Source organism: Mustelus asterias, chromosome 15 (assembly GCF_964213995.1).
Source record: "Mustelus asterias chromosome 15, sMusAst1.hap1.1, whole genome shotgun sequence".
In the NCBI taxonomy this organism is placed as follows: Eukaryota; Metazoa; Chordata; class Chondrichthyes; order Carcharhiniformes; family Triakidae; genus Mustelus; species Mustelus asterias.
Genome location: NC_135815.1, coordinates 78,889,988 through 79,034,166, shown reverse-complemented (window position 1 = coordinate 79,034,166; position 144,179 = coordinate 78,889,988). Strand labels below are relative to the sequence as shown.

General features: G+C 43.5%; 2 protein-coding genes and 2 pseudogenes across 2 annotated transcripts; 3 read left to right on the top strand and 1 right to left on the bottom strand.

Annotated features, from left to right (window-relative positions):
• Positions 1 to 11,118: 11,118 nt before the first annotated feature.
• Positions 11,119 to 54,634, bottom strand: LOC144504601 (heterogeneous nuclear ribonucleoprotein L-like). Its single transcript, XM_078230199.1, has 13 exons — positions 54,159 to 54,634; positions 40,213 to 40,397; positions 35,814 to 36,051; positions 35,433 to 35,518; positions 33,270 to 33,366; positions 33,105 to 33,177; positions 28,326 to 28,385; positions 22,542 to 22,741; positions 22,047 to 22,168; positions 21,751 to 21,952; positions 15,438 to 15,495; positions 14,549 to 14,644; positions 11,119 to 12,252 (listed from the first exon to the last, which is right to left on the bottom strand). The coding sequence occupies exons 1-13, from the start codon at positions 54,312 to 54,314 to the stop codon at positions 12,197 to 12,199; spliced, it is 1,629 nt and encodes a 542-aa protein (XP_078086325.1). The 5' UTR covers positions 54,315 to 54,634; the 3' UTR covers positions 11,119 to 12,196.
• A 25,256-nt stretch (positions 54,635 to 79,890) lies between these two features.
• Positions 79,891 to 142,497, top strand: galm (galactose mutarotase). Its single transcript, XM_078230200.1, has 7 exons — positions 79,891 to 80,320; positions 81,205 to 81,359; positions 111,847 to 112,053; positions 123,559 to 123,640; positions 134,417 to 134,558; positions 140,140 to 140,314; positions 140,758 to 142,497. Exons 1-7 carry the CDS (start codon positions 80,134 to 80,136, stop codon positions 140,833 to 140,835), a joined length of 1,026 nt encoding a protein of 341 aa, XP_078086326.1. The 5' UTR covers positions 79,891 to 80,133; the 3' UTR covers positions 140,836 to 142,497.
• Positions 107,838 to 108,038, top strand: LOC144504979 (U2 spliceosomal RNA; annotated as a pseudogene).
• On the top strand, positions 108,170 to 108,396 carry LOC144504971 (U2 spliceosomal RNA; annotated as a pseudogene).
• Positions 142,498 to 144,179: the final 1,682 nt, after the last annotated feature.

Below are 144,179 nucleotides of genomic sequence, written 5' to 3'. Positions count from 1 at the left end.
TATACAGCTAGTCTGACATCCAGTATCAGACAAGCTGAAATTTCCACCAATTAAGTTCTAGGAAAATCAAAGCCAGGGGCCGGAATTCTCTGACCTCGGCCGCAGCTGGGATTATCGGATCCCAGTGCAGTCCCCATGGAGATTTGGCTGAACATCAAATTTTCCGTTCTTGTTGGCAGCAGTAGCAGGGCATGCGAGGCTGGAGAATTCCAGCTTTGAGCCCTGCCAGAAACTCAGTTTCCTATCCATTGGTTGCATCCCTCTCCCTGGCCATTGTCTGAGACTAAAGCAGACTGTTCTCAATGTTGGCATCCAATTCAGCCCGGAGCTAAGCTTCCAAGCCCATAACCTCTCCATAACCAAGGCTACCTATTTCCATATTGCCATATCACCAGTTCTCACACCCATTGCTGAAACTCTTACCCATACCTTTGTACCAAGACTCTAATTATTCCGATGCCCTCTTGACCAATCTCTAGCTTCCACACTCTGTAAATCTCATCTCCTCCACAACTCTGCTGTTCCTATCCTATTCCTACCCATATCTCAACACTGCGGTGCTCAGTGACTTCCATTGGCTTTCGATCCAGCAACACCACAGATTTAAAATTCCCACCCTTCCATTTAAACCTCTGCCTGACCTCTTCCCTCCCCATCTCTGTAACCTCCTCCACTCCTGCAACTCTCCAAAAACTTTGTGTCCCTCTTGTGCGTTCCCAATTTTCTTTGACACACCATCAGTGGCTGAGCTTTCAGCTTTAAACACCAGAATATCCTCCTAAATCTCTCTTCCTCACTCCTTTAATACATTCTTTAAAATGTGTCTCATTGGCCAAAGTTTGCTCACCTATCCAAATATCATTTCCGTGGCTTGATGTAAAATTTTGACTGATAACTCTCCTGTGGAGCATATTGGGATGTTTCACTATGTTAAAGGTACGGTATAAATGCATATTTTCATTGACTTAAAGGGGCACAAGAAACTAAAGCATAAATGGGATTTGCCTTCCATTCAGCTAATCTTATGAATTACTTGGTAACAAGAAAGCAATTTTCTTCATACTCATGTTGGGGGAAATTAAGTTATTAAGAGAATAAATGTAAATCGCAGGTAAATATTTAAATAATTTACATAGTACTTTATCAGGTTCTAAATCGGGCACTTTATACCATGCATTATTTGTACAGGTACATGAATAGGAAAGGTTTAGAGGGATATGGGCCAAACGCAGGCAAATGGGACTAGTTCTATTTAGGAAACCTGGTTGGCATGGACAGGTTGGGCCGAAGGGCCTGTTTCCATGCTGTATATCTCTGTGACTCTATGAGTCTTTTTCTGTATTGCAGAATCTTCTTACACAGAAATCCAATGGCAAGGCAGCTCTCAATTAAATCCAGGTTACAAATTGACAGACCCTCCTTGTGCACTGTAAAAATCCTGAGATTGTGTTGAACCCTTCAGAAGGTGAGAGTGCAGGGCACCGGGCTCTCCGAGAAGAGGCTTCTCAATTAGACAAAAGAATCCAGGTGCCATTGACTTTCTGAAAGAAGGTTTGAGTACCTGGACACAAAAGTAAAATACAGGCAGAAAATCGACAGATAAACCACAACAATATGCTGCAAGGTAAACATAAAAAGATTAACATCATTACCAATTATCAATACTGTAAAGGCCTTCACAGTATTGATAACTGGTAATGAAGTTGATTGCTGGTTGGAATGTATCAATTATATGGATATTTAAGGCTGCCCCTGTAAATGTTCTGCACTGTTAGGAAAGTTATTTTATTGTTTGGTATGTTTCACAACCTCAGGACACTCCAAAGTGCTTTACATGTGAAACTGAAATGTAATCACTTCTCCACGCCAGAGGTTTGCTCCATCGTTGAATACATATAAGGCTGTGATAGACTCTCAGGAAATTAAAGGTTTTGGAAGGAGCGGGTGTAGATGGGGAAATGGAGTTGAAGATCAAGATCAGCATTGGGCATACTGAATGGCAGAGGCAGGTTGTTAGACGGTGTGATCTACTCCTGCTCGTATTTCTTGTATTCATGTGGAAAATTGGTTTATGCACAGTAAGCTCCCAGAAACAGCAGTGTGAGAGACTGTTATGTGTTTTTAGTAATGCTGTTTGAGGGATAAATGTTGGCCAGGTCACGGGGGCAGAATGTTCTCTACAAACAATTAAACAGTGGTATAAAGCCTATTACACTCCAACACGATCTGATTGAACCTGAACTTTTCTGGCATGCATTCTCTATATTTTTCTTTGCAAAAATGACAAAAATGATAAATTATAATGCCACAAGCAATTGGCAAGTCAAACAATGACTTCATGCTACAGTCAATCATCTCATTGCACTCTTTTCTGTACACAAAGTCGTACCCTGGCAACCACGTCCTTTAACCAAACTTATCAAAACAAAGAGGCCCCACATGAGGTAATGTATCGTACACAATCTCCTGTCCACTTTCCCTGCTGTAATATAGGATCTGCCCTTGTGTATCTGTGACACCAGTTCCTCGCCAAAGTGGCTATTTCATTTATTTTGTCATCAGTGGTGAGACCACAGGCCTACATTACAACAGTGATTTCACTGCTTCAGTGACTGTAAAACATTTTGGATGTTCTGATTTCATGGGCATCATATACATCCTTTTTTTTCATACATGAGTACTTGTGGGTTGAAAATTTAATCTGAAACTCTAAGGCCCGACCACCAATTTCTAAATTAAACTCCCAACCCTGCTCATTGCTGCTATTCAGGAGCACCAAACAGCCTTTGAGCTGTGCTTCTTCAGTGGCTTAACTAGTGGGTAACTGAGCCACAACAGATAACAGGAAGCTTCCCAGTTTCAATCCCCACTCCATGCAGTTAACTGCTCACAGCCAGATCAGTGTTACCCCAGGCTAGGTGGAGTGGAGGAAAATAAGCTCTCGTTCCCACTCTTTCAGGTATCAGGTGAGAACAGGACAGGACTTGGCTGTGATGCTTCCCATAGTCGAACACCCCATCGGTCTACACTGAACAGTATTGGCAATGTACTGCTGGAAACACAGCTCCATAAAATAGGGCTTCTTTTTAATTCTGTCTACTGCCCCTTCCCAAGACAAATTCTATTAAACAATCCAACAATATTTTGCACATGTCTAGTGCCATTAACTTAGTAGAACATCCCTAAGGTACTTCACGGGAGTTTATCACTGAATTTGACACTGAAGCACCCAAAGAGATATTAGGACAGGTGACCTGGGAGGAAAGAGATAGAGAGAGAGAGAGATGGAGGGAATTCTAGAGCTCAAGGCCTAGGCAGCTAAGGGAACAGTTCCCAGTGCTGGAGACATCGAAATCAAGAATGTGCAAGAGGATCGATGTTTTTTATTAGTGTCACCAGTAGGCTTACATTAATAGTGCAATGAAGTTACTGTGAAAATCCCCTAGTCGCCACACTCTGGCGCCTGTTCAGGTACACTGAAGGAGAATTTAGCATGGCCAATGCACCTAACCAGCACGCCTTTTGGACTGTGGGAGGAAACTGGAGCACCTGGAGGAAACCCACACAGACACGGGGAGAACGTGCAGACTCCGCAGTGACCCAAGCTGGGAATCGAACCCGGGTCCCTGGCACTGTGAGGCAGCAGTGCCAACCACTGCGCCACAGAATTGCAGGAGAGTCGACATCTCAATTGTTGCAGGGCTGAAAGCGATTACAGAGATAGAAGGTCCATGAAGGAATTTGTAAATGGATGAGAATTTTAAAGTCAGTGCATCATCAGACTGCGAGTCAATGCTGACATGAGCACAGGTGAGATCCAGCAGCAGATCAGTAGAACTGGAAAAAGAAGTCCCATTTATATAATCTTAATATTAGACACATCAGAGAAACTGGCTCCCTGGATAACCTAAGTGGTTAATGGCACTGCCAGGTCTCAGGCTGGATCACAAGCCAGTGTTGAGTTAATCAATCTCTGTTGGCCTCAGTATCTCTAGGATGACAATCTGGTAAATTGTCTGATGATGATCACTGGGGTGCAAAGGTGTGCAAATTAACAAAATAGAGCAGGCTCAGGTCAACGTGGCATTTTATGCAATCTCCTGGTGTGTCAACATTCAGACATGAAGAACTTGCATTTATATTGCACCCTCACAGCATCTGGACATCCCAAACTACGTTACTGCCAATTAAGTACTTTTTGAAGTATAGTCACCGTTGTAATTCAGAAAATGCAGAGACATTTTGCACACAGCAAGGTCCAAACAGCAATGTGATATTGACCAGATATATTTGCTCTTTTCAGGTGATAGTTTCCTGGATAAATATAGAACACAGAGTATCCCATGTTCATCTTCCAAATTGTGACATAAGACCTTCTACTTCCACTTCAGAGGGCAAATAGGGACTTTGTTTAACCTCTCATTGAAAGATGGCAACTCCAACAGTGCAGCACTCCCTCCCTACAACACTGCACTGTCACTGGAATGAGACTTGAACCCACAACCTTCCAACTCACCTGTGCACAATGTATATGAGAGCTGTGGCAGATTCAGCATCTGCAGGAGAGGACAAGGGAGAAACAACAGGATATCAGATAGGAACTGAGTTTATTTTGGATTTATTAACAAGATCCATTCATTTATTTAAACATTTTTCAGAGTCTTCTATCAGAAAAGGCAATAGTATTTCATGTACCTGTTTCGAATGCCGACACCCATTGTCATGATGCAGTCTTCTGGTCACAAGGGAGATCAAAAGTAATGCCTCCATCAGTTTGCAAGTGTAACCCCACTCCCTCTGTGTTCTCTGCCTCCTATCCTGTTCCATTGAAATTCAATGGTAAGGATCATAAGCTTCAGCAACTGGCTACCAACGTGGAGCCGCTCAGGATTCTTCTTCCTTTCATTTCCCCTGACCACATCCCTTCTTCCAATTATAGCCCTTTCTATGTGTTCACAATCATCTCTTATTTTTCCTCTCTTTTGACACTGAACAATCAGTCCTCAACAAAGGCCTTAGCGTCATCCCCTTACACCTGCACCCCAATCATTTCAAGCTGGCACAAAATGGAGCTCTTCTTCCAATTCCTTCACTTCCTACGCACTTTGTTCAGCAATCTTTCCTTCACACAGCTGACTCTTCCTTCTGTATTCAGAATTCTTATTCCACCTGGACCCGTCCCTCTGGTCTCACTCTATCAGTGTGACAATGGCTGTCTTAATTTCTCTCCTCTCCTCATTTGTTTAAACCTATTTCCCTCTGAATTTGCAACACTCATCTTTCATAGTCGCACAATGTCAGCCTGCTTCTACCTCCTTTCCAAAATCCACACACAGGACTGCCCTGGTCATTGTTTCAGCCTGTTCTTGTCACCCTTCCCCCCCCCCCACCCAAATTATTTCTTCCCACCTTTACTACTTTTTCTCCCCTTGTCTAGTCTTTTCCTATATTTGTAACTTCCAATGCCCTCCATCACTTTGATAATTTCTTGTTCTCCTGGCCCTAATCTGTTTTTGATTTGAATTTGATTTATTGTCACATGTATTAACATAGTGAAAAGTGTTGTTTCTTGCACGCTATACAAAGCATACTGTTCATAGAGAAGAAAATGAGAGTGCAGAATGTAGTGTTAGTCATAGCTAGGGTATAGAGAAAGATCAACTTAATGCAAGGCAAGTCCATTCAAAAATCTGACAGCAGCAGGGAAGAAGTTGTTCTTGAGTTGGTACGTGACTTCAGACTTTTTGTATTTTTTTCCTGACGGAAGACTGTGGAAGAGAGAATGTCTAGGGTGCATGGGGTCCTTAATTATGCTGGCTGCTTTGCCGAGGCAGTGGGAAGTGTAGACAGAGTCAATGGATGGAAGCATGGATGTTCAAATTCTTTACATTACGATTCCCCATCAGGATGGTTTGCAGGCTGTTTCTTACTTAAAATAAGGTTCAATTTCTCCTCCACTTGGCTGCACTTGTTCTCACACTGGACAACTTCTTTTAACTCTTGATTACTTTGTCCAAATAAAAGGCATTGCGACGAGGACATATTTGGGTTCTTGGTTTGCCTGCTATTTTATGGATTTTTAAAAAAATTAATTAGTGGGATCTCAGCATTGTAGGCAAGGCCAGAATTTATCATCCATTACTAATACCTTTGAGAAATATGTGGTGAACCACCTTCTTGAACTGCTGCTGTAGGTCCTGTTAGGGAGGGACTACCAAGATTTTGACTCAGCAGGTGAAGAAATGGCAACAAAAGTTCAAAGTCAGGATGGTGTGCGACTTTGCAGGGAATTTGCAGGTGGCAGTGTTCACGTGTATTTGGAGCCCTTGTTCTTCCAGATTGTAGGGTGATAGGTTTGGAAGGTGCTGTCATAGACTTAGAACATAGAACAGTACAGCACAGAACAGGCCCTTCAGCCCATGTTGTTGTGCCGAGCTTTGTCTGAAACCCAGATCAAGCTATTTCCTCCCTATCATCCCGAAGTCCTCCATGTGCCTATCCAATAGCTTCTTAAATGTTCCTAAAGTTTCTGACTCCACTATCACTGCAGGCAGTCCATTCCACACCCCAACCACTCTCTGAGTAAAAAACCTACCTCGGACATCCTTCCTATATCTCCCACCATGAACCCTATAGTTATGCCCCCTAGTTACCACTCCATTCACCCGAGGAAATAGTCTTTGAACGTTCACTCTATCTATCCCCCTCATCATCTTATAAACCTCTATCAAGTCTCCTCTCAACCTCCTCCGCTCCAAAGAGAAAAGCCCAAGTTCCCTCAACCTTTCCTCACAAGACCTACCCTCCAAACCAGGCAGCATCCTGGTAAATCTCCTTTGCACTCTTTCCAGTGTCTCCACATCCTTCTTATAGTGAGGTGACCAGAACTGCACACAATATTCCAAATGTGGTCTCACCAAGGTCCTGTACAGTTGCAGCATAACCCCACGGCTCTTAAACTCAAATTCCCTGTTAATGAATGCCAACACACTATAGGCCTTCTTCACGGCTCTATCCACTTGAGTGGCAACCTTCAGAGATCTATGGATATGAACCCCAAGATCTCTCTGTTCCTCCACATTCTTCAGAACCCTACCTTTGACCCTGTAATCCACATTTAAATTTGTCCTACCAAAATGAATCACCTCGCATTTGTCAGGGTTAAACTCCATTTGCCATTTTTCAGCCCAGTTCTGCATCCTATCGATATCTCTTTGCAGCCTACAACAGCCGTCCACCTCATCCACTACTCCACCAATCTTGGTGTCATCAGCAAATTTACTGATCCACCCTTCAGCCCCCTCCTCCAAGTCATTTATAAAAATGACAAATAGCAGAGGACCAAGCACTGATCCCTGTGGCACTCCGCTGGTAACCGGTTTCCAGTCCGAAAATTTTCCATCCACCACCACCCTCTGTCTTCTGTTAGATAGCCAGTTACCTATCCAATCGGCCAAACTTCCCTCTATCCCACACATCCTTACTTCCTTCATAAGCCGACCATGGGGGACTTTATCAAACGCCTTACTAAAATCCATGTATATGACATCAACTGCCCTACCTTCATCTACATACTTAGTTACCTCCTCAAAAAATTCTATCAAATTTGTGAGGCAAGACTTGCCCTTCACAAATCCGTGCTGACTATCCCGGATTAAGCTGCATCTTTCTAAATGGTCGTAAATCCTATCCCTAAGGACCTTTTCCATCAACTTACCGACCACCGAAGTAAGACTAACCGGCCTATAATTACCAGGGTCATTTTTATTCCCTTTCTTAAACAGAGGAACCACATTCGCCACTCTCCAGTCCTCTGGCACCACCCCCGTGGACAGTGAGGACGCAAAGATCAATGCCAAAGGCTCTGCTATCTCATCCCTTGCCTCCCAAAGACTCCTAGGATATATTTCATCAGGCCCAGGGGACTTATCAACTTACAGTTTATTCAAAAATTGCTCGTACATCTTCCCTCCGAACATCTACTTCCTCCAGCCTATCAGCCTGTGACACCCTCTCTTCCTCAAAAACATGGCCCTTCTCCTTGGTGAACACCGAAGAAAAGTATTCATTCATCACCTCCCCTATCTCTTCTGACTCCATGCACAAATTCCCACTGCCGTCCTTGACCGGCCCCAACCTCACCCTGGTCATTCTTTTATTCCTCACATAAGAGTAAAAAGCCTTGGGGTTTTCCTTGATCCGACCCGCCAAGGACTTCTCATGCCCCCTCCTAGCTCTCCTAAGCCCCTTTTTCAGCTCATTTCTTGCTAACTCGTAACCCTCCATCAAGCCAACTGAACCTTGTTTTCTCAACCTTACATACGCTTCCTTCTTCCTCTTGACAAGACATTCCACTTCCCCCTCCTTTTTGGGGAGCTGCCCCTTTTACTTTGTCCTGATTTAATCTGAGTTTGTTTACTTGGTTTGGTTTGACCTAAAAAGAGGACAAGACATTCCACCTCTTTTGTGAACCATGGTTCCCTCACTCGGCCATTTCCTCTGCCTGGCAGGGAAATACCTATCAAGGACACCCAGTATTTGTTCCTTGAAAAAGTTCCACTTTTCATTAGTGCCTTTCCCTGACAATTTTTGTTCCCATCCTATGCTTCCTAATTCCCGCCTGATTGCATCATAATTACCTCTTCCCCAATTGTAAACTATGCCCTGCCGCATGGCCCTCTCCCCCTCCATTGCAATAACAAAAGACACCGAATTGTGGTCACTATCTCCAAAGTGCTCTCCCACAACCAAATCCAACACTTGGCCCGGTTCATTTCCCAGTACCAAATCCAATGTGGCCCCACCTCTTGTCGGCTTATCCACATATTGTGTCAGGAACCCCTCCTGCACACACTGCACAAAAACTGCCCCATCCGAACTATTCAGGCTCCAATCAATATTTGGAAAGTTAAAGTCCCCCATGACAACTACCCTGTGACCTCCACACCTATCCATAATCTGCTTAGCAATTTCTTGCTCCACATCTCTATTACTATTTGGGGGCCTATAATAAACTCCTAACAACGTGACCGCTCCTTTCCTATTCCTAACCTCAGCCCATATTACCTCTGTAGGCAGATCCCCTTCGAAATGCCTTTCTGCAGCCGTTACACTCTCCTTGATTAACAGTGCCACTCCTCCACCTCTTTTACCAGCTACCCTACACTTACTGAAACAGCTATACCCCGGAACTTCCAACAACCATTCCTGTCCTTGTTCTACCCATGTCTCCGTAATGGCCACAACATCGTAGTCCCAAGTGCCAATCCACGCCCCAAGTTCACCTACCTTATTTCGGATGCTCCTTGCATTGAAGTAGACACACTTCAACCCACCTTCTTGTCTGCTGGTACCCACCTTTGACCATGATACCCTTCCCAGTACCTCACTACACTCACTGACCTCCGGACTACAACTCCTTTTCCCATCCCCCTGACAAATTAGTTTAAACCCCCCCCGAAGAGCTGTAGCAAATTTCCCTCCCAGGATATTGGTGCCCCTCTGGTTCAGGTGCACCCCGTCCTGTTGGTACAGGTCCCACCTTCCCCAGAAAGTGTTCCAATTATCCACATAGCTGAAAACCTCCCTCCTACACCATCCCTGCATTTAACTGCACTCCCTCCCTGTTCCTCAACTTGCTATCCCGTGGCACCGGCAACATACCAGAGAAGACAACCTGTTTTGTCCTGGCTCTCAGCTTCCACCCTAGCTCCCTGAATTCCTGTTTTAAATCCCCGTCCCCTCTCTTACCTATGTCTTTGGTGCCGACGTGCACCACGACTTGTGACTTGTTCCCCCTCCCCCTTTAGAATCCTGAAGACACGGTCGGAGATGTCACGGACCCTGGCATCCGGGAGGCAACTTACCATCCGTGAGTCTCTCTTGTTGCCACAGAACCTCCTATCTATCCCTCTAACAAACGAGTCCCCAATAACTATAGCTCTACCGCTCTCCCCCTTTCCCTTCTGAGCCACAGGGACAGACTCAGCGCTGGCGATCTGGTCACTGCGGCTTACTACTGGTAGGTCGCCCCCCTCACCTGTATCCAAAGTGGAATACTTGTTTCTAAGGGGAACGACCACAGGGGATCCCCGCACCGACTGCTTCCTCCCAGCCCCTCTCACTGTCACCCATCTATTTTCATGAGTTGATGAGTTCCCACAGTGAAATTTGTAGACTATATATACTGCTACCACAAATTGGGAAGGCAGCAAATGTTTAGGATGGTGGATGGGGTGCTGAAAGATGCCTTGTCCTGGATGGTGTTGCAATCCTTGCACGTTGTTAAAGCTGTACTCATCCAAGCAAATGGACAGTATTCCATCACACTCTGGACTTTGCCTTCTCGATGGTAAAGTCAGAGATTCAGGATGATAATGCTATTGAACCTCATATGTGGTTTAGATTCTCTCTTGTTGGAGATGGTCATTGCTTGACACAAATGTTATCAGCCCAAGCCAGAATATTGTCCAGGTTTTGCTGCAGGAAGCATGCACAGCTTCAGTGTCTGAGATATTGCAAATGGAACAGAACACTGCATTTATCAGTGAACAGTCATTAAGTTGAAGATAGCTAAGGACACTACTCTGAGGAACTTTAGTGATGATTGGCCACCGACAATCCTTTTTGACTTTTATTTGCATTTAGTATGGCTCCAGCCAATGGTGGGTTTTCTCCCCCTGCTTCCTGTTGACTTAAATTTTGCCAAGGCTCCTTTATGCTACACTCAGTCAAATGCTGCCTCTAGAATTCAGCTCTTTGGACCAAAACCATAATGAGGTAGCGCTGGTGGAGCCTAAACTGAGCAATGATGATCCGAGCATGGTTAACTCCAAAGATTCATGATGTGTGTTGTGCAGGCTGCCATAGAATATATTCACGGCCAAGAAAATATGTTTTTACACTTTAGGGAAGGTAAAGGTGAAGAAGCAGGAAAGGAATTTTGATCTTACTGAATAACAAAAAAGCCTTTTCTGTTCTTTTGTCATTTAATCTTTCCTATCTGGCATCCTATCACAGACTTTCCCTTTAGTTTATTCTTTCCCTCATTATACTTTACACCTGCTACACAGCAAACATTTTCCAGTTCTGATGAAAGGTTATTAATCAAATTATTTAGAATTCCAGCAAGATTTTGCTTTTAGTTAGTTTATGAAGTGTACCATTCAACTCAAAGGTCCCTTGCATGGTGCCAGGCAGTTGTCATAATTGCTTGTCAATACGCAAAGGAAAATACACTTTTATTACAGAGCAAGAATTATGTTCACATGAAAGAGACCAGTAACTTGGTTAACAAGCAGTTTACAATTTAATAGGATCGAACATTTTCTCTAAGAATATCAGTATGTCTTTAACCAAGTGGCTCAAAGAGAACATGCTTGGCAGTGAAATCTCAGAACTGAGGAAAAATCCTCAAATGTCTTGTTAATAAACAGCCCAAACTTGAAGATCAAACCCCACAAAAGGTTTTCCCCACATGCGTCATACATAAGATAGTGTGGGGATGCAAGGGGAGAGGGAGAAGAAACAAATAGCAAGAGGCCTAGCTACAATTAGCTCTTCAGTTCTAACAAGTTGACCACCAATTTTAGTTTTACTACCTTTACTTATTATTGCTAATAGAGAAACAATCCCACAGTTACTGGTAATAATTCTTTAATGAGTACTGAACCACAGCAAGAATTAACACGTGGCAACAAGCCGTACATATACCAAGTACAGGTATAGTGTTCAAAATCACTATGCTGGCACAGTTTGTAGTACACAGAACTCTCCAGATGACAACAGTATTTAGTTTTGAGTAAAATTAACTTGCAAACTACATTTCCCAAAATGATAATTCTAGTTTGTCACTGGAGAGAGGTGCCTTTAAATTGGTGAATATGCCTCAAGCAGATGTTTTTTATTAAACCACTTGCATAGTTCTAATTTACAAGGTCACTTGCATAAACATTAAGCTAAGTACTGACACACTGCAAAGAAAATTACTGAGAAAAGGAACACTTAGTTAAATGTCTACTTTTACACTGATACAATTCTGAAAAAAGTTACAATTTAAACTGAACAAAAAAAATATCTTTCACTCAGTAGGTGCAAGACAGACACTAGAAATCTAGGTATCTCGAAATTTGGAAATGGCCCGTTTAAGTTGACTACAAGTGTTAATTCAAAATCCTCTTCAAACTTTAGTTCATCTTCATGCATGGGACATGGTGGAAAAGCAGAGTTTCAAGGTGTAAGGATATGGGCCATCTAAAAATACAATTGAATTTCATTTTTAAAAATTGCATTAAACAGTGTAGACAAATTAAAATATACATTTAAAAACAGTGTTACCATCTGCAGAATCCCTTGCCATTAATTCATAAATTGGAATTAGAAATCACAATTTATTCCAACTTATAAAATTTCTCATTGCATAGACATTATGTAAATTGAAATCATTTGTTAATTCAAATATTTAGTATAATTCTATTATTTTGCCACATATGACTTACTGTAACAATGTAGCCATACCATAAATCAAAAACCCATCCTATACTAAGAAAACGTTCTGAAATTATTGAGGCAGTGGTTAGCACTGCTGCCTTAGAGCGCCAGGGACCCAGGTTCGATTCTGGCCTTGGATGACTGTGTGGAGTTTGCACATTCTCCCTGTGTGTGTGTGGATTTCCTCCCACAGTCCAAAGATGTGCAGGTTAGGTTGATTGGCCATGCTAAATTGCCCCTTAGTGTTGGAGGATTAGCGGGTTTAACAGGGATGGGGCCTGGGTGAGATAGTTGTTGGTGCAGACTTGATGGGCCGAACGGCCTCTTTTCTGCACTGCAGGGATTCTATCATTCACAGGCTATTTTGACAACATCGACCCATTATTTATTTGCTTTAGGACTTTGAACAATGTAGACATACAACTTTTACAAAATGTTTGGTTCAACTTCAATCAATTGCTATCTTTGTTCACTGTTACAATTAAATTCTGCCATTCACAACTAACCTACCAGAAATTTCTGTAATGTACAATTGTCCAATCCAAAAATTGCTTTAGCAAAATTTATAAGACACGCTAGACCGAGATGTGGAATTCAATACTTCATAGATATATCATAGAAACCCTACAGTGCAGGAAGAGGCCATTCGGCCCATCGAGTCTGCACCGACCACAATCCCACCCAGGCCCTATCCCCATATCCTTACATATTTTACCCGCTAATCCCTCTAACCTACACATCTCAGGACACTAAGGGCAATTTTAGCATGGCCAATCAACCTAACCCGCACATCTTTGGACTGTGGGAGGAAGCCAGGAATTGAACCCAGGTCCCTGGAGCTGTGAAGCAGCAGTGCTAACCACTGTGCTACCGTGCCACCTTCTGAACATACAAGCCTGCTCAACAAATTCCACCACTTCCCAAGTCTAAATTGAAAAAATACTCTCTCTGATATTGTTAGTGACAACACAGTAGCAAATGTGATAATTGCCCTCTAATATTCACTATTTTTTTCTCCAATGCTCCAAGGAAATCTCAAACACTGCTCTCAATACTCATTCTTGTTTGCCTTTTTGAACCAACCCTCTCCCATTGAAAATGTGTAAACTAGTGTGGTGATTATCTGTAATCTGTGCAACATGAGGATTCAGCTTTCTGGCTGTTTTCTGTCAATATTTCATGACTTGCATAATTCACTCTCCTTTTTCTTCGAGGGAGTTAACCTTCACAACTAGTGCATACCACCTCCCTACCAACATGCAGTCCTAAGTACTGATGTATTTAAATTTCACACTTGTGAATGATGTGATCATGTAAATTGAATGGAAATAGAGGCTGATTATTTGAATGTGGATTTATACAAAAAAAATTTTAGTTGGCTGCCTCAGAATTCAGAAGAAATCTCTTTAGCTGCATTTACAGCTGGGAGAATGAATGAGCAATCTCACCGTACCACAATCAGTTTCAGATTCCAAATATAAACAGAAAATGCTCAAAAATACTCCAGATCTGGCAGCATCTGTGGAGAGATGTTTCAGGTCTTAACAAAGGGCCACCAACCTGAAACATAAACTTTGGTTCTCTTCCACAGATGTTGCCAGACCTGCTGAGTGTTTCAGATCCCAGTTGTGTCACCAGGACATAAATGAGCATGATCAAGTGCTTCTGCCCCCTCCCCCAATGAATAAGGAACAGTCAAAGTGGGCTACTCTTTTACCCTCCCTGAAGGACTTGTACATACAATGAATCAGAAACCAGTTACTGTCCAAAGCACAGGCAGGATAGATTTCACACTCTGGTCTCATTCACAACTTGAGAAATGCAGTCCCAATGACAGCTGAGTACATTTTCCCCAAACTTCCCACATTAGCCACTATGAGGCAGAAGAGGTCACCAATTAATTTCACAAAGGGGCCTCAGGTAACTGGAAGGCCATTTAAATTCACCATACAAATGTATCCACTTCAAGCTCAGCCTCCAGAGGCAAAGAGAATCCTTACCTGTCATACAATCTGAACATTTTAATCTTTGATCATCCCATTTATCATGGAACACTTACTTGTGTTTTTCATCTGGAAGTGATTCAGAACAGTTAGTGCTTCCACAGCATCGCTTTTCGACTCCCACTCCAACAGGCCGGACAAACTCCTGTCAGCTAGAAAGTAGACGATCATTGGCATCCATTAAAGCAATACTAGAAAGCCACTGTAATCTGGTGTCAACACTATCTGGTCAGTAGTGACTGTTCACATGCCATGGTTTTGCCATGTAGTCTGAAAATGGTTGCAAACCCATCCTCATGCCTTGTGAGCCCACCATCAAAAACCCTTTGTGCAGATGAATAAAGGCGAAGTTGAAAACATCACAAAATCCAGGCTTTAAAGCCAAATCCAGGCTTTAAAGCTCAAAGTACACATACTTTAAGATCCTGATCTATGGGGCTTTGCTCCACCCATGAAACTACCTTTGAGCCAAACAGATCGAATTTAGATACCTCTGCTCCTCTTCCACCTCCTTCACTTCAATCAATACTCCTATTATTCTGGAGCTCCCTTTCCTAAATCAACACCCTGAAAAGCCTGCTTTTCTTCATCTAGGCAGTGACCTTCCTAAAGTTCCACTTCCTAAACTTTTGTTCAATGCCCAACTCTTTGTAAAAAACCTCATGAATATACAGGTTAATGGTTATCAAACTGAAGGGGATGTACAGCTGAAACTAGATTCAAATTACCTCAAATGCAAAGCTAAATAACATTGGAGTCAACAATGACACAATGCTCAAAGCTGATCTAGTTAAAAAAAAGCATGGTTAATTCTCAAAACATTAATGAAGATCTTTATCACAAATTAAGTTTTTACAAACTAGCAGAGGATAGAATTAAAGTATTGCCCAATAATTTATAATTGGGCAGTTTTCAATGTCCCACTTTCACAATTGTATTACTTACATTTCCCAGTAAATGTCTTGAAAGTTCTAAAGCGTTTCAGTTCGCAATCCTCGCAAACCTGGGCAAGACACAGAATTGCAAGTGTGAAATATATTATAAACCACGAGGCCATCATCTCAGTGCACAACTACCAGTGTAGTATTCTTAATGAATGCAGAATTGTGCACTTTACTCTTCTTAGTGCACACTTTTCCTTCCCCCTCTATCCCCAAAAGAAATCAAATCTTCAAGAAATGGAAGTTCCTAAAATTCCTAAAGGAAATGAACCTGGTTTGGGCCTCAAATTGAGCCAAAGCGGTCCTCCAGACTAGATTTCATGTTGTCCCTTTCGCACTCCAACTAGTCAAACCCCAAAATATTCAGAACTCCACTGCCAGCATCTTACCCAGTGAACAGTCTTATTAATATTCAGCAGAATTAGCAGACAGTACTGACTGGTAATTTAGTTGTTGAGTTCAAATCCCAATATCGTCAAATTGTGGAATTTAATTCAACAAAACTGTCAATTTCTGCGATGGGGCAGTCAGTTCCAGCTAACCCTGAAGGAACCTAACATCTGGAGACTGGTGCCCAAGTTAGCAGCAAAATACTAAAGACTAGTAAAGCAACATAAAAGCAAATTACTGCGGATGCTAAACTAGTTACTAGTAAAACAACAGCCCGATGATGATCTCTCAGAATCACATCCAACCTCCAAGACTCCATCAACATCTCTTGGGATCCATCCCATTGGCAGAAAGGATCCAGAGGTAGGGAAACAAGGAGGCCAATTGTGTTCATGTCAACCATCTGAAATAACAACTCACCTAGTCTCATACATCTTCCCTTCCCGCTGCAAATTCCCTCCTCAGGCAATTATTCAATTTTGTTTCGAAGCCCACAATTGAATCGGATCTACCACACTCTTAGGCAGCGTATTCCAGATCCTAACTATTTGCTACACAATAAAGTTTCTCACGTTGCCTGTAGTTTTTGCCAATCACCTACACCAGTGTCCTCTGCTTTACAATCCTTCTGCCAATGGAAACAATTGCATTTGATGTTATTCAGCCAAATTTGTATTCATGTCCTTTTTTCCAAGGACATCAAATTTGCTGACAAGAATGTTATGTGGAACTTTTAAAATATAATTTCGCAAATTGACGGACGTCACATCAATTGCATTTTTCATCCAATTCTGTCTGATCCCTTCTCAAAACTATAACCAAAGCACTTAAAAATGTTGTTTTGGAACACTGGCTTCTTTCAATTATTACACTTCCTTGTCATAAATTTAACAGCATCGTTGTCCTTAGTTCAGAAAAATACAATGTACTCCGTTGGTGCTTCAGCTGTAGTCTCTGACTCATTTCTACATCTTTTTGGTCCCTTATCACACCACTTCTCATCTTGCTACTTAGAACATAGAACAGTACAGCACAGAATAGGCCCTTCGGCCCATGATGTTGTGCCGAGCTTTATCGGAAACCAAGATCAAGCTATCCCACTCCCTATCATCCTGGTGTGCTCCATGTGCCTATCCAATAACCGCTTAAATGTTCCTAAAGTGTCTGACTCCACTATCACTGCAGGCAGTCCATTCCACACCCCAACCACTCTCTGCGTAAAGAACCTACCTCTGACATCCTTCCTGTATCTCCCACCACGAACCCTATAGTTATGCCCCCTTGTAATAGCTCCATCCACCCGAGGAAATAGTCTTTGAACGTTCACTCTATCTATCCCCTTCATCATTTTATAAACCTCTATTAAGTCTCCCCTCAGCCTCCTCCGCTCCAGAGAGAACAGCCCCAGCTCCCTCAACCTTTCCTCATAAGACCTACCCTCCAAACCAGGCAGCATCCTGGTAAATCTCCTCTGCACTCTTTCCAGCGCTTCCACATCCTTCCTATAGTGAGATGACCAGAACTGCACACAATACTCCAAATGTGGTCTCACCAAGGTCCTGTACAGTTGCAGCATAACCCCACGGCTCTTAAACTCCAACCCCCTGTTAATAAAAGCTAACACACTATAGGCCTTCTTCACAGCTCTATCCACTTGAGTGGCAACCTTTAGAGATCTGTGGATATGAACCCCAAGATCTCTCTGTTCCTCCACGGTCTTCAGAACCCTACCTTTGACCCTGTAATCTACATTTAAATTAGTCCTACCAAAATGAATCACCTCACATTTATCAGGGTTAAACTCCATTTGCCATTTTTCAGCCCAGCTTTGCATCCTATCTATGTCTCTTTGCAGCCTACAACAGCCCTCCACCTCATCCACTACTCCACCAATCTTGGTGTCATCAGCAAATTTACTGATCCACCCTTCAGCCCCCTCCTCTAAGTCATTAATAAAAATCACAAAGAGCAGAGGACCAAGCACTGATCCCTGCGGCACTCCGCTAGCAACCTGCCTCCAATCCGAAAATTTTCCATCGACCACCACCCTCTGTCTTCGATCAGACAGCCAGTTACCTATCCAATCGGCCAACTTTCCCTCTATCCCACACCTCCTCACTTTCATCATAAGCCAACCATGGGGGACCTTAACAAACGCCTTACTAAAATCCATGTATATGACATCAACTACCCTACCTTCATCAACACACTTAGTTACCTCCTCAAAAAATTCTATCAAATTTGTGAGGCATGACTTGCCCTTCACGAATCCATGCTGACTATCCCGGATTAATCCGCATCTTTCTAAATGGTCGTAAATCCCATCTCTAAGGACCTTTTCTATCAATTTACCAACCACCGAAGTAAGACTAACCGGTCTATAATTACCAGGTCATTTCTATTCCCTTTCTTAAACAGAGGAACAACATTCGCCAATCTCCAGTCCTCTGGCACCATCCCCGTGGACAGCGAGGACCCAAAGATCAAAGGCTCTGCAATCTCATCCCTTGCCTCCCAAAGAATCCTAGGATACGTTTCATCAGGCCCAGGGGACTTATCGACCTTCAGTTTATTCAAAACTGCCAGGACATCCTCCCTCCGAACATCTATTTCCTCCAGCCTATTAGCTTGTAACACCTTCTCTTCCTCAAAAACATGGCCCCTCTCCTTGGTGAACACTGAAGAAAAGTATTCATTCATCACCGCGCCTATCTCTACTGACTCCATACACAAGTTCCCACTACTGTCCTTGACCGGCCCTAACCTCACCCTGGTCATTCTTTTATTCCTCACATAAGAGTAAAAAGCCTTGGGGTTTTCCTTGATCCGACCGGCCAAGGACTTCTCGTGTCCCCTCCTAGCTCTCCTAAGCCCCTTTTTCAGCTCATTCCTTGCTAACTTGTAACCCTCAATCGAGCCATCTGAACCTTGTTTCCTCATCCCTACATAAGCTTCTCTCTTCCTTTTCACAAGACATTCCACCTCTTTCGTGAACCATGGTTCCCTCACTCGGCCATTTCCTCCCTGCCTGACAGGGACATACCCAACAAGGACATCCAGTATTTGTTCCTTGAAAAAGTTCCACTTTTCATTAGTTCCTTTCCCTGACAGTTTCTGTTCCCAACTTATGCCCCCTAATTCTTGCCTAATCGCATCATAATTACCTCCCCCCCCAATTGTAAACCTTGCCCTGCCGTACGGCCCTATCCCTCTCCATTGCAATAACAAAAGACACCGAATTGTGGTCACTATCTCCAAAGTGCTCTCCCACAACCAAATCTAACACTTGGCCCGGTTCATTTCCCAGTACCAAATCCAATGTGGCCTCACCTCTTGTTGGCCTATCCACATATTGTATCAGGAAACCCTCCTGTACACACTGCACAAAAACTGCCCCATCCGAACTATTTGACCTACAAAGGTTCCAATCAATATTTGGAAAGTTAAAGTCCCCCATTACAACTACCCTGTGACCCCCACACATATCCATAATCTGCTTAGCAATTTCTTCCTCCACATCTCTATTACTATTTGGGGGCCTATAGTAAACTCCTAACAACGTGACCGCTCCTTTCCTATTTCTAACCTCAGCCCATATTACCTCAGTGTGCAGATCCCCCTCGAAGTGCCTTTCCTCAGCCGTTAAACTATCCTTGATTAACAATGCCACTCCTCCACCTCTTTTACCAGCTTCCCTACACTTAGTGAAACATCTATACCCCGGAACGTCCAACAACCATTCCTGTCCTTGTTCTACCCACATCTCCGTAATGGCCACAACATCGTAGTCCCAAGTACCAATCCACGCCCCAAGTTCATCTACCTTGTTCCGGATGCTCCTTGCATTGAAGTAGACACACTTCAACCCACCTTCCTGTCTACCGGTACCCACCCTTGACCCTGATACCTTCCCCAATACCTCACCACCCTCACTGACTTCTGGACTACAATTCCTTTTCCCACTCCCCTGACAAATTAGTTTAAACCCCCCCTGAAGAGCCGTAACAAATTTCCCTCCTAGGATATTGGTGCCCCTCTGGTTCAGGTGCACCCTGTCCTGTTTGTACAGGTCCCACCTTCCCCAGAATGTGTTCCAATTATCCACGTATCTGAAACCCTCCCTCCTACACCATCCCTGCAACCACATGTTTAACTGCACTCTCTCCCTGTTCCTCAACTCGCTATCACGTGGCACCAGCAACGTACCAGAGATGACCACATTTTTTTGTCTTGGCTCTCAGCTTCCAGCCCAGCTCCAGAAATTCCTGCTTTAAATCCCTGTCCCTTCTCTTACCTATGCCATTGGTACCAATGTGTACCACGACTTGTGACTTATTTCGCATTTTGTATACTTTTTACGCACTTATGCATTCTCTTTAATATTAGCATTAAAAATATATGGGCAGCACGGTAGCACAGTGGTTAGCACTGTTGCTTCACAGCTCCAGGGACCTGGTTTTGATTCCCGGCTTGGGTCACTGTCTGTGTGGAGTTTGCACATTCTCCTCGTGTCTGCGTGGGTTTCCTCCGGGTGCTCCAGTTTCCTCCCAGAGTCCAAAGATGTGCGGGTTAGGTGAATTGGGCATACTAAATTGACCCTAGTCTCAGGGGGATTAGCAGGGGTTACAGGAATAGGGCCTGGGTGGGATTGTGGTTGGTGCAGACTCGATGGCCCGAATGGCCTCCTCCTGCCCTGTAGGGATTCTAAGAGTCACTTAGTTTCTTCACTGATGAGCTAGCCGAGTGGTATAGTTGCAGATTGGACTGCAAAGGAACCAACATGAGGAAGTTTGAACTGAGCATTTACCTACCACAGATACAACTGCATTGGTATAAGCGACCACAATATAACCTTTAAAGATGAGACTGTTGAAGACTTCCTCCACTGTGTTGTAGAGTACAATTGCCATGGAAAGTAGGACATAGCAATCCAAAATTGGGCATCTTTTTGGTACTAAGAATCACCAATAAGAGACTTGCACATCACTGAAATCTGCTACTTCTTAGGCAAGCTCATACCACACCTCTTTGATCATCAAACCAAGTCAGACGCACAACCTGGACTTATCAGGAAATGCAGGCGTTCCCTCTTAAACCACCCACATAAATACAAAAAAAATTAAGTGCCCAGCTGCACACCAACAGTAACATATGTGCAGCCTCTACGAGGAATCTAAAGTTGCTGTGCAACTCCATGATGAAGGGGAATGTTGCCAAAGAACTCTTATTGCAGTGGTATACAAGTTTCATTCTGATGGCACTTGGCAAAGTCTTCACCATCAATATTCTGGATGGGACAGGGTCGTGACAAATCAGAAATTTGACTGGACCAGGCACATTAACACAAGAGCAGGGTAAAAGTCAATTACTCCAGTTCACCATCCACCACCTTTCTACAAAGGTTCAAGACAGGACTGTAACAGAGCACTTATCACTAACCAGTATAGTTGCATCTGCAACAATAAAACAGCTTGTTTGGCTATTCCAATATTCACTCTCTCCACCACTAGAACACTTTGGTTGCAATGTGTGAGAACTACAGGATACACTTCAGCCTTAACTTCTAACTGAGGAATCATGGAACTTGGAATTGAATTCATTTATAGAATCCTTGCAGTGCAGAAGGAAGCCATTTGGCTCATCGGGTCTGCACTGAGACTCTCCAACAGAGCATCTTACTCAGGCCCAACCCCTGCCCCATCCCTATAACCCCATTTACCCTGCTAATCCCCATAACCTACAAATCTTTTGTCTGTGGGACGAAACCAGAGCACCCAGCAGAAACCCACACAGACACGGGAACAACATGCAAATTCCACCCAGTCACCCAAGGCTGGAATTGAACCCAGGTCCCTGGCGCTGTGAGGCAGCAGTGTTAACCACTGTGTCACCTCTTTTCTGCTGCTCCTTTGTATCATAAATCTTACCTCTTGAAATATTTCTTCTGTTACACAAGGTGGAGCATTGAAGAAATGGAGCACATTGGAAGGAGGTTGGATCCTGTTTTTGGCTGCCTGGCCAGGATTAGTGAAGCGGTTATTCCTCGAGTTGGTGAACTCCTTGTAACTATCAGTACCATCTACCAACTCATACGATTGACTTGGTACAATTGATGCCTGCTTAGAGACACTGTATTGGCATAGTTTAAAATATGGAAACTATTCACAGCACAAACATCTAAACTCTGATCTATAATTACACAAAATCTTTAAAAAGAGCTTACCACAAGTTAAGTTTCTTTCCAAACATCTCTACACTGTTTAGATGGGTGATAGCTCGCTCCACAGAAAATTCATCACCCATTTCGACCATGGCAGCATCTGGCATGCTCTTCATGAACTTGACCTAAGAAAAACAAGATTTATAGAACAAATAATAGTTTATTTTTTTTAAATGGCAGCAGTATCCTGGAGAATCATACAAATTTAGTTATTTTTAATAGCAAATTAATTTTCTTCGTGCTCATCTCGCCGATTTGAATGGCCAATTAATCTTCAAATACCATGGTTCCAATATTCTCAATTGTTGGAACAATGCATAGTTTAAAAATGAGATCTGTGCAAGTTCTCCTTTGTACCATCGTTAAAAAAAAACCAACCACCGCTGTGATTAATCTAGAGCACAGAACTCACTTCAATTCAGAAAAACTTCAAAATTAGGTAGAAGATACAAACGGGCCTTATCAATCAAGACCAAGTAGAAACAGGTCATGTCTTACCTTTTCAATGTTGCCATAAAGGCAGAGAAGATTGAAGATTTTTTCACAATTCATTTTGTGTGGATTAAGTCCATAAATCATTATAACTTTGCCTTGAGGCACAAACTCAAAGTCAGGAGCAGAGTAGAGATGCATGGGCCTGTTGTTGGAAGAGCGAGCATCCATTCTGTGTGTTAATGCCAGTGGGTTTGGTTGAAAGCCTGTTCAAAGATTGATAAAATTACCCTATGCCCAATATATAGAACACTTATGAATAGATATAATAGTATCAGAAATAGAAACATTTTTAAAGGTGCAGCAATTTTTATTCATGAAGCGTTAGCATCCTTCTCCCTTCCTGTCTTCCATTATTTTATAACTTTGTTTGTTTCTTTTAACCTCCAAATATGCCAACCTACGTATAAACAGCTCCTACACTTTGCACATCTAACTGCTCCAATTTGTTCCTTTCTAGAACCTTAGCTTGAAGGAATGTATTGCTGGACAAAAAAGTTGTGCTGTCAAAATAAAAGCTTTTCCAATTGCAGTACTCAGGACAGAAACAAGAATACAAAATTTCAAAGGGAACAACAACTTCATAAGTGTAAGATGAAAAGCTTCAATAGCATGTCTCTTCAGCAATACTTAGTTCTGTACTACAAAGCAATTACGTAAAAGGGGTCTTATCTATATTTATTTCCTTCCATTTTTGCATATGCAACCATCACAATTAGAGTAAACCATTTCTGTATGCAACCATCATCACAATTAGAGCAAACATTTAAATGTTAACAGCAAGTTAATGACTAATGAGACAAAATTAGCACTGTACATAACCATACAGTAACATGCCCATTCTTACCCCCAACTGTAGATAATACCATACAAAACACCCATACTACTTATTGGTTTTCACTGATCTCCGAATTACCAGAGTTGATCAGTTGGAAGACACCAGTGGGATGCCAAAGCTCCAGGAGAGTCAGAGGGCACAGGTGAGTGTAGTGGCCATCACTAAGGAGAAGGTTCTGGGGAAATTGAAAGGTCTGAAGGTGGATAAGTCACCTGGACCGGATGGACTACACCCCAGGGTTCTAAAAGAGATAGCTGAGGAAATTGTGGAGGCATTGGTGGTGATCTTTCAGGAATCACTGGAGGCAGGGAGGGTCCCAGAGGACTGGAAAGTAGCTAATGTGACACCGCTCTTTAAGAAAGGAGGGAGGCAGCAGACGGGAAATTATAGGCCGGTTAGCCCGAGGTCATTGGCAAGATTTTAGAGTCCATTATTAAAGTTGAGATCATAGTGCTTGGAAGTGCATGATAAAGTAGGACTGAGTAAGCACAGCTTTGTCAAGGGTCATGTCTGTCAAATCTGTTAAGAGTTCTTTGAGGAGGTAACAAGGAAGTTAGATAAAGGAGAACCAGCGTTCGTGATTTATTTAGATTTCCAGAAGGCCTTTGACAAAGTGCTGCATAGGAGACTGTTAAATAAGTTAAGTGCCCATGGTGTTACGGGTAAGATCCTGGCATGGATAGAGGATTGGCTGACTGGCAGAACACAGTAAGAAGTTTAACAACACCAGGTTAAAGTCCAACAGGTTTATTTGGTAGCAAAAGCCACACAAGCTTTCGGAGCTGCAAGCCCCTTCTTCAGGTGAGTGGGAATTCTGTTCACAAACAGAGCATATAAAGACACAGACTTAATTTACATGAATAATGGTTGGAATGCGAATACTTACAACTAATCAAGTCTTTAAGAAACAAAACAATGTGAGTGGAGAGAGCATCAAGACAGGCTAAAAAGATGTGTATTGTCTCCAGACAAGACAGCCAGTGAAACTCTGTGGGGGTTACAAATAGTGTGCCATGAACCCAATATCCCGGTTGAGGCTGTCCTCGTGTGTGCGGAACTTGGCTATCAGTTTCTGCTCAGCGACTCTGCGCCGTCGTGTGTCGCGAAGGCCGCCTTGGAGAACGCTTACCCGAATATCAGAGGCCGAATGCCTGTGACCGCTGAAGTGCTCCCCAACAGGAAGAGAACAGTCTTGCCTGGTGATTTTCGAGCGGTGTTCATTCATCGGTCACGGGCATTCGGCCTCTGATATTCGGGTAAGCGTTCTCCAAGGCGGCCTTCGCGATACACGACGGCGCAGAGTCGCTGAGCAGAAACTGATAGCCAAGTTCCGCACACACGAGGACAGCCTCAACCGGGATATTGGGTTCATGGCACACTATTTGTAACCCCCACAGAGTTTCACTGGCTGTCTTGTCTGGAGACAATACACATCTTTTTAGCCTGTCTTGATGCTCTCTCCACTCACATTGTTTCGTTTCTTAAAGACTTGATTAGTTGTAAGTATTCGCATTCCAACCATTATTCATGTAAATTAAGTCTGTGTCTTTATATGCTCTGTTTGTGAACAGAATTCCCACTCACCTGAAGAAGGGGCTTGCAGCTCCGAAAGCTTGTGTGGCTTTTGCTACCAAATAAACCTGTTGGACTTTAACCTGGTGTTGTTAAACTTCTTACTGTGTTTACCCCAGTCCAACGCCGGCATCTCCACATCATGACTGGCAGAAGGCAGAGAGTGGGGATAAAGGGTCTTTTTCAGGATGGTAGCCGGTGACTAGTAATATGCCTCAGGGATCGGTGCTGGGACCACAACTTTTCACAATACACATTAACGATTTGGAGGAAGGAAGGCACTGTTGCTAAGTTTGCAGATGATATAAAGATATGTAGAGGGACAGATAGTATTGAGGAAGCAGGGGGGCTGCAGAAGGGCTTGGGCAGGTTAGGAGAGTGGGCAAAAAAGTGGCAGATGGAATACAATGTGGAAAAGTGTGAGGTTGTGCACTTTGGAAGGAGGAATGGAGGCATAGACTATTTTCTAAATGGGAAAATGCTTAGGAAATCAGAAACACAAAGGGACTTGGGAGTCATTGTTCAAGATTCTCTTAAGGTTAATGTGCAGGTTGAGTCAGCAGTTAGGAAGGCAAATGTAATGTTAGCATTCATGTCAAGAGGGCTATAATACAAGAACAGGGATGTACTTCTGAGGCTGTATAAGGCTCTGGTCAGACCCCATTTGGAGTATGGAGTATTGTGAGCAGTTTTAGGCCCCATATCTAAGGAAGGATGTGCTGGCCTTGGGAAAGGTCCAGAGGAGATTCACAAGAATGATCCCTAGAATGAAGAGCTTGTCATATGAGGAAGAGTTGGGGACTCTGGGTCTGTACTCGTTGGGAGTTTAAAAAGGATGAGGGGGATCTTATTGAAAGTTACAGGATACTGCGAGGCCTGGATAGAGTAGACGTGGAGAGGATGTTTCCACTAGTAGGAAAAACTAGAACCAGAGGGCACAACCTCAGGCTAAAGGGACAATTTAAAACAGAGATGAGGAGAACTTTCTTCAGCCAGAGTGTGGTGAATCTGTGGAACTCTCTGCCCCAGAAGGCTGTAGAGGCCAGGTCATGGAGTGTCTTTAAGATAGAGATAGATAGGTTCTTGATTAATATGGGGATCAGGGGTTATGGGGATAAGAAAAATATCAGCCATGATTGAATGGCGGAGCAGCCTAATTCTGCTCCTATGTCTTATGGTCTAGTTCAAATTAACTTGTAATTTGGTTATCGCATCTATGCGCTTAGTCGTGGTGATAGGTGGTGTGTAGAAGACAGTAAAACTACTGAGATAATTGAGACAGGTATATTCTGGATGGCAGTTTGAAGCTTTCTGCGGAGATGGGAAGAGCAGTAGGTAAATAAACATGGACTATTCCAGATCAATGCTCCATTTATTATGCAGCATCAAGGCCAATGAAAGCAGGGGAAAGGGCACCAGCATGAAGCATTGGAGAAGATGCAAGGTGACAAAATGCATTAGAATCAACAGTAGTTCAAAAATAGATGGGTAATGTGTGAGGCAGATTTAGAGAACAAGTAAGTAAATGGATGGAGCTTCTGTTGGTGCAGACACAAATAGCCACACAAGATGATATTGTGGGTAATAAGGGAGTTGGCTCAAGGAAATGAAGGGATGTGCACAGAATATTCCTGGTTACAATATATTCAGAAAAGATATCATAGGATTAGATGGTAATATCGATTGAAGTTGTTGGTACAGCACTGGAAAAGGATGCTGTATTGAAGAATTCCAAGGCAGGATCTATTTGGCTAGAATGAATGAAGAAAGGTATTATCATACTGCTGGGTGTATTATAAGCCAAATACTAGGAAGGAGATGGAGGAACAAATTTTGGAAAGTCCAGAAGTAGGTATTAATGATAATAGAACATAGAACATAGAACATTACAGCGCAGAACAGGCCCTTCGGCCCACGATGTTGCACCGACCAGTTAAAAAAAAACTGTGACCCTCCAACCTAAACCAATTTCTTATGAAAGGAGAACCTCCTTATAATGGGGTGGTGGTGGGGCCCTTCCATTAATATAATACGAATACAACAACAACAAGGTGGGGTGGTGATCATCCTGACACAAACTCTTAATTTAGACAATTAACAGAAGTGGCTGCATGGATTTTTTTTTAAATGGCCAAAGGGTGGGAGGGGAGATAAAAATCACCTGGCCTGGATAGAGGATATAATTTTGCAGGTGACAAAACTCAATTTTGGTAAATTTGAGAATAGGGAACTTCAGGGCATTCATTGCAGCGTGAAGTGAATTATTTTGGTAAGAGGAATACAGAATAGCAATATAAACTAAATGACAGTTTTAAAGAGTGGCTGTGAAGGCTGCAAGGTATAGAGAATCTCAGTCTTGTAGAGGCAGAGTGCAAAAATAAAACTTTTACAAAAACGATAGTTATGTCCCAGCTGGAATATTATTTTCAATTCCGGACATACTTCCAAAATTGTATCAAGGCTTTAGGGAGGTGCAAAGATTTACTAGTACAACAGCCAGAGATGAAAGATTTCAGTTATTTGGAGAACTATAGAAAACTGTACTGTACTACTTAGAACCAAGGTTAAAGGGAGATGACGACATGAAGGATTTTGGAGGTAAGAAACCACCACTTCCAGTGGTAAAAAGCTTGGTAACCAGTGGTTTAAAATGATTGTCAAAAGAGCAGAGATGATCAAGAAAAGTCTTACCAGCGAATTATGGTAACTCTGGAATGTGCTGCCTGAGAGCACAGTCAGCACATGTTTAGTAACTTTCAAAAAAAGGAAACTGGATAAATATTGCAAAGCGGTAAACATTGTAGAGCTATGGGCTAATTGGATAGGCTTTTCAAAAAGTTGACATCAGCACAATAGGTCTATTGGTATCATTTGAAATTCTATAGAAAGGAGAACCTCCTTATAATTGCAAAGCCGATAGAATCACGATTATTACAGGACAGATTCAAGCAACTTTAAAAGTCAAAAAGTTAACTTTAGTGTAAGTAGGCTTACATTCACACTGCAATGAAGTTACTGTGAAAAATCCCCTAATCGCCACACTCCGGCACCTGTTCGGGTACACGAAGGGAGAATTTAACATGGCCAATTCACCTAACCTGCTCATCTTTGGACTGTGGGAAGAAACCGGAACACCCGGAGGAAACCCACGCAGACACAGGGAGAATGTGCAAACTCCACACAGACAGCGACACAAGCAGGGAATCAAACCCGGGTCCCTGGTGCTGTGAAGCAGCAGTGCTAACCACTGTGCCACCAAGGATCGAACCCAAGGAACCTACTGCATTTTCTAATAAAGGCTAGAAAGAAAGTTCCCCACAGGTTAAAAGATTACCAAAGAGAGGAAAATGTTCCACAAAATAAAATAGGTCAAAGATTACCCCCATATGTAGAAGGGTGATCTCCCAAAAGGGCTGGCTGTCCTTGTCGCCTTCTTTCATCTACAATCAAGGAAAGGTGAAATTTAGTGGGTGCAGATGTTTGCGCAATTATACAAGTACTTAAATTCAGCATCTAGGTTCCCTCTGCAGTATTCAAAAACAAAAACTACACATTTTGCATCAACATATTGTACAGAAAGTTGAAACATTTGCACATATTGGTCATTTTACAATTGATAAAAATACAATTTTGAAAAAACAGTACCTGTTCTTTTGTACCATAAGCTTCAAACAGCAAGATAGAGCAGTTTCAAAACGGCCTTCTTAATAACTTGCAGGAGGATTCAGCAAAAGCGTGATGCTTCGCCCCTGCATTACAGTTTTATAATCAGTAAATACAGGGTTTTAAAAGTGAACAAATTATTTTTTTTTAAAAAAACTTTACACATGGTAAAAATAGGAGAACACTTGGTTCATCAAATCCAATGGCTTTAAACCAAGACAATTAACCATATTTACCCAGAAATTTGCTTAGGTCATTAGTCAGTGACTTCTCTGCCAAACTGACGCACAAAGTTAAATGTTAAAAATCCAGATTTGCAGCAGAATATTGAACAAACCTTGTGGCTTTGAAACTAAAGCCAAAAGGTATGGACTTGGTCAACCAACACTGAAGCCTTTTCACAAATCCAGAAACAGTTTAATGTAATGCAAAAGATGGAGTAAAATGAACAGCCAAAACACTTACACAACTTTTAAGACCCAAAAAACTCTGCCTTTCACAGCATTTCCTTACAAACACAATTTATGAAAAAAACATTTTTTTAAATTAGTGTCACAAGTAGGCTTACATTCACACTGCAATGAAGTTACTGTGAAAATCCCCTAGTTGCCACATTCCAGCGTCTGTTTGCGTATACTGAGGGAGAATTTAGCATGGCCAAAGCACCTAACCAGCACATCTTTCACACTGTGGGAGGAAACCAGAGCAGCCGAGGAAACCCACGCAGACATGGGGAGAACATGCAAACTCCGCACAGTGACCCAAACTGAGAATAGAACCCTGGTGCTGTGAGACAGCAGTGCTAACCACTGTGCCATATTTAGCAGATTGATGCCTCAGTACGTTTTATAGCAAGAGGTTAGGTTGAAAATAGGTCACTGAAAGATCCATCGAATAAGAGTGACTTCCAAGTCAATTATTGACACAATTCTTTAGCCAATAATGAGTTAGACCAAGACAGGTATGTGCAACATTACCACTCAACTGCAAAAAAAAGTCCACTTGTGATCTGGGCGAAGACACCTTTTTTCCAATATAGAAGGTATTAATGTAGCAAAGTGGTTAAAACTGGGAACAAACATTTTTCTCTTCTGTTTTAGGGAAAGGCCAGCACATCTCTGCCTATACATCCATAGTAAGAGTTTTAACAACACCATGTTAAAGTCCAACAGGCAAATAAACCTGTTGGACTTTTACCTGGTGTTGTTAAAACTCTTACTGTGTTTACCCCAGTCCAACGCCGGCATCTCCACATCATGACTATACATCCATATACAGAAGCCAGAGCACAGCAGAGGCTGGTGCTTAAGCAAAAAGCAGACCACGTTTTCTCTTTTTGCTGCAAATGGACCAAAGGGAACCTTACTGAGAAAGGGTGCAAATGAGTGTGTTTGGCCAAAGTTAATCCATTTCGCCTTAAGCACAGCTTCAAGCAGTCAAGTGCCACATGAGTCAGAACCAGAACTATGTTCCTTTACTCTGTCCCATTTACATCAAGGTTTGTGAGCATGCACCACTCTACAGGTTCAGCACCATGATCTATACAACTGCTATAGGCAGCTGGTACAGTAACTGATCCATCAGTTTCTTCTCTTTCCCCCTTTAGCGCCTGATCCCAAGGCAAGTGAAAATGACTAATGCTCAACTCATTGAAGATCAATTCATATTTTGGGTTAGCTCAGATGCACCTCATGCAGAACACCACTAAATCCCACTATCTGCACAATTCTGATTTTTTTTAAAAAAAGTTTTATTTTCTAAATTTAGCATTTGTCAATATTCAGATTTATTTTAATGGGAATTTTTAGAGCAATATATTCCCATTGTGTAAACTTTATAAGGCTGCATCAACAGAAGGACTTTTATATATTGCCATTAATTACCTTGGAATACCCCAAAGCACATTACAGCCAATTAACTACTTTTTGAAGTATTGCTGCATAGCCATTATGCAGGAATGTGGTAATGAGAAGATAATTGTTTTATTCAGGATTGGATGAGGTCATGAGGAGAACTTCCCTACATGAATATTTGAATAAATCCTTGCACATCCATTGGACAGAACCTAAATTTAACACCTCTCATCTGAATGGCAGTACCTGAAATAGTGCAGCACTCCTCTTGTACTGCAGTGAAAATGCAGCCTGGATTACAGGCTCAAGTTTCTGCAATAGGACTTGCCACACCCATGACCTTTTGATTCAGTCAAGGGTGTTACCTACCGTGTTACAAAGATAAAGGACTTCATAACTGGAACCAAAGTAAAAGAAAATACAAGTTCCTGAAACATCATGCACCACTGATATTTTAGGTCTTAAAAGCATGCTTAGTATTAATGTGGGGAATGTGGCCATTTAAAAATTACAGTACCAATGATCATTACCCCCTTAAACACATTATAATGGTAATATGGAGTTAACCAAAAGAAACAATTTCTGAGTCCTTATAGCCCTCCATCCAGCAGGTATTCAATGGTTCCTGGATTTGTCAAAAAGCTTGTTACTTCAGTCTCAAACATCAGAAGTCTCCACGATTTTTTTAAAAAGTCATTAAGTGGACTTCTTCTCTTCATTTGAAATTTACAACAGTTGTTTTCTCTTTAATGATTTATTTCACAGCATTTAATTCATTCAAATAGTATTTCATTTCAGTCTTACGATGGCACCTTGCAAACATATCCTCTGTGCACCGATGAATGTGAGAGAAAGAAAAGTGTCCTTCCTGATCAAGTTTCCTGAGGATGTGTTTGCATGCAGTCTGGGTGAGCTGAGATTTGTTAAGAGTCTGTTCTGTTTCTGAAGGCTGGATTGCTGTCATTTGTAACTGCGAAATGCTGGCATTCGTTGGCGAGGTGCATGAAGTGGTTAGTTTGCCTGGCTTGCCCCTCTTCTCTCTGTGGTGTCACTTCGCTGGTGTACCTGAGAAAATGTCTTGCTCCAGTAAGGAGGGGGGGAAAAGATCAATATCCTTTCGGCAGTGAAGATATTAATCTGCAGAAGGTGAATGTAGCTTTGAAGATTTAGTATCTCTGTAACTGAAGTCTTGGTTCTCTCTTTCCCCTTTGAGTGAAATGTTCTTGAGTACTGCGTGCGACTTTGAAAGCTGCGATTTTCTATGCCGTAGCCTTGTTTGCATGTACAGTTCATGTAGGTGAGCTGCAGCTACAGTGCTATAACAAGTGTTGCAAGTGAACTTCAAAACATCCAGCAGAGGACAGTGCAGTTCACAGGCAGCTAAACCTTGAATAATATTTTTTCCAAACAGATGTTAGACTACCAGCAATTACTGTACAGAAATACAAACCATCAAGTAGCAAGTGGTTACAATAATTAGGAAATTACTGTGCATCAATAGCAGGAACCATAAAGAACTATAACTTTGGATCATATTTTCAGCTCCTATAGAATGAGTGCATTAAATTTCACTCCTTGATAAAAAAAACTAAAGATAGCTCATTTGTTTGGCCTATTCAGTGAACAGGTTTCATACCTCAAAACTCCCTTAAAAAATTTAAAATCTTTTGATTAGTTTACAATCTGGGTGGGGTAAACTTTGAAAAAAAAACAACAAAGCAAGAAAGTAAACCATGTTAAAACTTTTTTATTTTTAAAAGTTAGCGTAAAACATACTGAAAAGTTAAAGGTATGGATTCCATCCACCCCCTCCCCAAAAAAAGAATTAGCCACCCCCTCATTTTTATACAAGAGTTGGGTACCTCAGTTTGAACAATGGAACTGTACTAACAAGCTGCACCATTCAGATCACAAAGTTACACCTAATGTCTCCCTGCATTTCCTACTCTCTTCTGAAACCAATAACTCTCACAAGGCTTTGGTTCTACAAGTGAGAATAGCTACTTTCTACAAATAAAGACCAACAATTCCAATAGCATCTTTCATGACCTCAAGATGCCTCAAAGGCCTTTACAACCAATGATGTATTTCTTGAAATACAGTCACTGTTGTATGGTAGGAAAAATACCAATGCCTTGTGCAAGTCAATTAATTCAGGAGAGAAATATGTTTCATACTATTAATATAGTGCGATTTCCACTGGGAAGCCACAGAATAGCAATAAGGAGAAGGAACCCACTTTAAATTCCACCCTTCTGCAGCTCGGAACACCAAGACCCAACTGTCACCACCCCCCGTTTAAAAGATCAATTTTCCAGTTTCTATTTGGCATGGGCAAAATACATTTGTGAAGTTTAAAAACAAATCCTCAGTTTCTAATTAAAACAAATAGCAGTTAGTCCATTTTATGTGCGCAAACCAATCAAAATTAGAATATGGTAACGGTGCAGACTAATACAGCTTTTAGTAGATCCTGATTTTAGCACATTTCCTGTTGCTAATTAAAGAGAAATTTCTCACTATTCCAATCCTGGATTCAAGGCAAAATTGGCATTTGTTGCTGGAGGTCTAACATGGAAAACAGGATTCTTCATGCGCACATAAAATCTAAAAACCTACACAAATAATGAGGGAACACCATACCTCGTGCAGTCAAATCAGGATTAGTGTAGTCCCAGGACTCGCTATCATTCTTGAACACATTCAGTCGTGTAGGCTAGTGAATTGAAAGAACATCTCTTTGTTTTAATGAGAGAAAAGAAACGCAATTGGCATTTAGAAAAAAAAACGAATGCTTTAACAGATTACCTTTGCATACTCTATTTTTAGTGTGCAGCAACCAGAATAGATGTCTGCACCATTCAAAGAAGCCTTAGCCTTCTGGGCACTTTGGACTGAATCAAATGTGCATGATGTTAAGGAGTCAACGGTAATTTAATGTCAACAACTGAGCAACAGTCATGGCCAAACCCATTCTATCCTATTAATAAGAATACATGTTTGCTCTCATCTCCTTCCCACCATCTCTCATATTCCCCACATACCCTCCAACTCAATTTTCCTTCCCCAACAAATAAAAGACTTGGATCCAGTATAAAGACTAGACAGTTTAGGACGAAGTAGTAATTTACATGGAGGGTTGCGAATAGTTGGAATTCCTTACACCTGTGAATGTTTAGTCATTGAGTACATTCAAGACAGATCTATAGACTTTTGCACACTATAGGAATCAAGGGATATAGAACCATAGAAAATTACAACTCAGAAACAGGCCTTTTGGCCCTTCTTGTCTGTGCCGAACCATCTTTTGCCTAGTCCCACTGACCTACACTTGGACCATATCCCTCCACACCCCTCTCATCCATGAACCCGTTCAAGTTTTTCTTAAATGTTAAAAGTGACCCCGCATTTACCACTTTATCCGGCAGCTCATTCCACACTCCCACCACTCTCTGTGTGAAGAAAGCAGGAAGATGGAGTCATGTTAGATGATCAGTCATGATCTGGTGCAGGCTCAAGGAACTGAATGGCCTATTCATGCTATATTCTACCAGGCACCTTTCAAAATCTCAGAACATCCCAACATCCTTTACAGCCCATTAAGTACAGTTGAAATATTGTCACCGTTGTAATTAGGAAGCTCAGTAGTCAATCTGCAAACAGCAGGTTCCCATGAACTGTGATGAGGCAACTGACCAGATAAACTGCTTTATTGACACTGAGGGCTAGATTTCTGGACTCCTTTGAGGGGAAGACAGGGCCTAGTTTAATTCCACATCCAACAGTGCAGCCCTCAGTACCAACACAAGGCTGAATGGAATTAGAATTTCTGAACTAGAATCACAAAATGGGTGAAGTCATTCAGCCTGTTGTGTCCAGGCCTGCTCTCTGGAAAACCAATTCACTTAGTCCCAGTCCCACTTCTTTACCCCATTAGTATATAAATTCTCTCTTCTTCAGGTTATTATTCAATTCCCCTTTAGAAACCATGACTGAATCTGCCACCATCATACTCTGGCAGTACATTCTAGATCTTGACCATTCACTGCATAAAAAGGTTTTTCCTCATCTCACTTTTGGTTCTTTTGTTACTCTAAACCTGTGCACTCTTATTCTGAAACCTTTGCAAAAATTATTTCCATTGACAATCTACCCTGTCCAGACCCTTCATTATTTTGAACATATCCATCAAATCTCCTCAAACTCAGGATCTCATGTATATTAACAACTTTCTCAACCTGCACTGCCAGCTTCAGTGAATTATGCATTTATACCCCCAGGTGCCTCAACTTTTGCAACCCTTTAAAAAATTCTCTCCTCGTTCTTTGTACAAAACATATCACTTCACACTTCATTAAATTTCACCTAGAACAGTCACTCATACCACCAGCCCATTTCTCCCTAGAGTCTATCACTATCTTCCTCACAGTTCACAATACTTCCAAATTTTGAAATTATGCCCTGCATACTCAAATCTAGGTCGTCAATGTACACTTTGAAAAGCAGTGGTCCTAATACTCCTGGGGAACCCCACTACATACCCAACCCAGACTGAAAAAATACCCCCCCCCCCCACCTGTTTCCTGACATTCAACCAACTTCTTATCCATGCTGCCACTGTCCCTTTTATTCCATGGGCTTCAACCTGGTTGACATGTGGCACTTTCTCTCTCCACCACCACCACTCCCCACTCCCCCAGCCCATTTACACCACATCAACTGCATTAACCACACTAATCCCACTAACAATGCGTTTGGGGTTATACGGTTGGGTTGATGACAAATACAGGTAATTAATAGCATTCTAAAGCATTTACTAGGATGCATGCTACAGGTCAAAAGAATCCAAAACCAATTCCCCAGCAAAATAAAATACTTCTGGGCTCTTTAACTTAATCACCAACTGGAACGGGAAAAAAAATCAAATCAATTTGCATATTTGGCCAATGCCTTTCTGCTACAAAAAGATATTCAACCAGAGCCTGTATTCCATTCTTCTTGAATATTACAATACGCAGGACTGGACCACAAGCGTTGCAGACAGTGTATAGAACATCCTGAAAGATAAGACACAAGGATTGGTTTGATAGAATTTTGCACACAAAAAAGCAAATAGGATTAAGACGCAACTAGTTTAAAAATCTGCCTTAAGATGCAGTGTTTGAATTTGTTCTAGATTGCAACTGGTTTATTTTTCTCTTGAACATAAAGACTTAACATAAAGACAGACATGTTCCAAATAAAACAAATAGCATTATGTTACCAATAGTCAGTACACCTTACTCTGAGTTGTAAGGAATTAAAAGCAATTTGGCAAAGTTAGCAGACTCTTTCAATAGAAGGCAAACCCACCGTTGTGATTGGATACAGAGGATTCTGAATGGATAAAAATAGAACGTTGTTGACATGCTTTGGATCTTCAGGACCCCCGGGACGAGTGATTCGTTGACTGGTAGAGAAGTTGAAGAAAGCAGGATGTCCGGCAATATTGACAATCCGGCGTTTAGAGTAAGCGACACACTTCTGAGCACTTCGTAAATCTTGAAACTCCACCAAAGCTTGTCGTTTGTTGGGCAACATCATCACATAGCTGGAATAAGAAGTCCATCAGCTTTTAAGAACTGCTCTTAAATTTCCCTTGGGACTAAAAACACTGCTGCAGCCCAAGAAGCTTATGAGACACAAGACACCTCTTTGATCAGCCCAAGAATTCCCCCTGGGCAAGATGGAAATCAGTACAAGTCAACATTCACATCTTGCCCAGGGGTTCAGGTTAATCCAATGATTAGGTCCCCACAAGCAACCCAAGACAAGCTGCATACTGACTATAAGGAATTTCATAAAATATTCCAAATATTGGTGATTGAGATTTAAATGTTTATGAAATGAAAGAGCAAATAACTATGTTTCTTTTTGTAATGTTGAATTCTATAATCATCTTAAAACCAGCTGGAATGGGGCCGTTTACCTTGGACGTTAAGAGCAGATCTGATAATGGTATTCAAATTCATGAGAAGTCTAAAGAATAGATAAGGAAAAACTGTTCCTACTGTCAGAAGGACCATGAACCAAAGAACATCAATTTAGGGTGAATGGCAAAAGAACCAGAACCATGAGGAAAAATCTTTTCAAGAAATCAGAGCAAGTGGTTAGGATCTGGAATGTGCTGCACAAGAGTGTGAATTATAGCTTTCAAAAGGGAATTGTACAAGATGGAACTCATGCAGGACAACAGGGAAACAGCAGTGAAGTAGGACTACTTGCATTTTTTCAGAGCTGGTTCAGACAAAATGGACATGACCATTTGATATTGCAATCTGGTTTTATGTTCATGTAGAGTAAGCTTTAAGACTCAAGTCAACATTTGACACAAATACTATTCTATACATAATTACATCAAAACTAAAGAAAGTCAATAAAACTGAAAAGGAAAGGCAAGAATTACTCAAAGAACAATTTAGAGATGAACTATGAAGGCTAGCAGAAAAACAGCAAATTAGTTTATTGCCAAGAGCACAAGTATCTGATATCACAAATGATGTTATCTGTGAGGATGGTTCATGCTAGTGTAAAATTTTGTTTTTGAAAAGGTGAGGAATCATGTGAAACCCCAGTGAAAGCTAACCCAGTTGTCATATAAAGACTATTAAAGATCAATACACAAAAAGGGTTAAGACAATTAAATATATGAATCACTTAAACTCACCCAGTTTGTGTGGATATTACCTCTTGTTCCAAAATATTTCTACGATCCCCGAACTCCTTAAGACTTCCCCCTTCCCAAACAACATCCAAATTGAATAAATCTACAAGTCAAATTCAGTTTATAGTAACCACACAATACAAGGCTGGGGACCAAATCTGGGAAATGTTTTTTCCTGGTACAGCAAAGATATTTAAACTGCCTTTACAAAGGTTTCAAAACTGCCTTGACTCCAAAGACTTGATGTGGACCAGCTCTCATCAGCCATGAGATGTGGGCCTGGCCTCTCTGTTTTCGAGGGTGCTGACAATAATACCATTTTTCCTCTGATACTTCACTCTGTATTTGGCTGCCTGTATCTCAAATTCCTTGACTCTAGAAATTGGCATACGTATACCTTCACTGATCGCTCACTCATCTAGGTAAGCTGTATCCCAATAGGGCGATTTACATCCGGATGTGTCTAGATGCCTGCTAATCTTGTTTTTTGGGAAAAGTTACATCTTTTGAAAGCCAGGTACTGCTGTCGCTAGACAGATTGCATTCTGTCATGCCTCGTTAAATTCAACTTATTTTCATTAGTTAACTTCAATGTGTTTTAAAAATACATGAGGAAGAATTGCCATAGAACTTTCAAATGCTTGGAATAATTTATTTGAATGGCGAAAGTATTAGGGATGCAGAGGGATGAAAAATGTTACAATGTACAATAGGGAGAACTTGACAATCCAATAAGAATTTTCAGGTCCTCCACTCCCCACCAATTCAGCCAATAGCAGATTTGACAAAAGTGAGTCATCTAATTCAGTTGAAATATTTTTTTAAAAATCACATTTAACAGTAACAGGCATTAAAGCAGGCCAATTATTTTCAGTCGAGCCACCCCCAAGGCCATTGAGATTATTTTCAAACATCTAGGAAGCTGCAGTATACACTGAAGGAATGTACTTTATATCTTCTGTACATGTATTGTGATGCCGTGCTAGTAAGTGCCTGTTTCCTCAACAGGGTTTTTTTAAAAAAAAACAGAACAGACTACAGTATAGGGAAAAAAATTATATAGCTCAAGTGTCACATTCCACCACTCGTTTCACTTCATAGTATTTTAATTCAAACTCCACTTTACCCAATGGTTGAGTATTTCTTGAGCAACTGTCTGAGGGTGTCCTGTCTTTCCTAAATCCAATCTCAGCACTATATAAATTCTCTCCCCCACCCATTTCATCCCAGAATATGGACAATGGGGAACCTGTGGATGTGGTGTATCTGGATTTCCAGAAGGCATTTGACAAGGTGCCACACCAAAGACTGCTACATAAGATAAAGGTGCACGGTGTTCCAGGTAACATATTAGCATGGATAGAGGATTGGTTATCTAACAGAAAGCAAAGAATGGGGGTAAATGGGTGTTTTTCTGGTTGGTGATCAGTGACTAGTGGTGTGCCTCAGGGATCAGTGTTGGGACCGCAATTGTTTATGATTTACATAGATGATTTGGAGTTGGGGACCAAGTGTAGTGCATCAAAATTCACATATGACACTAAGATGGGTGGCAGAGCAAAGCGTGCAGAGGATGCTGAAAGTCTGCAAAGGGATATAGATAGTCTAAGTGAGTGGGCGAGGATCTGGCAGATGGAGTACAGTGTTGGTAAATGTGAAGTCATCCATTTTGGTAGGAAAAACAGCAAAACGGACTATTATTTAAATGGTAAAAAATTGCAGCATGCTGCTGTGCAGAGGGACCTGGGTGTCCTTGTGCAGGAATCTCAAGGTGTGGGTTTGCTGTTGCAGCAGGTAATTAAGAAGGCAAATTGAATTTTGTCCTTCATTGCTAGAAGGATGGAGTTTAAAAACAGCGAGGTTACGTTGCATCTGTATAAGGTGCTGGTGAGGCCACACCTGGAGTACTGTGTACAGTTTTGGTCCCCTTACTTGAGAAGGGATATACTGGCACTGGAGGAGGTGCAGAGGAGATTCACTAGGTTGATTCCAGAGTTGAGAGGGTTGGCTTATGAGGAGATACTGAATAGAGTGGAACTATACTCATTGTAACTCAGAAGAATGAGGGGAGATCTTATAGAAACATAAGATTATGAAGGGAATAGATAAGATAGAAGCAGGGAAATTGTTTCCACTGGCAGGTGAAACTAGAACTAGGAGGCATAGCCTCAAAATAAGAAGCAGATTTAGGGCTGAGTTGAGGAGGAACTTCTTCACACAAAGGTTTGTGAATCTGTGGAATTCTCTGCCCAGTGAAGCAGTTAAGGCTACCTCATTGAATGTTTTTAAGGCAAGGATAGATAAATTTTTGAACAGTAAAGGAATTAAGGGTTATGGCGAGCGGGCGGGCAAGCGGAGCTGAGTCCACAAAAAGATCAGCCATGATCTTACTGAATGGCGGAGCAGACTCGAAGGGCCAGATGGCCTATTCCTGCTCCTAGTTCTTATATGGCAGGTCTAGGCTGGGTTGCATTGGCACTGTACCCCCGAGAATTGATATTGCCAGAAAGGGCAACAAGAGAAAAGCCAAATCATTCCAGAGGTGAAATGTTTTACCTTAACCACTCAAGAACAATACTAAGAATTTACTATTTTAATTGTAGTGCACACGTACAAAAAAATGCCAACTGAAGCAGCAATTCCCAGACTAAGAATTGGTGACTACAGTGCTGGTAGGGTAACACCACACAGGGAAACATTAATTAAATGGCTCAACAATAACCTGGAGTACTATCTAAAACCAGCCGGTACATATTAGAGATCAGCATTCCAGGTCAGGAAAGAGGTTAGGTCCCAAGATTACGTGCTTACAATTCTAGTAGCTGAATTTCCATTTCAAGAAAATGTATTTTTTGGTAGACCACAGCAATGAAAGAGCACATCAACAAATAAAACTCAAGTCAAGTCATGAGAAAAGAGCATTTTACAGTAAAACATCCTGGTTCTTTTCAACAGCATTGTTCAATTTTATTTTCAAAACTGAAAATGAAGTATATAAAAGCCATTGGGAATTCTAATTACTACAAGCCACATAAATGATTAATTTACCTTATGAGTCCAAATCGGTCAACACCCTTCACCAGGTCAGCTTCGATGACAGAGTCACATAGAGCACGGACATGAACCACAGGTGATGGGGCAGTCTTGTATTGACTCCTTGGTCGATCACGATCCCTGTCACGGTCCCTGTCTCTATCTCTATCTCTGTCACGGTCCCGATCTCTGTCACGATCCTAAAATTGAAATGTTGTTGCTGTGAATAAATCTTCAAATATATTCTCCCATTTTAACCAGTGTGTGGGGAATAATACTTCAAATCAAAAATCTATGCAGTCTCACCAGTACTAGTTCGCGGCAGTTTGGAACACTAGGCTGTACATATTTACTTCAAACAAGTCTGCAGCAACCAGAAGTGCTTCAACTGTTGTTAACTGACAAATGTGACATCAGCTGTGGCTCAGTAAGCAGCACTCTCACTTCTTGAATCAGAAGGCCATGCATTCAAGTCTTAATTCAGAGACTTGAACACTTCAATCCAGACTGACACCAAAGCACTGAGGGAGTGTGGTGGGGTCACCTTTCAGATAAGATTAAATCAAGGCCTACTGACCTTCTCAGGTGGAGGTATAAAGTCCCAGCACTATTCCAAAGTGCAAGGGAACATTCCCCAGTCAATATTTATCCCTCAGATATCAGCAATACAGATTCTGATTATGATCACATTTCTATTTGAGACCTGTCTCTGCAATTTGGCTGTGCTTCCTATATTACAATGAATGGCGAATACGCTTTAAAAGTAATTCTTTGGCTGTAAAATATTTGGTTTTGAAAAGTAATATACAAGCACGATAAAAGCAAAATATAGCAGATGGAGGTCTGAAATAAAAACAAAGTGCTGCAGAAACTCAACCAAGCTGACAGTGTGAGAAATATGATGTGGAGTTGCCGACGTTGGACTGGGGTAAGCACAGTAAGTAGTTTCACAACACCAGGTTAAAGTCCAACAGGTTTATTTGGTAGCACGAGCTTTCAGAGCGTTGCCCCTTCATCAGGTGAGTGAAGAGTTTGGTTCACAAATAGGGCATATATAGACACAAACTCAACTAACAAGATAATGGTTGGAATGCGAGTATTAACAGGTCATCAAATCTTTTCAGGTGAAGACAATGTGAGTGGAGAAATGGTTAAGCACAGGATAAAGAAGTGTGAATTGTCAGGACAGGACAGTTAGTGCGATTTTGCAAGCCCAGGCAAGTCGTGGGGGTTACAGATAGTGTGACATGAACCCAAGATTCCGGTTGAGGTCATCCTCATGTGTGCGGAACTTGGCTATCAGTTTCTGCTCAGCAAATCTGTGTTGTCGTGAAGGCCGCCTTGGAGAATGCTTATCCGAAGATCAGAGACTGAATGCCCGTGATTGCTGAAGTGAGAACACTCCTGCCTGGTGATTGTCGAGCAGTGTCCATTCATTCGTTGTCGTAGTGTCTGCATGGTCTAACCCTCTCTCCATTCACATTGTCTGCACCTGAAAAGACTGGATTATCTGCTAACACTCGCATTCCAACCATTATCTTGTAATTGAGTTTGTGTCTATATATGCCCTGAATGCGAACTGAACTCTTCACTCACCTGAAGGAGCGGCGCTCCGAAAGCTCGTGCTAACAAATAAACCTGTTGGACTTTAACCTGGTATTGAGAGACTACTTACTATGAGAAATATGGTTAACGTCGAGTTCAATAGGATTTCTACAGAATGCAAGAGTTACAAGGATTTGAAACATTAAATTTCTCTCCCTACTCTATAAAGGAGTTCATTCTTTACATCAAACTAAAAATCAATTCCCTCTCATGCATTCACTGGTTCAACAAGTATATCAAAACAGAACCATTACATAAACCTTGAATCTCCAGTTCTTAGTCAAACAACTGAACAAACCCAAAGAAAGAACAGTACGTCTCAACTGAAGGGTGCATCAGCAAACTGAAAGAAAAATTGCAAGAATTTCAACATAGATCACTGAAAATTTGTAATTGGTGGATGATGGAGTCAAACTTATTTAAATCTGCAACCTGGTAGCAAATCCTAAAAACGCAGGATATCAGTTCCATTAAGTGCATATTAAATGATAACAGAGAATCTTTCAGGAACAAGACACAAGGGAGGTGGGAGATCATGAAATGAATGGTTGGTGGGTGGCTAAGTGTCTGGATTTGAATCTCCTAATTAGGAAGGATGATTCCATCAAAAGTGATGGAAGGGATGATTTACATAAAATCCTAGCTCACAACACAATGGATGAAGTTGGCTACTTCACTGAAAGACCAGGCAAATTAGGCTGGTTAATTAATTCACAGAAACATTGCAGCGCAGGAGATCATTTGGCCCATCATGTCTGCACTGGCATTTGTGCCATTCTCCCATCTTTTCCCCACATTCCTCTTTTTCAGATAACAGTCCAATTCCTTTTTCAATATTTTGATTGAACTTACCTCCACCACACAAATCAGGCAGTGCATCAGCTTTTTTCTTACATCATGTTGCCAATTACTTTAAATCTGTGCCCCCTCGTTCTAGATCCTTTCACATATGGTGATAGTTTTTCCCTACCCCACATGATTGAATACCTCCATCATGTCTCCTCTCAACCTTCTATTCCCAACTTCTCCGATCTATACTATCTGCGCACTCTCTCCCAATGCTTCACGTCCTTTCTGAAGTGCAGCACTTAGGACGCAATACTGCAACTGAGGGATTAACTTCATATACAAATTCAACATATGCTCTTAGTTTGTGAATTCCATAGATCCCACACACTCAATCTGAAATTGAGAAGCAATACATTGACACATGGAAAAATGTTAAAATATTTTATGAAGAGTGATAAGGGCAATCCAGAATTGTTACTGAACAAGAATGAATTAGGGACATTGCAACAAAATAAAGTAGCTCTATATTTTGCAAAATTATATTTAGTTCTGCATAGTATATAGTTCTTGAAAGCAAATGAGCAGAGTTCACAACCACACAGTGCCCCTTTAAAGAAAGGTGGCAGCCATTAACCTGGGCCCATCAGCATACAACTACACAATTGGCAGTGAACAGTTTTTTCTAAGGTGTTGCCTCTCTGGATTCTTCCTACCAAAATTAACCAGAGACTGAAACTATATGAAGAGTGTGGATACAAGAACAGGTCAGAGGCAACAAATTCCCTGACAACTCACCTCCCAACTCTCCAAAACCTGTCTACAGGGCACAAGTCAGGAATGTGATGGAATCGCCTGGATGATGCCCTTCCAACAAAACTCAAAGCCACTTGATTGACAACTCATCCATCAATTTAAACCCTCCGCCACTAATGTATATTGTACACAATGCTGCCACTTTGCAAGTGCAGTGGAGCAACTCACCAATTCTCCTTCAGCAGCATCTTGCAAATTCACAACATCTGCCACCTAGAAGGACAAAAGGAACAGATGCATGGGAACACCACCACCTGCAAGCTCCCCTCCAAGCCACACATCCAGAATTGGAACAATAGTGCCTTTCCTTCCTCAAAGACCTCAAAGTTCCTTTCTACACTGTAAGTGTAGCTATAATACGTGGACCCCATCAATTCAAAAAGGCGACTCACTACCATCTCAAGGGCATTAGGGCTGGACAATAAACGGTGGCTTAGTAACACCCACAACCAGTGAACACATTAGAAAATCACATTTCTATGCTTTGAAGTTCATTTAGCATCTTTTGGCTCATTCCACCAGATTGTCTATGGCCTTTTAAAACTCTAAACTAGCCTCCTCAGTTTACAATGCTTCCAGGTTTCATATTTGTGCCCTGCACACCAAGGTCCAGGTCATTATCAGGAAAAGCAAGGGTCCCTGGGGAATTCCACTATAAACCTTCCTCCAGTCCAAAAAACACCCAATTACCACTACTTTGTTTCCGTCAGTCAATTTTATATTAACATTGCTATTGTCCCCTTTAATCGCACAAGCTACATCTTAGCCCACAATTTTATGGAAGATGTGGTAAACCAGAGTAGAGACAAGGCAAGAAAGGTATTAATATGGGAAATTACAGACCCTGACAGGAAGAAACAGAGTGCAAATGTAAGAGTAAATCAGTAGTTAGCTAAAAGGGTTTAAACACAAGAAACAAAAGTAAAGGCTGTATCTGAATGCACCAAAACAAATAGAAATAAATATGATCTGATATCCCTTAGAAATACAACTTATAGGATGACGTAAATTAGGATCTGAATATTGAAGAGTACTTTTAAGTTCAGGAAGCTAGGGAAAGGTAGAGGTGTGGCTCTTAACACAAAAGAGGGGGATGACCGAAGTTCAGGAAACCAGGCTGTAGGAGGGTTTTGGATAGATACGAGAATTGATGAATGCAAGTAGTCACGTGTAGTGTATAGGACCTCAAACAGGAACCATACATTATACAGGGTATAATGGAAGAAACAGAGATTGTCACAAAGGTACAGCGATGATCATGCTGACCAGAAAAATCAGATGGGAAAAGGTGGCTAGATAAGAAATTCATAATGTTTTTGGGTTATTGAATAGTGGGGCAGGCTTGAGGGGCCGAGTGGCCTAACTCTGCTAATTCTTATGCTTATATGCCTTAACTTGCTGTTCAGAATGGAGAGGCCCTTCTTCAACTCAATGCCAGGCAAGTGGTTTTTAGTGATTTCCAATTTTAACAATTTGATTTCCTTTTGTCATTACTTTTAATGCCACCACCCTGAACCCTTGCTCCCTTTCCAATATCCTCTTTATGGACTTTCCTCTTCCATCAAATGCTGTTTCTAGTGGTGCTGGGTAGGGATGAGAGCCACAAAACCAGTCCACTGAAAGAATTAGCCAGTCTTAATGCAAAGATGACTAAACTGAAGGAATGAACTATATGAAGGAACTGAACACTTAGACTCAAGATAATCATTCGCAAAAGAATGAGGGAAAAGTTATTTAATATAAAGGCAACAAATTGCGAACAGAAATTCAATACTTGTGGAAACAGCTTCAATAGTTTATTTGAATTATATACAAGTAGGGAACATCGTGCAGCCTCTCCAAGTCACATCCAGAATTGGAACTATAGTGCCTTTCCTTCCTCAAAGACCTCAAAGTTCCTTTCTACACTGTAGGTGTAGCTATAATACGTGGACCCCATCAATTCAAAAAGGCACAGGCACACAAGTCAAATGGCCTGTTTGATTCAATATGTACTGACTGCGAACAGAGTAACTTAGGAATGTATAACAATTACAGAATTGCACCATCAACAACAAAACAAAAATCTTAAAACCTGTAGAATATAATCGCAGAATGAATGATCAAGATGGCACGGTAGCACAGTGGTTAGCACTGCTGCTTCACAGCGCCAGGGTCCCGGGTTCGATTCCCGGCTCGGGTCACTGTCTGTGTGGAGTTTGCACATTCTCCTCGTGTCTGCGTGGGTTTCCTCCGGGTGCTCCGGTTTCCTCCCACAGTCCAAAGATGTGCGGGTTAGGTTGATTGGCCAGGTTAAAAATTGCCCCTTAGAATCCTGGGATGTGTAAGTTAGAGGGATTAGCGGGTAAATATGTGGGGGTAGGGCCTGGGTGGGATTGTGGTCGGTGCAGACTCGATGGGCCGAATGGCCTCCTTCTGCACTGTAGGGCTTCTATGATTTCTATGACCTTCAGCTGCCTACCCTGGCTCTATACAGTAAAGCACCCACTTCTCTGCCACAGCTGTTATTTTGCTGTACCGAAGAAAATCCAGCAGGGTACACTCCATAACGACAAGTGGGAGTTATATACATCTGCAAAATACATCTCCCAAGAGAGTGAAAAGAACTTGCACTTAGAGAGAACTTTTCATTACTTTGAGACATTCCAAAGTGAGACTTGGCTGTAAAGCCAAAAGGACATTGTTGTAAGTGTAGAAAATCCAGTAGCCAATTTACACAGCATATTGCTATTTGGGGGGCCAGATAATTGGTTTTGCTGATGTGAATTGTGAAATTAACTCTCATCAGGTCATCTGCCCTTCTTCAAAACAATGTTACCTGATCTTTTACATCAACTATGGGGACAGGCCATGGTTTAATTAAATTTTTGGGGCATGTATGTCTCTGGCTGGCCAACATTTATTGCCCATCTCTAGTTGCCCTTGTTCAGAGGGCAGTTGAGTCAACCACATTGCTGGCCTCTGGAGTCACATGCAGGCCAGATCAGGTAAGGACAGCAGATTTCTTTCCCTAAAAGACATGTGAACCAGATGGGTTTTTCCCGACAAATCGACAATGGTTTTATGGCCAGCAGTAGATTCTTAATTCCAGATATTGTTTATTGAATTCAAATTCCACCATCTGCCATGGCAGGATTCGAATCCAGGTCCCCAGAATGTTAGTTGAGTTTCTGGATTAGCAGTCTAGCGATAATACCACTAGGCCATCACCTCCCCTGTAAAATTACGAGTGCAGCACTGCACTGAAATGCCCACCAAGATTAAGTGTTCAAACCTCTGGGGTGGGGCTTGAAACCACAACCTTTTCGGTTAGAAGAATGCTGTCAGAAGCAAGAATGCTACGCTATCAGTAAACCACGGATGACAAACTGGAAAATAGCAGAGACTCTAATGGGGGGGGGGGGGGGGGAAATGTATCTCCTTTCCTTCTCTATGAATGGTATACTTTGTCTGTATAGCACACAAGAAACAATACTTTTCACTGTATACTAGTACGTGACAATAATAAATCAAATCATTTTCTGAACTTTCAATGGCAGTCCAACTTGTAAGCTGAAGAATCATCGTTTAGAGCCATTTTATAACAAAGATCTGGAAACAAACCGCCTGCATACCACAGAAACCAAAGTCTCACAACACTGCAATGGTGAAATGATAACAAACTACATAAACTCCGGCTTTAAAAAGGATTATTTTTGCTGAAAAATTAAAAACGACATCAGGTAATTATCAAGATCAAACAAACAAGGGGCTCTTTTCTTTGGAAAACCACCTTAAAATTGGGGTGGGGTTTGATAGAAGAGAAGATAAATATGCTAGTTATTAGTATAAAAAAAAATTTACCCAAAGAGGAACTTGATATCCCATGGAGTTGTTAGGCCTATCGATATATGTGAGCAAAGCCATGAGTCATTCACTGAGGTATATATTCACTTTTAGCTTCCAGTACATCTGCGGCAAGTAAATCAGCATCAAGTTTATATGGAGTATGGGGAAATATGAAGACATAGGCAGCAAATTAGAGGAGTAAATTGGAAGGAGGTATTCTCGGGGAAATCTACTGAAGAGAGGTGGCAGTTTTTCAAGGAATGTCTGTCTAGGGTTCTACAGGACAATGTTCCGAGCAGACAGGGAGGAGTTGGTAGGTTAAAGGAACCGTGGTGCACGAAAGCTGTGCAGGACCTAGTCGAGAAGAAAAGGAAAGCCTACAAAAGGTTCAGAGAGCTTGGCAAAGATAGGGATCTAGATGAGTATACTGCTTGTAGGAAGGGACTAAAGAAGGAAATTAGGAGAGCCAGAAGGAGTCACGAGAAGGCCTTGGCAAGTAGAATTAAGGAAAACCCTAAGGTGTTCTATAAATATGTGAAGAGTAAAAGGATGAGACATGAAGGAATAGGGCCTATAAAAGGTGAAGGCAGGAAAATCTGTACGGAACCAGTAGAAATGGCAGAGGTGCTCAATGAGTATTTTGCTCGGTTTTCACAGAGGAGAAGGACATGGGTGGATGTACTGTGGACTTGCGGTGGACTGAAAAGATTGAGCATGTGGACTTTAACAAAGAGGTTGTGCTGGAATCTTTGAATGGCATCAAGATAGATAAGTCGCCGGGTCCGGATGGGATGTACCCCAGTTACTGTGGGAGGCAAGGGAAGAGATTGCAGAGCCTCTGGCGATGATCTTTGCGTCGTCGATGGAGACGGGAGAGGTGCCGGAGGATTGCGGATGTGGTTCCTATTTTCAAGAAGGGGAATAGGGATAGCCCAGGAAATTACTGACCGGTGAGTCTAACCTTAGTGGTTGGTAAGCTGATGGAGAAGATCCTGTGGGACAAGATTTATGAGCATTTAGAGAGGTTTAGTATGCTCAAGAATACTCAGCATGGCTTTGTCAAAGGCAGATCGTGCCTTATGAGCCTGGTGGAGTTCTTCAAAAATGTGACTAAACACATTGACGAAGGGAAAGCGGTAGATGTGGTTTATATGGATTTTAGCAAGGCATTCGATAAGGTCCTCCATGCAAGGCTTCTCGAAAAAGTGAGAGGGCATGGGATCCAAGGGGCTGCTGCCCTGTGGATCCAGAACTGGCTAGCCCAAAGGAGGCAGAGAGTGTGTATAGATGGGTCTTTTTCTAATTGGAGGTCGGTCACCAGTGGTGTGCCCCAGGGATCTGTTCTGGGACCCTTGCTGTTTGTCATTTTCATAAATGACCTGGATGAGGAAGTGGAGGGATGGGTTGGTAAGTTTGCCGACGACACGAAGGTTAGTGGGGTTGTGGATAGTCTGGAGGGATGTCAGAAGTTACAAAGGGACATAGATAGGATGCAAGACTGGACGGAGAAGTGGCAGATAGACTTCAACCCAGATAAATGCATAGTGGTCCATTTTGGTAGGACAAATGGGATGAAGGAGTACAATATAAAGGGAAAGACTCTTAGTACGGTAGAGGATCAGAATGACCTTGGGGTCCGGGTCCATAGGACTCTAAAATCGGCCCCGCAGGTGGAGGAGGTGGTTAAGAAGGCGTATGGTGTGCTGGCCTTTATCAATCGAGGGATTGAATTTAGGAGTCCGGGGATAATGATGCAGCTATATAAGACCCTCGTCAGACCCCACTTCGAGTACTCGGCTCAGTTCTGGTCGCCTCATTACAGGAAGGATGTGGAAAAGATTGAAAGGGTGCAGAGGAGATTTACAAGAATGTTGCCTGGATGGAGTGGCATGCCTTATGAGGATAGGCGGAGGGAGCTCGGTCTTTTCTCCTTGGAGAGACGTAGGATGAGAGGAGACCTAATAGAGGTATATAAGATGTTGAGAGGCATCGATCGGGTGGACTCTCAGAGGCTTTTTCCCAGGGTGGAAATGGCTGTTACGAGAGGACACAGGTTTAAGGGGCTGGGGGGTAGGTACAGGGGAAATGTTAGGGGGAAGTTTTTCCACACAGAGGGTGGTGGGCGAGTGGAATCGGCTGCCGTCAGTGGTGGTGGAGGCAAACTCAATAGGGTCTTTTAAGAGACTCCTGGATGAGTACATGGGACTTAATAGGACGGAGGGTTATAGGTAGGCCTAAAAGGTAGGGATATGTTCGGCACAACTTGTGGGGCCGAAGGGCCTGTTTTGTGCTGTAGTTTTCTATGTTTCTAAGTATTTGGCCACAGCTTTGGCTGGAGTCACTGCCTAGTTACTGAATTTGGCCTTGGAAATGTGAAGAATTGGCCAATCCTTTCAGAAGGTTCACCTCCAGGGCAGAGATCAAAACTGAGGGAATGTAAAACGTTCAACACCTATTCCTGTCTTTTATTTCCGACACATAAAAAAGTAGCCTTTTTATATATTCCATTTCCTGTGAGAATTCACAACACAAATAACTTATTCTTGGTTTTAAAAAGCCCGTGGTTGAACACTGCATCTTGTCCTTCAATTACTTAATTTATTTTCAATTATTAAATTTAAAAGGCCCAGACTAGACTCTCGCCAACTTTTTTTTTAATACAATAAACCTCCTCGTTAAGCCAAAAGCTTAGTCAGTACAAATACTGACAATTCCCCAAATACCATAACAGGAAATTTGATAGATATATTTAGATTTTTTGTTTCCTTCAAAGTTCTAACAGCAGCAAGACAATCTCTGGTACTTTTAAGAGTGCAAAAATTAATAAAATGTGCTTGTTTTACAAATTCACTAAAAATCACTAAATGCTTATGGTTTAAAAGGTGTTTCAATAAATTCTACTGGAGTTTCAGACACGAGTCTGAAAAAAAAACATCTTGAGGAGCTACTATCTGTAAAGGCATTCCACCCATTACTTGCAATATTGGGGTTTAATTCATGTGAATTTAAATCTCAATCTGTCAAAGCTCTGCAATTTATAGTTCAAAACATTCAAAAAAAGGAAATATGAAAGTCATGTCAGGAAATCCAAAGATGTACAGGTTAGGTGAATTGCCTGTGCTAAATTGTCCCTTACGTATCCCAAGATGTGTAGGTTGGGGTAATTAGTGGGGTAAATACATCAGGTTATGGGGATGATGCTCTGTCCAGGATTCAGTGCAGACTTGATGGGCCGAATGGTATCCTTCTGCAGTGTATATGATTCTAAGTCTCCAAAAGAGCGGGAAATTCAGCATTCCCCAACATTCATTACCTTCACTTCCAATCACTTGTTTTGGAACCTGAGCAAAAATGTCCCAACAATTAGCGAGCCTGCATACCATATTAGAGTTTGCAGATTTCCATCGCTCAGATGTACTACACCTATTCTTCAGGCCACCAGAAAGACGTTGATCAAGTTCCGTCGTATCATGCAAGTTGTATCATACTGCTGATTTACAAAACCAGAATAGGTTCACCCAAAAGATCTTAAAGTAAGGGAACACTTAGGAAGCAGTGATCATAATATGGTAGAATTCAGTCTGCAATTTGAAAGAAGGAAGGCAGAATCAGATGTGAAGGTTCTACAGTTAAATAAAGGTAATTACAGGCGCATGAGGGAGGAACTGACAAAAATCGACTGGAAGCAGAGCCTAATGGGAAAGACAGTAGAACAGCAATGGCAGGAGTTTCTGGGAGTAATTGAGGACACAGTGCAGAGGTTCATCCCAAACAAAAGAAAGGTTATCAGAGGGGGGATTAGGCAGCCATGGCTGACAAAGGAAGTCAGGGAATGCATCAAGGCAAAAGAGAGAGCCTATAATGTGGCAAAGAGTAGTGGGAAGTCAGAAGATTGGGAAGGCTATAAAAACAAACAGAGGATAACAAAGAGAGAAATAAGGAAGGAGAGGATCAAATATGAAGGTAGGCTAGCCAGTAACATTAGGAATGATAGTAAAAGTTTCTTTAAATACATTAAAAACAAACGGGAGGCAAAAGTAGACATTGGGCCGCTCCAAAATGACGCTGGTAATCTAGTGATGGGAGACAAGGAAATAGCTGAGGAACTTAATAAGTACTTTGCGTCAGTCTTCACAGTAGAAGACATGAGTAATATCCCAACAATTCAGGAAAGTCAGGGGGCAGAGTTGAATATGGTTGCCATCACAAAGGAGAAAGTGCTAGAGAAACTAAAAGGTCTGAAAATTGATAAATCTCCGGGCCCAGATGGGCTACATCCTAGAGTTCTAAAGGAGATAGCTGAAGAAATAGTGGAGGCGTTAGTTATGATCTTTCAAAAGTCACTGGAGTCAGGGAAAGTCCCAGAGGATTGGAAAATCGCTGTTGTAACCCCACTGTTCAAGAAGGGAACAAGAAAAAAGATGGAAAATTATAGGCCAATTAGCCTAACCTCAGTTGTTGGCAAAATTCTAGAATCCATCGTTAAGGATGAGATTTCTAAATTCTTGGAAGTGCAGGGTCGGATTAAGACAAGTCAGCATGGATTTAGTAAGGGGAGGTCGTGCCTGACAAACCTGTTAGAGTTCTTTGAAGAGATAACAAATAGGTTAGACCAAGGAGAGCCAATGGATGTTATCTATCTTGACTTCCAAAAGGCCTTTGACAAGGTGCCTCACGGGAGACTGCTGAGTAAAATAAGGGCCCATGGTATTCGAGGCAAGGTACTAACATGGATTGACGATTGGCTGTCAGACAGAAGGCAGAGAGTTGGGATAAAAGGTTCTTTCTCAGAATGGCAACCGGTGACAAGTGGTGTCCCGCAGGGTTCAGTGTTGGGGCCACAGCTGTTCTCTTTATATATTAACGATCTAGATGACGGGACTGGGAGCATTCTGGCCAAGTTTGCCGATGATACAAAGATAGGTGGAGGGGCAGGTAGTATTGAGGAGGTGGGGAGGCTGCAGAAAGATTTAGACAGTTTAGGAGAGTGGTCCAAGAAGTGGCTGATGAAATTCAACGTGGGCAAGTGCGAGGTCGTACACTTTGGAAAAAAGAATAGAGGCATGGACTATTTTCTAAACGGTGACAAAATTCATAATGCTAAAGTGCAAAGGGACTTGGGAGTCCTAGTCCAGGATTCTCTAAAGGTAAACTTGCAGGTTGAGTCCGTAATTAAGAAAGCAAATGTAATGTTGTCATTTATCTCAAGAGGCTTGGAATACAAAAGCAGGGATGTACTTCTGAGGCTTTATAGAGCACTGGTTAGGCCCCATTTGGAGTACTGTGAGCAATTTTGGGCCCCACACCTCAGGAAGGACATACTGGCACTGGAGCGGGTCCAGCGGAGATTCACACGGATGATCCCAGGAATGGTAGGCCTGACATACGATGAACGTCTGAGGATCGTGGGATTATATTCATTGGAGTTTAGGAGGTTGAGGGGAGATCTGATAGAAACTTACAAGATAATGAACGGCTTAGATAGGATGGACGTAGGGAAGTTGTTTCCATTAACAGGGGAGACTAGGACGCGGGGGCACAGCCTTAGAATAAAAGGGAGTCACTTTAGAACAGAGATGAGGAGAAATTTCTTCAGCCAGAGAGTGGTGGGTCTGTGGAATTCATTGCCACAGAGGGCTGTGGAGGCCGAGACGTTGAGCGTCTTCAAGACAGAAATTGATAAATTCTTGATTTCTCGAGGAATTAAGGGCTATGGGGAGAGAGCGGGTAAATGGAGTTGAAATCAACCATGATTGAATGGTGGAGTGGACTCGATGGGCCGAATGGCCTTACTTCCGCTCCTATGTCTTATGGTCTTATGGTCTTAATATGGCTGGCATATTTACTCAGTAAACAGCCACGTTTTACCTACGCTGAGCACCACTTTCCAAGAGCCTTAGTTACGGAACACATTATACTTCGCAGCAAAGATACACCCACACAGGATTTGTAATAGAATCTTTATTTCAGAATGCAATTTATTTTTAATCAAATTAGATTGATATGTAGTCAAATAGGATGGGCGTAAAACATTTAACGTTTTGTTTTCAGACACCATTCCTCGGTTTAAAGGGTCTGCATCATGAATGAAACCAACAAACATAGCACCCAACAGGTTTATCCGCATGATAAGCGAAGTGGACGGGTTATGCCGACTCGCACATGCAGAAAAGCCTCTGCCACTCTATTCGCGCGATCACAATAAGTCGGTAGACCAGCGTGATAGTGTCAGATTAACACCGCTTTATGTAATATGCAAATATATATTACATACAAACTTCGATTTCAAACTGCAGTCCCCCCCCCCCAAAAAAAAGCGAACGCACCCGCGTTAAAATACAGGTCAGCAACTGCACCGGGGAGAAAAAGTGTCACGCTGGCACATTTGGTGCACTGCGAAAAAAAGGGGCAGATTAAAAGGATCGTAATGGAATGGGAGACGACGCAGAGAAGAGGGGAAGAATAAACCGGGGCTAAGTAATTGTAAAGAAAACACAATGAGTTATTAAACTAGGGCGCTAGTGCTTTGATTTTAAATATAGGAGCAATTTGTAACGACCCCCCCGTTACATAAACGCTCGGACGCGGATCACCCGAAACCCCTCCCCCCAGCCCGGGCTCCCGGCCCCTCCCTCGTTCCCGGCCCCCCCCCCACCCTCGTTCCCGGCCCCTCCCCCCACCCTCGTTCCCGGCCCCTCCCCCCACCCTCGTTCCCGGCCCCTCCCCCCACCCTCGTTCCCGGCCCCTCCCCCCACCCTCGTTCCCGGCCCCTCCCCCCACCCTCGTTCCCGGCCCCTCCCCCCACCCTCGTTCCCGGCCCCTCCCCCCACCCTCGTTCCCGGCCCCTCCCCCCACCCTCGTTCCCGGCCCCTCCCCCCACCCTCGTTCCCGGCCCCTCCCCCCCACTCGCCCTGGCTCCCGCTTACCCCGGCATCCGAGCCGCCAACGTCGCGTCCTTCATCGTCGTCGCTATCGAAATCTGTGTCGCTCTCGTCGACCTTGAGCCGTTTGGACGGGTGGCGGGATGACTCGTAATATTCGTCCGTATAGTCTGTCGACTCGTAGTAATCCACCGAAGACATTTTTCCCTCGTCCCCCCACCTCAATGTACTCGACTGAGGCCGCGGCTGTTATGTAACTCGATTAAAAACTATAGACGCTTCACACTAAAAAAAAACAGAGCTCAATTCATCAATTCGATACTGAGACCTTTCACCGAAGCCCTTCGATGCTGCCGTACCGGCTCAAAAAACAACAAAAGACGGTTTGAGTCAAAGGCGGCTCTTTGCCCTCAGCTCCCGCTCCGTCCTTTTGTCCGCGACCCCGAAAATGCAGCGCTCGGGCTCAGCTCGAGGCGCACGGACCCGCCCCCCCCAGCCTTTCCCTGATTGGCCCAATTCTCACCCGGCGTCCGGTCCGCATTGGCCGTTGGGACAAAGGAGGCGAACCCTGCTGGCCATCCCGCGCTCTGATTGGGCCCGCATAAACGTCCATTATCCCACTCCGGCCCCGCCCCTTCACCCCTCTTTCGCCCCCTACTGTTGGTGCTGGGTTGCTACAGCGTTAGACTCAATGGAACGGGAGGTCATTCAGCCCCTCAGCCTGTTCTCTTCTACCCCATTCAGCCTCCCCAACCTGTTCTCTTCGACCCTATTCACTGGCCGTTCAGCCCCCACAACCTGTTCCCTCCTACCCCATTCACTGGCCATTCAGCCCCCACAACCTGCCCCTTCTACTCAGTAGGTTAGAGGGATTAGTGGGTAAATGTGTAGGGATATGGGGTTAGGGCATGGGTGGGATTGTGGTGGGTGCAGACTCGATGGGCCAGGTGGCCTCTTTCTGCACTGTAGTGTTTCCATGATATCTTCTATGATTTGCCTGTTGGAGAGCTGCATCAGGAGCAAACCCTGAAGCCGCTGACTTTTTATTGAATTGCACTCCACTCCCGACTGCCTTCTATAAAACAATACTCTCCAGTTTTAAAGTGGGGGATGGGGACTGGAAAGGGTAAGGCAGAAGTCATGGCTAGCCCCACCTTTCTCACAGATCAGACACAACACAAGTCCTGGAAAGTTGACTTAGATGTTCAACCTAATTTTCACATTTCTGTATTTCCCCCCCAGCGCCAGGCTTCGTACTGTTCTTCGCTTCTTCACTATTTAGCTAATAAAACCCTGTCCTTTTCATTCAGTTCTCACCCTGATTTTAAACAAAAATCCCTAACTTTTTCCCATAGTGCATTTCATTTCATTTCCCAACCTATTTTTAAACTTTCCCCTCCTGCCCAGCATGCACGGTTTTGCACTCTTCAGTCTAAAGCAGTGGTTCCCAAACTTTTTTCACTGGGCCGCACTTTCAGAATAAAAATTTGCTCACGCCACACCAAATTTTTTATTGATAACAAATACATTCAAAAACAAAAAAAAACAACTCCTAGCAGTGCTTGATTCATAACATAGAACTCAACTACTTTATAATATGATCATGGGACATCCAGAAAATATATAATCCATGTTTAAATGTTTCTTTGATTGTCCTTGAATCTTCCTGCCACACTTGCCATCCTCTCTCACCGCACCAGTGTGGCGTGCCACACCCTTTGGGAACCACTGGTCTAAAGCATTTTAAAGATGTGTCCCTGCCTCAGCAGTACTGTAGAGTACGAAACGAGCAGTATTTTATATTATGCATGGCCATTTGTTGTATTACATTGCCTTAAAAATGTTTCTAAATTTTAAAGATATTTCAAATGAGTTAGTTTCAAATGATTAGAACTGATTTTTGAAACATTTTATAAGTGGTGCGTGTTCTAAGATTGGGTTTTGTATTGGACTTTTAGGTGTGGGACTTGGCTCTTAGATCATAAGACATTGGAGCCGAAGTAGGCCATTTGGCCCATCACTCCTTCATTGAATGAGATCATGACTGATCTGTTAAAATAATCCTCAAGTCTACTTTCCCGCCTTATCCCCATAACCCTTTATTCCCTTTCTGATTAAAAATGTCTATCTCAGCCTTGAACGTACTTAAACGACCCCACCCTCTGCAGTAAAGAATTCCACAGATACCCTGAGAAGAAATTTCTCTTCAGCCCTTGTCTTAAATGGGCAACCCCTTACTCTGAGATTATGTCCTCTGGTCTTAGACTCTCCCAAAGGAGGAAACAACATTTCCACATCTACCCTGTCAAGCCCCCTGAGTGCAAATTCCCCAGAACACTAGAGAAAGTGGTGTTTCCATAACTCCCATTGCTAGCCCCTGTGTAGGCCAGTCAAACGGATGGGGCAAGGTCAGGGACTGCTTATGGGGTATAGTCATTGTTACTTCTCTCCAGTGTGCCTTCTTCTTCCACTAAAATTTCTCAAGCTGGTTTCAAAGTTTTCTTCACTCTGTGGCTCTTTCGATAACACTGATGTGTTTTTTTACATTGATGTCCCCATCACTATCACCATGTTCTGAGATTGGGCCCTACTGTTTTGGACTCTAGGCATGGGATGTGGTTCTTATACAGACCATAAGAAATCATAGAAATCATAGAAACCCTACAGTACAGAAAGAGACCATTCGGCCCATCGAGTCTGCACCGACCACAATCCCACCCAGGCCCTACCCCCATATCCCTACATATTTTACCCGCTAATCCACACATCCCAGGACACTAAGGGGCAATTTTAGCATGGCCAATCAACCTAACCCGCACATCTTTGGACTGTGGGAGGAAACCGGAGCACCCGGAGGAAACCCACGCAGACACGAGGAGAATGTGCAAACTCCACACAGACAGGGACCCAAGCTGGGAATCGAAGCCAGGTCCCTGGAGCTGTGAAGCAGCAGTGCTAACCACTATGCTACCGTGCCGCCCACAATAGGGACAGGAGTAGGCTGTTTGGCCCCTTGAGCCTTCTCCGCCATTCAATAGGAGTTTATTAGTACTACTGCTAAACAGATAACAGAATAGGCAGGTAACTCTTAGGCATAATTCCAACCTCTTTCTTGAGAGTCTAACATCACTGACTAGTGTCAGTGGCACATCAACTACATCATATGTTCGCATATCCCATCTGTTAATCCTTTATACTACAGAGAGAATATCATAGAATCCCTAAAGTGCAGTACGAGGCCATTTGGCTCATTGAGTCTGCACCGACAACAATCCCACCCAGGCCCAATCCCCATAACCCCACATATTTACCCCTGCTATCCCCCTGACATTAAGGGGCAATTTAGCATAGCCAATCAACCTATCCGGCAATCTTTGGAGTGTGGGAGGAAACCGGAGGAAACCCACACAGACACAGGGAGAACATGCAAACTCCACACAGACAGTGACCCGAGGCCAAAATTGAACCTGGGTCCCTGACGCTGTGAGGCAGCAGTGTGCCAGCATGCATGGCAAGGCAAGGCATCATAATTGTGTGGGACTGCTAGATGGACCAAAGGGTCTTTACCCTCTTTACTAATAATACAAATGGTCTTTGATAATTATTTTTGTATTAACTTCCTCTATCTCATTTTGAATAACTCAAATTTGTAGCTGATAAGTTATTTCATTGTAGATAAATCTATATTTAATGTATTAATGCATTAAGCTAGGTCACATAGGTTATGTTTCATCCTGTAAAGGAGGCATTTGTTTCAGCCAATAGTGGACTTGGTGGGTGAGTGGCTTCTTTTTTAACATGCGTGGTTGGGGGGAGGGGTGGGGTAGGTTTTTAAAATAAGTTATTTTACAAAGCATCTCAAGATGCAGTCATATATTTTTTGTAAAGAGTTCAGGCCTGTTAGGGATTAAAAAATGAAGTTAAGAAATCAGTTCTCTATCTACATTGCCTAACGTTTGAAAAACAAAGCAACTCATCATTCGCAGATCAAATCTCATGCTTTCAAGAGGTTGTCTCAATATCTGATAGTCTGTCTCAGACTTTAGGGCTATGTCATTTTGTCCTAGACCCACATGAAACATTTCTATCTACCCCATCAATTCTTTCCAATATCCTAAAAATCTCAATCAACTCAGCCCACGCATACATTCCAGGGAATAGAACCTACCTTTTGCAACCTTACCTATAATTTAACTCGTATAGCCCTGGGAACAGTCTGGTGAAATTGCATTGCACTCCTTCCAGGGCCAATGTAAGGTACAGTGACTGTAACTGGACAAGCTATTTCAGATGTGGTGTAACCCAAGATTTTCCATAACTTTAGTAATATTTCCTCGCCTTTATATTCTAGGCCTCTAATTAGAAAAGCTAACAGTCAGTCTCTTGGTTTTTAAAAAATTATTTTTTGTACCTGCCCACTACATTAATGATCTGTATTTGTGCATCCCTAAATCCTTTTGGACTGTCACATTTCCTAGCCTTGCATCATTTAAAAAATATACTCCCATTGATCCTTCATTGGCCCAAATGGGTGATGTTAGGGTGGCCACGGGGGATCATCAATAGATCTCCCCAGGGGCCTCATAGAATACAAGCTCCCCTATTGGGCGAGTGGAGGCTCATCCAATAGGGAAGGAGCAGTGGGGGCTTTAAAACCAGCTGGCTCCACACAGGCCAGCAGTCGAAAGACTTTGGGGCTGACCTGTACACCGTAGCTGCTGAGTGGCATTTTGAACAGGTTTTAAATAAAGGTGATGATGAAGGAAGACTGGTCTCAGTAAGATTATTACAGGTGACCTCGCGTTTAAGCATTGAAATCCATCTCCCACAGTTTTGCCTACTCATTCAAACTTTCTTTGTAATGTGGATAATTTTCCATATTGAGGGACCCTCCTCTCAGCGTCAGCAGGTACTGATGATGAAATCCAGCATCGACTCCAACGTGCCAGTGCAGTCTTCAGATGCCCAAGACCTTAAACCCCACACCAAGCTCATGGTTTACAGAGCAGCTGTGGTCCCCACCCTCCTGTATGCATCAGAAACATGGACAGTGTATAGCAGACACCTGGAAAGATATCACCAATGTTGTTGCCGTAAAAATCCTGCAAATCCACTGGCAGTATAGGCACACCAATGTCCTCTCCCAACCCCAGCATCAAAGCACTGGTCATGCTCGACCAGCTGCGATGGGCAGGCCACATTGTCCGCATCCCCAACACAAGACTCCCAAAATATGTATGGACTAATTAAAGGTATTACATGGTTTGGCGGGGGGATAGATTTTTCAAATAAGTTCTTTTACAAAGCATCTCTACTCCGAGCTCTGTAATGGCAAGTGATCTCTAGGAGGTATCGAAATCTCAACTTCCGAGTTTGACTTTAACACAAACACACATTAACACAAGATACTTAACAGACAGATCGTCTTTATTTACTTGCTACCAAAGGGAGGAGTCTTGACACAATGGGCCAGTAACATCACTCCAACAGACAAAGAAAATCATCCTGGTTTACACAGTTCTGCAGCTCACAGTCAGCTGGACACAATCCAAAGTGTTACAAATGCCATACTTTACGTATTAATCCAATAGAAAAAATACTGAACCACCCTGATCTATGAGATCACGATACCTCGTGGGATACCAATAGATCATCCCTAAACCTGTCCTCTAGGCTCAAAATGTGGAGATGCCAGTGTTGGACTGGGGTAAACACAGTAAGAAGTCTCACAACACCAGGTTAAAGTCGAACAGTTTTATATGGTAGCAAAGGCCACTAGCTTTCGGAGCGCTGCTCCTTCATCAGGGAAGTGGGAGTTCTATTCACAAACAGGGCATATAAAGACACAAACTCAATTTACAAAATAATGGTTGGAATGCGAGTCTTTACAGGTAATCAAGTCATAAAGGTACAGACAATGTGAGTTGCGAGAAGGTTAAGCACAGGTTAAAGAGATATGTATTGTCTCCAGCCAGGACAGTTAGTGAGATTTTGCGAGTCCAGGCAAGTCGTGGGGGTTACAGATAGTGTGACATGAACCCAAGATCCCGGTTGAGGCCGTCCTCATGTGTGCAGAACTTGGCTATCAGTCTCTGCTCAGCGACTCTGCGCTGTCGTGTGTCGTGAATTCATGACACACGGGCTTGCAAAGTCTCACTAAAGGTCCTGGCTGGAGACTATACACATCTCTTTAACCTGTGCTTAACCCTCTCTCCACTCACATTGTCTGTAGCTTTAAGACTTGATTACCTGTAAAGACTCGCATTCCAACCATTATTTTGTAAATTGAGTTTGTGCCTTTATATGCCCTGTTTGTGAACAGAACTCCCACTTACCTGACGAAGGAGCAGCGCTCCGAAAGCTAGTGGCTTTTGCTACCAAGTAAAACTGTTGGACTTTAATCTGGTCTTGTGAGACTTCTTACTGTCGCTAGGCTCTTAGTCAGACATCATGTCTCTATTTTTGATAGCAGCCTCACAAAAGCATTTTCACTAAAACAGTCTCAAATGGTATCCTTCAATTGATAAAGGGGGCCCACAAAAGCCATTAGTATTTTATGGCCTTGTCAGTGAAGTTAACAATCTCTCAGCGATGCTGTCAACTCATCTTGCCTTCAGGATATTTCCCAATTTTAGCTCTGATAAGTTTTGTTTATTGCCAACATAATGAAATACATGTATATATTGCTTATCAATCCAATGACTGAACTTTTTATCACTACCTACAGTTTGAAGGGGTATCATTATGTTACCATTAATTCTTGTCAGTTCCCACCAAGTTCCCTACCGTAACTTTTTCGTGAGCTAAGACATTAATATATTTCTGACTCTGATTTGATTAGAAACTGTGAAGGCAGCTTCATTAAAACACACTCTTGTATCAGTTGTTTCTGATTAAAGTATTTAAAACACCTCATTACAATTACTAGCAAACTTGCTGCCCATTGATAAAGTGAATTTTGCATCTAAGTTGATTAAACAAAACCCCTAGCAGAGTCTGCCAATCTTATAGTAGCCCTTTTCTATCTTTCTACAGAAGGCAGAGGAAATGCTACAAGGACACACTGAAAACCTTCCTAAATAAATATAACATCCACATTAACACATGGGAATCGCTTTAGAATACATAAAAATTGGAGAAACAGCATCTGCAAAGGTGCCAATCACCTTGAGTGTTACTGGGTAGAACAGACAGAGGCCAAGTGTAAACAATGGAAAGAAAGCTCAAAATCCGGAGCACCCCACCCACCTCATCAAACACCACTTGCCGAATCTGCGGCTCCATCCTGACTATTCAGCCATTGCAGAACCACCTCCCCGGAGTGGAAGCAAGTCATCCACAACCCTGAGGGACTGCCAAAGAAGAAGTTGTAATGCTATGTTCTTGTATATACTGCAATGTCATCAATCTTTGTGTCATTGGCAACATTGGATATATGACTTTCTATTGTCGTATCTAAGTCATCGATGAATCACAGATCATTATTGGACACCAATAGTCACTTGCTTCTAATTTGAGTATGTTCCAATTATCCCTATTCTCTGTCTTCTATCACTCAACAAATCTAACTAGATTAATAATTTACCTTTATTTCCCTGAGCTTTAAAGCAAAGTTTTATGTGGAATCTTATCAAATACATCCAGAGATCAATATAAACTAAATTCATAGATATTCCTCTGTCTGTTACTTTAGTTAGCTCTTCAAAAACATCAATAATGTTCATTAGATTTAACCTTCAGTTCTAAGCAAATGTTCTCAGATGTTAACAGGATCGAAACCAGTTGGTGAAGGGGAAACCAAGACACATAACTTTTCTGTTGAGAGTTTATTGACTTTGTTCAGTCTCTCAACTCTCCCCACACTCAGTGTCCCAGCTGTCTCCCATTTACTTAATTAAATAATGCACTTTACCTGTGTATCCTAACAATGTAGTTAACATACCATCAACATTATCACTTGTCATAGAATCCATAGAATTTCTACAGTGCAGAAGGAGGCCTTTCAACCCATTGAGTCTGCACTGACCACAATCCCACCCAGGCCCTATTCCCATAACCTCTCATATTTACCCTGCTAATCCCCCTGACACTAGGTTAATTTAGCATAGCCAATCAACCTAACCTGCACATCTTTGGACTGTGGGAGGAAACCAGAGCACCCAGAGGAAACACAAGAATGTGCAAATTCTACAGACCCGAGGCCAAAATTGAACCTGGGTTCCAGGCGCTGTGAGGCAGCAATGCTAACCACTGTGCCACCATAAAATAAATGTTCTTGGGCCAGACAAAAACACAACAAATGACAAAGCTATTCCAGTCAGGAGATTTATTAAATAAAGTTTATATCTAACAAACAGGCAGTAGTTAACAGACTACACATGGTCTCTACTGCCATACAACCAGGGCACAGTTCAATGTGTACTGACTTGTTTTTATTCTCTTGAATTCTGCTTCTCTCAGTTTCTTTTTCTTTGTCTCTTCTGGAGGATGAAACTGTGCACAGGACTGCCCCAAAGTGCCCTTCTTATCTCTCTCTCTAGCTCCTATCAATAGGATTCCCCCTTCTATATTTGGTAAAAATCCAGCAATCGATTTGCACAATTCGTAACGTAATCAGTATAATCAATGGATCAGTAACTGTTACATAGACTGTTATATCCTAGTCAGAGTTACATCCTGAACTACAATTAATGAAGTTAGCATGCAGACATCTTAATAGGTTTACATTGTTCTTTACCAGTAGGGTTTTTAGCAATAGTATCAGAAGTATGCAGACAGCCTAACTGTTTAAACATCATCTTTCTCCTCTTACTATTAAACTATACATTCCACAGTCAATCATCTTAAACTCATTCAGTTTTCCTGAATTGTTCTAACATCCCACCCGAATGCTGGAATTTTCCTGCCTGACACCGGCAGGCATCATCACGGGCGGAATGCGAACATTTGGAGAGCAGTTGACTTTTACGGCTCTCCAAATTTTCCTGCCTCAATTGTGACGATGCTCACCAGTGTCAGGGCCAGAAAATCCTGCCCTTTATTTCTATAAATGTCCAGATTCATGCAATATGTTATCACCAACATTTTTTACTTACACCTGACCTAATCAGTAATTTTCGATCAGAATGCAACCCAGCAATTATTTATTTGCTTACTAGAAGGAAATAGAAAATCTGCATGAAAGGTACGTAACATAAAATTCATGATGCATTGAATTTCAGCTGCCCAGGTGTCCGCAAGTTACAAAAATTTTACAAGGCCCGACAGGGTAGATGTGGATGGGATATTTTGCTGGGCTGGTGAGTCTAGAACCAGGGGACACAGAATAAGGAGCAGACCATTTAAGGCTGAGATGAGTGATTTCTTCACTCAGAGGGTGGTGAAGATTTAAAATTCTCTACTCCAGAGGGCTGTGAAAGCTCAATCACTGAACATGCTCAAGATAGAAATCAATAGATTCCTTAATGGCATTAAGGAGTATGGGAATAGTGGAGAAAGATGGTGTCGAGGTTGAAGATTAGCCATGATCTGTTCGAATGGCGTAGTAGGCTCAATGGTCTGAATGGCCTACTCCTGCTCCCATGTTCCTATCATTTCAATATTGGCAACTGTGCCTTCAGCTGCCCTAAGTCCTGGGATACCCTTCCTAAATCTCGCTCCATCCCTCCCTTCCTTTAACATGCTCCTCAAAATTGTCCTTCTTTGTCCACGCTTTAGGTCACCATCTAATATATGGATCAGTGATAAAATTTGATACTAATTTTCCCATAAAGACCCTTGGAACATTTTACAATGTTAAAGATGATATATAAACGCAAATTGTTGTTGTTGAAGCTGACACTGTGCACAGGGGGAGGCTAGAGCTCTCTATATTTGCTATGCAATTGCCATAGCCCTCATTTGGAAGTGTGTTGCATTTGTGAATAAACATATTTGCCTAAAAGACCAAGAACTGAAACACAACGCGATTGTGTGAAATGTTTTATATGGAAGCCAGTTAATTCAGTTTTCTCTGGGTTCAGTTATCTTTCTTAACCTTACATCTGAAAGTGCATCAACCACCTTGTAAAATGTTCTCTGGTCACCTGTCAATTGTCCTTCGACAACATCTTCCAATTCCATTAGTTATACCATCTTTAAGAACAGGGCAGTATGTGTTTGGGTTTTGAAATGTAATTAGTCTGATTGACACCATTGGTTTTCTGTAGCCATATGACTATGCCATGAGGCTTCCTCTGGAGGCAGACACCTTCAGATCATTTCAAAAAATCCTCACATAGAAGCAGACACTGTAGAAGAAGACTGCCGTCCTTATACTTGAAATATGGTGTAGAGCAGTGAAGAAAAAAATAGATTTTTGAACCCTGCAAAAGGAGCAGAGAAGACATTGAGAACTGAGGAACACAAAAAGATTCAAATCAGCAAAAAATCTGCTAATAAAAAGGTGAAAAGAAAAGCGCACACAGGCTGCAAGTGAAATTTGCTGACTGCAGAGAAAACAACTAAAGAAAAGCAGGACAAAAATAATGTAAACAAAGGTTGTAAGGAAATTACTGAGTAGAAAAACTGAAGTAATTTTTCCAGTCCTATCTCTAGTAACATTGAAAGTGATGTGTGGCAAAACTGGCAGTTTTTCCACTTACAATGGCAAAACTATGAGATTGCAATAGACATAAATAACAAGCCTGAAAAGATAAGAGTAGCCACACTCTAATAATACCACTCTAAATCTAACAAATGAGCAAAGAAAAAAAGATGACAGAGGTTTAAAAAGCCTTGGATGCACATTTTGAACATTGAGTTAATGTTACATATGCACACTATATATTTAACACAGTGTTCAGAGTGAAAATGAGACCATTGAGTGATACATGACAGTAACGCAACTGGCAGAATCGTGTGAATTTGGACAGCTAAAAGATGATCTGATTAAAGATAGATTGGTTTTAGGCATGTGAGGCTCCTTGGTGAGAGCAAATCTACTGAAAGATGAGAAACTGATGCTAAAGAAAGAGGTAAATGTCTGTCGAAATGTGGAAGTTGTGAAACAGCAACTGGAGTATATATATATATAGCAGAACAGATCAGGAGATACATTATGCTGAGAAATAGTCCAAGCCCAAAGAGCCTAGCAATCACAGACATAGTGCTGGATGCAAACACTGCAAAGCACAGCACTCACAGGAAAAGATGAATTGCCCAGCATGAGGAAAGCACTATTTTAATGGCAAAAACAAGATCATTTTGCATGCAAGTGCCTGGCCAGGAGAAAGCAAAACAAGCCACCGGAGAGATACCAGCAGACAAGGCTGATGAAGAACTGTACATGATATAACAGGTTGGTTCTGTCAAGTCCATAAGATATAAATGGTTTGCGACTGTTATAAGGATGACCACAGAGGGAGAGTATCAAATGAACAAGAAGTATCAGATAGGTAAAGGTGTATCATGCAACATCGTGTCCTTCACAGATCTGTGTGAAGTGACTCAACATGGTGATCTGAAAATGAAACCCTTGAAACTAAGATAGAGGCTACATGATGGAACAAGACTCACACTGCAAAGACAAATTAGTCTGACAGCCCAATGCAATGGCAAGAAGGAAGATCTTGAGTTCCAGATCATAGATGAGATGTAGCAACCACTCATCTCAGCTGGAACAAGTCTAAAGTTTGGGCTGGTAACCCTGAACATGCCAATAGAGAAAGGGCAACAGAAGATCCCAAAGAGAGGGTAGATAAAGACTACAGAGAGAAGGATACAGAAGACCCCAAAGAGATGGAGACAATATTCAAGTAAACTGCAAGATAGTTGCTCACCATGTCAGTGCAATGAAATGTACAGGCTGAGGGTAAATTAAGCAGTTCAATGGGAAATGTACATATCAGAACTGAACTGGAAGATTTGCAGGGCAAGATCACAGCTGAGTCTATATCTTTGAAAATGCACGATATATTGAAGTTTTCGGTGAACCAAGCTGCGCAAGATCTAACCAAACAAATTTCAGGGACAAAGAAAGTTAACAGGAGGAAAGAATGACCCACAATTCCACAGATGGCAACTGAAAGTGGGAGTTGAAAAAACTCAACCAAATATACAAATTGAACCGCAGGCATATACGCTCGGCTAGTGAAGCTCCACCATTACCGCAATCGGCCAGTCAGCGAGAGGGGATTTCACCAGCTATACTGAGTACAGAACTTTCATCAATCCCAGAGTTCAACATGTCCCCAACAATCACAATGGAACAACAGTCACCAAGGCAACAAGGGCTACAGGAACAACATTTATCCAGACAAGGAACATCACCAAGACAAACAGACAATGTCAATGCACATGTGTTCCTTGAAGGGACCTGTACAGGTTAAAGACCATGGGCAAGATTTTCTGGCCGTGCTCACCCCAAGATCGGAAAATCCCGCCTCAGGTCAACAAACCTTTCCATGGTCTGTGTCCCACCCGCTACGATTTCCATGGCGGGCGGGATGGGAAAATTCCCTATGGGTGGAATTTAAAGGTTTTTTTTCAAAGTGTCAGTTCGGATGGGAAAAGTGGAGTGTAGCCCGCGGATGTGCTGCCAGCTTTTCCTACAATGCTTTTTGACAGTTTGGAAAAAAAAAGTGAAGGGGGAGGTCCCACAATGTCCTGTTGGTGGCTCAGACTCTGAATGAGCCAGGTCCACCAGCGACTTAGGCTTTTAAAAGATTGCGAGGGCATCCCATTTTAATTTAAAAAAACAGAACATCCCAAGCACCACCACCCAAGGAACCTCTTCTTGGCACTGCACCCTAGCACTGCCCCCTAGCACAGCCTGGTTATTGCCCCATGGCACTGCTGGGGGCCAATGCCAGGACAGTGCTAGGGTATGGCCAGGCATGACCCTCTGTCCACTGGGGGTTGTACTCACCTGTATGCCCTCTGGTGGGTTCTATTCACCAGATGAATGTCATGACAAACCTGCCATGATTCATGTCGATCTGCCCTCATGCCTACGTGAATGGACAGTCTAAGGTGGGGAGACTATGTATATTTAAGTAAAAGTCAGGATCCCCCTTACATCATTGATGGGGGCAAATGGCAGGGAAATCCCACCGGCAGAAAAGCCATTTTGAGTCTCCCGCTCGGTTCTCCACCTCCTCTTTCATTTCCAACCCCTAAAAATGGGAAGCGATAGCTAAGTGGCATTATCGCTAGACTATTAAGCTAGAAACTCAGCTAATGTTCTGGGGACCCAGGTTCAAATCCCACTCAGACAGATGGTAGAATTTAAATTCAATAAAAATATCTGGAATTAAGAATCTACTGATGACCGTAAAACCATTACTGATTGTCAGAAAAGCCCATCTAGTTTGTTAATGTCCTTAAGGGAATGAAATCTGCTGTCCTTACCTGATATGGCCTTAATGTGACTCAAGAGCCACAGCAATATGGGTGACTCTCAACTGCCCTCGGGCAACTAGGAATGGGTAATAAATGCTGAGCAGCCAGTGATGCCCATGGCCCACCAATGAATAAACCCCTCTTCCTATCCCCAGTGCATGCGATGTATGTGCAGGAACTGACTAGTCGAACAAACAGTGGTTATTGCAAGAGAACAGTGGGCGTATAGTGGGTAACAGGATTGTGCATGCAAATGTGTCTATTTTTTTCGCTAGGACAAGAGTTGTTTGTATCCTTGGTTCAATATGAAAGGGGGGATGTTGGGTTTTGAAATGTAACCAGTCTGATTGACACCACTGGCCTCCATAGTCATGTGACTATGGTATCAGCCTGCCTCTGGAGGCAGACATTTTAAGATCATTTCAATAAAGCCTCTCACAGAAAGAGAAGACTGCTGACCTTATACTTGAAACAATATGCATGGAAAAACCAACACCTGCAAGTTCCCTTTCAAGCCTCATACAACCCCGACTTGGAAATATATTGTTGTTGCTTGACTGTTGCCAGATCAAAATCCTGGAATTCCCTCTCCAACAGCACTGTGGGTGTACCTACAACTACAGGACCACAGTTCACCAGCACCTTCTCAAGGGCAATTAGGAGGAGAATTAAGGGCCTTGTTAATGATATCTTCATCTAATGAATGAACAAAAAAAGAACAAATCTTATAATAATATATATATACTGTAGTCCCATTATTTGCAATACTGTTTTTGCCTCATTATCTATCCCCTTTTCCTGATTATCTCTTGTTATGCTCCATCCTTAGGTCTTCCTCTACCAGTCTCTCAATTCATCTCCTCATCTCAGTATCTCTGTCTCTCTGTTTTTTTCCTCCCTTTGTGTTGTATTTCTTCCTTGAGAAGAATGAAAAGGAGCAAAGCATCACTGGGAGTGTTTCATTACTTTGGTGAGGGTCGTTTTGATGAGACAGCAGCGACTACGCTTTGCATTTATATGAAAAACATGGAAAAATGTCAAAGGACTGCAATAGTTAAATCGAGGCCCTGCCTGCTCTCTCAGGTGGACATAAAAGCCCCTGTGACATTATTTCAAAGAAGAGCAGAGGAGTTATCCCGTCCCAACACATATCCATCAGTTAAAATAACTAAAAGAGATTATCCGATCATTAACACTCTGCTGATTGTCGGAGATTGCGTCACACAAATTTTCTACATGACAACAATGATGACACTTCAAAATTATTTAATTGGCTGTAGATGCTTTGGGAGAGGTGGTAAAAGCTAATATGTGAACACAAATCACTCTTTCAGATTAAGAGTAGGACATCAAGCCACTAAAGAGATATTATGGACTGTCGGGTGAAGGAGAGGGTAACCAAAAGCTTGTATGGCACGGTGGCACAGTGGTTAGCACTGTTGCATCACAGCACTGTTGCCTCACAGACCCTGCTTTGGGTCACTGTCTATGCAGAATCTGCACGTTCTTCCCGTGTCTGCGTGGATTTCCTCCCACAGTCTGAAAGACGTGTTGGTTAGGTACCTTAGCCATGTAAAATTCTCCCTCAGTGTACGCGAACAGGCACCAGAGTGTGGCGACTAGGGGATTTTCACAGTAACTTCATTGCAGTGTTAATGTAAGCTTACTTGTGACACTAATACTTAAATTTTAAGAATGGTCTTAAAAAGATAAATAGTATAATTTAATTGGGGTGAAGTTCCAGAACATGATGTCTGATGAGATGTTAAACCAAGACCTCGACTAACTTCTCAGTTGGACATAAAAGATACCACAACACTTTTCTGAAGAGAAGCAGGAGAGTAATTTCCTGGTGTCTTAGTCAATATTATCCCTCAATCAACATCACTAAAACAGATTATTTGGTCACCATCTCATTGCTTATTTTGGGAAAGTTGATTGCCGCTTTTTCTACATTCCACTTGTGACTATGGGCGCAATAGACCCATCCTGGGACTAAGTCATGTGCCGGGGCGGGAAAGTGGACTGTTTCCCGTTACGGAAGCTGCGGGAAAACACACCAAATCCTCCGGTGCCAACCTCATTTATTCTGCAAACGGGTGTTTTGCACCGCGTTCCGTGGTGGGGACGATCTGATGGTGCATACTGCCTATCAGACACCGTGTTGAAAAGGCAGCTAAAATCATTGACCCACTATTGGAGAAAGAAAGCAGACCGCCTAAAAATGACGATGGATCTCTGGGAGCACTCTGAGGCCAGAAGATGGCCCTCCTGAGAAAGAGGATGAATCTCCAGGAACATCCTAAGGCTCGAAGATGAACACCTCTGGGATATCGCATCTGCAATGTCTACCTGCAGATGTTCCCCCACTAAGAGCTGTGGAGTTCTGGGATCCATCCTGAACTCTGGAGACAGCCCCAAGCATTGTTCACGTAAGTCCCAACATCTGCATGCCACATTGTTCCAGATGTATTTTCCTGCTGGCGCCATGGAGAAAAGGTCCGGCCTTCATCTGCATCCAATTAGCAGGAAGCAAATGAGTTTCATGCTGGCATCCAGTGGTTTTCCCGATTCACCATGGTGGGCACCAGTGGAAGATTCCATAGGAAATTCACACCAGCATAAAGCCAATTTCTATGCCTCCCACCAAATATTCCCCTTTGCCCGCCACAGGACCCACCGATGGGGACGTGGAAGAATTCCGCCCTATATTTCAAATGTAATGGTTGTAAAATGCTTTGGGACATCTGGTGATCATTAAAGGCACAATATAAATGAGAGTATTTCTTTTTTTAAAAATTTATTTATTAGTGTCACAAGTAGGCTTACATTAACACTGCAATAAAGTTACAGTGAAAATCCCCTACTCGCCACTCCAGCGCCTGTTCAGGTACAGTGAGGGAGAATTAAGCATGGCCTATGACCTAACCAGCACATCTTTAGGACTGTGGGAGGAAACCGGAGCACACGGAGGAAACCCATGCAGACACGAGGAGAATGTGCAGACTCCGCACTGACAGTGACCCAAGCCGGGAATCGAACCTGAGTCCCTGGCACTGTGAGGCAGCACTAACCACTGTGCCACTGTGCCGCCCATTCTTTAAGGTTGAAGGCTATGGTGGAATGGAGGGAAGAGTTATGTCCAAGAAGCTGCAATACTGTAAATGGAGAATTTGGGACGGGGCAGCTGTAGGACTGAAAGTGGATGTGTTTTATTTATTCATTCATGAGATGTGGGCATCGCCGGCTAGATTAAAATTTATTGCCCAGCCCTAATTGTCCTTGAGGAGGTGGTGGTGAGCCGTCTTCTTGAATTGCTGCAGTTCATGTTGGGTAGGTACACCCACAGTGTTATTGGAAAGCGACCACCAAGCCTATTTGCCATGGAGGGAATTAAATGCAGGGGTGAGTATTTTAAATTTGAGGCTTGGTGAGGGGACAGAATCCAAATTGTGTCAGCAACCACAGGGGTGATGGATGAATGGGACTTGTATGGGATAGGATACAAGCTGCAGAGACTTCGATGAGATCAAGTTTAGATTTGATCAAGTTGAAGATTTGAATAGTCGAGTCTGGCACTCACAAAGGAATGGACAAGGGTTTCAGATACAGTTGAGCTGTCTATGATTTCTATGATTTCTATGAAACAAGGTGGAAGCAGATGAAGTTACATAAACTGAAGCAGGCAGTCTTGGTGATGGAGAGGGTATGGGGTTAAAAGCTCAGTTGGGATCAAATAGGATATCAAGATTCCAGGCTGATTCAGCCAGAGACAGTGGAATTAGGGGTGGCAAAGCACCTTACTCCTGTTCATTGTGAATGGTAAACTAAGCAACTCAATGAGAATTACTCAAATTATGCTGTATTCCTGTCTCAGCAAAGCAAAAGCTTGCTTCCAAATAAATATCGGAAGTCCTTTGATGCTCAATAGTCTGTGAAGTGACAAGTTGACATTATATCTACTGATATGAGGAAGTGAGCAATGCGACTGTTGCTAAAGAGTTAGTCATAAAGGGGAATTGGAACTCCATCAGACATTATCTCTCTGGTTTCAAAATTAACCTGACGTCCCTCAAGTCAATTGTGTGAAACAAGTGGAAGTTGAAAGTGATCTTCAGAATATTAGACAACTAATATCAGTGCTCTTTGTTCATTGGCTTGTTTGATAGATTCAAAGCTAGCTATCCTGAGAGACTACAGAACACAGAACACAAACAAATTGAAGGCTAGTGCTTTCCAGTATGAAGTAAAACAAAACTGTGCCCTAGCACACAAAAATTTAAGAATCTTAGAAAGCATAAATTACACCCCACATTAAGATATTCCTGAGCACAGTCCGGCTACTGTACTGATATTTTATCCAGCCTAGAAAATAAAAGAGAATCAAAATCTGAAAATAAATAATAATCTTGGAGGAAAATGACCTATCACTAAAAATTAAAATTCACTTCCTGCTTACAAAACCTGACTTCCTGCCATGTTTCAATCATGTTTTGTGTGAACTTTACCCATATCAATTCATATTACCACAGTTAAAATAGAAACAATCGATGTTCACCTATTGGTGTTACACCCTTGCAGTGGTGTTGTCGGTGTGGAATCTCAAATTTTCATCTTCCGGCTTCTACAACAGATAAACTCCAAAACTGTTTCCAACTCTGCTCCATTATTCCCATGTTTTGATTCTTGCTATTTAACTATTGTTATGGACAGGAGGGACAGGGAAACTAGGCTTATTTCTGCTCACCAACTGTCTTTAAAAGTTTTAAAATTTACTTATTAGTGTCACAAGTAGGTTTACATTAACACTGCAATGAAATTACTGTGAAAATCCCCTAGTTGCCACACTCCGGCGCCTGTGAATTTAGCATCCACCTAACCAGCATGTCTTTTGGACTGTGGGAGGAAACTGGAGGAAACCCACGCAGATACCGGGAAAATGTGCAGATCCACACAGACAGTGACCCAAGCCGGGAATCGAACCCGGGTCACTGGTTCCATCGTGCCACCTGTCCATAAGCAGAAGGTGTTTTGAATTATTTTTAAAGAAGGTTGTAACGTGTTTTCCTGATTTCGGTTTGTGTGATCCAATGTTCTGATAAAACACAGCAAACTTGCATTATGATTAATTCAGAAGGTTTGTTTATTCCCATTCAAAGCACAGGGGAGGAGTTTTTGTAACGTCCCACTCCCCACACACACACACATACAATAAGGGGGGGATGGAAAAAGGATAATTTTTGCCATTGTGGATAGTAATAGTAAAAGTGAGTATTAGTTTATATGAGTCAGGATCCAATGAGGAGTTAGTTCATGTAGGAACCCAAGTTCAGCTGGTTGAACACCAGGATTGTAGGATTCCCTTTGCAGATAGTGCTGATGCCACACAATGAAGTTGGTATACAGAGAGAAGGTTTGTTCTGCAGCCAATGATACGGAACCTTACAGCAGAGACAGGCTTTGAGGAGCAGGCCGTTGTTCAGCTTAGCAGTGTGCTTCCTTGGTGGTTTACTGGTTGGATGTTAAACACAGTAAGAAGTCTCACAACACCAGGTTAAAGTCCAACAGTTAGTGCCATTTTGCAAGCCCATCAAAATCTCACTAACTGTCCTGGCTGGAGACAATACACATCTCTTTAACCTGTGCTTAACCCTCTCTCCACTCACATTGTCTGTACCTTTAAGACTTGATTACCTGTAAAAACTCGCATTCCAACCATTATTTTGTAAATTGAGTTTGTGTCTTTATATGCCCTATTTGTGAACTGAAATCCCACTCACCTGATGAAGGAGCAGCGCTCCGAAAGCTAGTGGCTTGTGCTACCAAATAAACCTATTGGACTTTAACCTGGTGTTGTGAGATTTCTTACTGTGTTTACCCCAGTCCAAAGCCAGCATCTCCACATCATGGATGTTAAACAGCAGACTGAGGAATTTTCAGCTCTCAAAGGAATATAGAGATTTCAACATGGTCACTTGAGTCATGTGGTCTTTCTCCACAATGATTTCAAAAGGGATATTTATCCAATGTCTGGAAATGGCTTTGATTTCAGGACTGATAGTATCCCAGCCATTAGCTTTTGAAAGAGTTGCCGCTATCCATATTGAGTGTCTTCTGTTGGGAAGCCATTATCTAGGGGTCATAGTTTGAGGAACTGAGGTGAGGAGAAATTTCTTCACCCAGAGAGTGGTGAATCTGTGGAATTCACTACCATAGAAAGTAGTTGAGGCCAAAAGGATTTGTGATTTCTAGAAGAATTAGATATAGCTCTTGGGGCTAAAGGGATCAAGGGATATGGGAGGGAAGGGGGGGGTATCAGGATATTGAATTTGATGACCAGCCATGATCAAAATGAATAGCAGAGCAGGCTCAAAGGGCTGAATGGCCTTCTCCAGCTTCTATTTTCCATGTTTCTATGTCTAGGCAGACCTTCTAATTCCGTTAGAGTGTTAAACTTGTCAGGATGTAAATGATGTCCATTGTCCTCTCAATTGTCCCCTATGAAATAGTCTTAGACAGTCCCAGGTATGAGACGAGCTCTGTTAACAGCTTTGCAGACTAAACAATTTTGATTTGCAAGTCCCCGTTTTGTGATTGTAATGTCCTTACAATTGGGGTGAGATTCCATTATGATGAGGAGGATTCTTCTGTTTTTGTAACTCCTGTTGTAAGCTCTCAGAACAAAGGGCCTATCCTGCAATCATGTGACTTGTAGCAGACCATTCAGCCTGAAGTCAGTAGTGGGGAAAATGCTAGAATCCATTTTAAAAGATTTAGTAGCAAAGCACTTGGAAAGCAGTGGCAGAATCGGATAGAGTCAGCATGGATTTATGAAAGAAAAATTATGCTTGACAAATCTACTGCAATTCTTCGAGGAAGTAACTAGTAGAATTGATGAGGGGGAACAACTGGATGTGTTTTTTTCGGACTATCAGAAGGCTTTCAACAAGATCCCACATTAAGATATTAGCATGTAAAATTAAAGTGCATGGGATTGGGGGCTTAAGATGCTTAGAAAACTGGTTGGCAGACAGGAAACAAAGGCCAGGATTCCCCGGACCTGCTAGCTCCTGGCAAGAATCATAGAATCCCTACAGTGCAGAAGAGGCCATTTGGCCCATCGAGTCTGCATCAACTCTCTGACAGAGTATTTTAGCCACGCCCTCTCCCCGCCCTATCCCTGTAACCCCACACATTTGCCATGGCTAATCCATCTAACCTATACATCTTGGGACACTAAGGGGCAATTTAGCATGGCCAATCCACCTAACCTGTACATCTTTGGACTGTGGGAGGAAACCAGAGCACCTGGAGGAAACCCACGCAGACACGAGGAGAATGTGCAAACTCCACACAGACAGTCACCCAAAACCGGAATTGAACCTGGGTCTCTGGAGCTGTGAGGTAGCAGTGCCAACTACTGTGCCACCATGATGCCTGAATTGTGTTGATCCAATGGCATTGGCACCAAAGCCATCATGATGCTCCCGTCCCGCCTTGCCGACCCCGATTGGGTTTCTGGCCAGAGTGGGCGGGAACCTGATAAGTATTCAAATTGCCTCTTTTAAATGTAATTAGTGGCCTTGAAGACCGATTCAATTCCCTCCCGCTATACATCCACCTCCTCAGCAGAATCTGCTTCGGGTGGGCTCTCTTACAGCTCCTGACAATTGTGGACCTGGCGTGTTGAATTCCAACGTGGGTCAAGGAGATAGCTCCAGTGCCCATGTGCCCTCTGCCACTGCCAGGCTGCACAGGAAGTGTCCCCCAAGAGTGAGCTCAGGCTGGGGGCCAAGGGATTGACCTCAGTACTGTCCCCAGGGATGTGGGTTCCGTGGCTGGACTGCCTCTGCTAGCCCTGGGAAAGATATTGTTCAATTACAAGATAGTGAATTCAGACACCATCCTGGGGTAAAAGGTTCATTATTGTCTCTGTCCTCTAAATCCCATCTGTTCCTTTTCTAATCTTCCTCCTGCCTATTGTGTAGCTGAGTTGGCCATCATGCTTTAGACTAGGGTTTGTCTGCTTCTTCTCTGCTGACATCTCTTTAAGTTAAAGTTTATTTATTAGTCACAAGTATGCTTACATTCACACTGCAATGAAGTTACTGTGAAAATCCCCAAGTTGCCACATTCCGGCGCTTGTTCGGATACACTGAGGGAGAATTTAGCATGGCCAATTCACCTAACCTGCACACCTTTTGGACTGTGGGAGAAAACCGGAGCACCCGGAGGAAACCCTCGTAGACACAGAGAGAACGTGCAAACTCCACACAGACAGTGACCCAAGCCGGGAATTCAAACCCAGGTCCCTGGCACTGTGAGGCAGCAGTGCCAACCACTGTGCCACCGTGCCGCCCCATGGTATTTATTCGATAGGAGGGTAACTGAAATGGTTTTATCTTATCATCTAAAAATTGGACCTCTCTGGGTGGATGAATAATGAATCTTTTCTTATTATTTCACAGGCTGTGAATGTTGCTTGCTGGGCCAGCAATTGTTACCATTCCTAATTGCCCTTGAGTAGGTGGTAACGAGCAATCTTCTTGAACTGCTACAGTCCATGTGGAGTAGGTACACCCACAGTGCTGTTAGGAAGGGAGTTCCAGGATTTTGGCCCAGGGATAGTGAAGGAACAGCAATGTAGTTCCAGTTCAGAATGGTGTGTGGTTTGTAGGGGAACTTGCAAGTGGTGGTGTAACCCTGCAACAGCCTTTCTAGGTGGAGGAGGTCGTGGGTTTGGAAAGTCTTGTTGAAAGAGTCTTGGTGAATTACTGCATTGCATCTTGTGTATGGTATACTGCTCTGCCACTGTGTGTCAGTGGTGTGGCTGGGATGCCAATCAAGAGGGCTGCTTTGTCCTGGATGGAATTGCACTCATTCAGGTAAGTGGATGGTATTCCATCCCACTCCTGACTTGTGCCATGTAAATGGTGGACAGGTTTTGGGAAGTTAGGAGGTGAGTTCCATGCTGCAGAATTCCAACCTCTAACCTGCACTTGTAGTCACAGTATTTATATGGCTGGTGCAGTTCAGCTTTTGGTCAATGGCAACTCTCAGGATGTTGATTCAGTGATGGTAATACCATTGAATATTAAGGGAAGATGTTTAGACATTCACTTGTTGGAGATGTTCATTGCCTGACACTTTGTGGTGCAAATGGTATTGCCATTTACCTACCCAAGCCTGAATGGTTTTTTTTCAGGTCTAGCAATATGTGGGCTACTTTAGTAGGAAGTCATGAATGGCACTGAACATCATCAGCATACATTCCCATGTCTGACCTTAGAATAGAGGGAAGGTCATTGATAAAGCAGCTGAAGATGGTTGGGCCTAGGACCCTCCACTGAGGAAACTCTGCAGCTATGTAATGAGATTGAGATGATTGATATCGAACAACCACAGCCATCTTCTTTAGTGGCTCTACCCAGTGGAGAGTTTTCCCCTTGATTCTCATTGAGTCCAGTTTTGCCAAGGTTCATTAATGCCACACTTGGTCATAGAATCATAGAATCTACAGTGCAGAAGGAGGCCATTTGGCCCATCAAGCCCGCGCCGACAACAAACCCACCCAGGTTCTATCCCCGTAACCCCACATATTTACCCTCCTAATCTCCCTGACACTAATGGGCAATTTATCATGGCCAACCAACCTAACCCGCACATCTTTTGGATTGTGGGAGAAAACCGGAGCACCCAGAGGAAACCCATGCAGACACGGGGAGAACGTGCAAACTCCACATAGTGAACCGAGACTGGAATTGAACCTGGGTCCCTGGCACTGTAAAGTAGCAATGCTAACCACTGTGCCACCATGCCCCCATGCTACATTGATGTGAAAGGCACTCTCACCTCATAGAATCATAGAATCATAGAAACCCTACAGTACAGAAAGAGGCCATTCGGCCCATCGAGTCTGCACCGACCACAATCCCACCCAGGTCCTACCGCCATATCCCTACATATTTTACCCACCAATCCCTCTAATCTACGCATCCCAGGACACTAAGGGGCAATTTTAGCATGGCCAATCAACCTAACCCGCACATCTTTGGACTGTGGGAGGAAACCGGAGCACCCGGAGGAAACCCACGCAGACACGAGGAGAATGTGCAAACTCCACACAGACAGTGACCCAAGCCGGGAATCGAACCCAGGCCCCTGGAGCTGTGAAGCAGCAGTGCTAACCACTGTGCTACCGTGCCGCTCATCTCTTGAGTTCAGCTCTTTTGTCCATGTTTCGACCAAGGCTCGAATGAGGTCAGGTGCTGAGTGGCCCTGGCAGAACCCTAACTGTACTTCAGTGAGCTGGTTATTGCTGGGTAAGTGTCGCTTGTTCGCACAAGCTGGGTAATTGGCTGGGTTGGATTTGTCCTGCTTTTTGTGGACAGGATATACCTGGGCAATTTTTCCACGTTGTCAGATAGATGCCAGTGTTATAGCTGTACTGGCATGGCTATTTCTAGAGAGCTGTTAGCTGTTAGTATTATTGCCGGAATGTTGTCAGGGCCCAGAATCCAGTGCCTTCAACCATTTCATGATATAATGTGGAGTGAATCGATTTGGCTGGAGATTGGCATAGGTGACGTACTGGACTCCAGCAGGGGGATCATTCACTTGGCACTTCTGTCTGAAGCCAATTGCAAGTGCTTCAGCTTTGCCTTTTGCACTGATTTGCTGGGCTCCCCCATCGAGGACAGGGATATTTGTGGACCCTTCTCTCTGTTAGTCGTTTAATTGCCCACCACAATTCAGGGATGGATGTGGCAGGACTGCAGAACTTTAGACCTGATCTGATGGTTGTGGGATCACTTAGCTCTGTCTTTTGCATGCTGCTTTAATCATTTGGCACACAAGTAGTCCATATGTTGTTGTGTCACTCATTTCTCTGTATTTATGAATGGCATGGTGGTATAGTCGTTAGCGCTGTTGCCTCACAGTGCTAGGGACCCTGGTTCAATTCTGGCCTTGAGTGACCATCTGTGCGGAGTTTGCATGTTCTCCCCGTGCCTGCATGAGTTTCCTCTGGGTGCTCTGGTTTCCTCCCACACTCCAAAGAAGTGCCGGTTAGGTTGATTGGCTATGATAAAATGTCAGGGGGACTAGCAGAATAAATAAGCGGGGTTATGGGGATGGGGCCTGGGTGGGATTGTTGTCGGTGCAGGCTTGATGTGCCGAATGGCCTCCTCCTGCACTGTAGGGATTCTATGATTGAGTCTATAGTGTAAGTTAAGGGGATTAGTGGGGTAAATACGTGGAGTTAAGAGGCTAAGCGGGGCGGGGGGGGAGGGGGGGCCTGGGTAAGATCAGAGAGTCAGTGCAGACTTGATGGGCTGAATAGCCTCCTTCTGCACTGTAGGGATTCTATGAATTTCCGACCAAAACAAAAACATTGTTTAGGGACTCCCAAAAGTGCTTGACAGGAAGTCTTTCTTTCTATTCCTCCAATACTGTAGGAATATATATCTTATTTAATAATTTTCACAGCTACCTGGTATGATCGTACTCATGATGTGGAGATGCCGGCGTTGGACTGGGGTAAACACAGTAAGAAGTTTAACAACACCAGGTTAAAGTCCAACAGGTTTATTTGGTAGCAAAAGCCACACAAGCTTTCGGAGCTCTAAGCCCCTTCTTCAGGTGAGTGGGAATTCTGTTCACAAACAGAGCTTATAAAGACACAGACTCAATTTACATGAATAATGGTTGGAATGCGAATACTTACAACTAATCAAGTCTTTAAGAAACGAAACAATGTGAGTGGAGAGAGCATCAAGACAGGCTAAAAAGATGTGTATTGTCTCCAGACAAGACAGCCAGTGAAACTCTGCAGGTCCACACAACTGTGGGAGTTACAAATAGTGTGACATGAACCCAATATCCCGGTTGAGGCCGTCCTCGTGTGTGCGGAACTTGGCTATCAGTTTCTGCTCAGCGACTCTGCGCCGTCATGTGTCGCGAAGGTCGCGATGTGAGACAATACACATCTTTTTAGCCTGTCTTGATGCTCTCTCCACTCACATTGTTTTGTTTCTTAAAGACTTGATTAGTTGTAAGTATTCGCATTCCAACCATTATTCATGTAAATTGAGTCTGTGTCTTTATAAGCTCTGTTTGTGAACAGAATTCCCACTCACCTGAAGAAGGGGCTTAGAGCTCCGAAAGCTTGTGTGGCTTTTGCTACCAAATAAACCTGTTGGACTTTAACCTGGTGTTGTTAAACTTCTTACTATGATCGTACTGCCAGAGCAGCAGGAGCAACAGGGAGGGGTAATTGAGGAGTAAATTAATTGAGGTGTAATTAATAAATTATTAATAAATGGAAACTTCGTCACTAACACATTTTCCTGAGAGGAAATTAAGGACAGCATGGTTAGTACCTTTGTGTAGACAACCCCTCCTCTCCCAGACTAACAAGGAAGTAGAATCCTGTTGATGATCAGCTAGTTATTGGTTGAAAATAAAAAGTTCGAAAGGGAAAAATAAAATTGTATTTGCAAAATCCGAATGATTATTTTATTTTTACAAAGGACATTATTAAAATCGGGTTATTTGGATGAATAAGGAGTGTGAGGAAAATTAATTCGGGAGCAGGCCCCAGCGACTGGAGAGAGGGGCCGGCCGCAGGGCCGCCGGCACCATGACCGAGGTGAGTGGCGATGTGTTCGGGGAGTTGGCGGACGGACGGCCGGTCCAGCGCTTCACGCTGCGCTCCCGCTCGGTGAGGCTGAGCGTCCTCACTCTGGGCGGCATCATCGCCAGTCTGGAGAGCCCAGACCGGGCCGGACACATGACCGACATCGTCCTGGGGTTCGACAGTCTGCAAGGTGGGTATTCCGCCCGCCAAATAAAGACCTCAGCAAACTCCTCAACTAATCACCTCTGCAAACTTCTCAATTAATCAGCTCAGGTAAACTCAATTAAACACCTCAGCAAACTCAACTAATCACTTCAACAAACTCCTCAATTAAACACCTCAGCAAAGCCCTGAACTAAAGTGGATTTTACAGTAACTTCATTGCAGTGTGAACGTGACTAATAAATAAACTTTAAAGGCCTCAGCAAACTCTTCAATTAAATGGGATTTTCACAGTAACTTCATTGCAGTGTGAATGTAAGGGTACTTGTGACTAATAAATAAACTTTAAACACCTCAGCAAACACTTCACCAGGACAGCAGTTTTCCTCGGCCTTGCGTTTATTACCAATGTTTGGTTGTTATTATTGTGGGGTTTTAACTGTCAGCAGTTTTAATGACATAATAAGTAAATGGTTTCCATTCCTAAGTCCTGGAATGTCGTCTTCGCCGCCGCCCCCCCCCACGCTTTTCAGACACTTCTTAAAATCTGTCTCTTTGATCAAAGTTTTGATTGCCTGACTTATCCACCTGTAATGTGCGCCCCCACAGTGGTGAACACAGACTTTACTGCCATCCTAAGCCATAACGTAGTCTGAGGTTCTGGTGAGCTGAATTACTGCCAGAATCTCCAACTTCTGGTTTGCCAGAAAATGGCTGCATTGGAGCCCTGATGGTTTGTTTGATTACATTCTAAGTGTTTTATAAAGATGAGTTGTCATTGCTTATTCCAAGCGGCATTTTGAAACATGACAAAATGGAATTGAGTCGCAAGTAATTTGTAGAGAAAATCAAATTGTTATGAAGTCAAAATCCCTCAGTCCATGATGATAATTGTTTCAATTGTGTTTACAGGTTATATTAACAAGCACCCCTACTTTGGGGCAGTGGTTGGCCGTGTTGCCAATCGAATTGCAGAAGGGAAATTCAGTATTGATGGGAAGGAATATCAACTGCCCATTAATAATGGGCCCAATAGTATACATGGCGGCCTGAAAGGATTTGACAAGGTAAGGCAAATCTATGACTATATTGTCCAACAAAATGGAACAATTCAGTTTTATGGACAGACTAGAGAAGTTGGGATTGTTTTCTGTAGAGCACATAAGGTTAGGAAAAGTTGGGTAACCAGCAGTTTAGTTGGAATAGGGTTGAGGGAACAGGAGATGGGACTGATGGACAAGATGAGCTTGGAGAGGGCATTGAGGGGAGATAGGAGAGAACCTAAAGAAAGATGCAAGTTCGGAGCTAGGGCATGGGGAACTTTAGAGGAATTTTGATGGGCAAGTGGAAGAAAGGGAAGTGGCAGAGGCAGATGGTTAGATGGTCTCACTTTTAATGAAAAATAAGTTAATGAGCCCCTCTTGCTGCTGAAGGTGGAAAAGATAGGAGAGGGGTTTAAGAAGATGGTTTACAGTAGAAAACAGAAGCTGGAGTTTGTTTTTATACTATCACGGGACATGGACTTTGCTGGCTATGCCAGCATTTATGTTGCCGATCCTAAATTGCCCTTGAGAAGGTAGTGGTGAGCCACCTTCTTGAACCGCTGCAGTCCATGTACACCCACATGCTGTTTGGGAGGGAGTTTCAGGGTTTTAATTCAGTGACAGTGAAGGAACAGTGATATAGTTTGAATTCAAGATGGTGTTTGGCTTGGAGTGGAACTTGCAGGTGGTGGTGTTCCTATGTGCCTGTTGCCCTGTTCCTCTAAGACCTAAATAGTAGAGGTTGCGGGTTTGGAAGTTGTTGTTGGTGAGTTGTTGCCATGCATCTTATATATGGTACACACTGCTGTCACTGTGCACTGGTGGTGGAGGGAGTGAATGTTGAAGGTATTGGATTGTGTGCCAATCATTGCATCCCACGATGATAAGTTGTGTTCTTTGTGTGCACCAGCGATTCAATATCCATTCATGTCTGTGTTTCTTGGGCTTAAAAATGCAGAGATGAGGGCCACAGTGGGGGGATTGACCAGAGTGAGAGGGAGCAATGGTTTTTCAGGGGACAAAAGCATCAAAGGTGGAGATGAGGATGGGGTTGAACAATTTCAGTAGTTGCAAAAATTAGTTCGTAATACAAGGATGTGATCGGTGGTGGTTCTATCTGATACAATGGGAGTTTGTGAGATGGCCAAGGGGTGGCCATGCATATGGATTGGGGAATTTACATGGAGGCAGAGATTATAAGAGGATAAGGGAGACAAAGATGAGTTAAGATAGATGTTGAAATCACTGAGGATGAGAAGGCATTTGGTGCAGAGGCTGAAGGAGGAAAGCAGTGAAGAAAGCCTGGTGAGAAAACTTTTATTGTGGGCAATAGAGAGAAGGGTTTGAATGAGAGGAGAGGTGGAGCAAGGTGAGATGCGCAAAGCAGGAGAAAATTCTAAAGGAGTAGAGGGTCAGGTCAAGGTGTGAACTGGTGATGAGCTTCCCACCACTACAGCTATGGTTTTACAGGACAAATGGTGGAAAGTACAGCTAGGCAGGGCAACCTCGGTAAGGGGGGAAGGTGTCATCACCCTGAAGCCAGGTTCCATCAAAGCCATATGCTGATGCAATTATTCACAATAAGATTATGGTCAGCAAGGGCTCTGTTCACAAGTGAATGGATATCCTGGAAGGTGATGATGTGAGGGGTGTTGAGAGCTGATCCGCTTACAGAGACTCAATCAGCAGTAGGAGGCTTAACTCAAGGGTGGATTGGCCAAGGTAAATGTGCAGGTTATGAGGATATGGCAGGGGGGCGGGCGAGCCTGGGTTAGATGCTCTTTTGGAGAGTTGGTGCAGACTCGATGGGCTGAATGGCCTCTTTCTGCACTGTAGGGATTCTATGGATCTGCTAAAAAGGAAGGAGATTAATAAGATTAGACCCAGTGGGCACACTGGCGGGATGTTCAGTGAGAGAACAGAATGGACAGTTGGGGTAGATGTTTGTAATGAACCAATGTCAAGTGCCTCGATGAACCATTTGGAAGATGCTAGAAGAGGTACAGAGAGACAGCATAGACTTATCTTGGAGTCAAACCTGCGATGGCAGCAGTAGAGCAGGAGGGTTGAGAAATACAGAACGATTGGGAATAGGGATTTGGAAAGGCAGAGTACTTGAAAGGGGAGAAGTGGAAGGAGGCATGATGTTTGCGGAGTGGTGCCTCGGAGACATAAAGAGAAAGCAAGTAGAGAAAAGAGAACAGAATGAAAGTAGAAGTGATAGTATGTAGCCTGAATGCATAGCAGTTATTAGGACACACAACTCCCTAACAGGAAATGGTTAGGAGATATCAGGAGGGAGATTGTTCAAGAGGATGTTACTTCATATCCTATTTGGCACATGACTAAATTTTGAGTTTGGGTAACTAACACCAATCCTACTTTTTTTTCATTTATGGGGTGTGAGCATTGCTGCCTAGACCAGCATTTGTGCCCATTCCTAGTTGCCTTTGAGATGGTGGTGGGAAGCCACCTTCTTGAACCGTTGAAGTCCCCTGAGGTGTAGGTACACACACGGTGCTGTCAGGGAGAGAATTCCAGGATTTTGACCCAGTGACACGACAACGATATATTTCAAAATCAGAATAATAAGTGACTTGGAGGCGAACTTCAGGTGGCAGTGTTCCCAAGTGTCTGTTGCCCTTGTTCTTCTAGATGGTAGCAGTCGTGGATCTGGAAGGTGTCAAGTGGGAAAGACTGACTAGATGTTCCAACACAATGTTTTGTTTGTGATTTTTTTTTGACATGTTTACTGGCATGTTTAAAAAATCAGTCACTGGATTAAAAACACTAACAGAGACAATTATTGTGGCAGAGGTAATTAACTTCAGTAGGTCAATCATTTTTTGATATTTTAGTATGTCTTTACACCATCTGCATCATATTTGTCATTGGGAATGGCAGAAGCGAATGGTCTTAATAGAATTAAGTGAAGTTTAGCATCTTCACAAAATTGGCAAGCTGGCAGGGAACAAGGGAAGAGCATATCCTAGGAGTGGATGGTGTATGTAAGAACAGAACTTTAATCAAAAGTAAAAAGTCAACCTTTCTAATCAACCTCCAGTGGTTTCCTTTTATTATCTCACCCAAAAAGCTGGGCCTTTCAATGCCTGGTAAAAGTAAGATTAATGTGCATTTCTAGATGCTCCTCCCATTTTTTTCCTCATGCAAATTGGGCCCCACTGCTATCATAGAAATCTCAATTTGAATGTTTACACAGCCTCCCGCTTGTTTTGGGCAGGAGCAATGTCACGTCCACCTCGAAATTGAACCAGGCAAGCACATCTGTATGCAGAAGGTCTTCACCAAAACATCAGCTGCCTGTTTTTCATAAGCAAAGTGGGCAGTCGCAGTTGAAGAGTCTCTGCCTTCTCCTCCGACCCAAGTTTAACTAAAGTATGAAACCGTGTTCCATCCCTGGATTAATTTAAACAACTTTCTGATAGCTGAACAAATTTGCTGCATGCAAGACTAGGTCAAGAGAAGCACAGTGGCATAAATTCAGTGCCTCAACTGTTCCGCTTACTCAGTTTGCCTCATGAAGTTTCAGTTGTGTTTGCTGGTCCCCTTAACAATGGTGCATTTACAAATTAAATTTCAAGCTGTTCTCCCCTTTCCCATTCATTGAGCTGAAACTAATCTCTGTATTTTCTGTTTGCTTATGCTGCACCAACATTTTAGTTTGTGAGGTGTAGCAGCTCAACTGTTACATTGAAGTGCATGTGTCTCTCACAACCACAGGATGTCTTTCAGTCACTGAGGTACTTTTGTTGGATTGGAGGAAATGCGTCAGCCAATTTACACAGAGCAAAGGGCATGTAGAGCACTGAGATAATGGCCTTCTGATCTGTTTCAGTGATGTCGGTTGAGGGATAAATATTGGCCAAGACATTGAAGGATGTCAGTAGAGTTTGCTCGGTTAGCACAGTTTTTGAAGATGTCTGGTCATGCTCGAAGACCTGCTGTAAAATAATCCTGTGTGACAGTCAAAAGTTCAACAAGCACCTGATGAAATCCGATGAGCACATGACGGGAAAGATAATGACACTGAAGAATGACAATTCACCAGGATCTAATAGTTGTTCAAAGAGCTGACTGAATTAACCACAGTCCAAACTACTCAATTCAGAAATTGTCCCTTTTTTAGATTGGAAAATTGCAAATGTAACTGCATTATTAAAGAAAGGTTTGAGAGGGAAATAGGAAAATTATTGACCTATTAGTTTTACATCTGTTGTGGGAAAATTATTGGAATCAATAATTAAGGACAGAATGTTTGAACACCTAGAAAAATTTAAACTGAGCTAACAAGGATTAGAACTAGGCTGGGTTATGCCCAATAAATCAAATTACACTTTTTTGAGGAAGAAATTAAAATAGTAGAAAGAAAATGTCTATGGATGTAGTTTCTGTGAACTTGTAGAAGGCATTTGGTAAGGTTCCACAAAAGAGTCTGTCAAAATTAAAGGCTTGGAATCAAAGGCAGATTCCAGGTTAGGAAATTTGTTCAAGTGGTAGGAGACAGAGAGTAGGGATATAGTTCAATTGGAAGGTAGTGACTAGTGGTCACTGGTGATTTATCCAACAAGGATCAGCGCTGAGGCCTCACCCATTCATTATGTTGTTGCTAGCTGGGCCAGCATTTGTTGCTCACCACTGAGGACATTTGAGAGTCAACCACATTGCTGTGGATCTGGTGTCACATGTAGGCCAGGCCAGGTAAAGATTTCAGATTTCCTTCCCTAAAGGACATTAGTGAACCAGATGAATTGGCCTAGGAAAGGGTTGCCCAACCTTTTCGCCTGAGGTGAAAACATTCTTTTTATAAAAGCAAAATACTGCAGACGCTGGAAATCTGAAATCACTAGTGAGCATTTTCCTTCCCTAAAAGATCAGCTGAGTTTTATGACAATTGACAATGGTTTCTTGGTCATCATTAGATTTTTTTTAAATTCCAGATTTTTATTGAATTCAAATTTCACCATCTGCCATGGTGGGATTTGAACCCTGGTCCGCAGAGTATTACCCTGGATCTCTGGATTGCTACTCCAGCGACAATACCACTACACCACTGCCCTCCTGTCACTTATTAATTACTTGGATAATGCATAAAGAGAGCGATATATAGAAGTTTGCCAATGACACAAAGATTGGATGCATAGTAAGTAGTGTAGATGGGAGCATAAAATTACAAGATGTCATTGATACATTAAGTGGGCAAAGCTGTGAAAAGTGGATTTTAACATAGGTTAGTTTACATTTGGATGTAAAAGAAAGGAAAGATCTGAATCCTTCTTAAATACTAAAACTTTGGATTTCCAAGGAGAATTTAGGGGTTCATGTGCACAGATTATTCAAATGTATTGGGCTGTACAAACAAAACAATTGACAGTTTCACGGAATGAGAGCCTTTATAACTAGAAGTCAGGAATAGAAAGGGGAGAAGTTTTGCTATAATTATACAAATCCCTGGGCAAACCTCATCTGGAGTTCTGGGCACCGCATCTTAGAAAATATATCTTGGTCTGTGAAGGAGTGGAGAGCAGATTCACTGGAATGTTACGGGAATTCCTAATGTTAGATTATAAGGAGAGATTGCACAAATGAAGCTTCTATTTGCTGGAATGTAGACAGCTAAGAGGTGGTTTGAGATTTGTAATGTTTTGGAAAGGTAGATGGAAGGAGATGTTTTCTGCTCATGGGTTAGTCTAGGAAAGGGTTGTCCAAGCTTTTCATCTGAGGGTTAGCATTTCAATTCTTTTTATAAAAGCAAAATACTGCGGATGCTGGAACAAACAGTGAACTGCGGGCAGGATGGAGAGGCATGGCCCTATTGTGGCTTTATGTTGGACAACCCTGGTCTAGGATGAGGGACATAACATTAAAATCAGAGCCAGGCCACCCAGGAGCGAAATTGGGAAACACTTATTCATGTAAAGTATGGCTGAAAAGTGTGGAACAGTCTCCCATAAAAAAGTAGTGAATGCCAGCTCAATTACTAACTTTATTCTGATTGGATTTTGGTTAGGTATTGACGGACATGGAGCCAAGATATCAGAAAAATATTTTGTGTGGCAGCAGATGTGTTCCTGCCACAGTCAAACGGGATTTGAAAAGTTATTTGAAGATGAAATTGTTTGCTTAGCGATCAGGTTTGTCTGAAGTATCCGCCAGGGGAACCTGTGTTCTGAAGTGAATAATTCACAGCTGAATAATATGATGCTGGGGGAAATGGTGAATTTCCTTCTTTCCCACTCCAGTGTTGACTCCAGCGTTGCTATAACAGATAGACCGTACTCCTGAAGGCAGCAGGACAGGTAGATAACGTGATCGAGAAGGCGAATAGAATACTTACCTTTATTAGCCGAGGCATTGAATAAAAGAACAGCGAGGTTGTGATGGAGCTGTAGAAAATGCTCACTTGGTAACAGTTAGTGCAGTCTTTGCAGCTTTGGTCGCCACACTACAGGAAGATTTGATTGGACTGGAGGGGATACAGAGGGATTTGCCAGCATGTTCCCCAGGCTGGAGCGTTTCACTATGGAGAGAGGCTTCTTAGACTGGGGTGGTTTTTCTTAAAACAGAGAAGGCTGAGGGGGGATCAGGGGATCTCGGGGTACAGCTTGTGATGGAGCCCACGAGGGAACAGGCTATTCTGGACTTAGTGTTATGTAATGAGCCAGACGTGATAAAAGATCTTAAAGTAAGGGAACACTTAGGAAGCAGTGATCATAATATGGTAGAATTCAGAATGTGAAGGTTCTACAGTTAAATAAAGGTAATTACAGGCGCATGAGGGAGGAACTGACAAAAATCGACTGGAAGCAGAGCCTAGTGGGAAAGACAGTAGAACAGCAATGGCAGGAGTTTCTGGGAGTAATTGAGGACACAGTGCAGAGGTTCATCCCAAACAAAAGAAAGGTTATCAGAGGGGGGATTAGGCAGCCATGGCTGACAAAGGAAGTCAGGGAATGCATCAAGGCAAAAGAGAGAGCCTATAATGTGGCAAAGAGTAGTGGGAAGTCAGAAGATTGGGAAGGCTATAAAAACAAACAGAGGATAACAAAGAGAGAAATAAGGAAGGAGAGGATCAAATATGAAGGTAGGCTAGGCAGTAACATTAGGAATGATAGTAAAAGTTTCTTTAAATACATTAAAAACAAACAGGAGGCAAAAGTAGACATTGGGCCGCTCCAAAATGACGCTGGTAATCTAGTGATGGGAGACAAGGAAATAGCTGAGGAACTTAATAAGTACTTTGCGTCAGTCTTCACAGTAGAAGACACAAGTAATATCCCAACAATTCAGGAAAGTCAGGGGGCAGAGTTGAATATGGTTGCCATCACAAAGGAGAAAGTGCTAGAGAAACTAAAAGGTCTGAAAATTGATAAATCTCTGGGCCCAGATGGGCTACATCCTAGAGTTCTAAAGGAGATAGCTGAAGAAATAGTGGAGGCGTTAGTTATGATCTTTCAAAAGTCACTGGAGTCAGGGAAAGTCCCAGAGGATTGGAAAATCGCTGTTGTAACCCCACTGTTCAAGAAGGGAACAAGAAAAAATATGGAAAATTAAAGGCCAATTAGCCTAACCTCAGTTGTTGGCAAAATTCTAGAATCCATCGTTAAGGATGAGATTTCTAAATTCTTGGAAGTGCAGGGTCGGATTAGGACAAGTCAGCATGGATTTAGTAAGGGGAGGTCGTGCCTGACAAACCTGTTAGAGTTCTTTGAAGAGATAACAAATAGGTTAGACCAAGGAGAGCGAATGGATGTTATCTATCTTGACTTCCAAAAGGCCTTTGACAAGGTGCCTCACGGGAGACTGTTGAGTAAAATAAGGGCCCATGGTATTCGAGGCAAGGTACTAACATGGATTGACGATTGGCTGTCAGACAGAAGGCAGAGAGTTGGGATAAAAGGTTCTTTCTCAGAATGGCAACCGGTGACAAGTGGTGTCCCGCAGGGTTCAGTGTTGGGGCCACAGCTGTTCTCTTTATATATTAACGATCTAGATGACGGGACTGGGGGCATTCTGGCCAAGTTTGCCGATGATACAAAGATAGGTGGAGGGGCAGGTAGTATTGAGGAGGTGGGGAGGCTGCAGAAAGATTTAGACAGTTTAGGAGAGTGGTCCAAGAAGTGGCTGATGAAATTCAACGTGGGCAAGTGCGAGGTCTTGCACTTTGGAAAAAAGAATAGAGGCATGGACTATTTTCTAAACGGTGACAAAATTCATAATGCTAAAGTGCAAAGGGACTTGGGAGTCCTAGTCCAGGATTCTCTAAAGGTAAACTTGCAGGTTGAGTCCGTAATTAAGAAAGCAAATGTAATGTTGTCATTTATCTCAAGAGGCTTGGAATACAAAAGCAGGGATGTACTTCTGAGGCTTTATAAAGCACTGGTTAGGCCCCATTTGGAGTACTGTGAGCAATTTTGGGCCCCACACCTCAGGAAGGACATACTGGCACTGGAGCGGGTCCAGCGAAGATTCACACGGATGATCCCGGGAATGGTAGGCCTGACATACGATGAACGTCTGAGGATCGTGGGATTGTATTCATTGGAGTTTAGGAGGTTGAGGGGAGATCTAATAGAAACTTACAAGATAATGAACGGCTTAGATAGGATGGACGTAGGGAAGTTGTTTCCATTAGCAGGGGAGACTAGGACGCGGGGGCACAGCCTTAGAATAAAAGGGAGTCACTTTAGAACAGAGATGAGGAGAAATTTCTTCAGCCAGAGAGTGGTAGGTCTGTGGAATTCATTGCCACAGAGGGCTGTGGAGGCCGAGACGTTAAGCGTCTTCAAGACAGAAATTGATAAATTCTTGATTTCTCGAGGAATTAAGGGCTATGGGGAGAGAGCGGGTAAATGGAGTTGAAATCAACCATGATTGAATGGTGGAGTGGACTCGATGGGCCGAATGGCCTTACTTCCGCTCCTATGTCTTATGGTCTTATGGTCTTACAGGTTCAGAGCACTTTGAAAGTGAAGTCACAGGTGAACAAGGTGGTGAAGAAGGCATTCAGCATGTTTGGTTTCATTGGCCAGGACATTGAATACAGGAGCTGGGACGTCTTACTGAAGTTGTACAAGGCAATGTTAAGACCACACTTGGAATACTGTGTACAGTTCTGGTCACCCTGTTACAGAAAGGATATTATTAAACTAGAAAGAGTGCAGAAAAGATTTACTGGGATGTTACCAGGACCTGATGGTTTGAGTTATAAGACGAAGCTGGATAGACTGGGACTTTTTTCTCTGGAGCGTAGGAGGCTTAAGTGTGATCTAATAGAGGTCTATAAAATAATGAGGGGCATAGATCAGCTAGATAGTCAATATCTTTTCCCAAAGGTAGGGGAGTCTAAAACTAGAGGGCATAGGTTTAAGGTGAGAGGGGAGAGATACAAAAGAGCCCAGAGGGGCAATTTTTTCACACAGAGGGTGGTGAGTGTCTGGAATGAGCTGCCAGAGGTAGTAGTAGAAGCGGGTACAATTTTGTCTTTTAAGAAGTGTTTAGACAGTTACATGGGTAAGGTGGGTATAGAGGGATATGGGCCAAACGTGGGCAATTGGGGCTAGCTTAGTGGTAAAAACTGGCGGCATGGACAAGTTGGGCCGAAGGGCCTGTTTCCATGCTGCAAACCTCTATGACTCTATGGGTGGATGAATTGTAAAACAGACTCAAAGGGTTGATTAGCTACTCCTGCTCCTCAACCAAATTGAGCACGTAAGGACACCAGAGTGAGTGTTGAGTAAAACCAAAGCGAGCACCGCACCTAGCCATAGTGAATTCCCCTCCATTCCTATCATCAGTGCTACATGGGTAGTTGCTGTGTATAGGTGTTTACAGATTACTGGTATGCTTCCTCAGTAGCCTTGCAGGACACAGGAGGGGGTATGTGCAGAGCAATATGTCAGTAGCAAATAGAAGAATGGTCTAGAGGCCTATATTGTAGTGTTTTATTCCTGGAATCCTTATGTAGCGTTTATCTATATAACAAGGCAGCAAAAAATACACATGTGAGGTGCCTGTGGCTTTCAGTCACAGCGATGGTTTAAAATTAAACATAGCTGATATGCTCGTGTTTAGTTGCAGAGCAGAGACATGTACGTTTGTGGAAAATAGACTGAACCCATCCCACCTTGTCTTGTGCGAACACAGTTTTTTATAAACCAATATAGAAATAGGAAACTGCATCCAAATGCACCATTGACAGTAGATATGCTGTAATCCTGCAGCTGAAGCATGAACTCCAATCAAAGAGCAATTAAGATCAGGGATGTGCAAGAAGTCAGATATGGAGGAGCATGGCGATCTTGCAGGGTTGTGGGACTGGAGGAGGTTACAGAGAAATGTTGGGATGAGGCCATGGAAGGATTTGGAAACAAGAAGAATTTTAAAATATGAGGCCTTGCTAGACCAGGAGACAGTAAATTGTATAGGGGTGAATGGCATGACACAATTTAGGATATAGCTCCTAAAGTTTTGGCTGAGTTGGGCTGGAAGATGGGAGGCCTACAAGAAAAATAATATTGAGTCAAGGGAAAGGGATTGATGTGGGTTTCAGCCGCAGGTGAACTGAGCCTGGGACAGTGCCGGGCACTGTTACAGAGGTGGAAGGAGGTAGTCTTAGTTCTGAAGCAGATATGTGGAGATAATTGCTAGGGAAAGGGATAGAGTTGGTGGGTAGGGAACAGAGTTTCTGGTGGGGATTGAAGACAGTGACATCAATCTTCCCAATTTGTTGTTGAAGAAGGTTCCTATTGATTCAGTCCTGGATGTCAGAAAAGATGTACGATGAATCAGAGATGTTGGAGGGATGGAGAGAGGTGGTGATGAAGTAGAGCTGAGCATTGTCAGCTGTACTTGTAAACCTTTGTGCCAGAGAGAATATCTTGAGGGGAATCAGAGACAATCTATTTGGTTGGAGTTGAGAAACGATATGGGGAGCTATTACATAATATGTTTGTGTAAGCCTCCGATAGTAGGAAAGAAATAGAAGAGCAGGTTTGTTTAAAAAAAATGGAAGTGCAAAAACTCTAGAATCGTAATAATAAGAAACTTTAACTACCCCAATATTGAGTAGGGCAGAGAAAGGGGCAATTCCTGAAGTTTATTTTTAGAGAAATTTCTTAATCAGTATTTTTCCTGCCCAATGAGAAAGAAGACATTGCTAGATCTCGTCCTGGACTGTGAAGCAGATCAGGTGGTGAGAATGTCACAGTTGGGGCGGCACGGTAGCACAGTGGTTAGCACTGCTGCTTCACAGCTCCAGGGTCCTGGGTTCGATTCCCGGCTCGGGTCACTGTCTGTGTGGAGTTTGCACATTCTCCTCGTGTCTGCGTGGGTTTCCTCCGGGTGCTCCGGTTTCCTCCCACAGTCCAAAGATGTGCGGGTTAGGTTGATTGGCCAGGTTAAAAATTGTCCCTTAGAGTCCTGGGATGCGTAGGTTAGAGGGATTAGCGGGTAAAATGTGTGGGGGTAGGGCCTGGGTGGGATTGTGGTCGGTGCAGACTCGATGGGCCGAATGGCCTCCTTCTGCACTGTAGGGTTTCTATGTATCTCGGCAGTTGTGATCATGGTATAAAATAAGATTTGAGTTAGTTAGGTAGAAGGACAAGGGGCAATCTTGAATAAAAACTACTCAAACAGAGGAGGATGATTTCAGCAAATTGAGGAGGAATCTGGCCCAGGCAAATTGGAGTCAAAGACTGGCAGGTGGAAATGTAATGGAATAACGGGAGGCCTTAAAAGAGGAGATGGTTCAGGTAAAATCAAGGTATGCAGCCAGAAGGGAGAAAAAGTGGGCAACTAAATTCAGAGATCCCTGGATGGCGAAGGAGTTAGAGTAGAGTGAAGCAGAAAAAAATGTAACTATGACACATATCAGCAAGATCACAAGGAAAAATCAGACTGAATATAAGGAGTACAGATAAGTATAAAAGGAAATAAGAGGGACAAATGGGGGAAATAGATTGGTGATGAATATAAATAGAATCTAGAGGTCTTCTGTAAGCATATTAGCAATAAAAGTGTTGTCAAAGGAGCAGTGGTGTCAAATAAGGACCAAAATGGAGATCTGTTGGTGAGGCAGAAGACATGGCTGAGATTCTGAATGAGTAGTTTGCATCAGTGTTTACCAATGAAGAGAGTTTTACCAAAGCTATGGTAAATGAGGAGGATGTTGGGATACTGGATGTGATTAAAAATAGAGCAGGTTTGGCTGTACTTAAAGATTAATAAGTCACCCAGTCCAGATGGGATGTTTCCTATGCTGCTGAGGGAAGTAAGGGTATAAATTCTGGAGGTCTTGACCACAATCTTCCAATCCTCCTTAGATGCAGGGATGCCAAAGGACAGAGGGTTACAGGTGTTGCAACCTTGTTGAAAACCAGAGCGAAGAGTAAACCTGGCAATCACATGCAAGTCAGTTTAATACTGGTCATGGGGGAGCTTTTAGAAACAACAAACCAGGGGAAAATTAGCAACCACTTGGATGAGTGTGGACAGATAAAGGAGTCAGTACAGATTTGTTTTGGGCAAATTTGCACGTGACATGAAATGTCATAAGCAGCCAGAAGTCTTGCTAACTTTCGGACTGCTTATGACTTTTCATGCAACTGAACTAGTGTTATACATAGCATTGGCATGGCTAGTATATGCCTCGATAAAGCCCAGGATCCCATAAATGTTTAATTGCTCTGTTAAACAGTTGTGCCATATTTAAAGGATTAGTCATGGTCACCCACAGACTATTTCCTTCTGGTACTCCTTTTAAACTCTCATTTAGCACATATTGTCTTCACACTTACTATCAAAAATATATCATTGCACACTTTTGTGTATTGAATTTCATCTGCTACATGTCCATTTATTCCAGCAGCCTGTCCATATCTGCTCCAACTCCATTTTCAAGTTTGTTGATGACACCACTGTAGTAGGTCTGATCTCAAACAATGACGAGACACAGTACAGGAAAGAGATAGAGGAAATGGCAATAATCTCACCCTCAATGTCAGTAAAACGAAGGAGATAGTCATCGACTTCAGGAAATGGACTGGAGGACATGCCCCTGTCTACATTAATGGGGATAAAGTGGAAATGGCCGAGAGATTCAAGATTCTATGTGTCCAGATCACCAATAACCTGTCCTGGTCCCTCCATGCTGACACTATAGTTAAGAAAGCCCAGCAATGCCTCTACTTTCTCAAGAGGCTAAGGAAATTTGGCTAACTGGATTGCTCTTCCAAAAAAGTTAATGCAGAGTAAATGGACTGAATGTCCTCTTTCTCCATTGTACTGTCTATGACTCTATGATTTCTGATGGTGTTGACAAAGAGTAGCAAGTGGATAAATAGGAGGGGACATTGGGGACTTCCAGAAAAATGATGTGCGAATGGGAAGAGGAACCATTGCCAGTGACTCTCTGGCTATGATTGGATTGCTAAGAATAGAACCAGAGATGTGCCGTTCTACCTCACTGGAAAATAGAAGAGAGGTGCTCGAAAAGGGTGGTCTGATCAAGAGTGTCAAAGGCTGTAGATAAGTTGAAAAGGATGAAGATGGAATGTGTACCATTATCATAGTTACATCAGTCAGATGGGGTGTCATTTATGACTTGGGCGTTGTGATGTGGGCGTTTCAGGTGCTGTTGCAGGAGCGGAGATCTGATTGGGGTGGAGAGGGTCGGGGATTTGAGAATAGAGTTCCAAGAAAGCTGGGCACAGATTTGGAAATGATAGCATGTTCAAGCATTTTGGGAGGAAAGGGAGATTGGAGATGGGGTGATATTCTCCAAGGACGGAAGGGTGAGGAGGGCAGGCATTGATGATGACAGATTTGAATTGGAGGATAAAGTCCCTGAAGAGGGAGAATGGTTAACAATACTTTCAGCTAACCTGGGGACCAGGCATTCAGGGAAGTTGGATGCTCAGCAGTTTGAGGGGAATAGGGTTGAGGGAGGAAGATGTGCATCTCATAAGCAAAATGAGTTTGGAGAATGCCCAAAGATAGGAGAGAAACGAGACAAGGTTGCAAGTTCGGCGCTTGGGTAGGAGGAACTTCAGGAGAGGTTTGGCTGGAGGTCTGAGGGAGGGAAGCAGCAGAGGCAGCTGAAGGGCTAATCTCAGTCTTGGTGACAAAGAATTCCATGAGCTCCTCACATTTGTTGGAAAATGAGGCTGGAGAAGTAATAATGGGAAACAAAGAAATGGCAGAGGAACTGAATAGTTACTTTGCATCAGCCTTCACAGTGGAAGACACCAGCAGGATGCCAAAGCTTCAGGAGAATCAGGGGGTACAGGTGAGTGTAGTGGCCATCACTAAGGAGAAGGTTCTGGGGAAACTGAAAGGTCTGAAGGTGGATAAATCACCTGGACCAGATGGACTATACCCCAGGGTTCTAAAAGAGATAGCCGAGGAAATGTGGCGGCATTGGTGGTGATCTTTCAGGATTCACTGGAGGCAGGGAGGGTCATGATGTGGAGATGCCGGCGTTGGACTGGGGTAAACACAGTAAGAAGTTTAACAACACCAGGTTAAAGTCCAACAGGTTTATTTGGTAGCAAAAGCCACACAAGCTTTCAGAGCTCCAAGCCCCTTCTTCAGGTGAGTGGGTTTGTGAACAGAATTCCCACTCACCTGAAGAAGGGGCTTGGAGCTCCAAAAGCTTGTGTGGCTTTTGCTACCAAATAAACCTGTTGGACTTTAACCTGGTGTTGTTAAACTTCTTACGGCAGGGAGGGTCCCAGAGGACTGGAAAGTAGCTAATGCAACACCGCTCTTTAAGAAGGGAGGGAGGCAGCAGATGGGAAATTATAGGCCGGTTATCCTGACTTCAGTCATTGGCAAGATTTTAGAGTCCATTATTAAAGGTGAGATCGCGGAGTACTTGGAAATGCATGATAAAATAAGACTGAGTCAGCACGGCTTCGTCAAGGGGAGGTCATGTCTGACAAATCTGTTAGAGTTCTTTGAGGAGGTAACAAGGAAGTTAGATAAAGGAGAACGAGTGATTTATTTAGATTTCCAGAAGGCCTTTGACATGGTGCCGCATAGGAGACTGTTAAATAACTTAAGAGCCTGGTGTTGAGGGTAAGATCCTGGCATGGATAGAGGATTGGCTGACTGGCAGAAGGCAGAGAGTGGGGATAAAGGGGTCTTTTTCAGAATGGCAGCCGGTGATTAGTGAAGTGCCTCAGGGGTCAGTGCTGGGACCACAACTTTTCACAATACACATTAATGATTTGGAAGAAGGAACTGAAGGCACTGTTACTAAGTTTGCAGATGATACAAAGATATGTGGAGGGAGAGGTAGTGTTGAGGAAGCGGGGGGGTGCTGTAGAAGGACTTGGACAGGTTAGGAGAGTAGGCAAAGAAGTGGCAGATGGAATACAATGTGGAAAAGTGTGAGGTTATGCACTTTGGAAGGAGGAATGGAGGCATAGACTATTTTCTAAATGGGAAAATGCTTAGGAAATCAAGCACAAAGGGACTTGGGAGTCCTTGTTCAAGATTCTCTTAAGGTTAACGTGCAGGTTCAGTCAGCAGTTAGGAAGGCAAATGTAATGTTAGCATTCATGTCAAGAGGGCTATAATACGAGAGCAGGGATGTACTTCTGAGGCTGTATAAGGCTCTGGTCAGACTGCATTTGAAGTATTGTGAGCAGTTTTGGGCCCCATATCTAAGGAAGGATGTGCTGGCCTTGGAAAGGGTCCAGAGAAGGGTCACAAGAATGATCCCTGGAATGAAGATCTTGTCGTATGAGGAATGGTTGAGGACTCTGGGCCTGTACTCGTTGGAGTTTAGAAGGATGGGGGGGATCTTATTGGAACTTACAGGATACTGTGAGGCCTGGATAGAGTGGACATGGAGAGGATGTTTCTACGAGTAGGAAAAACTAGAACCAGAGGGCACAACCTCAGACTAAAGGGACTATACTTTAGAACAGAGATGAGGAGGAATTTCTTCAGCCAGAGAGTGGTGAATCTGTGGAACTCTGCCACACAAGGCTGGGGAGGCCGGGTCATTGAGTGTCTTTAAGACAGAGATAGATAGGTTCTTGATTAATAAGGGGATCAGGGGTTATGGAGAAAAGGCAGGAGAATGGGGATGAGGAAAATATCAGCCATGATTGAATGGTGGAGCAGCCTCATTGGGCTGAGTGGCCTAATTCTGGTCCTATGTCTTATGGTCTTATAGTGTGGGTTGAGAAGGCAGGAAAGAGTTGTTCAGGAATGTGATTTGTGGTGGAGAGTGAAGTTGTGGGTTATCTTTAGGTTCCAGGCTGAAGCTGTTGACCACCATCAATGGCTCAAATCTGCGCTCCTTGGACTTGGGAGCAGGGATGAGCGCCATCCCAGATCAGCCATAATCTAATTGAACAGCAGTGCAGGCTGTTGGGGCTGAATGACTGACTCTGCTCCCTATATTTCTGTTTCACTCATTGACTCCTAGAATTTTAGATCTCCAGTCTCCTGTGAACCTTGATCAAAAGCAGTAGCACTAGCCAAATGAAATAGGCGGGAGGAACAAGGTTGAGGTTTCCAAACAGTGCACTCCTCAGAATCTCTCTGCTTTTGTTCTACTCTCTGGGCCTGATTTTACCATTTTGAGTCTAAAGTGCTGAATCTGGGCGTCAAATAGATCCGAGCCTGGAATCCCCTTTCCAGCGCGCCCATACGCGTTTTGCCGGCTCCGGTCTGATCCGCGCTGTGGGCGGGGCTTAGCGCTGGCGGACCGATCGGAGCTCTGAACTACGTGCAGTTCAGAGCTCCGATCGGTCCGCCAGCGCTAAGCCCCGCCCACAGCGCGAATCAAACTGGAGCCGGCAAAACGCGTATGGGCGCGCTGGAAAGGGGATTCCAGGCTCGGATCTATTTGACGCCCAGATTCGGCACTTAGACTCAAAATGGTAAAATCAGGCCCTATATTTAAGGTGCTGCAAATCACAATGTGAGACTGTTACGAGTTATACATGTAGATGTTATAACTGTTGATTGCGAAATGTGTGACAGAGGTTGTGTCCTTATCTACAGCATCTTTCTCTTTAAAAGGAAACGTTACTTGTTCTGTGGCTAGCTACCTCAGCACCTTCCGCTCTACACCATATAGATTTGCACATGTTAACAGATTGCTTCTCCAAAATGCTTATATATCATTGCATTGCAAAAAATAGCAAAAAATAGGAAAAGAGAAAAATTTGCATTGATATTGCACCTTACTTGACCTCAGGATATGTCAAAGTTCTTTACACCCACTGAATTCCTTCTGAAGTGTTGTAATGCGGTAAATGCTACAATTAATTTGTGTATAGGAAACCCCCACAATGAGCAATGAGATAATGCTCAGATAATCTGTCTTTAGTGATCTTAATTGAGGGATAAATATTGTAAGAAGTTTAACAACACCAGGTTAAAGTCCAACAGGTTTATTTGGTAGCAGAAGCCACACAAGCTTTCGAGGCTCTGAGCCCCTTCTTCAGGTGAGTGGGAATTCTGTTCACAAACAGAACTTATAAGACACAGACTCAATTTACATGAATAATGGTTGGAATGCGAATACTTACAACTAATCCAGTCTTTAAGAAACAAAACAATGGGAGTGGAGAGAGCATCAAGGACGGCCTCAACCGGGATATTGGGTTTATGTCACACTATTTCACATAAATATTTCTGCTTTTTTCCTCCTGAGTCTTTATCATGCGATCCTAGAATCAGAATTTATGTCACACTATTTGTAACTCCCACAGTTGCGTGGACCTGCAGAGTTTCACTGGCTGTCTTGTCTGGAGACAATACACATCTTTTTAGCCTGTCTTGATGCTCTCTCCACTCCCATTGTTTTGTTTCTTAAAGACTGGATTAGTTGTAAGTATTCGCATTCCAACCATTATTCATGTAAATTGAGTCTGTGTCTTATAAGTTCTGTTTGTGAACAGAATTCCCACTCACCTGAAGAAGGGGCTCAGAGCCTCGAAAGCTTGTGTGGCTTCTGCTACCAAATAAACCTGTTGGACTTTAACCTGGTGTTGTTAAACTTCTTACTGTGTTTACCCCAGTCCAACGCCGGCATCTCCACATCATGACTACCATAGACACCGCAAACTGCCGGCTCCAAGTGGAGAGGATCGCCAAGAAGATCGCGCATATCGACACAGACATCAAGTTTCTACAAAGATGCAAGAAAGCAGACAAGATACCGAAAGGACTACAGATCACGAACCCACTCAGGTCAACCTATAACACAGACTACGCTGAGAGACTTTGCCGTCGCACCTCTCTCACCCTCCTCAACCACCTCATACACCAACTCTACAGCAAACGCCGCAGCCTGGAAACCAAGATCGAATCCATATTCTCAACTTGCGCTCAGGACGCAGACCAGCTGCGAAACTCTGCCAAGCAGACGAGACAAAGGAACTACACCATCTACATGCACACCAAGAACAGGAAACTTGAGAAACTCGGCATCACCACCAGCAGCAACCAAGCCTCCCCCGGTACCACAGTAGGAAACAGTCCCACTGCAGGGAAGTCCATTGTCAACTTGTCCGACTACACACTTCAACCAGATGAAATCGAAGTTCTCAGCCGAGGGCTTAATTTTTGCCCCACCACCAAAATAGACCCCATCAGTCTCGCAGCAGACACAGAGGAATTCATCAGGCGAATGAGGCTGAGGGAGTTCTTCCACAAACCCCAAGAGGCCAACAACGAACACAATGAGACAGCCAATGAACTGGAACAGCCGACAGAGAGATCCGCAGTGCATCCGAAGAGGAAAGAGTCGAATTGGACTCCTCCGGAAGGCCGCTGCCCTCGACTTGACATGTATGCCCAAGCCGTCAGGAGGTGCGTCAACACCAAATTCATCAGCCGCACTCACAAGACAGCCCCGAACATCACCCAAGCACAACGTAACGCCATCCACGCTCTCAAGACCAACCGCAACATTGTCATCAAACCAGCAGACAAAGGAGGGGCCATCGTCATACTGAACAGAGCGGATTACTGCAAAGAAGTGTACCGACAACTCAACAACGAGGAACACTACAGACAGTTACCTGCAGATCCGACCAAAGAACACACCCGTCAACTCAACACTCTGATCAAGACCTTTGATCCGGACCTTCAGAACACCCTCCGTGCTCTCATCCCACGTACTCCCCGCGTTGGAGATCTCTACTGCCTCCCGAAGATACACAAGGCAAACACACCCGGCCGTCCCATCGTATCGGGCAATGGGACCCTGTGCGAGAACCTCTCCGGCTATGTCGAGGGCATCCTGAAACCCATTGTACAAAGAACCCCCAGCTTTTGTCGCGACACGACGGACTTCCTACAGAAACTCGGCACACATGGAGCAGTTGAACCAGGAGCGCTCCTCGTCACAATGGATGTCTCAGCACTCTACACCAGCATCCCCCATGACGATGGCATTGCTGCAACGGCCTCAGTGCTCAGCGCCAACAACTGCCAGTTTCCAGATGCAATTTTACATCTCATCCGCTTCATCCTGGACCACAATATCTTCACCTTCAACAACCAGTTCTTCATCCAGACACATGGAACAGCCATGGGGACCAAATTTGCACCTCAATATGCCAACATCTTCATGCACAGGTTCGAACAAGACTTCTTCACCGCACGGGACCTTCAACCGGTGCTATACACTAGATACATCGATGACATTTTCTTCCTTTGGACTCATGGTGAACAATCACTGAAACAACTCTATGATGACATCAACAAGTTCCATCCCACCATCAGGCTCACCATAGACTACTCTCCGGAATCGGTTGCATTCTTGGACACGCGCATCTCCATTAAGGACGGTCACCTCAGCACCTCACTGTACCGCAAGCCCACGGATAACCTCACGATGCTCCACTTCTCCAGCTTCCACCCTAAACACGTTAAAGAAGCCATCCCCTACGGACAAGCCCTCCGTATACACAGGATCTGCTCGGATGAGGAGGATCGCAACAGACACCTCCAGACGCTGAAAGATGCCCTCATAAGAACAGGATATGGCGCTAGACTCATTGATCAACAGTTCCAACGCGCCACAGCGAAAAACCGCACCGACCTCCTCAGAAGACAAACACGGGACACAGTGGACAGAGTACCCTTCGTTGTCCAGTACTTCCCCGGAGCGGAGAAGCTACGGCATCTCCTCCGGAGCCTTCAACATGTCATTGATGAAGACGAACATCTCGCCAAGGCCATCCCCACACCCCCACTTCTTGCCTTCAAACAACCGCACAACCTCAAACAGACCATTGTCCGCAGCAAACTACCCAGCCTTCAGGAGAACAGTGACCAAGACACCACACAACCCTGCCACAGCAACCTCTGCAAGACGTGCCGGATCATCGACACAGATGCCATCATCTCACGTGAGAACACCATCCACCAGGTACACGGTACATACTCTTGCAACTCGGCCAACGTTGTCTACCTGATACGCTGCAAGAAAGGATGTCCCGAGGCATGGTACATTGGGGAAACTATGCAGACGCTGCGACAACGGATGAATGAACACCGCTCGACAATCACCAGGCAAGACTGTTCTCTTCCTGTTGGGGAGCACTTCAGCGGTCACGGGCATTCGGCCTCTGATATTCGGGTAAGCGTTCTCCAAGGCGGCCTTCGCGACACACGACAGCGCAGAGTCGCGGAGCAGAAACTGATAGCCAGGTTCCGCACACACAAGGACGGCCTCAACCGGGATATTGGGTTTATGTCACACTATTTCACATAAATATTTCTGCTTTTTTCCTCCTGAGTCTTTATCATGCGATCCTAGAATCAGAATTTATGTCACACTATTTGTAACTCCCACAGTTGCGTGGACCTGCAGAGTTTCACTGGCTGTCTTGTCTGGAGACAATACACATCTTTTTAGCCTGTCTTGATGCTCTCTCCACTCCCATTGTTTTGTTTCTTAAAGACTGGATTAGTTGTAAGTATTCGCATTCCAACCATTATTCATGTAAATTGAGTCTGTGTCTTATAAGTTCTGTTTGTGAACAGAATTCCCACTCACCTGAAGAAGGGGCTCAGAGCCTCGAAAGCTTGTGTGGCTTCTGCTACCAAATAAACCTGTTGGACTTTAACCTGGTGTTGTTAAACTTCTTACTGTGTTTACCCCAGTCCAACGCCGGCATCTCCACATCATGGATAAATATTGGCCAGGACGCAGGGAGAACTTCCTTTGTTTTTTCTCCAAAATAGTTCTGTGGCATCTTTTACATCTGTACACCTAAGATAGCACATAGAGCCTTAGTTTAACATCTCATCCAAAAAACAGCAGCACTCCCTTTGTCTTGCACAGGAGTCAGCCTTGATTACTGGGCTTAAGTCTTGGAGTGGGGTTTGAACCCACAACCTTGTGATTCAGAGGCATGAGTAATAAGAACATAAGAACATAAGAAATAGGAGCAGGAGTAGGCCATCTAGCCCCTCGAGCCTGCCCCGCCATTCAATAAGATCATGGCTGATCTGAAGTGGATCAGTTCCACTTACTCGCCTGATCCCTATAACCCCTAATTCCCTTACTGATCAGGAATCCATCTATCCGTGATTTAAACATATTCAACGAGGTAGCCTCCACCACTTCAGTGGGCAGAGAATTCCAGAGATTCACCACCCTCTGAGAGAAGAAGTTCCTCTTCAACTCTGTCCTAAACTGACCCCCCTTTATTTTGAGGCTGTGCCCTCTAGTTCTAGTTTCCTTTCTAAGTGGAAAGAATCTCTCCATCTCTACCCTATCCAGCCCCTTCATTATCTTATAGGTCTCTATAAGATCCCCCCTCAGCCTTCTAAATTCCAACGAATACAAACCCAATCTGCTCAGTCTCTCCTCATAATCAACACCCTTCATCTCTGGTATCAACCTGGTGAACCTTCTCTGCACTCCCTCCAAGGCCAATATATCCTTCCGCAAATAAGGGGACCAATACTGCACACAGTATTCCAGCTGCGGCCTCACCAATGCCCTGTACAGATGCAGCAAGACATCTCTGCTTTTATATTCAATCCCCCTCGCGATATAGGCCAACATCCCATTTGCCTTCTTGATCACCTGTTGCACCTGCAGACTGGGTTTTTGCGTCTCATGCACAAGGACCCCCAGGTCCCTCTGCACAGCAGCATGTTGTAATTTCTTTCCAGTAATGCCACTTGAACCACAGCCACTTTAAGATTCTTTCATGAGTGGGTCGCTGGTAAGGCAATCTTTGTTGTCCATCCTATTTGATCATGAAAAGGTGATGGGGAACTGTCTTCTTGAACTGCTGTATTGTGTAGGTACACTGACAGGGCTGTTACGAGGGGAGTTCCAGGTTTGCAACCCAGTGATGGTGAGGGAACAGTGATAAATTTCCAAGTCAGGATGTTGTGTAGCTTGGAGGGGAATTTGCAGGTGGTGATATTCTCCTATGTTTGCCGCCCTTGTCTTTCTAAGTGATGAGGTCACAGGTTTGTGAGGTGCTGTCGAAGGAGGCTTAACAAGGTGTTGAGGTGCAACTGCATATAGCATCTTGTATATTGTTGCCACTGTAAATCAGTGGTGGAGGGAGTAAATGCTTAAGGTGGTAAATGGGATGCCCATCAAGCAGGGTGTTTTGTCCTGGATGATGTTGAGATTTTTGAGTGTTAGACCTGTACTCATCCAAGCAAATGGAGAGTATTCCGTCAGACTCTTGACTTGTGCCTTGTAGATGGTACAGAGTCAGGAAGTTAATTCCAGGGTCATCTGGACTCGAAACGTCAGCTCTTTTCTCTCTTTACAGATACTGCCAGACCTGCTGAGATTTTCCAGCAATTTCCCTTTTGGTAGTTAATTCTTAATGGCAGAATCCCCAGCCCCTGACTAACTCTTGTTGCCACAGTATTTATATGGCTAGTCCAGTTCAGTTTCTGGTCAATGGTAATCCCCAGGATGCTGATGGTGGGGAACTCAGTGATGGGCAATGCCATTAAATGCCAAGGGGAGATTATTAAATTTTCTCTGGTTGAAGATGGTCATTGCTTGGAACTTGTATGGAATGAATATTATTTGCCACTTATCAGTTCAAACCTGAATGTTGTCCAGATCTTGAATCATGTCTGACAGGAGTAGGATTCATCTGGAATTCATTACCTCTGCCAGGAATCGTCTGTTTCCTGAGCATCAGGAGTAATCCGTTGGAGGGTTGAGGTAACACTTCCATTGTAGGTCGAGGCAGGTGGATCTCAATGTGGCTCCACAGGACATTGTGCATGCCAAGAGTATTTAAGTGATCTATCTCTAAAACAGGAGGCAGAATCCCACCCCACTGGATCTCCACTTCCTTGAAAAGGTGTGTGAGACCTTAGGGCCCTCATCTTTGCCACAGGAGCCCTTGTAGCACAGTGGGTAGCATCCCTGGTTCTGAGCCAGAAGCTCTGGGTTTTGAGTCCCAGCCCAGGACTCAATGGCCAAGGAAGATGTGTTCATAATGCAGCTAAACAGATTGAACGTTTCTGTTCCTCCACTTTTGGCCTTGTGCCCATTGCCTACTTCCTTCCCCCCACCATTGGTGGGTGTGCCTTCAGCCGACATGCCCTAGGCGCTGGGACATCCTCCCTAAATTCTTTCTGGCTATCTTCATCAGTCTCCTCCTTGAGGATGCTCCTTAAAACCCACCTCTTTGACCGAGCCTTGGGTCAGTCTCCCAATAACTCCTTTTGCAATCGTCACGGCGGGTGATAAGAGCAGGCAGGATGCCTGAGTCGCCATCCTTGATGTGGAGTGGCGCCCCTCAAGCTATAAGCCTCTGGGTAACAGGCTAGCGACCTGTTATAGGAAAAACCAGCTGTGGAATCAGATGAAAATCTGCCTCGTGCGCCACTGGGTGCGGGAAGTGAAACAACAACAATAATAATAACATTTTTGCCAATGCAATTTGCTAACTGTGGGGAGTTGAGTTAGTTAGCCCAGTGAAAAGCAGTTCTGATCCATGCTGCAGAAACGTGTTGTGCCTCTGCTTTGCGGTTGATTTTTTAAAAATATGGATGTTACCAAACTTTAATATTTGGTGTATTGTGCCTTTGAGGACAGAATATTTGTACTGTCAAGGGTCGCTGTTCGGTGTATACATTTTATCTTTTAGTTAGACAAGGTGGCCTCACAACTCATTTTTAGATCTTTGCGTTTCAGATGATCCAAACATCAGGTCTAGTAGAGTGAAATCTGACTGTTTACTGCTGCCCATACCTTATTCCATACTAATTCCTGCCCAATTAGACATGCCCTTTTTGACCCGCACTGGCTTTCGGTTCCCTAATTCTTCCAATTTGAAAAGATCATCCTAATGTTCAAAGCCCTTCATGTTTTGCTCTTCCCCATTTCTGTAATCTCTTCCAGCCCGACAACACCCAGAACGTTTCTGTTCCTCCACTTTTGACCTTGTGCCCATTGCCTACTTCCTTCCCCCCACCATTGGTGGGTGTGCCTTCAGCCGACATGCCCTAGGCTCTGGGACATCTTCCCTAAATTCTTTCTGGCTATCTTCATCAGTCTCCTCCTTCAGGATGCTCCTTAAAACCCACCTCTTTGACCGAGCCGTGGGTCAGTCTCCCAATAACTCCTTTTGCAATCGTCATTAGTTTTTTTGCCTAATTACTAAGTCACTTTGAAGTGTTATACAAATACAAGTTATTGCTGATGCCTGTGAGGGGGTTGCTGAGCAACGTAACACGCAGTAAACAATGGGAGTTTTTTTTACACTTTTGAACATGATTTGCTAACTGATTTTTGGGAGATGCAACAGCTAAATGCACACAAAAGCTTTTGATTGGAAATACTTTCTGTTATCATTTCTATAACTCTCCTATCATTAATTCCACTTTGGGATTTTCTTCCATCGATCTCTCTGTCTTTTAAAACTCACTCCTTTGACCAAACTTGGTCACCACTTGCTCCTATGGCTTGGTGTCTGTTTTGAATCATTACTCTGAAACATTTTGGGACTTGAAGCCACTATATAAATGCAAGTTACTGCTGATAGTATGTTGATTTTTCATTGAGCACTGAATTTATTTTGTATTAAGCATTGCCGATATACAATCCATAAATACACTGTCTTGCAGGAAATGAGTTGAGGAATATTTTATGTTATACCCTCATGGACATTTTTTCATAGAACAAGCATTATCATGTTACACTTGGATCACAATATAATTCAAACTGGATTTCAGTATGTGTATTTGGATTCAGCCTGGCCTCTGATTAGTTATGACGTGGAGATGCCGGCGTTGGACTGGGGTAAGCACAGTAAGAAGTCTCACAACACCAGGTTAAAGTCCAAAATCTAAGATCTAAAATCTAAGATCTAAGATCCAGATCTAAAAATGAGTTGTGAGGCCACCTTGTCTAACTAAAAGATAAAGCAGTCACGGGCATTCAGCCTTGGATCTTCAGGTAAGCGTTCTCCAAGGCGGCCTTCACGACACACGACAGCGCAGAGTCGCTGAGCAGAAACTGATAGCCAAGTTCCACACACATGAGGACGGCCTAAACCGGGATTTTGGATTTATGTCACATTATCAGTAACCCCCATAGCTTGCCTCCTGGACTTGCAGAATTTCACTAGCTGGTCTGTCTGGAGACAATACACATCTCTTTAACCTGTGTTGAATGCTCCCTCCACCCACATTGTCTGTACATTTAAGACCTGGCTGGCTGTAGAGATTTGCATTCTAATCAGTATTCTGTAATTTGATTTCTGTGTCTGTTTGCACTGTTTGAGAACAGATATTCTCTCCATCTGACGAAGGAGCTGTGCTCCGAAAGCTTATGGTATTTGCTACCAAATAAACCTGTTGGACTTTAACCTGGTGTTGTGAGACTTCTTACTCTGATTAGTTAACAGCTGTGGAGATGCCGGCGTTGGACTGGGGTAAACACTGGTTAACAGTGGTAGTTAACAGACTGGTAGTTAACAGTTCTCAGTGGGCAGGACTTCACAGCAGGGTTCTTGTTCTCAGGGGAAGGCCTGAACTGGCCTGTCAAGTGCCTGATTTGCATATCATGTGGCCTTACCAAAAAGAGACTCCGCTGATGTCTTGCCGGCTTTCCAGCTGGTAGCCAAGATCCTCATTGCCTCCCTAAGGTTCTGCCCATAGTATATCGCTTCTCGGCCTTTTGCGGCCTTTTGGCTAAGATCAAGTGTAGTATGGATGGTCTGCCGCACTTGGTTGAGGTCATTGGGTTACATTGAAGCTTCATATGTTTCATATGAAGCAATTTTTAAAAGCGGCATCTCGGCCTTTTGGCTAAGATGCAAATGAGCTCAAGTCTTAGAGGAGGAACCTCCCCCTTCTCCAATCAGCTTGGCTCATGTAGATCAAGCCCAGGACAGGGTGGTTTGGTCGCTCGCCCTGTCTTGTCAGCCTAGATCTGAAATGTCTCAACTTGTTGAGACTCTGAATTGGATTTGATTTGATTGAATTGGAAAAGTATTAAAAAGAAATATCGCTTCTCGGCCTTTTGGCTAAGATCAAGTGTAGTTATGCGGATGCTGCACTTGGTTGAGGTCATTAGGTTACACTGAAGCTTCATATGTTTCATATGAAGCAATTTTTTAAAGCGGCATCTCGGCCTTTTGGCTAAGATGCAAATGAGCTCAAGTCTTGGAGGAGGTGTTGCTTTGCTCCTCCAATCAGCTTGGCTCATGTAGATCGGGCCCAGGACAGGGCAATTTGGTCGCTTGCCCTGTCTTGTCAGCCTGGGTCGGAAATGTCTCAACTTGTTGAGACTTTGAATTGGATTTGATTTGATTGAATTGGAAAAGTATAAAAAAAATATCGCTTCTCGGCCTTTTGGCTAAGATCAAGTGTAGTATGGACGGTATGGGTTGCCCGTCCGTGCTGTGCTTGGTTGGGGTCATTAGGTTGTATTATAAGCTTCATTTAAAAATGAAGCAATTTTTTAAAACCGGCATCTCGGCCTTTTTTGGCTGAGATGCAAATGAGATCAGCCTTGGAGGAGGTGGGCTTGCGCCTGCTCCAATCAGCTTGTCTCATGTAGATCAAGCCCGAGACGGAGGCTGTAGAACCTGGTCTGGCCACAGGGGATGCAGACTCTGTCTTGTCAGCTTGGATCAGGAATGTCTCAACTTGTTGAGACGTTGAATTGGATTTGATTTGATTGAATTGGAAAAGTACAAAAAAAAATATGATACCATAACATGCTTCTCGGCCTTTTGGCTAAGATCAAGTGTAGTTATGCGGATGCTGCACTTGGTTGAGGCCATTAGGTTACATTTAAGCTTCATTTTCATATGAAGCAATTTTTAAAAGCGGCATCTCGGCCTTTTGGCTAAGATGCAAATGAGATCAAGCCTTGGAGGAGGAAGACCTGCGCCTCCTCCAATCAGCTTGGCTCATGTAGATCAGGCCCAAGACAGGGTAAAGGGTTGCATACCCTGTCTTGTCAGCTTGGATCGGAAATGTCTCAACTTGTTGAGACTCTGAATTGGACTTGATTTGATTGAATTGGAAAAGTATTAAAAAAATATTATACCATAACATGAAATTGGCGACCCATTTCACTATTGAACGTGGACTATAAAACTCTAGCCAAGGTCATCGCCAACCGGGTCAAGTCTGCTCTGGGGTCTGTGATCCATCCTGATCAAACCTGTGCTGTGCCAGGCAGGAAGATCTCTGATAGCCTCGCGCTATTCAGGGATACGATCGCCTACGTGCAGGACAGGCAGGTGGATACCTGCCTCATCAGCCTAGACCAGGAGAAGGCGTTTGACAAAATATTGCACAGCTACATGATGGATGTGCTCTCCAAAATGGGCTTTGGGGAGGGAATCCGTAATTGGATCCAACTGCTCTACACAGACATCAGTAGCGCAGTTTCAATCAACGGGTGGGAATCAGATATGTTTTAGATCAGGTCTGGAGTCAGGCAGGGCTGCCCTCTCTCCTCCGTCCTCTTTGTGTGTTGCATTGAACCATTTGCCGAGGCCCTCAGAAACGACCCAGGCATCAAAGGGGTTACAATCCCAGGCAGCGGGGGCACGCAGGTCAAAGCCTCCCTGTTGGATGACGTGGCTGTCTTCTGCTCGGACCCCTCGTCTGTTCGCAGGCTCCTCCAAGTCTGTGAGCATTTCAAGCTGGCCTCGGGAGCCAAAGTCAACCGGGGCAAGAGCGAGGCTATGCTCTTTGGGAACTGGGCTGACAGATCCTTTGTCCCCTTCACCGTCAGGGCAGACTACCTTAAGGTGCTGGGGATATGGTTTGGAGTGGCAGGGGCATGCGCCAAAAACTGGGAAGAGTGCATCGCCAAAGTGAGGCAAAAATTGGGCTCGTGGGAACAACGCTGCCTCTCTATCACCGGACAAAACCTGGTCATCCGGTGTGAGGTACTGTCAGTGTTGTTGTACGTGGCGCAGGTCTGGCCTATCCCCAAATCCTGCGCAGCAGCAGTGACCCAGGCCATCGTCAAATTTATCTGGAGATCAAAGATGGATCGTGTCCGGAGGGAAGTGATGCACAAATCTCTAGAGAACGGAGGGAAAAACGTTCCCAACGTTCCTCATCGTGATGGCCACCTATGTGTGCGGCTGCATCAAGCTGTGTGTAGATCCTTGGTATGCTAACAGCAAGTGCTACTACGTTTTGAGGTTCTACCTGTCCCATGTGTTGCGGAGAATGGGTCTGGCCACACTGCCACGGAACGCTCCAAGTAATTGGACCGTACCGCAGCACCTGTCCTTCGTAGAGAAATTTTTCCGGAAACACACCTTTGACCACATGGCGATCAAGCAGTGGTCAGCACGTAATGTCCTTGAGGCCCTGAGAGAAAAGGAGATGGAGGATCCTGTCGGATGGTTCTCTGAGCAGACTGTCAGTGTCATCTGGCCGAATGCCTCATCACCAGAACTCACAAACAAGCACCAAGATCTGGCTTGGCTGGTGGTGAGAAGGGCACTCCCCGTCAGATCCTTTATGCAGGCGCGAAGTCTCAACATCACCGCACGCTGCCCTCGACGCGGCTGCGGGGGTGATGAGACGGTCGCACACCTCCTTGTGGAATGTGCCTTTGCAAAGAAGGTCTGGAGTGAGATGCAGTGATATTTGTCGCGGTTCGTCCCGAGCAGCTCGGTGACACAGGATTCTGTGCTCTACGAGCTGTTTCCGGGGACGCACACCGAGACAATTATCAACTGCTGCTGGAGGGTCATCAACTCGGTGAAGGACGCGCTTTGGTCCGCCCGAAACTTGCTGATCTTCCAGTTGAAAGATTTGTCCTCAACCGAGTGTTGCAGACTGGCACATTCCAAGGTCCAGGACTACGTGCTCAGGGACGCGCTCAAGCTTGGGGCAGCCGCCGCAAAGGCACAATGGAGAAAGGCCACCGTGTAAAGCCTTTCAACCGAGGCAGACCGAGGGCCCGGTAACTGCAGAATACCCTCGGCCTGCGTAACTGTGTGCCAATCTGGAAAATAACAGCACACAGTAAATCTGATGTATGTATGTAGTTTCAAGTAATGAAATGAATGTAATGTCCTGTAAATGAACATCATGTAGTATTGTAAAAATGAATGGTCTTTTTTTACACTGTAATTATTGGATATGTCGTTTTGCACTGGCTCATTTGAGAATTCTTTTAATGAATAAAGTATATTTTTGAAATAAAAAAAAAATTATACCATAACGCTGGGAAAGGCCACCGTTTAAAGCCTTTCAACCGAGGCAGATCGAGGGCCCAGTAATTGTAGAACACCCTCGGCCTGCGTAACTGTGTGCTAATCTGAAAAAAACAACAGCACACAGTGAAATCTGATGAATGTATATAGTTTAAAGAACTGAAATGTAGTGAACGTAATATCTTATAAATAAGCATTGTAAAGTATTGTGAAAATGACTGGTCTTTTTTGCACTGTTTGTAATTATCGGATATGTCGTTTTGCAATGGCTTATTTGAGAGTTTTTTTAATGAATAAAGTATATTTTTGAAATTAAAAAAAAATTACACCATAAGGCTCTTCCTGCAAAAAACCGTGGGTGGGGTTTTCTACCTCTGCCCACCTGCGGTCTGTTTTCCAACAGCGGAGGCGGCCGCTGGCAGGATCTTCCAGTCCCGCCGATGTCTATGGTGTCTTGCATGGCTTGCCCGTCCCTCCAGCGGGAAGCCTGCCGTGATGGGGTTGTTTTCGGCAGGACTGGAAGATCCTACCATCGGGAGGGGCTGGAAAATCCCACCTGCTGTTTGCTTGAAGGTTTTTTATTTTGTAAATCTTGAAAAGACATGGAACTAAGGTTGGGTAAATGGGTTTGAGATGCAGACCAGCCACAATCCAACTAAATGTCAAAGCTGGCTTGAGGGGCTGAGATGCTACCACTGTTCCTAATCTCGACATTTGATCCATTTCCGTTTACTATGGTATCAACTAAATTGGTTAGTAATTTTTTTCTTTTGGTTTCAGGCGAATGCATTTTTAACGTGTCTTACTTTTTCTTCCAGGTGCTTTGGACACCTGAAATATTGCCGAATGGAGTGAGGTTTTTGATGACAAGTGCTGATGGAGAAGAAGGATATCCTGGGGAGTTGAAAGTCTGGGTGACGTATATTCTCGATGGAGCAGAACTGGCGATTAATTACAAAGCTCGGACCACCAAGCCCACTCCAATAAATCTGACCAACCATTCCTACTTCAATCTCGCAGGCCAAGTAAGATCACCTTTTTTTAACAGTAAGATAAACGCAAAATACTGCAGATGTTGGAATCCGAAACAGATTTCAGATTCCAGCATCTGCAGTATTTTGCCTTTATCTTAGTGTTTAACTCACTGTCACTTCTCTTCCAGGAATGCTTTCCCTGAAGAAGTACGGCTCTTCTCTCTGACAGGATTTCCCTTTGCCTCTTTCCCCTGTGCATCCCCCTCCGTTCAGCAGATCTTTTCACCCACCTCCAGCATTCCCCCTCCACCTGGCCTCTTACCTGCTCTGGATCTTTTTATCAAGAACTGTCGACATGACATTGACCATCTCAATTTCTCTACTCCTCTCAACCACTCTAACTCGCCTCCTTCTGAACCTGCTGCACTTCGCTCTCTTTGGACCAACCCTGACGTTGTCATCAAATCCACCGATAAGGGCAGTGCCGTTGTTGTCTGGGGTAAGGACCTCTGCCTAGCAGAGGCTGAGGGCCAACTCTCGGATGCTTCTTCCAACCTCCACATGGACCACAACCCGACCAACCAACATCAAGCCATTGTTTCCAGGACTGTCAATGACCTCATCTCCTCTGGAGATCTTCCCTCCACAGCTCCCAACCTCATAGTCTCCCAATCCCAGACAGCCCACTTTAACCTCCTTCTTAAAATCCGCAAACAGGACTGCCCTGGTCAGCCCATCATGTCAGCCTATTCCCGCCCCATCAAACTAATTTCCTCCTATCTTGACTCCATTCTCTTTCCTCTTGTCCAGTCCCTTCCCACCTACATCCTCGATTCCTCCGATGCCCTACGCCATATCAATGTTATATCAAGGGGTGGCACGGTAGCACAGTGGTTAGCACTGCTGCTTCACAGCTCCAGGGACCTAGGTTCGATTCCCGGCTTGGGTCACTGTCTGTGTGGAGTTTGCACATTCTCCTCGTGTCTGCTTGGGTTTCCTCCGGGTGCTCCGGTTTCCTCCCACAGTCCAAAGATGTGCGGGTTAGGTTAATTGGCCATGCTAAAATTGCTCCTTAGTATCCTGAGATGCGTAGGTTAGAGGGATTAGCGGGTAAATGTGTAGGGATATGGGAGTAGGGCCTGGGTGAGTTTGTGGTCGGTGCAGACTTGATGGGCCGAATGGCCTGTTTCTGCACTGCAGGTTTCTATGATTCTATGAATGTTAAATAGTGGGCCCTGAAATTTGAATTCAATAAAAAATATTTTGAATTAAGAATCTACTGATGACCATGAAACCATGGTCAATTGTTGGAAAAAGCCATCTGGTTCACTAATGTCCTTTAGGGAAGGAAATCTGCCGTCCTTACTTGGTCTGGCCTACATGTGACTCCAAGCCACAGGAACGTGGTTGACTCTCAATTGCTTTCCAAGGGCAACTAGGGAATAAGTGCTGGCCAGCCAGCGACACCCATGTCCTATGAATGATTAGGAAAAAAATGTGAGCACTCTTGTGTGTTGGGAATATCCGTGTCACTTGGTTTTTCAGGGGAATCTGTCGCAGGTGAACGTGGGCAACTTTGATGACCCATGTGCTTTGGGAAAAGCCTGTATTTTCCTTTCAGGCCAACTGGACTTGGAGCATTCTGAAAGAGTGATAATTAGTTTCCTGATTCTGACATCATTAGGTTCCACAAAGTGCCCATGTGACCTGATGTTGCTATGGGGATGAAGCAAAGGTAAATAGGAAGTGGAAAATCATCTTTAGCTGCTAATGCATGTACACGTTTCAAAGGACATTTGGTGCTCTAACTAATTCATCTGCTCTGTTTCATTTCAATATGTGCCAATAGAAAAACACTTGCTTTGCCTGTTTTCTTTTATTGCGGTGCATGATGTTGCAACTTGTTTACTTTGAACATTCCTCCTTTTCCTGAATCCGTTTGCATGTTAGCAAATCAAGAAGTTGAACTCGCATGGTTTCCCTCTCTTCAATAAGTTTGAATTAGAGGCTATCTCACCACACTCCAACCCTGTGTCAGATTTGCAGTTCAAAACACGCTAAGAATGGAAGAGGAAACAAAGCAAGGTTCCCTCCATATAAGACAGTTTTCTGTTGGCTTTCAGATCCCAGTGGGGAAGCAGGTCTTTGAGAGTAGAGTAGAGATTTGTTATACAGTTGGAAAGGACCGAGTTTGAGGACAGGAGGAACAAAGAATCATGGCTTGGACAAGGCCCTTTGCTTCTGCTTTAGTGTTACCAGAGCCCACCAGACTGCTTAAAGGGGTCAGAGAAGGGAGTCTCGAGGGGATTTTGTGCCATCAGGACTGTTGTGACCTGAGTGAGAGAGGGTTGATAGATGTATCTCTTGTCCAGCTGTGTCCAAGGACTTTGGATGGAATACAGCTGCTGGTGAATGTGACACAAGGGCTATTTGGATGGGAAGTGAGAGATTCTACAAAATGGAAGCTGAGTTGGAAAGCCTAAGATTCTCATTTGTGTGGGAAGTAATGAGAGTACTTGTAATGATAATCAGGCATAACTTTGTTGTATCGATCGCAGTTAACTGCTGCCATTCGCATGGGGTTCCATTTCCGTGAGGTCTCGTGGAGGGTGAAATCGTGAATGGCGAACACAGTTTATAATGGAACTGAATTTGATATGTTCCCTCCATCCCATTTCGCATTTTTACATGAAATGAGTTAATTGAAACGTCTTTTGATTGGTTGAAGAGAATTCTACTAAAAAAATTGTTGTCAACATAAGATATGAAAATGTAAAATTTTTCAATTACAGAATGCAGTCGCACAATTTACAAATCATAGTACATTACGGTACATGGAAAGCAACAAGAAATTGCTTGTTAACACAAGAAAAAAGGGACAGTTTAAAACTTGTCACTTACAGAATACAGCATATAGCTACATTCAGAAAGAATGTTCCCGATGGTAGAGGAGTTCAGAATTAGGGATCTAGTTTGAGGAGAAGGGGTAAACCTTTTAGGACTGAGGTGAGGAGAAATTTCTTCACCGAGAGAATGGTGAATCTGTGGAATTCACTACCACAGAAAGTAGTTGAGGCCAAAACATTGTGATTTCAAGAAGAAATTGGATATAGCTCTTGGGGCTAAAGGGATCAATGGATATGGGATATTGAATTTGATGATCAGCCATGATCAAAATAATGGTGGAGCAGGCTTGAAAGGCCAAATGGCCAACTCTTGCTTCTAGTTTCTACATTTCTGTGTTAGAGTGCTGTACTGTATAACACAGCTACCGTGCTTTGTTTGAGAGTGGATGTAGATGGAGTGGGTACTTGGCCTTTGCGGGTGTTGCTTTGGATGATAAGAGTAGAAGAATAATGTTATTGTTGACTGCTTCACCTTTTGTTTTTCAGTTTTTGTAAGTTCTCTGTAAGGAGCAGTAGCTGTATCAATCGCTGTACAAAAGACAATGCTTCTTTCCATGCTGGTATCATGGTCTATTGTCTGTTTTTTCAAAACTTTGGCTGCCCTTATGAGATCTGCCATCATCTTGGTTGTGAACTGACCCTTTTTAGGCTCTTCTTCCCGTTCCTGCGCCAGTTTACGCTTATTTAATCTCATCAGTTCATCCAAATCTTTCATAGAGGGTTCCTCATGATGAGATCGAAGCAACTCATCCACTTCACGTGGGCGGCACGGTAGCACAGTGGTTGGCACTGCTGCTTCACAGCTCCAGAGACCTGGGTTCGATTCCCGGTTTAGGTCACTGTCTGTGTGAAATTTGCACATTCTCCTCGTGTCTGCGTGGGTTTTCTCCGGGTGCTCCGGTTTCCTCCCACATTCCAAAGATGTGCGGGTTAGGTTGATTGGCCATGCTTAAATTGCCCCTTAGTGTCCTGAGATGTGTAGGTTAGAGGGATTAGTGGGTAAAATATGTAGGGATATGGGGGTAGGGCCTGGGTGGGATTGTGGTCGGTGCAGACTCGATGGGCCGAATGGCCTCTTTCTGTACTGTAGGGTTTCTATGATTTCTATGATCTCAGCTATGGTCATGTCTTCAAATCCCTCTCCTCCAACTTGTTTTGCCAAGTCAACAATCCTGGTCACCTCAGCTTCCACACTGGAGAACCGTGTGAAATCATTCACAGCCTCAGGCCAGACTTTTTCCAGCATGCATTCATGGTTGAAGCACTCGCTTCATCCTACGAGTCCTTAATTTTGCCTCCTGCTATGAGGATGTTGAATTCCTTCCAGCAATCATGGACTGTGGTTGAGGGATCTGCCTCCAGAAGGCTGGAACTTCTTCAGGTGTAGGAAGCCATGAAGGAGGCAATGACCCCCTGGTCCATTGGCTGGATTAGTGAGGTTGTATTTGGTGTAAAAACAAAATGTCAACATCTGGATGAATGTGGATGCCCAGATGCATTATTAAGGATTAGTTAGTAGGATCTTGAAAGACAGGTTCCTTTCCCTCAGATAAATGTGGACCTCTAGCAGAAAGCAATTGGCAAACCAGTCTTCACAAATGATTGCTGTAACCCATGCATTGTTGTTAGCCTTCCCAAAGACTGGCGGTGGATCCCTTTGAACGCTCAAGGATTTTTTGACCTATAAACCAGCATTGGTTTACATTTAAAGCTACATTTGGGCATAGCAGAATTGTCAACCTGTCTTTTGCTTCTTTAAACCCAGGGCTATCTTCTTTTGAAATGTAGGTTTATTTGGCATCTTCTTCCAGAACGGGCCAGTTTAATCTATGTGGAAGACCTTTGCTGCCTGGTAGCCTCTCTCCTCAATGTATTCCTGCAGCACCTTGGAAAACTCCAACAGATAAATGATCAGCTAAAGCCGCCTCTCCCAGCAACTTTGCATTGTGCAGCCCGGAACGGTTTTTTAAGCGATTGGTCCAACGCTGGGCTGGCTGAGAATTCTTCAGAAATAGAAAGAGAGGCACCTTCTGTACCACCTTCACTATCACCAGTGACACCAGCACTACCCTCCTCACTACTCTTACGTGTTTGTTATTTCTAATGATTGGACCATTAACTGGGGTCCTCCTTTGATGCTGCTGCTCTATCCACACATTGAGTAACTGCTGCATATCCTCTAAATGTGGATCTCTCCTGCTTACAAAGGTTAACTTGTGCAACCATCAGAAACATGAACACTGTCCCTTTCTTCCGACTGCCTAATGTACCTGATTGTGGATTCATTCACAGTGTATTCCTTGGCTTGCATGGAAACACTTGGACCATTTCACTGTCTATCTAGGATTGTGACTTTTTATTCCAGTGTCATCACCTTCCTGGGATGTTTTCTGCTTGGCTCTGTCTGACACTTTTAGTGAAGTGATGTATTGTCTTATCTCAACATTCCAAGTGCACACGGAGTCTGCATGTGCACAGTGGAGGGACATTTGCAATGCGATCTTTCTTTAAGGGCAAGAGGACAAACAGTGTTTCTTTTAAGGTCTCTGAAGAATTTCATAATGTACAAGTACAGCATGTTCTTTATTAACTTTTTGGGACCAGGTGCATGTGTGCTGTTTGGATGTAACTGTGGTGTTGCAGCTTACTGCCGGTTTGACACGCTGCACGAGCTTTTGAAGCACAGAAGCAGCAATTTTGCAAAAAGAGGCAAGTTTGCATCCCTGCAGTGTCTTTTGGTTTGAGTTTTTACATCATTGATGGCATCGAGATGGTTACATTCTTAATCACGGATGAGTGAACTTTTAGGGGATGAAGCGCGATTGGATTCGTGCAGGTAAATGAGATCACAATGGAGGGGGCAGAAAGAGTGGGAGCTGACTGCATTAAAAAAATTATCTTTTTGTTTGAAATATCGTTTGTTAATTAATGTTTGGATTATGTTAGTTTTAGTTGTTTGTTACAGTAGAAGGTTTTATAAGGGCATAGATCAGGTAGATAGTCAACATCATTTCCCAAAGGCAGGGGAGTCTAAAACAAGAGGGCCTAGGTTGAAGGGGAGAGATACAAAAGGGTCCAGAGGGGCAATTTTTTCACACACAGGGTGGTGAGTGTCTTGAAAGAGCTGCCAGAGGTAGTAGCCGAGGTGGGTACAATTTTGTCTTTTAAAAAGCATTTAGACAGTTACATGGGTAAGATGGGTATAGAGGGATACGGGCCAAAAGCGGGCAATTGGGAATAGCTTAGTGCTTAAAAACTGGGTAGCATGGACAAGTTGGGCCGAAGGGCCCGTTTCCATGCTGTAAACCTCTGTGACTCTAAGTTAAATCTTGTCCAACAGTTTTCTTTCCATTGGCTTTGTGGAAATTTCCTACTTTTAAAAGTTATCGGTCCCTACAGGGATCACAAATGTACAATGAATACCATCAGGTCAATTTTATGGAGGGCAAGGGCATCCAAGCTGGCAATGTGGTCTGGACCCATGGGAAACTATAAATTATTTTTGAGATACAGTGTATAATTTATCCACTTATAAAAGGACCATAGAGTTGGTGGAGGCATTTTCCTTTTCGTTCTGGCGGCCCCTGAAACCAGCTCTCCACTTAGTAACCTCGATTGAAAATGTTTCTTGCCACCAAAGTAGAAACAAAAAGAAAGAATTTGTATACTTATATCTTTTATGTCCACCTGAGGACAGATGGAGCCTCTGTTAAGCATCTCATCCAAAACCTGGCAACTTTGGCAGTGCAGCACTCCCTCAGTACTGCATTGGACTGTTAGTCAAGATTTTGTGCTCAAGTTTCTGGAGTGGGTTTCAAGCCTTCTGACAGAGAGGCACGAATGCTACCAGCTGAACCATGGCTGATACCTAATAAGATAGTCGGCCACTGCTGAGAACATGTCACAAGGTTATTTGCTGCCCAGTAGTGAAGCTAATGAAGCATTAATCGGCGCATGATGTTGTAATCAGTGTTCAAGAGGACACTCCATGTGATCTCTGAAGTTTGGTGAACAGACAAGGGTTTGTCATCATAAATTTAAATTTATCTATTACAGAAATGTGAACTTTTATGATTGCATTTCCCTGCACCATGGATGTTTATATCACGGGTGGAACTTGAATCACACGGGGACCAATATCCTGGCCGGTAGGTTGGCTAAGGTTACTGGGGAGAATTTAAACTAGATAGGTTGGGGGGAGGGGAGCTAGAAGAGTTGACTAGGATCAAGGAACTAATTGATGGGGTGGAGGATGCAGGGGTAAGGGGAATTACAAAATTAATGGTAGAGGAGAGGGTGCAAGTGAATGAAGGCGGTAATTTAGATAAGGGAGTAGAGGGAGAGGGTGTTCGCGACTCATCAAAGCGGGTCCAGATAAAAGCTGGAATAAGGACACTTTGCCTGAATGCACGAAGCATTCGGAACAAGGTAAATGAGTTGATGGTGCAAATCAGCACGAGTGGGTACGATCTAGTGGCCATTACAGAAACGTGGCTGAAAGGTGACCAGGACTGGGAGATGAATATCCAGGGGTATCAGGCGTTTAGGAAGAATAGACAGGAAGGAAAAGGTGGTGGGGTCGCGCTATTAATAAGAGATAATATCAGGGTAGTACTGAGGGATGACATAGGCTCTGAGGAACAAAACGTGGAATCATTATGGGTAGAGATGAGGAATAGTAGAGGGAGAAAGACACTAGTAGGTGTGGTATATAGGCCCCCAAATAATAATGTTGAGGTAGGGAGGGCTATAAACAAGCAGATAAGGGATGCGTGTAAAAACGGAACGGCAATAATCATGGGGGACTTCAACATGCACATTGACTGGCAGACTCAAGTCGGTAAGGGTGGAATGGAGGAAGAGTTCTTAGAATGCTGTCGGGATAGTTTCCTTGAACAGCATGTTACGGAACCGACGAGGGAACGAGCTATTTTGGATCTGGTATTGTGTAACGAGGTAGGTAGAATTAAGGATCTTATTGTGAAGGACCCTCTTGGGTCTAGTGACCACAATATGGTCGAATTTCTGATTCAGATGGAAGAGGAGAAAGTTTGGTCCCAAACCAGTGTCCTCTGTTTGAACAGAGGGAAATATGATAGGATGAGGGATGAATTGGCTAAGGTAGACTGGGAGAGCAGGCTGGCAGGTAGGATAGCTGAGGAACAGTGGAGGATTTTTAAGGAGATCCTTTTCAGTTCTCAGCAAAAATATATTCCAGCAAAAAACAAGGATTGTAAGAAAAGGGAGAACCAGCCGTGGATAACGAAGGAAATAAAGGAGAGTATTAAAATAAAAACAGCTGCGTACAGAGTGGCCAAAAATAGTGGAGAAACAAGTGATTGGGAAAAATTTAAGAAACAACAAAGAGAGACTAAGAAAGCGATAAAGAAAGGAAGGATAGACTATGAAGCTCGGCTAGCAATTAATATAAAAAATGATAGTAAAAGTTTTTATAAATATATAAAAAGGAATAGAGTGGCTAGAGTGAATGTTGGACCCTTGGAGGACGAGAGGGGGGAGTTAATAGTGGGAAATGAGGATATGGCTGAGTCTTTAAATAAGTTTTTTGTGTCGGTCTTCACGGTGGAGGACACAAATAGTTTGCCAAATATTAACGATAGAGGGTTGGCAGCAGGAGAAATACTTAATACAATTAATGTTACCAGAGAGGCAGTGCTGGGTAGACTAATGGGACTGAAGGTGGATAAGTCCCCGGGTCCGGATGGAATGCATCCCAGGGTATTGAAAGAAATGTCAGAGGTAATAGTGGATGCGTTAGTGATTATTTATCAAAACTCGTTGCATTCTGGGGTAGTGCCGGTTGATTGGAAAACGGCTAATGTTACGCCGCTGTTTAAAAAAGGAAGGAGACAAAAGGCGGGTAACTATAGGCCGGTCAGCTTAACGTCTGTAGTAGGGAAAATGCTGGAATCCATTATTAAAGAGGAGATAGCAGGGCATCTGGATAGAAATGGTTCGATCAATCAGACGCAGCATGGATTCATGAGGGGAAAGTCGTGCTTGACGAACATGTTGGATTTTTATGAAGATGTGACTAGGGCGGTTGATGGAGGAGAACCGGTGGATGCGGTGTTTTTGGATTTCCAAAAGGCGTTTGATAAGGTGCCCCATAAAAGGCTACTGAAGAAGATTAGGGCACACGGAGTTGGGGGTAGTGTGTTAAAGTGGATTGGGGACTGGCTATCCGACAGGAAGCAAAGAGTCGGAATAAATGGGTGTTTTTCCGGTTGGAGGAAGGTAACTAGTGGCGTGCCGCAGGGATCGGTACTCGGGCCGCAACTGTTTACCATTTATATAGATGATCTGGAGGAGGGGACGGAGTGTAGGGTAACGAAGTTTGCAGACGACACAAAGATAAGTGGAAAAGTGAATCGTGTGGAGGACGGAGAAGATCTGCAGAGAGATTTGGACAGGCTGAGTGAGTGGGCGAGGATATGGCAAATGGAGTATAACGTTGAGAAATGCGAGGTTATACACTTTGGAGGAAATAATAACAAATGGGATTACTATCTCAATGGAAACAAATTAAAACATGCTACTGTGCAAAGGGACCTGGGGGTCCTTGTGCATGAGACGCAAAAGCCCAGTCTGCAGGTACAACAGGTGATCAAGAAGGCAAATGGGATGTTGGCCTATATTGCGAAGGGGATAGAATATAAAAGCAGGGATGTCTTGATGCACCTGTACAGGGCATTGGTGAGGCCGCAGCTGGAATACTGTGTGCAGTATTGGTCCCCTTATATGAGGAAGGATATATTGGCATTGGAGGGAGTGCAGAGAAGGTTCACCAGGTTGATACCGGAGATGAGGGGTTTGGATTATGAGGAGAGGCTGAGGAGATTGGGTTTGTACTCGTTGGAGTTTAGAAGGATGAGGGGGGATCTTATGGAGACTTATAAGATAATGCGGGGGCTGGATAGGGTGGAGGCGGAGAGATTCTTTCCACTTAGTAAGGAAGTTAAAACTAGAGGACACAGCCTCAAAATAAAGGGGGGTCGGTTTAAGACAGAGTTGAGGAGGAACTTCTTCTCCCAGAGGGTGGTGAATCTCTGGAATTCTCTGCCCACTGAGGTGGTGGAGGCTACCTCGCTGAATATGTTTAAAGCGCGGATGGATGGATTCCTGATCGGTAAGGGAATTAAGGGTTATGGGGATCAGGCGGGTAAGTGGTACTGATCCACGTCAGATCAGCCATGATCTTATTGAATGGCGGGGCAGGCTCGAGGGGCTAGATGGCCTACTCCTGCTCCTATTTCTTATGTTCTTATGTTTCCTTGATTGAGTTTCCTCTTGTTCTTTCCATTGTTGTTGGCTCTCTTTTCTTTGCCCAATCTGACCTCCTCCTTTCCGTAGCTGCAAGGTATGCTCACAAGCTGGGGATGACCAAGGCGAGTTTGGACCTGACCATCACTCCTTTGGTACCTCCCAAGCATGACCCAGTCAAATCAGGAACTGAATGAAGCCTTCAACTCTCAGTGGCACTGAGTCCAAAATATAGATTTGACTTATTCTCGCACCTGCTGAAACATTTTTGCATTTCTGTTCCAAATGCACCAGGCAAATTGTAAATAATCCAACCCTGATAGAACAGCGAATTGTATTTCTGTAATGCCTTTAATATAGCAAAACAATAACTTGCATTTATATAACAACTTTTGACATAGTCCTAGGGTGCTCCGCAAGAATATAATCAGAAAGTAATTCACACTCAAGTCAAAGAAAATTACATTGGGAATGGTGACCAAACACTTTGGAGAGATAGGTTTTAAAGAGAGTTTTAAAAGAGGAAGAGAGAGGTAAAGAAGTGTGGGGAAGAAAATTCTTGTGTTTCAGACCTTAGCTCTAGGCAGGGCTGCCAGCAGTGGAGTGAAGGAAATCAGATATACAAAAGGCCAGAACTGGAGGAATAATGGCCAGGAGACACCAGTGTTACACCAGTTGCTGGTCTCCCAAGTGTGCTCTTTTAGTGCAATCAGCACCACACTGGGAATCAACGCAGAGCTGATTATTCCAGCCTAACACCCTGGCACTGTCCAAGGGGCACCTTGCTACTGCCCACTGGGTTTCTGGCAGTGCCAAGAGAGTGGGGCGTATTGGGGGAGGGGGCGATCGGTGAGTGGGGGGTGTGAACCCACTGCCACTCTGCAGGTGGGAGGGGGAGGGAAAAGGGCAATCGGGGCTGACCATGGAGTGGTAGGGGTGGGGTGGGGTGGTGGTCAGGGCTGGCCCAGCGATGGGAAGGACCAACCAGCACATGTGCTGATCTCTGCACTGACAGATCGGCCCATAAGCAGTGGCCCGCTCAGCACTATGCTGCCAGCCTCTCAGGTGGGAATAGCCCCCACCCCCTACTTAACAGAGGGAATCACGCTGAGGCGCTTCGCATTGCTCAGTGTCGGAGATACGATCTGGTAAGTACGCCCAAAAAGCGAGCGGGAAATACTCCTGTTTTCCTGTCCGTTGGGCACTTAGTTTTGTTTTGAGAGAATCCCGGCCAGTGAGTTCTGATCAGAACTAAGGTGAGATGAAACCATGGAAGGCTTTGAAAACACAGATGAAATATAGCGTTCTCAGCTGTAAGCAAGTAGTTCAAATGTTATCATTTTCACCTTTTCCTCGTTCCGTTCAGGGATTCCCTAACATCTATGACCATGAGGTTTCTATAGAAGCGCAGAACTACTTGCCAGTTGATAAGACATCAATTCCAACAGGTAAGAATATGCATGGTACTTTGTTTATATTTCAGTTCCATATGAGGATTTATTGAATTAGGAACAGGAACTCCCCATAATGAATGCAAGCAAAAAAACCGTAATTAAGGAAATATTGGCACTAAAACATGATAAATCCCTCAGTAGAAGATGATTTCCATCCCAGAGTTTTAAAGAAAGTAGGTGAGAACATTGCAGATGCCCTAACTATAATCTTCCAAAGTTCTCACGATTCAGGGACCGTTCCTTTAGATTTGAAAATTGTGCCTTTACTTCACTATTTAAGAAATGGGAGAGAGGGAAGCTCGGGAATTATGGACCAGTTATCTGAATATCTGTAGTCTGGAAATTGGCAGAGTCCATAATTAAAGATAGAGTCATCTGAGCACCTTGAACGCTTTGAGCTGGTGAGAGAACCGTGTAATAAACCTGATTGAATGTTTGGAAGAGTTGATTAAAGTAGTAACAGAGGAATGTATATGGTTATTATTTACAGAATTACAGAAGGCATTTGATAAAGTCCACCAGAAAAGACTGTTAGCTGAAGTTGAAGTTCATGGAACTGAAGACAAGTTATTGACCTGATCAGGAAATTGGCAGGGTGGCACGAGACAGAAAGTAGGGATAATGGATAGGTACTTTATTTAGCAGAAAGTGATGAGTGGCGACCTGCAAGGATCTGTTTTGGGGCTTCACGTGTTCCCATATTTATTAATGACTGATGGAGTCGAAGCCACATAACCAGATTTGCTGATGACTGGACAGAACTGTGGCAAATGTATTTCAAAATGAAAAATGTGGGGTTATCAACTTTGGACCTAACAAGGATAGAATAGAGTACTTTCTAAATGGTGAATGCTAGAAAACATGGTGGTTCAAAGTGCCATTGTGTGGAGTGCTGAGGGCTCAGGAGGGGAGAGTGTGGATGGTAGGGTGGGGTTGATGGGTGTTGGGGCCATTCGGGTACATAAATGAACAGGTCCTGAAAAGCCAATGGACTACTGACCTTTATAGCTGGAAAACTAGAATATAAGGGCACAGAACTCGTGCTTCAACTATAATGTAGTTATAGGATGGTAGAAGCTTGGAACTCTTGTTTTTTTATTCATTTATGGGATGTGGGTGTTGCTGGCTAGGCCAGCATTTTTTGCCCACCTCTTGCTGCCCTTGATAAGCTGCAGTCCTTGAGGTGTAGGTGCACCCACAGTGCTGTTAGACTGAGTGGCTTGCTAGGTCGTTTCAGAGGGCAGTTAAGAGTCTACCACATTGCTGTGGGTCTGGAGTCTCATGTAGGCCTGAGCGGGTAAGGATGGCAGGTTTCATTCAGAACATTAGTTTACTATTTGGATTTTTATGACAATCGCAAATTGTTTCATGGTCACCATTAAACTTTTAATTCCAGATGTTTTATTGGATTTAAATTCGCCCATCTGCCGTGATGGGATTCGAACCTTGGGTCGCTGGATCATGGATCATTAGTCCCCTGCACCACCGTCTCTCCACCCCTGCAAATGGCAAATGACAATTTAAATTGATAGATTTTTAATAGCCAAAGATATTAAAGGACATGGGATCAGGGATGCATGAAGTTAGTTCACAGATCAGCTATGATCTTGTTGAAGGGTGGAATGGGGTTTGAGGGGTTAAATATCCTACTCCCGATCCTATGTTATCAAAGGGCAGGAGCGTATGAATACTGAATATACACTGAGTCAAACTGGAGAGATGCAATTGCCCAAACTCAGTGGATTTTGGCTTTTTCCTTTCCTTACTGTTCAAAAAATATTCTATCTGTTCGTTTCAAAATGTTGATGTGGAGATGCCGGCATTGGTCTGGGGTGGGCACAGTAAGAAGTCTCACAACAGCAGAAAAGGGCAGTGCTCCGAAAGCTTGTGATTCCAAATAAACCTGCTGGACTTTAACCTGGTGTTGTGAGACTTTTTACTATTTCTTACTGGTGTTGTTTCTGCATGGTGTTAGATTACCAGGAATGGGGAAGCATATTTATGAAATAAGACTTGAGGTTATTTCCATTGGGGCAGAGAAGATTAAAGCAAGATTTGCTAGTTTTTCTAAAATCTAGATGGGACACATAGAGAAGCACTATTTGCTTTGATTGGGATTCATTGATAGAGAAGTCATCAATTTAAAATTATTACCCAAAGAGCGAGGAGAGAGATTAGGATGATTTCTTTATGCAGAGAGGTATTGGAATGCATCATGCTTTAGCACAAAGGGAGTTGAGGCTTTGCATCTTTTAAGGTAAAAGTTCAGAGCAGTGGGAGCAGTTTTTGATTATTCTCGCAAAGAATCAGCATGGACATGATGGCATCGTTCTGAGCTGTTAATCTCTCTGGTTTCAATGCACGTCAGTAATGCACTACAGCAGGCGTGTGTGGAAAAGGTCCGAGTACAATAAGGAAACATTGTGTAGAAAGGTGTTCCTTTAATCTTGTACTAACGGTATATTGTTTTGTGAAGCATACAAGTTTTAACTTGAATTATTTATTTCCTAGGTCACTCTCACTGTAAGGCTAGGCAGAACATTGAACTCTGACACCAATTGTAAAATTAACTATAGAAACGTGGAAAATTTTCAGCACAGGAGGAGGCCGCTCAGCTCATTGTGTCTGTGCCAGCTGAAGAAGAATTAGGTCCATAGCCCTATAAATTACAGGGCTTTGTGCATTTCTAACTAATTCTTAAATGTCATAGGGTGCAATCTGATGCTAGTTTCCTGCAGTCTACATCTTTCCTTCTCATTATCAACTGCACAACCAATCTCTGCATAATCTGCAAACTTCTTCCTTAATCACCCCCCTACATTTAAATCTAAATCATTGATACAGACCACAAGAAACTTAGCACTGAACCCTGCAGAAACCTTCATTGCAAACAGCCTTGCAGTCACAAAAACACCAACCAACCGTTACCCATTGCTTCCTGCCATTGTGGCAATTTTGACTCTGACTGGTTACATGCCTTTAGATTCCATGCATGCTTCTCCTTTCCTGACCAGTTTGCCACGTGAGACCTTACAAGCATTGCTAAAATTCATGTAGACTGCATCAAATGCACTACCCTCATCCACCCTCCTGTAACCTCCTCAAAAAAATTACCATAGAAACCCTACAGTACAGAAAGAGGCCATTCGGCCCATTGAGTCTGCACCGACCACAATCCCACCCAGGCCCTACCCCCATATCCCTACATATTTACCCACTAATCCCTCTAACCTACGCATCCCAGGACACTAAGGGGCAATTTTAGCATGGCCAATCAACCTAACCCGCACATCTTTGGACTGTGGGAGGAAACCGGAGCACCCGGAGGAAACCCACGCAGACACGAGGAGAATGTGCAAACTCCACACAGACAGTGACCTAAGCCGGGAATCGAACTCAGGTCCCTGGAGCTGTGAAGCAGCAGTGCTAACCACTGTGCTACCGTGCCGCCCAATTAAACTCAATTAAATTGAGTTTGTCAGACAAGACCTTCCTTCAACAAATCTGTGCTAACTGTTCTTGTTTAATCTATTCCTTTCTAAATAGCAATTTATACCATCGGAACTGTTTCCAATAAGGTTCCACTAAGATTCAGCTGACTGGTCTGCAAATACTCCACATATCCCTTCCTTTTTTAAGCAATGATATAATGTTCGCAGTCGTGTAGTCCCCCAGAAAAAATGCCTGTTACCAGAGTGGATTGGAAGCTATTCCTCCATTGCTTCTCTTAGCCGCCTGGAATACATTTTCTCTGGGCCTGGCAATTTGTCTACTTTCAAAGGTGCTAAGCCCCTTTAATATTTGCTCTGTCATTGTTTATTCCATCCAATATTTCATAATCCTTTTAAAATACCATGGGCATGATCTTACCTGCCGTTCACCCCATGCTGCCGCTGCAGCGAGGTCAGAATTTGGTGGCCAGCTAAATCTCCATTCACTGCGGCAGGATGGGAAAATCCTGCCAGCCTGAACGGCGGTAAGATTCCGGCCCATATCTCCATCCCTTATTTTGTGACTACAGACATAAAGTAGTAAGAACCATATCTTCCCCCTTCACACACACAAGTTACCTTTTTGATAATCATAGGAACACACGACTTAGGAGCAGGAGTAGGCCATTTGACCCTTCAAGCCTGCCTCGCCATTTGGTAAGATCATGGCTGGTCTGGTTCACTTTCTTGTCTGCCTCCCATAACCCTCGACTCCCTGGTCTATCAAAAATCTATCTTATTTTGCTTTGAAAACATTCAATGAACCAGCCTCCACTGCTTTCTGGGAAGAGAATTCCCCAGACTAATGATCCTCGGAGAAAAAAAATTATTTTAATCTCCATCTTAAAAAAGAAACCACATTATTAAACAGTATCCCCAAGTTCTTGTCTCCCCAAGAGGAAACATTCTCCTGGTATTCACCCTAACAAGTCCCCTCAGAATCTTGTATGTTTCAGAAAAGATAACCTCTCATTCTTCTAAACTCCAATGGGTACAGGGGCCCAATTTGTTCAATCTTCCTTCATTAGATGAACCTCTCGTCTCAGGAATGAGTTGAGTGAACATTCTCTGAACTGCTTATAGCCTATAGGCTAACTGGGTTATAGTTTTCTGTCTTCCTCTTTTCTTGAATAAAGGTGTTACATTGGCGATTTTCCAATCCACTGGGATCCTTCACCCAGTCTAAGGAATTTTGGAAGATTATAAACAATGCCTCTACTATCTCTACAGCCACTTCTTTTAAGATCTTAGGTTGCAGACTTGTCAGTATTTTGATCTAATAGTTTTCCTGACACCTTTTCCCTGGTGGTGGTGGTGATTAGTTTAAGTTCCTTCCTTTTTTCCATCTTTTTACCGAAAGTTTCCATTCTGGAGATTAAGTCTGGGTGGTGGGCAGTTTGCATGATTCCCACTGGGTAGCAGGGCAGCTGAACTTGCATGATCTTCCACTGGTCGGCTCATTCATTATGCATCTATGAGGAGCTTGGGGAAACTCCTGGTGAAGTGGGCAGGTATTTGCATGCCCTGCCGTTATATCATGGGGTCAAAGGTCGTAGGTCCTGGTGCCATACTTAAAGGGCACCCAGACACACTTTCACTCATGGCAGGTCAGAAACTCCACACTACTCCTACAGAGTCCTTGGGGCCGCAGCTCATCGTCTTTTGTTCACCGCTAGATGGGCAATAGACCCCCCTGTCAGGCCAATGCTCGATGTTGCAGTGGTCCATGTTTGCCAGCAGCTTGAGGTCCTGCTTCCCTTGCTGCTCAGGCCCTTGCTCTTCCTGGCTCTCTGATGGGCCCTTCCATCTCATCTGGATGAGAACCATTACCAAGGCAGGGTTGCCTGCAGCCTGCATCATCATCGCCTCAGTGGATATGTGAACAAACAAGTGATACATGCCCTTTGCAAGTTTCCCTCCAACTCAAAGCCAGCAGGCAAATGCTAAGCCCTTCACCTGGTGTCTATTTGGATATGACATCCCCACACCACCCCTTCAAGTTAAAGGACATCTTGGAGTACCAGAAGTGGGTGTTCCTCCATTTCATACATGAATGCATACGGAAGCATTGTTCTTTGACCAGGGTGATGAGAACCTTGTGCAAGAACTCCCTCCTCTGACACTATTACACTTGCCTTACTACCTTCAGGACTCTTTAGAGAGACCATTGCCATGGCAGCATTGAAAAACCACATGAGCCCTTGTCAGCCATGACCATTCACCCAAGAGGATGGATGTTTGGAGTCACGAGTTGGCTGCTATCCACCAGCCGTGTTCCTTCGAGACACCCTTACTCCCCCTTGCTCTCCCTCTCTCCCTGCCTCTGACAGCAGCTGATGATAAATGGCACAGAACAAGCAGCAGCTCCAGACCTTGCTGAGATCTTGATGTAATGAGGCTGCTGCAATGTGGACTTCACATGGAGAGGAGAAGACCAACTGAATATTGTTGACATCCAGTTGCATCATAGTTGTTAAGGTGACCCTTTAGTCTGCCACTTGTGCTGACCTTGAACTCCACCCTCCATTCGCTTTGAAGGACCTCAGTGACTGGTCAGGGTCAGATTTGGAAAGTGATGCATTGTCACCTTTCAAACATGCTCCACAACCTTCTATCCTCCCCATGTCACCCACCAATGTCCCCCCCATCACCTTTGAGTCACCCAATATTACCATTCCTCTTCCCCCACCTCTGTCACCCTTGAACTTCGCCCTGTTACACTGGACCCTATCACGATCCACCTCTACATGCCTTTCCTCACCTCAGAGCTGACACCCATTACCATCCCCATGCTTACCCTCACCAGGACCCCACCATCAACACCCCCTCCCACACCCCAAATCCTTCCCCAGACACTCTTCACTCTTTCAGTCTTTTGGTGCAGCACTTGCTACCAGCACACACACACAAAGCTTTTCAAAGTCCCCAAGGAGGCAAAAGCAACATCTATTGACCTCGAATGAATCTCACCAGGTGCTTGTCACTTCTATGCAGTCATAAAACTGAATATTCTAAATTCTCGCTGGCAGGGAACTTAATTTGGACAATGTACTAAATTCTGCCAATCACTAACTGTTCCTGAGAAGGTGTTGGTGAGCCTTCTCTTGTTGTTAGGCTTGCTGCGTACTAGCAAAATAATGTTCTCAATGCACCTTAAGAATTTTGTGCCCCCTAAACATTTTATATTCCAAAATGACACTGGGGAATCCCCTCAGACATTCCCAGGTAAGGTGTGAATGGCAATTTCCCAGAAGTGTATATACCTCTCGAATAATTGCACTGAACTAGGAAACATCCAAAAATGTGATTTTTAAATTGCAAACCTTGGATGGTCCTGACTGCGTTGCACCAATAGTTACCTAGAAAAAGTTAGAAGGATTAGATTCTCTTTTAACTTTTGGGTAATTATTGTATAGACTCCCAACACCCCCTAAGGAATTCCACTGCACAGGACTGCTCCGCCTCTCTCTCTTCTCTCCTCCACCTCTCCCGCCCCCCGCTCCCGCCCCCCGCCCCCCCCCACCCCCAACCTTACACATGCGCGCACACACATGTACATTGCAGAAACCCCAGCCCCATGTTAAGCTAGTTGAAACCCTTTCCATCAACCCTGATAGCCACCACCATAGCTATAGAAACGTAGAAAACTACAGCACAAAACAGGCCCTTCGGCCCCACAAGTTGTGCCGAACATATCCCTACCTTTTAGGCCTACCTATAACCCTCCATCCTATTAAGTCCCATGTACTCATCCAGGAGTCTCTTAAAAGACCCTGTTGAGTTTGCCTCCACCACCACTGACGGCAGCCGATTCCACTCGCCCACCACCTTCTGTGTGAAAAACTTCCCCCGAACATTTCCCCTGTACCTACCCCCCAGCACCTTAAACCTGTGTCCTCTCGTAGCAGCCATTTCCACCCTGGGAAAAAGCCTCTGAGAGTCCACCCGATCTATGCCTCTCAACATCTTATATACCTCTATTAGGTCTCCTCTCATCCTACGTCTCTCCAAGGAGAAAAGACCGAGCTCCCTCAGCCTATCCTCATAAGGCATGCCACTCAATCCAGGCAACATCCTTGTAAATCTCCTCTGCACCCTTTCAATCTTTTCCACATCCTTCCTGTAATGAGGCGACCAGAACTGAGCACAGTACTCCAAGTATCCCCATAGCATTGGTAAGGAGTTCCAGGATCCAATGATATCATCTGTACGAATGGAGATTGTGTGTCACAGAGGTAAGAGGGTTCCCATGCATCCGCCGCCCCCTCCTTTTAAGTTGTGGAGGCCTCTGGTGTAATGCATGCTGGGGATTGTACTGTGTTGTTGCACTTTTGAATGTTGTCATACACGGCTCATTAGCAAAGCTTGACTTTCAACTGAAATAGCTCTCTTCTTCTTCACCATCGCCAGATGATCTAAAAACTTGGCATTACTCAGTTAATTGCTCCTTGCATTTAACTGGAGTGATTTGTAAAATTGTGATGGTGAATTGCTAAAAGACTAAACTTCAAGTGTGCACGGATCAATGAGTCATTCTGTGGGAGGATATTGTAGATGTTGCAACACCAGGTGGAGCTTTCCGTTAGGTCATGTGATACTTTGAACTGAGGCACACAATAGTGGGAAATATAATGTGGGTTGAGAACGGTTCGGGCTTCACTGTATGAGGTTCAGTGACTCAAAACCGGCAAGTCGGATTTCAGATGTTGTGCAGTTTGGGCAGGCTCGGCTGAGCCAGGCGTGTAGAGCATTGCTGGCACCCTTTTCAAGATGTGGAGATGCCGGCGTTGGACTGGGGTGAACACAGTAAGAGTTTTAACAACACCAGGTTAAAGTCCAACAGGTTTATTTGGTAACAAACACCATTAGCTTTCGGGGCGCTGCTCCTTCGTCAGATGGAGTGGAAATGTGCTCTCAAACAGTGCACAGAGACACAAAAATCAAGTTACAGAATACTGATTAGAATGTGAATCCTTACAGCCAGCCAGATCTTAAAGATACAGACAATGTGGGTGGACGGAGCATTAAGCACAGGTTAAAGAGATGTGTATTGTCTCCAGACAGGGTCCTGTCTTTGGCTGTAGGGATTCGCATTCTAATCAGTATTCTGTAACTTGATTTTTGTCTCTCTATGCCCTGTTTGAGAGCAGATTTCCACTCCATCTGACGAAGGAGCAGCGCTCCGAAAGCTAATGGTGTTTGCTACCAAATAAACCTGTTGGACTTCAACCTGGTGTTGTTAAAACTCTTACTATGTTTTTCAAGTACAGATTGCAAAGGAGAGGAGAGGGATTGAAAGAAATCAAGAGAATGTTGCAAGATAAACCAGGACATCCTTTGGGGCTGCTTCAGATCCATCAGTGTTACGTTGCCGGAAGTGTGGCAGAGGCTCTGCTTATGCCCATGAATGTGGTGATGCCCACTGTATTTCAATAAAGTGTTGGTGGCGTGGGAACAGCTTCAAGGAATTTCCCAGGTGTTGGTGAGGATGGGAAGGTCGGTGACCTGGACATCACCGGTTTTCAGATAGTCGGATTTGAGACACTGTACCTGTGCATCCTGTCATTTTCTCATTGGTTTTCCACATCCAGCCACACATGTGAAGCAATGGCCCCTTGAACAAATTAACAGAGGACATCCCGCATCCGGACAACTTTAGAGGAGGGGAGTGGGAAGGACACTAAAAGTTAGCAAAAAGAAATGCTTAAAGTGAAGGAAAGGAAACATTCTTTTCAAAGCCTTCCTTTGATCAAAAAGGGCTTCCTTTCATCACCTCTGCACATTCCAAAGCTTTACAGCCAATGAAAGGCTTTCAAAGTGTAATTATTGTTGTAATGTGGGAAGGTAGCAGCCAATTTATACAGTAAGATCCCACAAACACCAGTGTGACCAGATAATCTGTGTTTAGTGATGCTGTTTGAGGATTAAATATTGGTCAGGACAGCAGAGAGAGCTTCCTGCCCTTATTCAAAACTATTCAAGTTTAATGTTTAATTCAAAATCTGTATCCCTAAGAGTGCAGCACATCCTCTGTACTGTACTGAAGTGCCATCCTAGACTTTGTGCTGTTAGACTTGAACCCACAACTTTCTGACTCAGTCACAATAAAGAAATTTGTCCTGCTTCTTTCACATCCTCTTAGCTGTTTCAAGATACTTCACTGCTGATCAGTTACTTTTGAAATGTAGCATTTACTTCATAGTCAATAGTGTACTTTACAGTCAGTGAAGTACTTTTGAAGTGTAGTCACTGTTCTAATTTGAGTACAAGAAATGCAGCAGCCAGTTTTCTCACAGCGAGCTCCCACAAGCTTGATGATGGCCAGATCATTTGTTTGAATGAAAATGGTTGAGATTGGCCAGGACACCCGGTAGAAATCCCTCCTCTTCGAAAAAGTGTCATGGGATATCTTACTTACGCTTGGGCTCTTGGTTTAATATCTCATTTGAAAGCTGACTGCCCTGAAAGGGGAACAATCCCTCAGAACTGCACTGGGAGCATTTGCCTAGATATTTGGCCCAAGTCTCTGGAGGGGAACTTGAACCCACAACCTTCTGATTCAGAGGTGAGAATGCTACTAATTGAGCCACGGCTACCGGTTGGAAGTGTTATGGTGAAATTAAAGTGATGGACACAAAATGGTTACCTGGCACACAAAATGGACTCTGGGAAGGGACATTAAGAGGCACAGACAGTTACACAGAGTTAAAACCTGCAGTATCTGAATTGCTGCAGGAAGCTGGTCAGAGCTTGAGGCACTTTAGATAAGAGCAGACCCAGAACAATGAGTTGGTGATAATAAGATCAGCCACTGATGGGGACATAAATGTAACAAGATCAGCCACTGAATGTGTATATCGAAACCAGTCATTGATAGAGGACATAACTGCATAAATGTATCCATTCTATGTACAATGATATGTTAACTGTCCATGTCTGTACTTGTTTGCTTGTAACAATGTGTCAATTGTTGATATCCGTATCTGTCTACTCAACTTGTAACGATGTGTTAACGGCTAATGTCCGTATTGCCTATTGTCTAAAAGGTATAAAGATGGCCAACTACCATTGTGTAGTTGAGAAGGGAGCTGCCAAGTACCAGTGCTTTCTCCCAAAGCTTTGCCCAAAATAAAACTGTTTTGTTGAACCTCCAAGTCTGACTCCGAAGGGGTAAATTTCCCACAACAGGAAATGAAGAGTACCAACATTTTCATTCCTTTTTTTACAAAAGTTAATCAGATTTTTATGACGCAGTGATGCATATTTCTGATTTATAAAGGAGAGATTGCCTCAGTGGAGAACACGAGTTTTGACTTGAGAAAGCCAGTGGTACTTGGAAACGTTATCCCGAAAGAGTTGGTTGGAGGTTTTGACCACAACTTCTGTTTAAACCTCTCAAAGCAGCGATCACCTTGTGCAAGGTAACCGGTCTGGGAAAAGGGATTATATTTATTTTGAATTTGGGGATGTATGGAACAGATTCTTTTTTGCACAACCCAATTTCTAATTATGTCATTTTTGTGTCATTGCCAACATTGTGATATTCTTCACTTCAAATAAAAATTACATAATTTCTTTTAGGATTTTTATTTTTTTCCCCCCAAATGTGCTGTTCACAGGTTGACAAAAAGATTATTTCTCACACTAATTGTAATGGACTGCGTACGTTCTAGCAGCAACACTGAATCAATAATTTATCAACAAAACTCCAGGTGTTGATATTGCACTTGCATCAATCTTCTCCCAAGGCTGTTCTGTGTTTTTCATTTCAATTTGGCTGCTGGGATTCAGATGCAAGTTTAGGGAAAGATTATTAGAGAGGGACAAAAAACTGCTGCAATGCTGCCATTCACCACCTTGAGCACCACAAACTCTTCACAGTCAATGAAGTATTTGTGGCCACAGTTGCAACATAGGAAATGTGGCAGTAATTTTCACGCAGTGAGATCCCACGATATGCAATATAACGAAGAGTTGGTTTGTTTTAATGATATCATTAGTTGCTATCATTTTTGATATATACTCACCACGTACTGTTCCCCACTCTTTCAAATGTCATAATCACTCTCCCCTCAACAAAAACTACTCTTCACCCCCTCTGCCTCTGCAAATTACCGTCCCATTTCCAACCACCCTTTTCTTCTCAAAGTCTTTGAATGTGTTGCTCCCTCCCTAATTTGTACCCATCTTCCCCACAATCGGACGTCTCTAATCAAGGTTTGCCCCTTAATGATGTGATCAAAATCACAAATGACATTTTTTGTGACTGTGACCGTGGACTACTGTTGCTGCTCATTCTTCTTGACCTGTCTATAGGCTTTGACACAGTTGACCACACTATCCTCCTTGAAACTCTCTTCTCTGTCCACCAACTGAAAGGGACTACCCTTGCCTAATTTGAGTCTTAACTATCCATTCAGAGAACCTCATGTAATGGCTTCAATTCCTGTCCCTATACCGTTAGCAGTAGAGATTCCAAGGATCTATCTTTGGTTTATTATTTTTCTTGCTGACATCATCCAGAAACAGATCAGGTTCCACATGCTCTACATCATCATCATCCCTCTCGACTCCTCCACTTCTCCTCATTTGCTCCACTACTTGTCTTACATCTGGTATTGGATGAGCTAATTGTTTTTGCAATTAAACATTGGGAAGACAGAAACTATGTCTTCAACACAAACTCCAGACCCTTGTCACCTATTCCATCCCCTTCCCTGGCCATTGTCTCGGGCTGAACCAGACTGTTAGCAATTTTGGTGTTGTATTACACGCTGTTTCAACCCATCTGCTGCTGAAACCCCAATCTCTGCTTTTGGCACCTCAAAACTTGACTATTCTAAAATTCTCCTGTTGGACTGCCCATTCTCTATCCTTCATATTTTGAAATTAATTCAGAACTCTGCTGACTGTAAACCGAGTTACACCAAGCCTCCTTCCTTCAGCTTCCCTTTGCTCGCTGATCTTCATTGGCTTCTGGACATCAACACCTCAGTTTTAAAATTCTTATCCTTGTATTCGAATTCCCTCTTGGCCTTATCTCTAACCAGCTCCAGCCCTGCGACCCTTTAAGAAAACTTGCATTCCTCCTATTATAGTCTCTTGTGCATTACCCCATCACTGTTAGCCTATCGTTGGTGACCTTACCTTCAGTTTTCTAGGCCCTGCACACTTTCATTCTGTCCCTAAACCACTCCACCTCTATTCTTATCTAAGACCCTACTTAAAACTTATTGACCAAGCTGTTGTTCACTTGTCCAAACATGTTCCTTCCTTTGGCTGTGTCAAATCTTGTCTGAATTATGCTTGTGAAACTTGGGACGTTTTACTTTGTTAAAGATTCTGTAAGTAGATGCAAATTAGACAGGGCCTCTGCTAACATCTAGCCTGAAAACCAACACCTCAGTATTATACTAAAGTGCTGGCCTTAGCTTTTGTGTTGAAGTCTTTAGAGGGGACTTCTCCAGTGTCTCATGCCCCACCACTGCTGCCAGCAAAAACGGAGAGTTTGGCGCTCAGCCAAATCTCCGTTCACAGCTGTGGGACCGGATAATCCCAGCCATGGGCAAGGTCGGAGAATTCTGGCCAAAATGTCCAATGGAATTATAAAAGCAGAATTGTGTGGTGGCTTTGATGTGACATGCGGCTGAATAGAGGGAGTGCAGATTCAGTTCCTATGCTGGTGAACTGCCAATTCACACAGAACAAGTATCTTCACAGAATAGAACAGAATCCCTACAGTGAGAAGGAAGCCAAATGGCCCATTGAGTCTGCACCGACAACAATCACACCCAGGCCTTATCCCCATAACCCCAAGTATTTACCCTGCTAGTCCCCCTGACACTAAGGGGCAAATTAGCATGGTTAATCAACTTAACCTGCACATCTTTGGTGTGTGAGAGGTAAACAAAGAACAGGACAGCACAGGAAACAGGCCCTTCGGCCCTCCAAGCCTGTGCCGCTCCTTGGTCCAACTAGACCAATCGTCTGTATCCCTCCATTCCCAGGCTGCTCATGTGACTATCCAGGTAAGTCTTAAACGATGTCAGCGTGCCTGCCTCCACCACCCTACTTGGCAGCGCATTCCAGGCCCCCACCACCCTCTGTGTAAAAAACATCCCTCTAATATCTGAGTTATACTTCGCCCCTCTTACCTTGAGCCCGTGACCCCTCGTGAACGTCACTTCTGATCTGGGAAAAAGCTTCCCACCGTTCACCCTATCTATCCCCTTCATAATCTTGTACACCTCTATTAGATCTCCCCTCATTCTCCGTCTTTCCAGGGAGAACAACCCCAGTTTACCCAATCTCTCCTCATAGCTAAGACCCTCCATACCAGGCAACATCCTGGTAAGCCTTCTCTGCACTCTCTCTAATGCCTCCACGTCCTTCTGGTAGTGCGGCGACCAGAACTGGACGCAGTACTCCAAATGTGGCCTAACCAGCGTTCTATACAGCTGCATCATCAGACTCCAGCTTTTATACTCTATACCCCGTCCTATAAAGGCAAGCATACCATATGCCTTCTTCACCACCTTCTCCACCTGTGTTGCCACCTTCAAGGATTTGTGGACTTGCACACCTAGGTCCCTCTGTGTTTCTATACTCCTGATGACTCTGCCATTTATTGTATAACTCCTCCCTACATTATTTCTTCCAAAATGCATCACTTCGCATTTATCCGGATTAAACTCCATCTGCCACCTCTCCGCCCAATTTTCCAGCCTATCTATATCCTGCTGTATTGCCCGACAATGCTCTTCGCTATCCGCAATTCCAGCCATCTTCGTTTCATCCGCAAACTTGCTGATTACACCAGTTACACCTTCTTCCAAATCATTTATATATATCACAAATAGCAGAGGTCCCAGTACAGAGCCCTGCGGAACACCACTGGTCACAGACCTCCAGCCAGAAAAAGACCCTTCGACCACTACCCTCTGTCTCCTATGGCCAAGCCAGTTCTCCACCCATCTAGCCACTTCTCCTTGTATCCCATGAGCCTTAACCTTCTTAACCAACCTGCCATGTGGGACTTTGTCAAATGCCTTACTGAAATCCATATAGACGACATCCACGGCCCTTCCTTCATCAACCGTTTTTGTCACTTCCTCAAAAAACTCCACCAAATTTGTAAGGCACGACCTCCCTCTTACAAAACCATGCTGTCTGTCACTAATGAGATTGTTCCGTTCTAAATGCACATACATCCTGTCTCTAAGAATCCTCTCCAACAACTTCCCTACCACGGACGTCAAGCTCACCGGCCTATAATTTCCTGGGTTATCCCTGCTACCCTTCTTAAACACCGGGACCACATTCGCTATCCTCCAATCCTCAGGGACCTCACCCGTGTCCAAAGAAGCGACAAAGATTTCCGTCAGAGGCCCAGCAATTTCATCTCTCGTCTCCCTGAGCAGTTGAGGATAGATGCCACCAGGCCCTGGGGTTTTGTCAGTTTTAATGTTCCCTAAAAAACCTAACACTTCCTCTCTTGTAATGGAGATTTTCTCTAACGGGTCAACACCTCCCTCCGAGACACTCCCGGTTAACACGCCCCTCTCCTTCGTGAATACTGATGCAAAGTATTCATTTAGGATCTCCCCTATTCCCTTGGGTTCCAAGCATAATTCCCCTCCTTTGTCCCTGAGAGGTCCGATTTTCTCCCTGACAACTCTTTTGTTCCTAACGTATGAATAGAATGCCTTAGGATTCTCCTTAATCCTGCCTGCCAAGAACATCTCGTGACCTCTTTTTGCCCTTCTAACTCCCTGTTTGAGTTCTTTCCTACTCTCTCTGTATTCCTCCAGAGCTCCATCTGTTTTCTGTTACCTGGACTTAACGTACGCCTCCCTTTTCATTTTAATCAGATCCTCAATTTCCCTGGTTATCCACGGCTCTCGAATCCTACCTTTCCTATCTTTCCTTTTTACAGGCATATGCCTATCCTGCAGCCTTATCAATAGTTCCTTAAAAGACTCCCACATGCCAGACGCGGACTTACCCTTGAACATCCTCTCCCAATCAACATCCACCAATTCCTGCCTAATCCGGCTATAGTTAGCCTTCCCCCAATTTAGCACCCTGCCCGTAGGACAGCACTCATCCTTGTCCATTACTATCCTAAAGTTAACAGAGTTGTGGTCACTATTTGCCACATGTTCCCCTACCGAAACTTTTGACGACCTGACCGGGCTCATTTCCCAGAACTGGGTCCAGTATAGCCCACTCTCTAGTCGGGCTATCTACATACTGTTCCAAAGAACCTTCCAGTACGCATTTTACAAATTCCTCCCCGTCCGGACCCCCAGCTCTAAGCACTTTCCAGTCTGTGCCAGGGAAATTAAAGTCCCCCACTACAACAACCCTATTTATTCTGCACCTATCCAGAATCACCTGACATATCCTTTCCTCCACTTCCCGTGGGCTGTTGGGTGGTCTGTAGTACACCCCCAGCATAGTGACTGCACCCTTCCTGTTTCTGAGTTCCACCCACAGCGACTCAGTACATGACCCCTCTAAGTTGTCTACCCTCTGCACCGCGGTAATATGCTCCTTAACTAATATCGCTACTCCCCCACCTTTTTTAGCCCCTCCTCTGTCTCGCCTAAAACACTTATACACCTGAATATTCAGCTGCCAGTCCTGTCCTTCTTTTAACCAAGTTTCCGTCACCGCAACCACATCCAAATTCCGCATAAGCAGAGCACTTGGAGGAAACCCACACAGACATGGGGAGTTTGTGCAAACTCCACACACAGGCAGTCACCCGAGGTTGGATTTGAACCTGGGTCCCTGGCGCTGTGAGGCAGCAATGCTAACCACTGTGCCGCCCATTAGTAGTGTTCAGGTCTCAGTTGTAGTTGGTCAGATTAGAGTAACCTGTTCACACTTTGCCCCTTAAGTGACTAGTTGAATGTAGACTAGGGAGAACATTTAGGGAACAAATCTGTAATATTCAGAAGTAGACAGCCAGTGAAAACATATTATTCTTGTTTCCAGGGTTTACCATCGGCCAAGTGGCCGGCTACTGCAGGTCGAGACTACACAGCCAGGACTTCAGTTCTACACGGCCAATTTTCTGGATGGGAGCCTGAAGGGCAAAGGAGGGGCTGTGTACCCTAAGCATTCAGCTTTTTGTCTGGAAACCCAGAATTGGCCTGATGCCGTCAACAAGGTTAGGAGGAAAGAGGGCAAAGAAATCTTTGATACTTTGTTTTTAAATTTTTTTTGTTTTATTAGAATTCTGCTTAAACAGAATTTCTGTTTACGTGCCCTAGATTGCCAGCTGGATCATGAAACCAGTTCATTGACTTAAACTGTTCTCTAGCTTACCACAGTGCTTCCTGCAATACTGCAGTTTCACGGCTGCTAAAATGAAGAAAAACCAGATGATTTAGCAAATTAAGACTATTGATAGCACCTTCAACACAGCAAAATTCTGCAAGGTGCATCACTGGAAACAGAAGATAAAATTCAATATATGCAGGATTTTTGATGAGTGCAAGTGTATGAGGATGGGATGGGTTGGAAACTGGCCGGGGAATAAGCTGGACAATGTTTTTTTGCACACAGTACTCACTGTTACTGAGGGTTAAATGTTATCTTTTGTGTTTGCAGATGAATTTCCCAGATGCATTGTTGAGACCTGGCGAGGAATACGATCACACAACATGGTTTAAGTTCTCCGTACTCTGAGAGTAGTAACGTGCGCAGTTATGTTTCAGTTGCTTTACTTGAATCAGAACACTTACCTTAATTAAACTAGAGCAAAAAATAAAATCACACTACATTGGTAAGAATAAAACCCCAAATGAGTAAAATTAAATCATGTATTTACCCATTGTGTCCACAAGAGGGAGTGCAAAAAGAGTTCAGCAGTGCATACCAAAGATGTTGACGAGCATCTAAATTCTCTTCCCCAAACCAGAGATGTCTTAAATTATTACATAGCTCTTCAGATTCAGTTTATTTGGGAATGCATGAGAATCTGATAAGACGACTGGATCTTTAATATTAGCTAATCACTCTGACTAGCATTTGGCATAATGGCCACAAAAAGACTTGCATTTATATCCATGACCATCAGGCAGCGAAGTACTTTTGGAGTATACCACTGTTTTATGATGTAGGATAAGCAGCAGTCAATTTGTGTAGAGAAAGATCCAATGAAATCAGTAGCGAGTTACTGACCAGTTAATTTGGTTTAGGGATAAGTAAAAGTTGTGTTCCTGAAAATCATCGACTTAAGTGAATCACATTTTACCATTGAAACCAATGTAAAAGCTGTAGTTGATTCTGTAGAACCTTTCTCGTCAGAGAAAAAACTCTGAATTGAAATGCTTTATGCTAAATTCCTGTTGGTAAATGAAATGACTTCCAAAATAAACAAATATGAAATAGGGTAATTTTCTTACAGTACCTCCTGTTCACTACATATCTTGCTGACCCTCATTGTTGACCCTTCCTCTTGCCAGCCCTTTGACTCGTGGCCTCCCCTGCTCCCTATCCCACCTTCTTGCTAGCGATCCTCCAACTTGTGGCCTCCTGCGGCCTAATCTACTCTCTTGCTGAACCTCGTACTCACCCCTTCCCTCTCCTGAATGCTTGTTGTGAGCAAAGGTTCTGAACATAAGTGATAAGAGGTAGCAGCAGCTTTCACTTGCAGGAGGCAAGTTCTCTTTAGTAGATTTGTGACTAGCTTCATGCCCTTTTGATCAGAAATCTTCCATTCTACCCACTTTTCCCCCACCCAACCCATTGCATTGATAGACGCAGAGTAAGCAAGGCTGCTCCCTTCTGGATTTACTGCGGTGGAGAGGAGTCATGTCCCAGCTCAGTGTCCCAAATATATGCAATCCATTGTTGAATAAATTTTCTCATTGTTGCTGGATATTTCTAGATACCCTGGAACTGAGTAAAATGGATCTGAATTTTTAACCTACATAAATTAGTCTTTTTAAAAAATTACTTAAATTGGAAAATGACTGTTTCCTTTTGTATGAATAATCTAAAATAAATGACTTTTCAGCTTGTTGATGATTTTCCTAGTTGTTAAAAGCAAGCAGCTCTGAAGAATTACTGTTATTTTTAAAAGATATTTTTCAAAGATAAAATTACTTGGAATTTATGTCCAGTGACATACTAGTATTTCCACATCACATCTATATTGCATAATTCACCTTTATTTTTCTACGCACCTGATCATTGTCCTGTATTTAAGGTGACACAGATTCAGCAAAAGTGAGGAAAAAATAAATGCCAGAACTTAATTCAGAATAAAGTTTAATCTGCACTCACTATCCTTCCAAGCAGTGTAACCTAGATCATTAATGGCTGTAATAAAAACTTCTAATCTTGCTTCTGGTTCTTTCATCATGTTTGATGTGACTTTACACTTGTTTATTCAGTCAAACTCCAGTATTTCCAATGAAAAGCCCAGAAAATTGAGTAATTGGGCTGCTCTTTCAAAGAGCAGAATCCAAACATAATAGAAAGGAAGATTTGCATTTATATTGTGCTTTTCACAACCAAAAAATGTCCCAAAACACAAGTACGTAATTGGCTGTAATCAGTCATAATGCAAGAAGACATGCCAGCCAATCTGTGCACAGCAAGTTCCCACAACAGCAAGCTGGTGATTAAAACAGACTGCTGGAAACTCAGGTCTGGCAGCATCTGTGATGAGAGAGACTGAGTTAATACAGAGGCCATATGATTTCCTCAGAGAACTCAAAACTCTCCACAGATGCTGCCAGACCTGCTGAGTTTTTCCAGCATTGTTTTCATTTCAGATTTCCAGCATCCATAGTATCTTGCTGTTATTTTACTCAGGTGATCAGAATTTTGTGTGTGCTGTTGACTGAGTATATATTGGCCAGGTCACAAGGAATACCACCTCACTCTTCTTGGGAAATAATGCCATGGGATCTTTTACAGCTGCCTGATGGGGCCTCAGTTTAACATCTCATCTAAAAAGACAGTGCAGCACTCCCTCAGTGGTGCATCAGAATGTCAACGTAGATATTTGTGCTTAGGTCCTGAAGTGTGACTTGAACCAAAATTTGACACAGGACTGCTACCAAGCCACAGCTGACACCATGGGCTGATTAGCTCCACTTCTATGTGACCATGATTCTATTAAACTAATTCCTTAATTAGGTTAAGAAGCTTGAAGGCAGCCTGTGACTAAGTTCACTCCCTCTCCTTTGCCACTCAAATAATGCAGCTTCCTGGCCATTTTGGTGAGCTGAGGTTGGGTGCTCCATTTCTTACATTGTTCAAAGTATGAGGTTCATTTTCCAGGATATTGAACCAGATTACAAATGAAAAGAATGAATAGTAATGGGTCCAAACCAGGTTGGGAGTGACTTTGAGATGACTACATCTCTTGTCCTTTTTGATGAGATTGTGAAGGTGCTGTCAAAGTAACATTTGCTGTTTGTTAATGGTGGTGAGGGAGGGAACAGTGCAATGGAAATTGAATGCAGTGGCAGCAAGTGTCTGAATGGTGTTGCTTGCACCTCACCTATTCAGATTGATCGTGTGCATCCAATGACACTCTTGAATTGAGTTTGGAGTTTGATACAAATGTGATCACTGGCACAGATCTCTGCTGAAAACCAAAACCTGGGCTAGGATTGTCAAATTTTGCTGATTTGGAAGAGACAGGGAGTGTTAGATTGATCACTTTCAACATAATATGAAAGCTGTTTAAAAGTTAGCAGTGATGTGGAGATGCCGACGTTGGACTGGGGTAAACACAGTAAGAAGTCTCACAACACCAGGTTAAAGTCCAACAGGTTTATTTGGTAGCAAAAGCCACTAACTTTCGGAGCGCTTGCTGCTCCTTCGTCAGGTGAGTGGGAGTTCTGTTCACAAACAGGGCATATAAAGACACAAACTCAATTTACAAAATAATGTTTGGAATGTGAGTCTTTACAGGTAATCAAGTCTCAAAAGGTACAGACAATGTGAGTGGAGAGAGCGTTAAGCACAGGTTAAAGAGATGTGTATTGTCTCCAGACAGGACAGTTAGTGAG

Bases quoted from the DNA above. Each gene is read 5' to 3' on its own strand.
- LOC144504601 (XM_078230199.1), bottom strand. From the start codon at position 54,314: ATGTCTTCGGTGGATTACTACGAGTCGACAGACTATACGGACGAATAT. The intron at 33,178-33,269 runs GTAATCTGTTAA...TCAATTCACTAG, and splicing joins TAAAAATAGAGTATGCAAAG to CCTACACGACTGAATGTGTT. The intron at 28,386-33,104 runs GTATGGTGTTCC...CCTTGATTGTAG, and splicing joins TCCTGATTTGACTGCACGAG to ATGAAAGAAGGCGACAAGGA.
- galm (XM_078230200.1), top strand. From the start codon at position 80,134: ATGACCGAGGTGAGTGGCGATGTGTTCGGGGAGTTGGCGGACGGACGG. The intron at 80,321-81,204 runs GTGGGTATTCCG...TTGTGTTTACAG, and splicing joins GGGGTTCGACAGTCTGCAAG to GTTATATTAACAAGCACCCC. The intron at 112,054-123,558 runs GTAAGATCACCT...CGTTCCGTTCAG, and splicing joins ACTTCAATCTCGCAGGCCAA to GGATTCCCTAACATCTATGA.